This window comes from Panthera onca, chromosome X, assembly GCF_046562875.1.
Source record: "Panthera onca isolate mPanOnc1 chromosome X, mPanOnc1 haplotype 2, whole genome shotgun sequence".
Taxonomy (NCBI): Eukaryota; Metazoa; Chordata; class Mammalia; order Carnivora; family Felidae; genus Panthera; species Panthera onca.
Window position 1 is genome coordinate 64,225,780 of NC_138357.1, and position 144,179 is coordinate 64,369,958.

General features: G+C 35.7%; 1 protein-coding gene, 1 non-coding gene and 1 pseudogene across 2 annotated transcripts; 1 reads left to right on the plus strand and 2 right to left on the minus strand.

Annotated features, from left to right (window-relative positions):
• Nucleotides 1–5,522: 5,522 nt before the first annotated feature.
• TBX22 (T-box transcription factor 22) lies at nucleotides 5,523–13,874 on the minus strand. Its single transcript, XM_081793313.1, has 8 exons — nucleotides 13,700–13,874; nucleotides 12,921–13,113; nucleotides 12,088–12,189; nucleotides 10,543–10,717; nucleotides 9,488–9,652; nucleotides 9,053–9,117; nucleotides 8,588–8,673; nucleotides 5,523–6,130 (listed from the first exon to the last, which is right to left on the minus strand). Exons 1-8 carry the CDS (start codon nucleotides 13,872–13,874, stop codon nucleotides 5,523–5,525), a joined length of 1,569 nt encoding a protein of 522 aa, XP_081649439.1.
• Nucleotides 13,875–43,126: 29,252 nt separating this feature from the next.
• Nucleotides 43,127–43,234, minus strand: LOC145714757 (U6 spliceosomal RNA). Its single transcript, XR_014136968.1, has one exon. It is a non-coding gene; the product is annotated as a U6 spliceosomal RNA (small nuclear RNA).
• A 1,259-nt stretch (nucleotides 43,235–44,493) lies between these two features.
• Nucleotides 44,494–89,247, plus strand: LOC145713764 (SUMO-conjugating enzyme UBC9 pseudogene; annotated as a pseudogene).
• The last annotated feature ends 54,932 nt before the right edge of the window (nucleotides 89,248–144,179 follow it).

The following is a 144,179-nucleotide window of genomic DNA, read 5'->3' on the forward strand; positions in this document are numbered from 1 at the left end:
AAAAGTTATTTTAAAAATACCATTCTACCCCCCACTCAGAGTTTAGAAGGAGAAACATGCATTTGAATGACTCAGCTAAAATATAGCATAATATGTGTGTGAAGCTTCACTCCTTTTCTAGAAGCTACAGCCTTCACCTCCACTACCCACTGGAAGGCTCTGTATTTTTACTAACCAAGGACTCAAGGCAAGTGCCCTGATTTAGCATGCCCAAAGGGCTGTTGAATTTGGCTGCAATAATTGAGGGTAATTGGATTAGTTTATCGTGATCCCCTATGTGTGGTGCTAAAGCCCACAGAGCCTTTCTGAAATGGGACACCCCATCTTCACCCCAACCTCATGAATGTTAAAACTATAGAAAAGAGTTATGGTGATAGGCTACAAAGTGATAGTATCTTTGCCGAATAGGTCTTTCTTCTGCCTGGCATCATGGTTTGAAGATAACACAATCTGAGTTTCACAAAACATAGCTATTAATGCAGTTAAGTATTTGGCCTGTGCATAAATTCCCTTTAAGAAGGACAAATATAATACCCATGGAAGTTCAGCAGTGTGTAACTTTGCTACTTCAACTTAGGTCTTACTAAGAAATTATGTGTCCTCCAAATTTTTATTTGTTGGTGTTTCTATGGAACAATTTTTCGTAAAATTAAAAAAATTTTGTAAAATAAATGAAAACGGAATGATTAGACATTACAGTAATTGGTAAAAGGTCACAGAGTATTCACATCACAAAAGAAATATAAAAACTCAATTTCAGGGAAAAATTTAAAGAAGGTGAAATACTGGGGCGCCTGGGTGGCTCAGTCGGTTAAGCGGCCGGCTTCGGCTCAGGTCATGATTTCACGGTCAGTGGGTTCCAGCCCCGCATCGGGCTCTGTGCTGACAGCTCAGAGCCTGGAGCCTGTTTCAGATTCTGTGTCTCCCTCTCTCTGACCCCTCCCCCCCGTTCATGCTCTGTCTCTCTCTGTCTCAAAAATAAGTAAACGTTAAAAAAATTTCAAAAAAAAAAAAAAAAGAGGGTGAAATACTAAAATATCAACATTTTTCAAAAAAATGAGCATAAAAATGGAATATAGACTGAATATTCAATACAAAAATATTTGATTTGAAGATATTAATTTTATCCAGTATGAACACATGATTTTATTCCCTTCTTATTCTAGTAAAATTTTGAAATATTCATACCATTTTCTATAGCTAAAATACTACATTATACCTTAATTATCATGTACAAAGTATGTGATCAAAGTCCAAAGTAAAAATTCTGTCATGTTTAATAATAACATATATATATAATTTGATTAAACAGTTTAATGATACAACTTGTGCTATGATTTCAAGGTTTTTCTATTACATTTAACTTTAAATTTTTAATGCTTTCAGGTACTTAAAAAATAAATCTAGCATGCATGTATACATTTCAACAAAGTAGAAATATCCTATAACTATGTTTTATACATATGCTCACTATAATGTGTGTTTACATAGTGATGTGAAGTACAAATTTGTAAACATGAACATTTGAAACTTTGAAAGGAAATACTAGTCTTTTTCCTCTCAATATTTTATTGAAACAGCATGTCAAAAGTTGCCCAGCACCACACCTGTAAATAGTTTTAATATTGAATATGTTTCAAATATTCTATATATCTATTTATTTTGCTTTATGTTGTAATCTAAACCATGTTTATTTGCACACTTTTAATACAAATTATCATTTAATTGCAAACCAAACCTAAGAAGATTAAATGTATATGAAGGCACTTATATCAAAGCAACTGCCACCAATGTCATGAAATCAACTGGCAAACTGTTGCTGTATATCAGAATATTGTTATTTTGGGCTAATTGAAGATTTTTCAGCATGAAGACAACATATCTCTAAATTGGAGTAAAAACATTGCATTTCCACCCTGTCAATTCAATTCACGAAATACAATTCATGCAATTAGATATTTCTAAGCATATTTAAATCTGCCTTTCCAATAAGTATAGATAATTAATAGTATAAGTATGCAATGAGTTGGTGTTCTTTGTGGAATCTCTTTTTCAGAAGAGGAAGGAGAAAGAGAAACACTATAAATTATTTTAAACGAAAGTACACTAAAACTCCACTGGTTTTATAAATTGCAATGTGACATCTGGAATTTATCAAATTGTATATTCATATAAGGAAAAGATTTCTTATTGAGATTTAGTAAGGGGATAACAACTATGTATAACCCTACAGTATACTTGGACATATACTTATATTGTCTAAAAGCATCTAAATTTTTCATCATCATGTTAATAGATTTTTATAAAATATATTTTAAGTATTCACACAAAAAATTTATTTCAATAATGATCTGACTTAGCATTACACTAGTAAAACTTAAAACATACATATTATCTGCTTTATGTACACCATGATTTTCCCCAAAATGCATAATATAAGTGGTTAGGAAATTGAAAGGGAAACCTTCCATAATGTTCAATACACATCCTTATTCTTATTCATCATTGGCACCTTGTCAAGTTGTTAGCATATAGGTCTCTGATTATTCAAAGACTGATTAACTGACTCATTACTTGCTAATTCCAGTTGTGTATTTCTTTTCATGCCATAGATATGCTTCAACCTCATAACAGAAAAATAAAGTCATGTCCATTTCCAGACCACGTGCAGAACCATGCCTAATAGGAGTGAAATATTATATTTACCTTCATAGCTTGGGGAAATATAACTCTTCATTTTTATAGTACAGTGAATAGGAACAATGATGGTTGAAGACCCTAATATTATGTAATCTGAAGTTACATATTGGACTTCAAAATGTAATGTCCACAGGGCTTATCTCACTATTTAATAAAAAGAAATACTTTTGATGTTCTGAGTTATGTTACCAAAAATTATATATTGATATTTAAAATGAAATTAATAGAGAATTTATCCATTTAGACATGTGTTCTGCAACAAGGCTTAAAATTGTAATAAAAAGCCTTGATTTCGGTTTAACTGACTATTCCATAAAACAGAACCTTCCTGACAAGGAAATCTGACTACAGGTCTAGGCTTGACTGAGAGTTGTGCAAAGATAAAGCAACACTTATTTATTTCCTAACTCAATAAACAAATTTCACAAAGTTGATGAAAAGTTTATTTTCTCTAGATTTACCTGGGGTAGGCTGGGTTAAGAATCAGATTTCATACATCTAGTCAGCTAAATTAAGATGCTTTCTTTTAAAATGGGGGGAGAGGTAGATGTATATGTATGATAAAACCAAATGTAAATAGCATTTTTAATTATTAGATTTGGGTGTCTATTAAGTAACATTTGACTACTTTCATTTGATAACTATTTCACACCTTGTATAACCAGAGTTGCTTTTGATTTTTGTAGGTATTTATTTATTTATTTATTTGTGTTTTAATTTAAATTCAAGTTAGTTAACATACAGTGTAGTATTGATTTCAGGAGTAGGTTTTTAAAGCAAGCCTAATATTTAGTTGATTCAGTTGAAATTAATAGTATTCCATAGCACTTTGCTTTTTATTCCATATCCATAGCATTGATTTACCAAGTTACATAAGTTTTGCACTATCCTATTAAGGAGTAAGAATTTATTCAGTATAAAATTTTAAGGACACTAAATATTAATTATACATCAGTTGAAGTTGTTAGCAACTTCCTGCAGATAAGTAACTTATTCAGAAAGTAAGGGACGGCTTACTGAACTTCTTGAGGTCTCTTCCAAGTCTAATTTTCCATGAAGGCTTTCCCTTGTTTACTTATTCAACTGAAAGTATGAAATGACAATTTATAAACATATATAAAAACAGCTTAAAATAGATGTTTAAATTCTAACATTTAAACTTTTGCTCCTTTATATTAATCACCTTTATATAACAAAATTATCTGAGATATAAATCATGGGGTACATATACTTGAGCAGATACAAAATTAGTGCCTTCTTTTAAATAATTATTAAAAAGGAACCCAGAGATTTTCTGGATTTTTCATTTAAATACTTTCATTAATTACCAACTATCTGCCATATAAGCCATCAGAATAAATTTAATTATGCTTTGATATAGCAGTTTCTGCTTTAAAAAATTGTAACTTAATTAACTATAACCTGTTTTGGAGTAGATAGAAATAAAGTGTGCTTGCTGCTTTAATACCTGATATGATAAACCTGGTTAATACAGATTTCTTGCCCCAAAGTCTTTTATAGCAGGTATCTAATTAGTCTGTGTCACAAATAATATTTCATCTTGACTAGAATAGCCAGTTTAAATGTAACCATGTGCTGTTCTATTCCTATATCCAAAAGTGAAGGGGAATATAATTTTAATGCATATATGTGAAGGTACATTTATAAAGTACATTTAAGAGGAAATAACCATTTCAAGAAAAACAAATAATAATGTGTTTTTCCTAATATGTGTTGGAAAAGTTAGAGAAAGTAGTTTAGAAGTTTGCTTACTTTGTCAAAAGTCAAGCCATGCCATTGTGATGTGAAGCACCTTGTCTTCATAAATTATAGTGTCATAAACATTTTAATCTGATTTATTTTAAAGATATGCAAGTTATATGTAGGTTATACTTAAGTTTTTTTCAGAAGATTTAGGGCCAGGCAAAAGGAAACATTCAACTTCATAAACTAAAATAAAATCCTTTTTGTCTAGTTAGTCCAATTTACCATGACTGAATCACAGGAGTGGAATTAAATTGTACCAATGTAATGAAATTTTCATATTTATGGACTCAAATGTAGTATCCCCTTTCAAATAGTATTTATTAGTCATTTTGGAGAACTAAAATAATTTGTTTTTTGTAAACTGAGTGCAAAACACCAGGCTGGTTAAAGGAATGAGTAAATAAGCTTCACCTTACAATGACCCAAAAAATTAAAGGAAAGATCAAACTTAGAATATTTTGCTTTTCATTTAATCTTTGTGTTATTTCAGGATTAACTGATGTTTAGGGTGCAATGATTAATATTTGAAAGTTTGTGTCCTTGTTTGTTCCTTAGAATTGAAATTAGTAGCTCCTTCAACAGCAAAGTTTAAAAGTGTAAGGCAAATGAAAAATGAATTTTTTCTACAATTGCTAGAGAATTACAACAAATATAATATTCATAGATAAAACTAAAATTGATTGCTTTTACAAGAGTTAAATTCATCTTCTTTTGGTCATTGTCAATATTGAAGAGACAGTTGAAATGGTAAACTGACATCACTATAAGTAGAGGCTTCACCTGGAGTCAATTTTCACCCATAGTCTATCTCATCAAATAATGTTTATCGACTATCTTACTTTGAGGTCCAAGACCACCATAATCAGAGATTGTTTCAGATCATATTTGACCTATAACAACTTCTTTTGAACATCTGATAAGGCAATTTAAATGCATAACAGAAATACCTTCTGATAATAAAGCCTTTAAAGCTCAATAGCTCTTGACCTTTCTTTGGATACAAATAAAGAAAATACATGGTTATGTGTAATTGTTTTAGGATTGTGACTATTCCATTAAAGGCAATGATTAATTGTTGGACACCAATAAGCGTGATTGCATTTGCCTTCTCTAAAAGAAACTTGACTATTATCATTAACTTTGAGATGGTTGGCAGCATTTACCAGTCTAGATGGCACTGAGTTGTACCTATAAAAAACACAGGAAGGATGGAGAGAGCAACCAATTGCTTCCTGGCCAATGGAGTTTGGTGATAGAATATTTTCAGGTGACTGTAATCCATACAACATTTGATTGGAAGAATTAGATGCCTGTAGACACTGCCCTTTCAAGTCTTCAAATGAGCCATTTTTTGAATTGGCGATCCCCAGAGAAGATAATGTTGAACGTTCCATCATGAGTGGGGCTAAACACTGAGAACTGTTGCTGCTTGCTAGTCTTTCAGGAGGTGGCAAAACAAGATGCTGCTGTCGCCAAAAGTTATTTGGGCAAATCTTGTAGCAAAGGGGCAGGTTGATATTGTGCAGATACACCTCCGGACAGGGCATTCCAAGGGAGCTTGTAGATAAGTGAAATGTAGGCAGAGAGCAGGGTGGAAAAAGCAAGGAGTTCAAAGGAGGAGTCTCTCCACCAGAGGTCACTGGAGATGAGCAACTGCTTCCACCTGTGAATGACAATCCAGTCAATGAACAATGAACTTGATGTTCCTATTGAATGAGTACTAATGATCACAAACATCCCTATTTCATTTTTTGATTAGCTTTTCTGCAAGTTCACTGTTCTTTTTACTTATTTGGGAAAGAATATGGTCATTTCCCTGACCAAAGTTCATACAGTATCTTTACTACTACCATTATTAGTTTTAGCACTACCATTATGTACCATGTATTGAACATTCACCGGTATGCTCAAGAATTGTGCTATGCACTTGGAACATTTATCCAATGTCCAAAAGATGCCCAATTAAATAGTACCCAGAGCTAATTATATCTTACAAATTAAAAAAAGTTTTCTAAACTTTAAAAAATGTACAAAAATACATATTTAATTAAATGGAATAAATTGGTAGGGATTCCATAGGAAGTTTCAATCTTGATTTAAAAAAAATTGGAGCACACGAGAATAATCTTTAAAAATTTTTTTGGGGGGGTGCCTGGGTGGCTCGGTCAGTTGAGCATCCGGCTTTGGATCAGGTCATTATTAAAAATAAAATTATTTTTAATGTTTATTTATTTTTGAGAGAGACAGATCGTGAGCGGGGGAAGGGCAGAGAGAGAGGGAAACACAGAATCCCAAGCAGGCTCCAGGCTCTGAGCTGTCAGCATAGAGCTCGACGAGGGGCTGGAACCCATTTACCGTGAGATCATGACCTGAGCCGAAGTTGGATGCTTAACTGACCAAGCCACCCAGGTGCCCCGAAAATAATCTTATAAACAAAAATAACATATTTAAGTACATTTTTTTTCTCATATGAAAGTCATGGATTAGGAGACTCCTATGATACACTATGTCAAAATTGAAGTCAATTTTTTAGGTTAAAAATACCAAAATGAAAATGAAAGTGTTCACATTAATGTTGTCAGGTGATCTTTTCATTTTCCTAGCATCTACCAAAGTTAAGGATTATTATAAGGTCCAGGAAAATCTAGACTTTCCACCTTATTTTCATGTTTGAATTTTTTAAATTTTGTTATTGACTGGACTTAATCAATTATTTTTGTGTTTTTTTTTCTGCTTTTTTGGTGTTACTGTTTTTTTCTTACCTATTTTGTGTATGTAGACATAGACTAATTCTTTTTTTTTTAACGTTTTATTTATTTTTGAGACAGAGAGAGACAGAGCATGAACGGGGGAGGGGCAGAGAGAGAGGGAGACACAGAATCGGAAGCAGGCTCCAGGCTCTGAGCCTTCAGCCCAGAGCCTGACGCAGGGCTCAAACTCACGGACCGCGAGATCGTGACCTGAGCTGAAGTCGGCCGCTTAACCGACTGAGCCACCCAGGCGCCCCTAGACTAATTCTTTATTAACGGGGTGGCAAATATCTTTTATAATTAAACATTAAAAAGCTATTTAAAAATAGTAGCACTTTTCTTTGCAAACTGAAAGTGATCTGGACATTTAAATAATTAAGAAAACTGTATATTTTAAATTACCAATTAGTGATCATCTTTAGCTTTTTCTCTTTATTAGTGCACTTTGTGTTGACCTGGATATTTTAAGAGCATGCTGCCTACATGCGATTAAAGTGATACTGCCAAATAAATGTTCGCACTTTTCTACAGAACTCTGTAAACCAAATTATACAGTCAATCCGGTGAAATACTTTACCAAGTGATTCAAATTGATCTGTTTTCAATGTTATGGTAAAATTCAACCTAACTATAATGTTGATGATTTTCTCCATGATTGTAACCTTGAATTAATGTTCAAAGACATTTTTAATGGAGTAAAGACAAAAGCAGTAAAATAATTCTATGTTGTTTGCAAATACTTTTATTTATTATTAAACACCAGAGAAATGATGTTATACATTCTTCTACCAGAAAGCTTGCACTAATTATTGTTATTATTTAGTTATGTAATGCACTACATAAGAACAAATACCTTGTAAATCTTTTCAATGCTTGTGACAATTAAACTAATTGTGATAGTTTTAGTATTGTTTTCAACATTTAGTTTCCCTCTGTAAAATAAAAAGAAAATTAGAACTAAGTGATGGTAAAATTTAATGCATGTCATTTTAACATGTGCTGAAAGTTTATGAGAAACATTTCAGTATCGAATGTAATTGCAAATAAGGCCACAAATGCACCACAGGTGATTCTAAAGAATGTGAGATAGTGAGATGCTGAAGAATCCAGGTGAGATATGGAGATCTCAGGATGTATAACTCAAGAGGGCTGAAGTCAAGAAATCCACCATTATCATGGCTCTACTCTTTTCCTTCATGCCCATTCCCCCTTTTCCCCTATTATCTCTTCATCAAGATAAAGATAAACCCAATTCCCTGTAAACATGCATTTCTGGCATGCACTTCTCCCCTTGTGAAGTATTTGCAACAGAAGTTCTGATTGATGATACTTCATTAACATTTAAAGGTAAACATTAGAACTTTCCTTACTTTGTGTATCTGCACCAAAAGTTTTAAAATCCAGAGTGAGAGAAGGCCTCCATGGGTAGATCTCTAAAGGCCCATCCAATACACCCCTGAAAAATACATGTAACTATCAGAAACTCCAGAATTCAATTCTTGAAAATAATGATTTATGTAAACTTTTAAGTTATTTTATTATAGTTTTTAGGGGTCAATATCTGAAATATTTTTTATAGCTAGACTGCTGAATAAAATCACAGTAATTATTCCCTGAATAAAAATGCCAGGAATCTAGAGTAAGCAATATCTTAAAAATGGGTTGAGGAGGAAAAAGGAGGAGGAAGATTTTACAAACAAAACACTAGGTTATTTTCTTACCACCTACGAGTTACAAAATTTTGGGCCTCTGAGTCTCTGAGCCACAGTTTCCTTATCGGTAATAATTGTGAAAAAGGCAATATAAATATTAGATATGTTTGTTATGTTGCTTACCTGTTTCTTCCAGGATCTCTAAATCCTTTAGCAAAAGGATTCCTGTCGATTTTCAGTTTGGTAATCTATGGATTCAAAAAAAGAGAAAAAGGTAAAGTCAATGCTTTCAGTTATAACACTGTTCACCCTTGCTTGTAATGGTTATAACAACCACAAAACACTTCAATGTGTAATGTAGTATATTCAGTTAGTATAAACATATTGCTTAGTTGAATTTGGAATGGTTGCCTCCTTTCTCCCCTGGCACTCTTTGTTCTGCTCTCCTTTCTAATACAAGATCCACACAATTTACAATCAAGCTTGTCTAAATGGCAATGCAATAAGACTATGATTTTTTTTAATTGTGGAAAATTCAATCCATATGGTGCAGCTTGCCTCTTTCCAGAAAGTCCCTCTGGAGCCATCCCTGCTTTCCTGAGTCCTAGTTGTCCTTACCTGCTGGTTTTGGTAAGCAGTCACTGTGGTGAACTCAGTTTCTTTAAAGAGGAACGTTTTAACCCCTTCAATGGGCAGGGACTGAATCCGGGACAAGTCAACTTTGCTGTCCTGTTCCATCACATGCACACGGGGCTTGTACTTGTGCATGGACTGCAGAATGATCTGGAGGAGAAATCATGAAATGTTGCCTAGAAATTGGCTTCCCCTCTGCAACACTGGTTTCTTCTCATTGGCATTCCCAACATGCCCACATGCAAAAGTGAGGTTAAACCAGAAAGGCTAGGTTAGCCACACACAAGGACTTTTCTGTGCCATTTGATTCTAGACAGACACGCCCAGGGCTAAGAGGTTTCCATATTTCAGCACCATAGCAGCATCTGGAAGCTGTAATTCCATTTCCAGATGAGGCTTTTTCTTACTTCTAAATGTGGGTGACCATGTGATATCCCCAAATGTCACTAGGATCTGACTGCCTGCTATACATTCCCTGGACTTATGGTAACTGAAGGGCAGCCACCTGACATACCCCACCTCCTAATTTCTGGGGACCTCCTTGTCTTTATTTTGTGGCTAGCACAGGGGCAGGCCAGGCAGGGCAGGGGCAGGATACATCTGGAAAAAAGGCTCAAGATCCAGGTAACCTGAAAATAACCTCTTTCATAAGGGCAAGTTGTGGAGGAGATTCCTGTCATACCATGCCATACAGAAGGTGTGCCCATCTAGGATAAGGCAGAGCTCACAGTGATTGCCCTAGAGGCTGAGATGCTAGAGAGTTTCACGAAGTGCATTCCCTTCCACACTCCCAAACCAGATATTATGGCTTAAAACAATCTCATTTGGTCTTCAAACTCCCCTCACTCAATGTTCCCAACCCCCAGCACTCTCAGATGCTAAGCAAATGTCACAAGAGTTACTCTGGTCACAATCCCAGAGTTTAAACAGTTCCTTAAAACCACCTGGTAGAAGTCTCCTAGGCCTCTCCAGAGGGAACTGAAAGCTGACGCGTTGGCATCTCCCTCCCCTCCCACAACAAAGGATTGCTGAACACTTACATGACCTTTGTCATCCATCTCATTGTTGGTGAGTTTCAATCTATCAAAGCTGATGATCTGCCGCATCCAGGTCTCTCCAGAGCAGGGTGAGTCCGGGTGAACATAGAACCTGGGAGTAATGCAAGAGTGGTCTGTATTCCCAGCTACCATCCACTGTGAGCTGTGGTACACATACCTGAAAAGGCAGAGAGCATGTGGCTTTAGGTGAAGTGGGCCAAAGCCAGCTGTGTGGGAGGAAGGCTGCTGGATCCAGTCCTACGGGCATTAGCCAAGGTTTGCCTCCTAATCCCAAAGGCAACTAGTAGAAGATCCAACTTAATTTCCAAAAGGCGTTCAGGGACAAAAAGCAAACAGTATATAAGTATAGGTCAATAAAATGCAATGAAGTTCTAGGGCGAGTATAACGTCATGGGATTTCAGAGTCTGGTTTGTATTTCCTCACACAAACAGCAACAGAAATTGATCTAATCCATTTTACTGCACAGAGACAGCCAAAAAATCCTCATGTCTCCAGAAGGAAGTGTAGAGAGAAAGCAAAAGTCTGAGGAGGGTGTCTGTCCAACCCACCTCTACCAGTTGCCCTCAAAGCCCTTTCACCAATAAAACTTCACATCAAAATACTCCCTGGAACTCTAGCCCATGAGGCCTCAGGGCTGATTTTCACCCTGTTTCCAATCTCAACCACTCAATTGTGCACTGAATTCCCAAGCCAGATCAAATGTGAAAAGCAATCAACTTGTTCTATTTCTAAGCTGCTGTTCCAGCAGCCTCTTGAACTGCCTTTCTCTTTGCCCCTCAAATCCAGCACTGGCATGATGTGGATTCTCTCTTAGAAAGGCTAGACAACCACTTCAGTGGAACACTCACAGCCCGAGTAAGGGTGCTTCTGTACAACCCCCACAGCCTCTAAGTCAAAGCGGTGGCAGAACTGTGCCTCTGGGATGCTAGCACTGAAGGACCTCTTGGCTTTAGATCAGTTCAACCACCATTAGTCTGCTATGAGTAGAGAGCCTATTAAAAAAAAAAAAGGTTATTTGTAATTTCTAGGGCCTGACCACTACTTCAGGAGAGAGGCTGAGGAAGGAAAAATAGACCTAAACATGGTAACTGCTAGATTAGCATTAGATGGTAAATCAGGACATTGCTCCAGGACCCTGATGCCAAAATAGCACAGCCCAGAGCCCGGTGCAGCTCCAGAAGCACAGGCATTTCTCTCTAAATTCCATCAAACAACTTCCTTCCTAGCTGCCTGAGTCCACACCCTCTGCAATTGGCACAGCCAAGGCCAGAGCAGTGGATAAGCAAAGGGTTTGCGGTACACTGAAGCACCAACTGGCACTTGCTCCAGGACTGAGAGGAAAGAGTCAAGACTGTTTTTCTCAGTTTGAACCTCCATTTGAGTGAGAATATTCAACTCCCAAAGCCCACAGGACAGCAATACCACCCCCCCATGGTAGAGCTTTCAAAATAGCATTCTCAGGTTCCATAGATCTGAATCCCCATTCCCAGCCTGGGCCTGAGGTAGTCTCCTTTGGGCCTGGTTACCTATAACGTTTGGAATCTACTGGCACCACGTCGATGGCCACATAGTACTGCTTCCCTGGGTCCAGCCCTTTCACTTTGACTCGAACAGAGGGGAACATCCGCCTGTGGGAAAGAAAATAGCCACTGACCTTGTGTTTTTAGAGAGATTTGGAGTGGGATGGGGTTGGGAACAAATGAAAAGTGAAGAAATTCACAATAACTTCCCCATTCTAGGATGGATTCAAGGAATGCTATTTGCTACATAGGAAAGATTTTTGGTTGTATGCTTGATTGAACAGGTTCTGGATTTCTGAGTGGAGAAGAATATTCTTACCACAAAGCTTTGACCACCCCACTCCCCACCACCACCGTTAGTAAAAAGCTATATAAGAGAAAGTAGAGAAAAAACTGTACCTGGCCCCTGAGTTTTCAGCAGTACTTTCTGTGAGGCAGATTTGGGAAAGACTGAAATTAGGAAGATTCACACAAAAAAGTTACCCAGCTGATGTGAAGCTGCGGCAAAGCAAAAGGTGAAAGCAAAAAAAGCCCACCTCAAATTGCCCCAGGCTAGCTAGGGATGGTCTGCTGGGGATCTGCTAGATGAGATTTTGTCCACTGATAACTGTGAGACTTTAAGGAAAATTTCTTGAAGTCACTGTGTACAGAAAAGAAAAGCTGAGCCACTAACATGGGCAGGCAGTCCTAGGGCGATTTATTGAGAGGCAGGGACTTTCTCATTCCTGTCAGGGTGAGGATGGATATAGAGCATAAAACTGGAGGCACCACATCTTATGAGAGTGGTACATTAAGCGCCTACTTTGTGCATCCCTTGAACAGTTTGGGCAGAGCCGAACCTGCCAGCCTTGGTAATGATCATCTCAGTCCCAATGTCATGGAATCTCTTCCACAGTTCGGATCCTTGAAGCTCTACTTGGATAGCACCTTTCTCTTCCAGATTTCTGCCTCTGTTGTGGTCACTGTCGTCACTATCGCTGCCGCTACAGGCTGAGAAAGCAGTTGCTGAAGGCTCTGCCTTGGGTCGTTTGTCTGCTGGACAGAGAGACGACCAGAGTTTGAGAGAGGTTCACAGTTCCCGCGTCCCCTTCTCGCTGATGCTGGTCTTGGAGCAGACCGATTTGGTCTCTTCCCTGGGAACCTTGGAAGCAGATCCTTAAATTCCCCACACCTACTGTGACCCCCTGATGGGGAGAAGGGGGCCAGATCTCGTCCTGGGAAGGGCACTATCCTTCTCAAATTTGTCCCCTAGGCTGAATCCCCTCCGAACCAGGATGCATACACGCTTCCTACGGAGAGAAACAGCTGAGATCTGGCTCTCAGGGCTTTGGGGAGATTGAAGAGTCTAACTTCTCTACAAACATAGGGACGCCACCACCCTTCACCGCAAATGAACCACAGCAATAAGGACTGAATTTGGAGGCTCTGAAGCTTCCCCTGTAGCCAAGTGACCAACATGTTCCCGCGGCCCAAAACGTGGCCATTCCGCTGGACCAAAGAGACCTAGTGTAAGGCTAGCAGCCCTCTCTCTCAGCTTCGCCGGTCGCGCTGAAACTTGCGGGTCCAGCATGCTCGGGTAGCGGGCTCAGGGCGTTGGGGCTGAGGTAGGAATACTTACCCGGCTGCTGGCTCTTCTTCCCTGCTGTCCTGTTCCTTCTCTCCTCCTCCTCTCCCTCCTCTTTCTTCAGCAACTCAGGCTGTGTCTCCTCTCTTGGATCTTGCACTTTCCTTTTCCTGGGTCTCTCCACCAAGGCTTCCACGGAGAAGGCAAGAGCCCGAGAGCTCAGAGCCATCCCCGGAGGGGGTGAAGGGAATGTGCAATGCAAAGTTTCAACCTAAAGTAGGTTAGGGAGGGAGAGGGAGAGAGGGCGCAGAGGACAGGGCAAGGAGAGAAAGCAGGAAAACTCCCAAATTAGAAAAACAGTTTCTGGATCTATATTCAGAGGGGAAATAAAAGTGTGTGCATATGTGTGTAATTTTTATATATACATATATTTTTTCTTTGAATAGACAGAATAAATTGAGAAGAAAATCAAACTGGAGCCAGAGTCCCCTGGAGTCTAGTCCCTCTTTCCTTTGTGGTTTCCTCCCTCCCAGTGGACATGTGCACACCATCAGCCCTCAAATCGCTGATTTCAGGACCTGGCAGAGCACAGAGATTGGCAAACGCCAGCCTTTTAGGGAGCCGACCTGCCGCCAATAGCTGCTCAGGCTGCTTGGATTGGGAGATACTGTTGCATCTTACTGAGTGAATACCAGGCCAGTCACAGCGTCCACTGTTTGTTTTGTAAACTGTTGGTAGCATAAAAACAAAACAAAACAAAACAAAAAAACAAAAAACAAAAAACACCATCAGTGACACTTCAGAGTCTGACAGGAGTAGAGAGGTAGGAATGGGAGGGTGGAGGTGGAGGGAGGGTTGGGGGTTGGCTGGAAAGGGGCTCCGGAAGAGGGATACACGAATTTACTGTTTTACACTGAATTGTGAAACTCAAAGGTATGTGAAATAATTGCTCATGTAGAGGAAACTTTTCCAACAAAAGTGCAAATATTATTTAACCAGATTCAGAGAAGTATATCTGGGTCTTTTGCCTTGCAACGAATGTTCTGGGGAAAAGTAGAGGAGTACGAGTTTTCTGGACAAGTTTGTTCTAGAGTCTAGGTCTCAAACTGAGCAGATCTTGCGCTAGTCTATCCTATCTATCCAGGTGGGGAGGGAAGGGCCAGTGCCATCAGGAGACTCCCAGATGCGTCTTGTCAATGATTAGAATAAACATGGGCCTTTAAACCCTGCTTTTACTGGAGCCCAATATTCCTATACACAGCTTCTTCTTACTCGCATGACTTAATCATCAAACACAACCTAAGGACTCCAGGGCCACCAGCAGAGCACCAACCTGAACTTTGCTCCCAACAATACCACACCTCAAAATATTGGGCTCAAATAATTAATTTGTGCCTCCTGGACTCTATTCCCAGGCTGGGTTTTACTTTTTCTTAAAATGAGAAAAGACACTTTCTTTTTATGTCAGGAAAAGAGTTGCCTACCACTTCCAAGGAGCATGTTTATAATGCAGATTTGAGATATCTGCCTGTATGCATCTACTTTTCATCAGAAATAAGAAATTAGGCACTCCTGGGCTCTTTTACAGACTGCATCCTAACTAATGATATTTGTATATTTTTCAAACAATGTCTACCATTCTCCTCTGAAGCGTTTGTTCAAAGAACAAACTGTTTTCTGTTAAAAATAGGATGGAACTTGAATGAACTGATGGTATCTCAGTACTGGAGTTTGACAGTAAACGATTTTTGTGGCCTGTTAGTTTCACCTCCTTCCACACAAGTGTGAGGTAATAATGGTGGCAGTGTTTGAATGGGGGGAGGGGCACATCTAGCTAATCCATGGCAAGGCAATTTTCAGGCCATCAGGCAATTGGGTATAACTTTAAACATCTGATCATCTCATAGCATGGCAAAGGGTTAATTACAGCCTGAATAATGCTGAAGGGTTTGGTTCAATAACCAATTATACACTACTTACCATGCAGGGCTAGGAAAGACACTATCCTTAACCTGAAGGGGAAGAATGAAGTGCAAAGTGCAAGGAGCACTTGGGCTGAAAAACAGCCAGGTCTGTATATGATCTTGGCCACATCTTCATTAACATGTTTTTTTTTTTTTTTCTGCAGCCATTAAAGGGGGGATGATATTAATGCATTTGTCCATCCCTTCTTATTTGGAAGAGATATTTTTTTATCCATTGTATGTTCTTAGCTAAAATACACAGCTCAGAAACAGAAAAGTCCAAAGTTCATTTGTTAAATTTAGAGTGTTAATCACAATGTACCACTTGCATTAGTGTCTCTTAATATGGGCATTTTCTTTCTTTTGAATGATTGCTCATTTTATTACTGAAAGGCAGCAAATCACCTTTTGTAGCAAAGGAAGGTTTTGCTTAGTAGTTTTTTTTTTAAACCCGGTTTCTGGAAAAATAAGGGAAAAGATGGTTGTTGCAATATCCATTCTAGTGTTTCAGACTATCTACTATATGATGTGATATTTTAAGTCAAATAAATAACACATTTTGGGATATAAGTTCCTTTCCTGTATAAACTTATTCCTTAATATTTTTTACACACATATAACTTAGTCATCCAGGACTTTTTATTTTGTAATCTAAACTTTTACCATTCCCTTTCAGTATCTATTTGATGAAATAACTGGGAGAAAGGAAGCTCAGCTCTCCCTCAAGTGTACTGGACTAAGGTGTAGTTAATTCCTGTTAACTTTTATCTGAGAGAAAAATTATTGCAAGCCACAGAACCAACTTTGCAAGCTGTTCAGCTGCTGAAGCACTGGGCTATCAGATACTGGGGGCATCAGGGAGATATATTTATGGCAGTAGTTCATTTTCCATAGCTGGAAAGAGTAGTCTCTTTGTTTTAGCCAGGAACACCCATAAACTTTTATAAGAGGTTTTTCAACCCATGTGGAACATGCAGAGAGGGAGGCCCTGGGACTCACAGGTGCCCAATTAGAAAGAAGAATGGCTTTTTAAGAAGTTTGACAATTGGGGGCACCTAGGTGGCTCAGTCTGTTAAGCGTCCAACTCTCAATTTCAACTCAGGTCATTATCTCACAGTTCCAGAGATAGAGCCCCATGTTGGGCTTTTGTTCTGCACTGACAGAGAAGAGCCTGCTTGGGATTCTCTCTCTCTTCCTCACTCTCTGCCCCTCCCCTACTTTAGCTCTCTCTCTCTCTCTCTGTCTCTCTTTCAATCAAAATAAGTAAATAAAACCTTTAAAATAATTTAAAATCTTTAAAGTTTGATAGTTGGAAAATACTTACAGTAAAATGTTGATTTTGGATTATAAAAAAAAAAGCTGCAACTGGAAACACACAGAATTTATCACTTGAAGGAAAAATGAATTTGTGGTTGGCACAAAGCAAATCTATGACAGATAGATGATAGATAGATACAGAAGATATAGATGTGCCTTAAGGGATACATGGTTTATTAGAGCTCTTATTCAGTATGAAATCTGAACCTGATTTAAGGAAATAGAAATCAATTTGCAATTATTTAATAAAAATTCCAATATTTAAAAAATTAGTATAAATAGGCATGTGAGTTAAGGCATGATCAAAATATGGTCAGCCCTCAAAACATTGCTTTTGGTGAACTGTATATACATTAAAGTAAATATTTAAAATTTAGCTAATGTGTCTGAAAATATTACATTTCTCAGAAATATTAAGGGCAAAGATTCATGGCCTCTCTAGCTTTATATATAAGAAATATGAGTTATTTGAAGAAAAACTTATGTATAAAAGGAACTAAGTAAGCTTGGAGGGAAAAAATTCCCCTGTGTTTTACAGTACTTACTAAGGGGATGATGTCAAACTCATATGGAGGGATTTCAAATGCTACTTTTAATGTATAAGAGAAGAGTGAAATAAATGAAATAAATATTTCAGCTATATATCTATATTAAGTATAAATAAAATAGAATGCTTTGAGATTGATTGGATACCTAGTGCATAGTTTGGCAAAAGAACAAGCAACTTCATGACAGAAATTGTTTCCTTCAATTAGAGGCACCTGGGAGGCTTAGTCAGTTAAGCCTCAGACTCTTGATTTTGGCTCAGGTCATGATCTCATGGTTTGTGGTTTTGAGTGCCGTGTTGGACTCCATGCTGGCAATGTGGAGCCTGCTTGAGATTTTCTCTCTCTGTCCCTCCCCAACTCACAATCACTCTCTCTCTTTCTCTCAAAATAAATAAATAATCTTCAAAAAATAAAGAAGTTGTTTCCTCCAAATTGTTATTCTTCCTTCTCTCCCTTGATCTTGATTCCTCATGGTTAAGATATTTTGCCATAGTGCCAAGCTTGTAGAATGTGAGCCTGAAATAAGTTGCTTGTGACCATTTTTGCCATTACTTAGAAAAAGGCTACCTAGAATCAACCCCCCGAAAAGCAGAGTCAAAAAATTCAGTTTCCTCACAACATTGTTTGAGTACCTGAACTTTGCCTGAATTAGCTAATTGCTTGAGCAAATAAATCATTGTTTCCTTAAGTAACATTTCAGCTAGGTTTTTATCACTTGTAAACTTCATGACTTGATATTGTGGTGTGTGAATTTTAATGCTGGGCCATTCTAACTTGGGTTTAATGCCTTATACATTTTCTTTCCTCCCTCATCCTCAATCCTTCCTTTCTTAGTCTTTTCTTTTATAGGGTGTTTTATTTTTACAAGGATAAGAATCAGAATTACCTCCAAATATGCTTTATGCATCATCCCCAAAGAAACTGGCCTAGGATTTGAGAAATGGCAACAGTTGCTGGTTTGACAGTTTAAATATTTTTTAATGTTTATTTTTGAGGGAGACAGCACAAGCAGAGGAGGTGCAGAGAGAGAGAGAGAGGGAGACACAGAATTACAAGCAGGCTCCAGACTCTGAGCTATCAGCATAAAGCCCAACATGGGGTTAGAACCCACAGACCGTGAGACCATGACCTGAGCTGAAGTCGGCCCTTTAACTGACTGAGCCACTCAGGCGCCCCGGTTTGACGGTTTTAAATAAATAATTCTGACATGTAGCAAAATATCACCGGTGCAGATCATTTGAATAGAGATATACCAAGTTTATTCCATCAATGAATTGTTGAAAAGAATACCCTTTAGGAAAAATCATTGTATTTATCTAGAACTAGGTAAAGGCCTGTTTTCTACCTTGCCACATACACTCTCACCAAATGACTGCATGCCATCAACATAGTCAAAAACTTGACTTCAGATCATCAGAGCCACCTTCCTCTGGCTCTGTGTAATCTAGGAAGACATGAGCTCAATAGAAGCAGATCTTGCCACTAAGGAGGAAATCTTCCTGAGCTTCATAGACTGGGCCCACCAAATTTCATGCCCACTTAATTTCTGTTGACTTCCCCCTTGATATTTCCAGCATATTTCTCCCTCCTTACTTTGATACTCCATCCCATTATGCTCAGGGCATGTGAATAAAGTGTTAAAAGCTTTTTTACATATTTTCATAATGATCTGTTTTTGATTAGGGCTTTTTAGTACCTAACATCCACAGAAATACGGATAGTGGTAAACATTTGGAATTGGGTGGAGGGACATTCCCTAAGTCCATTAAAACACCAAATGTAGGCAAACAGCTACCTTTGTTTAACATCTGCCTATGTTTAAAGGCAATTTATGCCTATTTTCACCACTATCTTCCTTACCAAGGGTTCCTATATTAACATTACTAGACAAAAATCTGATTCTGCATGAAGTGAATGTTTCTAGCGTTAGGACAATCTGATCAATACTTCCAAGGAGCAAAAGGGCAGGACTTAATAATAAAGCAATAGAGATACATAAGGAAAGATACAAAAGAGAAACCACTGAAAACAAGGACCTCACTGTCTGAATTCATTATGTTTTAAGAGAAGCATGAAGGAAGAATGAAGTCACTGGTTAATACATGTTGACAAACGAATGCCGGCATTTAGTATACTGGGTCCACATGATGTACACCCTGGAGGAAACTCACTCTGGTCACTGCTGAGTTAGGGGACTAAATCATCTCACTGACGGCAGTTAAATAATTGCCACTTAAACTTTGGATTTTGTACCCTAGCCTAAAACTTGACTCACCCAACAGTACCTAAAAAAAAGTTGATAAAAAGTTGAAAAACACATGTGTTTTTATATTTTATGATCGTGATTCCAGAGACATTTAATTTGTTCATATGTATATTTCTCATGGAAAGTGATTACTGATTGTTTCAGATCAATTATGCTAGTGACTCTTTGGAAAAGAATTGGATTAGAAGGTTTAGTGTGTAGCATTTTATTAAATACAAAATCACTCAGCATCACTCTTCACAATTGATTTCAATTCTCAGATTCTTGTCCTGGTCTAATTTATTTTATTACAAGATGAATTTTGAGAACTAGTTTAAACTGAAACCTAGTCATTATTTTCTATTTTGTCAAGCTCAAAACTTTACAGTAGTTTTTACTGACACACACATCTTCATTTCTTTCTCTTTGTCTAGGAACTAGCTAGAATGTCTTTTGATGTTTTAATAAGCTTTTGTGGCTGGAAGAAAAATTTTACAATAAGAATTTGTTTGTATGTATGTATGTTTGTATGTGCTGTGAAAATGACAACAAGCATATTTTTAAGTAAAAATATCTGAGGATATGCACAGAAAGGGTGATATCAAGAATTTGCCTCAAGAGTGATTTTTAAATTTTTTTTAACTTCTGTTTATTTTTGAGACACACAGAGAGACAGAGAGAGAGAGAGAGAGAGAGAGAGAGAGAGAGACAGAGTGGGAGTGGAATCCTTAGCACGCTCCAGGCTCTGAGCTATCGGCACATAGCCTGACACGGGGCTGGAACCCATGAGCCATGAAATCATGACCTGAGCCTAAGACACTTAACCGATTGAGCCACCCAGGGGAGAAAAGAGTGATTTTTTTTGATAGAAGTTCCATGGGGCGTCTGGGTAGCTTAGTCGGTTGAGCGTCTGACTTCAGCTGGGGTCACGATCTCGTGGTCCGTGAGTTCGAGCCCTGCATCAGCTCTGTGCTGACAGCTTGGGGCCTGGAGCCTGCTTCGGATTCTGTGTCTCCCTCTCTCTGCCCCTCCCCCACTCATGTTCTGTCTCTCTCTTTCTCTGTCAAAAATAAATAAACTTAAAAAAATAAAATAGAATTTCCACCCTTTATTGCCCATCATTTCATTTTGGCATTGAAAAGATTTAAAAGTCAGTTTTAAATGGGTTTTTAGGGAGTTTATCCAGCACTGATTCACTGTTCACTTTTCCTCTAGATGTATTGATAAACAGGAGTGATCATTGAATATCTGTGAGCTCCAGGACACCAGAGCCGGCTCAATCTGAGGGTATTGGTTTGGTAGAGATCTCAGTCTATTCCTTCAAGTTCTCTAGAAACTATAAGCCAGCCTAGGTCAAGCTGTTATGGAGGGATATACTGATAGAAGACTCAGTGGGTCTCTGTTCCCATATCCTTATCAGTTTTGGTGTCTCTTTTTTGATGTCTCTCTCTTTGTCATGCTACTTGAACTTTTCTGTGTGTGTTTCTATCTCATTCTGTGTCTCCTGATTTGTATTTATCACTTTCTTCTCATTCTTCTGTTTAGTCCTCTTTTTCCTTCTCTCTGTTGTTCTTTGTCTCTTATATTCTCCCTCCTTCTAATAGCCTCAGAAGGCCTCCGTGGGGAGGAGCAAGTTGTACAGAATCAGCCATACCACTTTACAGCAATTTCTTTGGCATTCCTTTCACTGTCAGTTGCCTTCTGTATTCTTCTTCTCTAGCTTGTAGGTAGATGGTGTGGGGGGGGGCGGGGGGTTACAATGCAGTGTCTTAACTAAAGCTCTAGTGAGAAAAAGCAGGAGTAAGTAAAAGAAAAAAGGTGTCTTTAGGACACACCCTGCTCCTCTTTCCACTGGGGGTGGCCAATGTTCCATATTTTGGGGCCTCAGACATCCTCTTAAGGTTGAGGGACTGAAGTCAAGTGAGTTCAAGGAGAACTAAGAAAAAGCCTTCTGGCTCAGTAATCTGGAGTTCCTTGAGGAACAGCCTAGGGAGAAAGTATCACTGCTCAGAGCCCTTTGGCCACCTCTCAGGGCTACACACTTGCCATTCATTTGAGTATGCTTCTCTCAGATATGGCTGAGCTGTGGGACCTTCTAGTAGGACATGTAGGCCTATTCCTTTAGCTCCCTTGCTCTCTAAACCTGTCCAACGCCAGTTTCCTCTTCCCTGCACAAGAGAGGGACTATTACCAGGTTCTTCTGGTATCATTGCATACCATCAAAAATTCATTTTAAAAGCAACATTCTACTTGAAGTTCTCAGAAGAGGTTTCAGGATCTCTGTCACAAAGCCCCATCCCCCCACCCCCACATGAGTGCAGAAAATGAAAACAATAATTATGACTTCAGCTGGACCTTCCTAACTTTATGAAGTTGCCTAGTGATAACTAACAAGAGAGATAGATGCTGAGAAGAACTTTTTTGACCAAGGCCTCCAAAGAAAATCATACCCTGACCATTAAGGCTGGGCTTTAACCTGGGAGATAAGAAGTAGTTGGTCACAGTGCCAATAGGCCAGGCTGACCTGTGTTCGGAAAACTGAATTTCAGGCTGGATTCATCTGCTCAATAAATGTCAGCACCAACTCATCTCCAATGTCCAGAGGACAGTGCCTGGAACTAGGCTGCAAAAGAACACAATGTTCTGGCCTCCAGCTGCCAGAGCAGCACTTGCTACTTCCTGGGATGGACCCAGAGCCTATTATCCCACATGGAAGACCTGCCTTTACTCAAGGTGAGCTATTAAGGTGCAATGACAGTCTGTGGTTTTATTTTTCAAGTTTTTATTTAAATTCCAATTAGTTAACATATAGCATTATGTTAGTTTCAGGAGTAGAATTGAGTGATTCATCACTTATGTGCAACATCCAGTGCTCATCACAACAAATATTTTCTTTAATACCCATCACCCATTTAACCCGCCCCCCTGCCCACCTCCACTCTGGTAACCATCAGTTTGTTCTCTATAGTTAAGAATATCTTTTATGGTTTACCTCTCTCTTTTTTTCCCCAATGTTCATCTGTTTTATTTCTTAAATTATACATATAACTGAAATCATGGTATTTGTCTTTCCCTCACTGACTTATTTTGCATAATATTTAGCATAATAAAATCTAGCTACATCCAGGTAGTTGCAAATGGCAATATTCCATCCTTTTTTATGGCTGAGTAATATTCCAGTGTGTGTGTGTGTGTGTGTGTGTGTGTGTGTGTGTGTGTGTATACATTCCACAATTTCTTTATCCATTCATCAGTCGATGGATATCTGGGCTATTTCTATAATTTCTCTATTATTAATAATGCTGCTATAAATATTGGGGTGGATATGTCCCTTTGACTCAGTATTTTTGTATTCTTTGGGTAAATACCTAGTGGTGCAATTGCTGTATCATAGGGTAGTTCTATTTGTAACTTTTTGAGGAATCCCCACACTGTTTTCCAGATTGGCTGCACCAGTTTGTATTGCCACCAACAGTGTAAGAGGGTTCTCTTTTCTCCACATCCTCACCAACACCTGTAGTTAGTTTCCTGTGCTGTTAATTTTAGCCATTCTGACAAGTGTGAGGTGATATCTCATTGTATTTTTGATTTGCATTTCCCTGACAATGAATGATGTTGAACATCTTCTCAGATGTCTGTTCTGTTAGTCATCAGTACATCTTTAGAAAAATGTCTATTCATGTTTTCTGGCCATTTCTTAACAGGATTATTTCTTTTGGGGTGCTGAGTTTGATAAGTTCTTTACATATTTTGGATACTAACCCTTTATTACATATGTAATTTGCAAATATTTTCTCCCATTCTTAAAGTTCCCTTTTAGTTTTGTTCATTATTTCCTTCACTGCTCAGAAGCTATTTATCTTGATAAAGTTCCAATAGTTCATTTTTGCTCTTTTTCCCATTGCCTCCTGAGACATATTTAGTAAGAAATTGCTACAGACAATATCAAAGAGTTTACTGATTGTGTTGTCCTCTAGGATTTTGATGTTTTGTTTTTTGTTTTTTTGTCTCACATTTAGGACGTTCATTCATTTTTAATTTATTTTTGTGTATGGTGTAAGAAAGTAGTCCACTTTCATTATTTTGCATGTTGCTGTACAGGTTTCCCAACACCATTTGTTAAAGAGACTGTATTTTTTTCATTGGATATTCTTTCCTGCTTTGTCAAAGATTAGTTGACTGTATAGTTGTGGGTACATTTCTGGGGTTTCTATTCTCTTCCATTGAGCTATGTGTCTCCATGCCAGTACTGTACAGTCTTCATCACTACAGCTTTGTAATATAGCTTGATGTCAGGAATTGTGATGCCTCCAGCTTTTTTATTTTTCAATATTGCTTTGGCTATTTGGGGACTCTTGTGGTTCCATAGAAATTTTAGGATTATTTGTTCTAGCTCTGTGAAAAAGGCTGGTGGTATTTTGATAAGGATTGCATTAAATGTGTAGATTGCTTTGGGGAATAGAAACATTTTATTTTATTTTATTTTATTTATTTATTTTTTTCAATATATGAAATTTATTGTCAAAATGGTTTCCATACAACACCCAGTGCTCATCCCAAAAGGTACCCTCCCCAATACCCATCACCCACCCTCCCCTCCCTCCCACCCCCCATCAACCCTCAGTTTGTTCTCAGTTTTTAAGAGTCTCTCATGCTTTGGCTCTCTCCCACTCTAACCTCTTTTTTTTTCCTTCCCCTCCCCCATGGGTTTCTGTCAAGTTTCTCAGGATCCACATAAGAGTGAAAACATATGGTATCTGTCTTTCTCTGTATGGCTTCTTTCACTTAGCATCACACTCTCCAGTTCCATCCATGTTGCTACAAAGGGCCATATTTCATTCTTTCTCATTGCCATGTAGTACTCCATTGTGTTTATAAACCACAATTTATTTATCCATTCATCAGTTGATGGACATTTAGGCTCTTTCCATAATTTGGCTATTGTTGAGAGTGCTGCTATAAACATTGGGGTACAAGTGCCCCTATGCATCAGTACTCCTGTATCCCTTGGGTAAATTCCTAGCAGTGCTATTGCTGGGTCATAGGGTAGGTCTATTTTTAATTTTCTGAGGAACCTCCACACTGTTTTCCAGAGTGGCTGCACCAATTTGCATTCCCACCAACAGTGTAAGAGGGTTCCCGAGTAGAAAAATTTTAAAGATATTTTTCCAATCCATGTGCATGGGATGTTTTTTTTTTTTCATTTCTCTGTGTCATCTTCAATTTCTTTCATAAGTGTTCTATAGTTTTCAGAGCATATATCTTTTCCCTCTTTGGTTAGGTTTATTCCTAGGTATCTTATGATTTCTGGTGCAATGGTAAATGGGATTGGATTGATTCCTTCATTTCTCTTTCTGCTGCTTCATTATTGGTGTATAGACATACCACAGATTTCTGTATGTTGATTTTGTATCTTGTGACTTTACTGAATTCATGTGCCAGTTCTAGCAATTTGTTTGGTGGAGTCTTTCAGGTGTTGTACATAGAAAATCATGTCCTCAGTGAATACTGAAAGTTTGATTTCTTTGCTGATTTGGATGCCTTTTATCTCTTTGTGTTGTCTGATTTTTGAGGCAAGAACATCCAGTACTATGTTAAATAACAGTGGTGAGAGTGGACATCCCTGTCTTTTTCCTGACCATAGAGGAAAAGACTTCAAGTTTTCTACAGTGAGGATGATAGTAGCTGTTTTTTGTTTTGTTTTGTTTTGTTTTTTTCGTATATGACATTTATGATGTTGAGGTATATCTTCTCTATCCCTACTTTGTTGGGGGATATCACCATGAGTGGACATTGTACTTTGTCAAATGCTTCTTCTGTATCTATTGCAAGAATCGTATGATTTACTTTATTAATTGGTTTATCACGCTGTTTGATTTGCAAATATTGAACCACCTCTGTAGCCCAGGGAAAAAACACCACTAGATCGTGGTGAATGATTCTTTTAATGTACTGGTGAATTTGGCTTCCTAGTATTTTGTTGAAAATTTTTGCATCCATATTCATCAGAGATATTTGCTTGTAATTCTCCTTTTAAATGGGTCTTTGGTTGGTTTTAGATTTAAGGTAATGCTGGCCTCATGGGATGAGTTTGGAAGTTTGGAGTTGTTTATTTGGGTTCTTTTCTTTTTGAGAAGTCTGGCTAGGGGTTTCTCAATTTTATTAATTCTTTCAAAGAACCAGCGCCTGGTTTCACTGATATGTTCTATTGTGGTTTTATTTGTCATTGTTGCTGTTTCTGTATGATTTATTTCTTCTCTAGCCTTTATTATTACCCTACTTCTGCTGGCTTTAAGATTCTTTTGTTGTTCTTTTTCTAGGTCCTGTAGGTGTAAACTTAGGATGTGTATTTTAGAATTTTATTGCTTCTTGAGGTAGGTCTCTTGCTATATACTTCCCTCTTATGACTGCTTTTGCTGCATCTTAAAGGTTTTGGACCATCATGTTTTCATTTTCATTTGTTTCCACATATTTTTTATTTCTCCTTTAATTTCCTGGTTGATCCATTCATTCTTTAGTGGGGTATTCCTTAACCTCCATGTATTCGTGGTCATTCCAAGTTTATTCTTCAAGATTCATAGTGTTGTGGTTTGAAAAGTTGCATGGTATTATCTCAGTCTTTTTGTACTTGTTGAGGCCTGATTTCTGACCTGGCATGTGATCTCTTCTGGAGAATATCCCATATGCACTTGAAAAGAATGTCTATTCTGCTGCTTTGGGATGAAATTTTCTGAATATATCTGTTAAGTCCATCTGGTCCAGTGTGTCATTCAAAGCCATTTTTTCCTTCTTGATTTTCTGCTTAGATGATCTGTCCATTGATGTAAATGGGGAGTTAAAGTCTGCTACTGTGATTGTATTATTTTCAATGAGTTTCTTTGTGTTTGTTGTTAAATATTCTATATATTCAGGTGCTTCCAAGTTGGGGGCATAAAGATTTAAAATTGTTAGATCTTTTTGTTGGATGGACCCCTTTATTATGATATAATGCCCTCCTTCATCTCTTGTCATAGTCTTTGGCTTAAAATCTAGTTTGTCTGATATAAATATGGCTACTTTGGCTTTGTTTTGATGTCTATTAGCATAATAAATTATTCTCCATCCTCTCACTTTCAAAATGCAGGTGTCTTTAGGTGTAAAATGAGTCTCTTGTAGGCAGCTTATAGATGTGTCTTATTATTTTTTTATCCATTCTGACACCCTATATCTTTTGATTGCAGCATTTAATCCATTTACATTCAGAGTAATTATTGATAGGTATGCATTTAGTTCAATTATATTACTTGTTAAATTGTTGTTTCTGGAGATTTTCTCTGTTCCTTTCTATTCTCTGTTGCTTTTGGTCTTTATCTCCAACACAAAGAGTCCCCTTTAATATTTCTTGCAGGGCTGGTTCAGTGGTCATTAACTCCTTTAATTTGTGTTTGTCTGGGAAACTCTTTATCTCTCCTCCTATTCTGAATGACACTCTGGCTGCAGAGAGTATTATTGGCTTCATATTTTTCACATTCAGCATGTTGAGTATATCATACCAGTCCCTTCTGACCTACCATGTTTCTGTGGAGAGATCTGCTGATAACCTTATTTGTCTTCTCTTGTAAATTAGGTATTTATTTTCTCTTGTTGCTTAGGAATTTTTCAATATCACTATGTTTTGCAATTTAACTATGACATAAGTGTTGGTGTTGCCTTGCTTTTGTTGATTTTGATGGGAGTTTTCTGTGCCTCCTGGATTTATATATCTGTTTCCTTCCCCAGATTAGGGAAGTTTTCAGGTATAATTTGCTCAAATAAACCTTCTGTCCCCCTTTCCCTCTCTTCTTCTCCTGGGAATCCTATGATGTGAATCCTATTACATTTTATGGAGTCACTGAATTCCCTAAGTCTACATTTTTGATATGACATTTGTCTTTCCCTCTTCTTCTCGCTTTCATTATTTTCCATAATTTTATCTTCTATATCACTTATTCATTGCTTTGATCCTTCCATCCTGTGGTCATTACATCTAGTCAGTTTCACATCTCAGTTATAGCATTTTTTATTTCAGCTTGATTAATTTTTAAGTCTTTTATCTCTGCAGTAGAGGACACGCTCATATCTTCTATGTTTTTCTCAAGCCCAGCTAGTATTCTTATGATTGTTGCTTTAAATTGTGGATCAAGCATATTTGTTATATCAATTTACATTAAGTCCCTGACTGTGACATTTTCTTGTTCTTTCTTCTAGGATGAATTCCTCCATCTTGGCATTTTGTCTTGGTCTCTGTCTTCTCTATGTTAGGAAAGCCTGTTATGTTTCCTGCTTCTGAGAGTAATAGCTTTATAAGGAAGGGTTCATATACTGTCCAGAGCCTGGAACTTCAGGAAGTGTCTCTGGTATATGCTGTGTACGTGTTGCTGTTATGTTTTGGCTGGTCTTTCCCTCAGGCCGATCCTCTGCAGAGTTTCTCCTTGCTTTCAAGTGGGGAGGTTTTGGACCTTGGCCAGAGTGTGGCAAGTTTTAACTTGGTGTGCTCTGTCTGGTCTGCTTGTTCAAAGAGACATGATGCTATTTCCACTAGAGCTAAATCTTTGCTAAACTCTATTATCACTGGACATGGTGCATGCTGGGGGTTTGTGGTGATATTCTGGGATAGGGCCCCACTGCTCTTGTTCTCAGGCAATCTTTCCCTAGAAAGCAACACCTGCAGAGTACAGGGGTGTGGAGCTTGGTGTAAGCCATTTAGGTCACCACTGTTGGCACTCTGCTGCTTACTGAAGTTAGTGTATTCTGTATATTCTGAAGGGTGGAGAAGAGAAATGGTGCCAGCCACCTCTCTTATCCCATAGAATGGAATTTGTGTCCACTGCTGTCCAGGACACACTCCCAGAAAGATGAACAATCTCCCTTCATGTGTCCCAAGCTTCCCTTTGATCCCTGACTTCAAACTGACAGTGTCTGGGCTGTCTGCCCACCTGGCAGTGCAGTACAACTATGTTCTATTCCAGGAATGCCAGATGAGTTTTAAAACTCCAAATTTTAGGGGCCTGGCATAGTGGGGGAGAGTAATGGCGCCTGCTGGCACTTTTGTCCCCAGAGAGTCAATGCCACCGCTCCCTGATGTGCTCCAACAAGGGGGAACTGTCTTTCCCAACGCAACTTAGGAGATCCTAAGATTGTGCCATCTGCTACCAGGGTATTTGCCCTCCTTCTCCACAGGAGTAGTGTAGCAACTTCCAGGCTCCACACCAGCCATGCCATGGACCTCTAAAACTCCAGTCTTTGAGCTCCGCTCGTTGTAAAAATTTATAAAAATCTGCTCCTCTCATTCTCCCAGTTGATGTCTTTGGGAAAATGTTTTCCTTATGTAATACCCTGTGCATTCCTCTCTCTCTCTCTCTCTCTCTCTCTCTCTCTCTCTCTTTCATTTTCTCTCTTCTCTCTTTCCATAACCAGAGCTCCCTCCCCTCCACAGCACCCACAATCCTTTTCTCCCCCAAATCACATCTCCACCTCATACCTTCCATGATGTGGCCTCTTCTCCCCCTTTAGTTGTTCATTTTGTTCTGTTAGTCCTCAGATTGAATTATTAGGTATTAAGAATGACTTTATATTCATCTAGCTGCTTTCGAGGGACCAGGCAACCCTAAGATCCTCCTCCTACTCCACCCTTAGTTTTCTTCACAGTTTGTGATTTAGACCACTGCTCAGAAAAGAGAAAGTAAGGAATTTCTAAATATAGTACCATTACATAGCCCTCTCTATCCCCAGTTCTCTTCAGTGATTCAAGGTAAGAGAAGCAGTATAGAGCTTGGGCCAAAACTCAGCTGCTGCCTTTCAAAGAGGGTAAGCCATTCTCTTTGGTTTGATCTTCTTGTCTCCCCTCCATGGTGTTCTCCCCCACCCCCATTATGTTCTGGCAATTTGGAGAGTCTGGCATTCTGAGCTCATCTGGAAACCTCACCTTCTTGTAGCCAAATTTATAGCTGCCTGGGTGCCAAAATGCACTCAGAATTTTGGGAAAAGGCTGATGCCACTCACCAGGACATCAAAAAGCTCCTTCTTATGATAAGAAAGCTCCATCTGGTGGTAAACAGGCTTCCTGACAAACAATACTTTTGGAAGTCAAAGCATAAAAGTCACTGTGTAGTGTGCTTCTCTGAGTTTGTATTACCCAGTGGTATTACCTCATATGTGGTTCATTTTCCCACCATTTTCCTGGACCATAATGATCTTTGAAGTATCACAATCCATGGGGCCATTCATTTATCAAGAATTTGACTTTGTTAGAAGACAAGAACCTTTCAGACACAATTCCTCTTTCTAGAATGTATCTAAATGTCACTTGTGTTTTTAATATTTTTAAAGTTTTTATTTATTTATTCTGAGAGAGAGAGCAAGAGTGAAAGTGGGAGTGTGGAGAGAGAGAGGGAGAGACAGAGTCCCAAGCAGGCTTTGCACTGTCAGCCCAGAGCCTGATGTAGGGCTTGATCCCACAAACTGTGAGATCATTACCTGAGCTGAAATCAAGAGTCAAATGATCAACTGACTGAGCCAGCCAGGCATCCCACCACTAGTGTTGTTATTTTTATTTATTTTGTTTATTTTTTTTAACATTTATTTATTATTGAGAGACAGAGAGACACAGAGCATGAGCAGGGGAGGGGTAGAGAGAGGGGGAGACACAGAATCTAAAGCAGGCTCCAGGCTCTGAGCTGTCAGCACAGAGCCCGACGCAGGACTCGAACTCATAAACTGCAAGATCATTACCTGAGCTGAAGTCAGTCACCCAATCAATTGAGTTACCAGGGCCCCCCACTTGTGTTTTTAAATTAGAAACCTTAGACAGTTTATTTTGACCATTCTTAGAAAAGGATGACATTGGACATGATTAATAGAAAATTATGGGCTAGGCTTTCAGACAACATTCTTTCTTAGTATCATTACTTAACTATGTTCAGATTAGCCACTACTTCTATTTTCAAAAATAGAAGTGGCCCATTCCAGGTGCAATTAGAACATCAGCACCTAGGAAGCCCACTGAAATGACTTTGAAAATTAGGTTGCCAACAATTTTTGTTTTATTGTATTTGCATACACCTGTTAGCTTTTTAATTGTCATTATTTTAAATGGATTTTTGGGTATTTGCTAAAACTTCTTTGAACTTGGAAGCAATTGTAAAACTTTTTTCTTTCAGTGTAGTAAATCGTAAACAACTATCATTTGGAGAAAATAGAAGATATTTTCCCATTCAGCACTTTGAATGACACCAGCTATTGAGATGATGTGACTGATGTTGAAAAGATGACATTATAATATATAATATTTTATGGTGCATGAGGTACATGATACTTTTGAAATGAAGTTTAAAAAAATTTAAATATTTCAATTTGCTTTTAGCACTTTTATTTTTCAATACCTAACGAGGATGTATTGTGTCAGTTATTTATGCTTTAATAAAATTTAGATTTTATCCTTTGTCTGATCTTAATACACATACCCTGGATTCCAATTTTCATTGAAAATTGTTAACAAAATGATGTAAGTGTATGTTTAACACTGGTTGACCTATATTTAATATTTAAAGTCATGTTTATTTGATGAAAACCATGGATTGAAAAATGACTGATCACTTGCATAGGGTCATCCCAACAACTGAAAAAGATTGGACAACATATCTAATTGATTGAAGAGAGTTTGGTCACAGGACAGCTGCCACAAAATGACCATACCCCCCCATCAAAAAAAAAAATAAAGTATAACTTTGTTACTTGAGAGAAGACATTTTTATTGCAACCAATGTAGGGATTGTAGGAATTCCAAAATTCAGAAAGCTTTAAAATGGAAAATAGACTTAAGTTTACAAAAGCTAGTCATACTTCATAGGTTTTATTATAGTTCATTAGGTGATCTCTGATTAAAGTATAAAGGACTTTCTTAGTAGAAGGTATTTGATAGTGTCAAGTGTATGTTACTAATTAATATTTCTAATTTAGTTTCTTGGTTTTTGATCTTTACCTAATTCTTAGTTCACTGTTAGTTGCTGAAATTTTCTTTGGTTTCATTGTTATCACTTACTTGGTTTTACTTTTATAATTGTGTTAAACATGAAAATAAAACAAGTGAAGAACTTTTTCATTATATTATTTGAATATCATTGTTTAGTTACACGTCCTAAATTAATGAGGTTCTCTCCTCAACAAACACATAATTACAACATACATAGCAAATGTACCTGTCACTACGTGACATGTAATTACAAATTTAATATTAGAAAGAATTATGTGGTAGTCTATATTTTACTTATTAACTTATTTTCTCTTTTAATTGATACTGAAAGAACCCAGCTGAGACACTTTTATCTCCAATCAGATATTATTTTAAAGCATGTCAAATATGTTTTCTTTTTTTCTTTTTTTTTAAATTACATTTATTTATTTTTGAGAGACAGAGTGAGACAGAGCATGAGTGGGGGAGGGGCAGAGAGAGGGAGACACAGTATCGAAAGCAGGCTCCAGGCTGTGAGCTGTCAGCACAGAGCCTGACATGGGGCTCAAACCCATGAACTGTGAGATGATGACCTGAACCGAAGTTGAACACTTAACCAACTGAGCCACCCAGGTGCCCCTGTTTTATTTCTTTATTACAGCACATTTCAGAAACTTGAACAAAGATCAACCAAATCAATTTAATTTTCCATGGTGAAAAATGTAAAAAACAAAAATAGACAATTGAGATAATATAATCAAGGACATTTTTGAAGGGAATGTAGCTTTATATGTTATGTTGAACAACATTTTCTGTTGAATTTGGGAAACTTTATCTATTATAGATTGGCCCAGATCATGTTGGCATTTTCTAATCTTACTGAGTCCTAAGAAATTATTTTTATGCTATGCAGTACACTCTGGTTAGTAAGCAAAATTAAAAAAAATATTTGAAACTGATCTATATGCTTTTTAAAAAATATCTCACTTTCATACTTGCAAATATAAAAATTATTTTAATTATGTATTAATTTTTCCAAAGCTCAAAGATTAATACTACAGTAAAACAAAACTCAGCAGGCAGGAGATTGAGATTTTCTATGGTTGTACTATTTAATTCTTACAATAACATAAAACTAGTGTCTAGCATTCAGGTATAGTTCAGCTCGACAAATCACCTGTATTTAATTTAGTAACTGATATTGTTATTTGTTGTGTCTTCATCTGATTATCTTAAAATCTATGGCTTTATGTAGTGTTATAGTTATGAATTTGATACTAACCGATTTCCATTATAACATTTACTTTCATTAACCCAATCCATATCTGAATAATTACTTACAACATAGATCACAAAACTTGTGAGCATATAACAACTGCATCACTATAGTTTTATACTTAATTATAGAAAAGAACAATGGCTTTCTTTAGAAAGTCCTCTAACGTGAAGAGTACAGATTTGGCATTAAATCATTAGTAGTTAAGAGATTTGAATTCAGTCACACAGACCTAGGTTAGCATTTTAAATCTACCACTTAATCACCTGATAACTTGGGTTTTTGTTTGTTTGTTTGTTTTTTGGTGAAAGTTTCTTTGGACACCTTTATGTTATTATTTTATTTTATTTTAGTTTAGTTTAGTTTAGTTTAGTTTAGTTTAATTTATTTAGATTAATTTGGTTTAGTTTGTATTTAAATTCTAGTTTATTAACATACAGTGTAATATTAGTTTTGGGTGTAGAGCTCAGTGATTCATCACTTACATATAACACCCAGTGCTCACCACAAGTGCCATTGTTTTTTTAAATTTTTTTCTTTTAAGTTTATTTTTGACAGAGACAGAGTGCGAGCATGAGCTGGGGAGGGGTAGAGAGAGCAGGAGACACAGAATCAGAAACAGGCTTCAGGCTCCAAGCTGTCAGCACAGAACCCAACACGGGACTCGAACTCACAAACTGAAAGATCATGACCTGGGCCTAAGTCAGTCGCATAACCTACTGAGCCACCCAGGCGCCCCACAAGTGTCATTCTTAAAACCTATCACCTATTTAACCCATCCCCCACTGACTTCCCCTACAGTAACCCTCAGTTTGTTCTCTATAGTTAAAAGTTTCTTATGCTTTCCCTTTTTCTTTACCCTATGTTCATCTGTTTTCTTTCTCAAATTCCACATATTAATTACATCGTATGGTATTTGTCTTTCTCTGATTGACTTAATTCACTTACCACAATTCTGTCTAGCTCCATCCAAGAACTTAAAAGTGTCAAGATTTAATTCTTTTTTATGACTTATTAATATTCCATTGTGTATATATACGACATCATTTTTTTGTCCATTCATCAGTACATGGACATTCATAATTTGGCTATTGGTGATAATGCTGCTATAAACATCTTGGTGCATGTGTCCCTTCAAATAAGTATTTTTGTATCCTTTGGGTAAATACCTAGTAGTGCGATTGCTGGATTATGGGGTAGTTCTAGTTTTAACTTTTTGAGGAAACTCCATACTGTTTCACAGAGTGGTTGCACCAGTTTGCATTACCACAGTGTACAAGTGTTACCCTTGCTCCACATTCTTGTGAACACCTATTCTTTCTTGTGTTGTTAATGTTAGCAATTCTGTCTGTTGTGAGGTGATATATCATTGTTGTCTTGACTTGTATGTTCTTAATGATGCTCTTTTCATGTGTAGGTTAGCCATCTGTATGTCTTTGGAAAATGTTTATTCGTGTCTTCTGCCCATTTCTTAACAGGATTATTTGTTTTTTGGGTGTTGAGTTTTATAAGTTCTTTATAGATTGTGGATACTGCTTTATCGGGTATGGAATTTGCAAATGTCTTCTACCATTCTGAAGGTTGATGTTTAGTTTTATCGATTGTTTCCATTGCTGTGCAGAAGGTTTTTTCATCTTGATGAAGTCCCAGTGTTCATTTTTGCTTTGGTTTCCCTTGCCTCCTGAAGTATATCTAGTAAGAAGTTGCTATAGCCAATGTCAAAGAGGTTACTACTTATGTTCTTCTCTAGGATTTTGATGGTTTCCTGTCTCACATTTAGGTCTTTCATCTGTTTTGAATTTATTTTTGTGTACGGTGTAGTAAAGTGGTCCAGTTTCATTCTTCTGCATGTTGCTGTCCTGTTGTCCCAACACCATTTGTTGAAAAGACTGTCTTTTTTCCATTGGATATTCTTTCCTGCTTTGTCAAAACTTAGTTGACCTTATCTTTTTAGGTTCATTTCTGGGTTTCCATTCTGTTCCATTGATCTATGTGTCTGTTTTTGTGCCAGGACCATACTCTCTTGACTAAAGCTTTGTAATACAACTTGAAGTCTGGAAATGTGATGCCTCCAGATTTACTTTTATTTTGAAGATTGCTTCATCTATTTGGGATCTTTTGTGGTTCCATACAAACTTTAAGATTGTTTTTTCTAATTCTGTGGGAAATTCTGTTTGTATATTGATAGGGATTGTATTAAATGTGTCGACAGCATAAGGTAGTATAGACATTATAACAATATTTGTTCTTCCATCCATGAGCAAGGGATGTTTTCCCAGGTCTTTATGTCACCTTTAATTCCTTTATGTGTGTTTGGAGTATAGATATTTTACTTCTTTGGTTAGGTTTATTCCTAGGATATCTTATGGTTTTTGGTGCAATTATAAATGGGATTGATTCTTTGATTTCCTTTCCTGCTGTTTCATTATTGGTGTATAGAAATGCAGCAGATTTCCATACATTGATTTTGTATCCTGTGACTATGAAATTCATGTATCAGTTCTAGCAAATTTTTGTGGAGTCTTTTGGGTTTTTTATATAGAGAAATATATTATCTGCAAAAAGTGAAAGTTTGACTTCTTCCTTGCCAATTTGGATGTCTTTAATTTCTTTGTGTTGTCTGATTTCTGAGGCCAGGACATCCAGTACTATGTTAAATAACAGTGGTGAGAGAGAGCATCCCTGTCTTGTTCCTGACCACAATGTAAAAGCTTTCAGTTTTTTCCCTTTTGGGATTATAATAACTGTGTGTTTCTTGGTATATGGCCTTCATTGGGTTGAGGTAGGCTCCCTCTTTCCTTTGCTGATGATTTTTATTCTGAATGGATGTTGTATTTTCTCAAATGCTTTTTCTGCATCTATTGAGAGGATCATATGTTTCTTATCCTTTCTTTTATTAATGTGGTGTATCATAATGATTCATTTGTGAATATTGGACCACACTTGAAGCCTATGAATCAATTTCATTTGATTTTGGTGAATGATTCTTTTAATGTAGTGTGGGATTTCTTTTCCTAGTATTTTGCTGAGAATTTTTGCAACCATGTTCATCAGAGATATTGGTCTGTATTTTGCTTTTAGTGGAGTCTTTGGTTTTGGAACAGGGAAATGCTGGCTTCTTAGAATGAGTTTGGAAGTTTTCCTTCCACTTCTATTTTTTTGGAGTAGTTTGAGAAGAATAAGTATTAACTCTTCTTCAAGTGCTTGGTATAATTCCCTTGGGGAGCCATCTGGCCCTGGGCTTTTGTTTGTTGGGAGATTTTTGATTACCGATTCAATTTATTTTCTGGCTATCATTGTGTTCCAATTTTCTATTTCCTCCTGTTTTGCTTTTGGCAGTTGATATGTTTCTAAGAATTTATCCATTGCTTCCAGATTGACTTACTTGGTGGCATATAATTTTTCATAATATTCTGTGAAAACTGTATTTCTGTGGTGTTGTTTGTTATTTATCTTCTCTCATTGGTGATTTCCTTTATTTGGGTTCTTTTTAAAATAAGTCTGGCTAGGGTTTATCAATTTTAATTTTTCAAAGAACCAGCTCCTAGTTTCATTGATTTTTTTCTATTTTTTTGTTTCTATATAATTTATTTCTGCTTTAATCTTTATTATTTCCCTTCTTCTGCTGACTTTTTGCTTTATTTATTGTTCTTTTTCTAGTTCCTTTAAGTGTAAGATTAGGTTGTTCATTTGGGATTTTTCTTACCTCTTGAGGTAGACCTGTATTGCTATATAATTCTCTATTTTTTTAAATTTTTTTTAACATTTATTTATTATTAAGAGACAGAGAGAGCATGAGCAGGGGAGGGGCCGAGAGATGGGGAGACACAGAATCCGAAGCAGGCTCCAGGCTCTGAGCTGTCAGCACAGAGCCCGATGCGGGGCTCGAGCTCACAAACTGTGAGATCATGACCTGAGCCAAAGTCGGACGCTTAACCGACGGAGCCGCCCAGGTGTCCCTATAATTCTCTCTTTATGGCTGACTTTGCTGCATCCCAAAGTTTCTGGACTTTAATATTTTTATTTTCATTTGTTTTCATTTACTTTTTATTTCTTCTTGAATTTCCTCGTTGACCCATTCATTCCCTAGTAGCATATTCTTTAATTTCCATATATTTGTTGTCTTTTCAATTTTTTTTTTCTTGTGGTTGACTTCAAATTTCATAGTGTTGTGTCTGGAAATAAGCCTGGTATGATCACAATCTTCTTGTACTTGTTAAGGCCTGATTTGTGACACTATGTAATATCTTCTGGAGAATGTCCCATGTGCACTTGGAAAGAATGTCTATTCTTCTGGTTTAGGATGAAATATTTTGAATACTTGTGTTAAGTCCATCAGGACTAGTGTGTCTTTCAAAGCCATTGTTTCCTTGTTAATTTTCTGTTTAGATAATCTGCCCATTGCTGTAGGTGGGGTGTTAAAGCCCTCTACTAGTATTGTATTATTATCAATAAGTTCCTTCACATTTGTTTTTAATTGTTTTATAAACTTGCATGCTTCCACTTTGAGGGCATATGTATTTACAATTGTTAGATATTATTGGATTGACTTCCATTATGATATATTTCCCTTCTTCATCTCTTGTTACAGTCTTTGGTTTAAAATCTTATTTGTCTGATATAAGTATTGCTACTCTGGCTTTCTTTTGACATGCCTTAGCATGATAAATATGTCTCTATCCTCTCACTTTCACACTTCAGGTGTCTTTAGGTACAAAATGAGTCTCTTGCATCCAGAATATTGATTGGTCTTGTTTTTTTTTTAATACATTCTGACACCTTATGTGTTTTAATTAGAGTGTTTAATCTATTTACATTCAGAGTAATTATTGATATGTATTTTGTGCCATATTACTTTTTCTTGTCTTTGTTTCTAGTGATTTTCTTTGTTCCTCTCTAGTGTTTTTTGCTTTTAGTTTTTCCTTCCCACCCAAAGAGTCCCTTTTAATATTTCTTCCAGGGCTGATTTAGTGGTCACTGACCCCTTTAGTTTTTGTTTCTCTTCGAAACTCTCTCTTTCTATTCTGAATGATAGCCTTGCTAGACAGAGTATTCTTGTCTGCAAATTGTTCCCTTCCAGCACTTTGAATATATCATGCCACTCCCTTTTTTTTCTTGCCGAGTTTCTTTTGAAAGATCTGCTGCTAGCCTTATGGGTCTTCCTTTGTAAGTTAAGGACATTTTTTGTCTTGCTGCTTTAGTATTTGTTCTTTATCTCTATTTTTTGCAAATTTGTTTACAATAGTCTTGATGTTGGCCTGCTTTTGTTGATTTTGATGGTAGTTGTCTATGCCTCTTGGACTTGAATGTTTCTTTCCCTATATTAGAGAAGTTTTCAGCTATTATTTCCTCAAATATACGTTCTGCCCCCTTTTCTCTGTTCTCTTCTGAAACTTCTAGGATATGAATGTTATTACATTGCATGGAGTCACTGAATTCCCTGTCTATTCTCGTGATCCTAAATTTTTCTTTTTCTTTTTTGTTCAGCTTCATTATTTTCATTAATTTTATCTTCTATATCACTTATTTGCCCCTCTGCTTCTTCAATCTTTATGGTCATTACATCCAGACAGTTTCACATCTCAGTTATACCTTTTTTTTTTTTTTTTTGGCCTGACTAGTTTTTAGGTCTTTTCTTTTTGCAGTAAGGGACTCTCTGATGTCTTCTATGCTTTTCTCACGCCCAGCTAGTATCCTTATGGTTGTTGCTTTAAATTCTGGAACAATCATAGTTATATCTGTTATAATTAGATCCCTGACTGTGACCTTTTCTTATTCTTTCTCTTGGGATGAATTCCTCTACCTTGGCATTTTGTCTAGGTCTTTTTGCCTTCTTCTCTGTGTCAGAAAATCCTGTTCTATTTCCTGCTCATGAGAGTAATGGTTTTATAAAGAACAAGTCATATACTGTCCAGGCCCTAGTGCTTTAGAAAGTGTCTCCGGTGTGTGCTGCATGCACTCTTTTACTGTGTTTGGCTGCTGTATCCCTCAGCTCAGTCTTATGCACATGTTCACCTTGCCTGCAATGGGCAGTGTTTGGACCTTGGCCAGACATTGGCAAGTTTTAACTAGGTGTGTTCTGCTCTGCTCATTAAAAGAGATCTGATGCTATTTCTACTAAGACTGAAGCTTTATAGAGCTCTATGGTCAGTAGAGCTGTTGTGTGTGTAGTTTTGTGCTGGTCTTATGAGGAAGGGGCCCATGTTATTCCTTAAGCACACTTGCCCAAAAAAAGAAGTCCCAACAAAGTGCAGAGGGGCAGGACCTGGTGTAAGCAGGTAAGGCAACCAGTGTTGGCCCTGTGCTCTTTACTGAAGCTAGTTTATGCTGAAGGGTAGGGGAGGAAAATTGTTCCAATTCACCCCTTTGTCTCTGGAGACAGGAGTCCATGCTTGCTGCTGTTAGGGAAACACTTCCAAGGGAATGAATAATTTCCACTTGTGCATCCTATGTGTTTTTCAGATTGCTGTTTTTGGACTGTCTGCCTCTGGGTTGCTTGCCCATTTGAAGCATCACAGTGTACCTTGGGGTCTATCCCAGCCAGGGATGCTGACTTTAAAAACTACAAATTTTAGGGACCTGGTGTTGCAGGAACCTGCACTGGTTCTCTGGGAAAGAGTCTTGCCATACTGGAACTGTTACAGGATTGACCCAGGTGGAAAGTCATGCCAGGGTGCAGAGGTGTGGGATTTGGAGCAAAGCAGGCTAAATAGCCAGTGTCTGGATTAGCTACCATCAGCAGGTGTCTCTACACCTATGCTGAAGGGTGAAGGAGGGAAATGGTACCTGCTGGCTCTTTTGTCCCCAGGGAGACAATGATATGATCTAATAGATGTGCTCTAAGGAGAGGGATAAGTCTACCTGATAACTTTGAATAAATTATTTAGATTTTCAGAGCCTTATTTTCTTTAATTATGTAATATGGAGAAGAGGAGGAAACCAGTTCATAGGGTTCCTATACAAATGAAATAATGATAATGCTTGCCTGGCATTTAGTTAACTTTGTTGAACACTCATTAAGAAAAAAAAAAAAAAAACAAAATCAGTGCTCATTGATTTAGATCCAATAGTTTGAAGAAAATTCCTGAAATCAAACCCTTTCAAAAGATTATTTTTCCAAATTCTAGTTTGGATTGTTTTATAACTATTATCTATAGTTCAATCTACCCTGGTTTAAAATAAAAGTGAAAAACTTCAATTTCTGATGAGTCCACGTTTTGATTAGAAATGAAAGCTAACATAGAACAGTATAATTAAAAAAAAACTTGAATCATGAACTCTGCTTTTATTTTTCACAGATTTTTAAAAACTTTTTATTTTGAAGTAATTGTAGGTTTACATACAATTGGAAGCATAAATACAGAGAGATACTACATACTATTCATCCATTTTCCCCCAGTGGTAACATCTTGCAGAACTATAGTACAATACCAAAACCAGGATTTTGACTTTAATACAATCCACTGATTTTGTCCAGCTTTCACCAATTTTACACATATTCAGCTGTGTGTGTGTGTGTGTGTGTGCGTGCGTGCACGCCCATGTATATATTTAGTTCTATGTAATTTTGTGATAGGTGTAGGTTTGTGTTATCACCACCACAGTCAAGATATAAAATGCCACAAAGATTCTTCATGCTTCCTTTTTATAACTCTACCCAGCTACCTACAGCCCTCACACCCATAAATGGCAAATACATGTAACCTTTTGGTATTAACTTTTTTGGGGGAATAATTGGCATAATTCTTTAGAGATTTATCCAAATTGTGTATAGCCATAGTTTATTCCTTTTTATTATGGTAACACCCATGGTATGAATGTACACAATTTATTTAAGCATTTATCCATTGAAAGACATCAATTGTTTCCAGCTTTTGGTGATTAAAAGTAAATCTGCTATGAACATTTGAGTACAGGTTTTTAAAACGCTTCTTCTATCACATCATAAACACTGGGGTCTGGCATTTTGTCAGTATTATATAAGCAGTTTCAATAGTAAAAATTCTTCTCCCATACTAATGTACCTACTATGTTTCAGCTGCCTACCCAGACACTTAATTCTACCTTGATAAAGATGCTTTTCATTTTGGTACAATGTATCTAATGAACCTTGGACAAAGATATTATTGATAAAAGGTTAATTGTTATTAGAAAATAAAACAGTTTTGGAATTCAGCTAAAGTCACTGTAATAGGTAGAGCTAAAGTTTTCATCACCACACCTACTACATTTATTTCATCCACTTCCCCACAATCTTGGATTGTTAAAGATTTAACTGTACTTGAGTACAAAAAACAAACAAAACTGTAAAGAAACTTCTATAATATTGTAATTGGAGAGTAGAATATTTAAAACCTGTCTTGGCTGGTTTGCACTAAATTGGTAAAGCATCTAAATATCTGTGACAAAGCTTTGTTTAACTAACTAGCTAGATAACTAACAAACTAAACATATACATTAAAAAGTAAAGGCTTTGGAAAGTTAAATGCAAAATTACTTGCACAGAAAATTCTATGGGAAGGCAATATCGGGAGACACTATTCTTTTTTCTTCAATTCACAGAAAAATAAATAACACTGCTATGTCAGAAATCAATTGCTCAGTCAGAAATAACCTGGACATCAAGGCCTAAGACCTTTTAGAGGGTCATACCACTTCAGAAAGGGATAGAATATTCAATATTGAATAGAATATACACAAGAATGGGACCTGAGTCAGCTGACCACAAAATGAATGTTACTCATCAAGCTATCCTTGGCATAGAGTAATTGCTCAGGTGTGGTTTGAGTTTCACTGGAGGACAACTCATTCTTGAAGGACCCTAAATGGTGCTTTAGAGAGTACTACATCAATGACTACTATCCAGTAATTAAGACTAAACATACTTCTCCACCCTAAAAAAAGTTTGAGTTGAGAAAAAAAGAGAAGATAAAATAGAGAAATACCTCTACAATAGTGTTTGTAAAAGTGAGTTCCATAGATTACCTACATCTGAATTCTCTGTAGGTTTTGTTAAAAATCCAGAAGCTCTATCTTAGATCTAGACCCAGTCTTTGAGTGTGACTTAGGTCTATACGCTTAGGCATTTGGCATGTTATTAGAGAATGCTTGACCTGTATAATGAGGACCTCAAGGGAACCAGGGAGAATATGGAGATATGTGGTTTTCTAAAATACAGATTTTCTCAAATTAACCCTGAGAAATTCTTTCTGGGAACCATCAGCAATGACTAGTAAATACAAACACCATGATGCTGCCAGTAGCTGACAAATATTTAGTAGAAAGATGAGAATTGTACTATTTCTATTAGTATTATACCCCCGCTTGGTAAATGCTGTCCAGAAAACACATATTGTGGGAAAGAATGGTCATTATTACATTTTATCTTATTTCTTAAAATCACTAAGCAATGTAATCTGTGATTAGTTACTTCTCTGGGTTGTAGGCCTGAAAGACCTATCTGTGAACATTAGTTCTTTTGATGCTTCATAAGGTCCATATATTTATGTGTGTTGTTTCACATACACATATGCAGATTTGTGTGTGTACATCTGTGTGTATATAATTATTTTCAATTAAACCATAGAGGGTGCTGGCTTTTAAGCCCAGAGACTCCATTTCCTGTAGCCTTCCAGTTCTCCTGGAGTTGTCTTCCCTGATTTTTCAAGCTTTTAGAGTTAATCTCCACTTATTTTCAAAGCCCAGTATTATGAGGCATCGGTTTCCCAGTTATGGTCCCCATGTCCAGAATGTGCCAGGTATGGGGTCTGATCCTCCCAGTCCCCCATGTTCATGATGTCCCTCCCACTTGTGTTTAGTCACTCTGGAGGTTTGGTTTTCAATCGCATCTCTACCTCTCCTACCTTTTTTGATGTGACCTCTCCAAGAGTAGCCATGAAAGACCTGTTCTGCCAGTCTTCAGGTTGTTTACATAGTGAGTTGTAATACATGTAGTTGTTGCCTCAGTGTGTTTGTGGGAGGTGAGCTCAGGATTCTCCTATTCTGTCTTCTTCCTTTGAGATCGATTTTCTCTTGCTGTTTTCAAAATTCTCTCTTTGTCCTTGACTTGGGACAATTTAATTATAATATGTCTAGTGTAATACTTTGGTTGATACTTTTTTAGGACATTTTACCTTCATGAATGTGGATGTCCATTTCTTTTCCCCAACTTGGGAGACTTCATGAATTTGTGTAACATCCCTGTGCAGGCACCATGCTAATCTTCTTGATTTATTTCCAATTTTTAGTATATGTGCTGCTGACGTGAGAACATACTATTTTTAGTAGGTTTATTTATATGTATTTTTATTTCTTAATGCAAATACAAGCAAACTTGAATACTCATACTTTATTCCCATTTTACACAAAAGATAGCATGCTTTAAACATTGCTCTGTAGTTTCCTTTTTTTCACTTGATATATCCTGGAGTCTTTGCAGTACATAGGGATATTCCTTATCATTTATTAATAGCTGTATTATATTCCATTCTGTGGATAAAGCATGGCTAATTTTACAAGTCTACCATAGGTGTCCACTGAGTCGTTTTCAATCTTGGAATATTACAGATAATCTTGTAATGAATAACCTTGCACATATTCTGTATGATATGTGTTTGTGTTTGCGTTCTGTAGGGTTGTTTCCAGAAGCGGAAATGCTGAGCCAAAAGATATATACCTTTAAATTGTTCACAGATAGAACCAAATTCTACCACATAGGTGTATTATTTTGCTTTTCCCACCAGTTATATATGAGAATAACTCTCACCTCACTATATTATAGTATTATTTTGCTTTTCCCACCAGTTATATATGAGAATAACTCTCTCCTCACTATATTATTGAGTGTGCTATAATAAAAAAAGAAGTGGCATTTCACTGTAGTTTCATTTTAAAATTCTGTTATTATGAGTGAGGTTGTGCATCTTCAATATTGTCAGGAACATTGCTATTTCTTATACTGTGAATCGTCTGTTAATGTTTTCCCCACATTTCATATTGAATTGTTAGTCTTTTTTTTTATGAATTCTATGAGAATTATTTATGTTGGAAATATTAGATCTCTTTTTGTGACACGAATTGTATTCCTTCAGTTTGCCATTTGTCTTTTGACCTCGCATAGGGTATTTTTTAATAAAAGTTTTAAATGCTTCCTGTAGTCAATTCTATCAATCTTTGGACTGCTTTGTGGTATGGTTTGAGCTATGGATTTAGCTTTCTTTTCCAAATTACAACCCAGTTGTCCCAAAACCATGTATTACAGAGTTTGTTTAAGTACACTATTACCACATGTTCTTAAATTTATGTCTGGAATTTGTAGTTTGTTCAAATGGTTAATCTATCTGTTAATATCAGGCTGATTTGATTACTTAGAATTTATACTATGTTTACATATCTGGATAGCCTGTGTTTTGTATTCTTATATAAAATGGTTATTCATATAAAGCCACATAAGAAGACAGAAGAGAGGCTCAAGAGAAAGAAAATTCACTATACTCACAGATTCTAGAGACAGAAGGCATGCCATGCCATGATGTGCTACATGGAAATACACCTGGGTGTTCAGGAAGTAGAAGACAAGAGCAAAGGGAAGGCTTGGGCCACTGTATTTATTGGGATTTCTGCAGGAAAAACAAACTTGGGAAAGGTGAGCAGCTTGGGGCTGTCTAGTTTGAATGATTTCAGTGGACTCTCAATGTTTGTCCCTAGTTGCTGGCACCTGGCCATGGGATGATTAAAGCAGAGGAATATTGCCTCCTGGGATGTGTGGGCCAAATAGAGGAGGTGTGGTTTTGAACTGGTTATTTTGTATATCAAAACACCATCTCTGATGAGCTCTTTGCTATCACTAAATATTGGCTAGTTTCAGGAGGGTTAGTTTCTCTCCATCCAGAGGTCAAAACATCATAGTATCAGAATTATTTTAGTTATAATACAGATGGTACACCTCACATTTTTTCATTTTCATTATTCTTCTGGCCCCTTTGTTTAAAAAATGTAATTTACATGAAGTAAAATATTCAAATTTTAAAGTGTAGAATTAATGAGGTTTTAAAAATAGATACACCTTTGTAATAACCAACCTAATTAAGGTATACAATAATTTTATCACTTCATTAACTTTCATCATAGCTTTTTCCAGTCAGTCTCCAGAACCCCAGAGGCAATCATCATCCCACTTTTTACACCATAGATAAGTTTTTAGTGTTCTAGGACTTAAAAATGGAAATAAATAGAATGTGTTCTTTTGTAATTGGTTTCATTGACTCAAAAAATATTCATTTATATTTTTGTTATTATGTATGTTGGTTGTGAATTAATTTTCACTGATCAGTAGTATTCTATTTTATGGACACATTACAATTTATTTATCTTTTCATGTGTTTAAAGACATAGTGATTTACAGTCTTTAGCTACTGTGAATAACACTGCCTTGGGCATTATTATACAAAATTTTGTGAGCTTATCTTTCCATTTCTCTTCAATGAATGAGTGGATCATAAGGTACAAGTAGATATATAGATATAGATGACATATAGATGATATAAATAAATATATACACATAGATACAGCTATACATATAGATATCCAAACTGTTTTCCAAAGTGGTACTTTCATTTTACACTCCCACAAGCATTGTATGAACATTCCAGTTGCTCCACATCCTTACTAACATTTCGTGTTATCAGTCTTTTTAACTCTAGCCATTATAGCTTGTTTGAAGTGCTATTATTTTTGTCTGCTGAGAATTTCTCACATGATAATTAGTCAAAATATTTACGTTTGTAAAGTTTTTATTCAAGTCTGGTCCATTTTAATTGGTCAGCCATTTTTAAAAATTAATGAATAGTAAGAGATCTTTATATAGTCTGGTTTAGAGTCCTTTGATATGTACTTTGCAAATATTTTCTCCCAGTCTATGGCTAGTGTTTTCATTTAATTAATGGTAACTCTTGAAGAGAAATGTTTTTAATTTTGATGAAATAACATTAACCATTTTTTTCTTATATACTTCATGTTTTTTTATGCTTGTATGTATCTTTGCCTATTTTGGGGGGAAGTTTGGGAAGACGGTGGAGTAAGAGGACCTTGAATTCACCCCATACCACATTTACAACTATATATGATCCACATCCAAATCAATTAACCAGCAGAGCAAACCAAAGACTGGAAGAATAAACTCTACAACTAAATATAGGGAAGAAGCTGCACATGAAGTGTTAGGAAGGTCAGAAAGTTGGAGGGAGGCTGTCTTCAGAAAAATGAGACATCACACGAAGGAGCTCACACAGGGAAGACTAATCCCCATAAAAACTGGCTTTAAAATCAAGAAAGGCTGAATTCCATGAGTTTTTAAAACCAGTGGGCCTTGGGGCCTGGAACTTTAAGAAACAGCTAACTCAGCACTGAATGAGTCCTGAGGTCAAAGGATAGCTGGATTGCTGCCCTTAAAGAGATAGCAGCTTGCATGGAGAAGCAAGATAGAAACGGCACTTTACACAATGCCAGGGAACAAACAAGAAACATATCTGTTCATACCGATTTTAAGTGTGCTGGGGGGACTTTGAAAAGGAGGAACATGGCAGGTGCCACTTTCCAAGTGCATAAACCCAGAGCCACCTGTGGGAGATAAGGTTGCATGGACACCTCTTGTAGCCTTGGCACAAGGCTGAGGGTAATTTTTTTTAAAGCTGTCCACATGCTCACACAAACGCTGGGTGCACAGCTACTTTTGCATGCAGAGCCCAGCTGCCACACTGTTCCCATATGCACACCCCTAGCCACAATTACATGATGAGCCTAGGTGTGTGCACTCATCATCGCATGCTGTGCCCAGCCCCAGGCCACCACAGTGGTTTAGAGAATCTAGCACAGGATTTATATCAGACAAACTAGATATTAAAACAAAGACTATAACAAGAAATGTAAAAGAGCACTATATCATAATAAAGGGGTTTATCCAACAAGATCTAAAAATTATAAATATTTATGCATCCAACATGGAATCACCCAAATATATAAAACAACTAGTAATAAACATAAAGAAACTCATAGATAATAATACAATAATAGTAAAGGACTTTAACACTCCACCTACAGCAATGGACAGATTGTCTAAGCATAAAACCGACAAGGATACCATAGCTTTGAATGACACACTGGACCAGATGGACTTAACAGATATACTCAGAACATTCATCTTAAAGCAGCAAAATAAACATTTTTTTGAGACCACACGGGACATTATCCAGAATAGATCACATACTGGGTGACAAATCAACCCTAAACAAGTACAAAAAGTTTGACATCATACCACACATACTTTCCAACCACAAAGCTATGAAACTTAAAGTCAACCACAAGAAAAAGTTTGGCAAGACAATAAATACATGGAGACTAAAGAACATCCTACTTAAGAATGAATGGGTCAACAAGGAAATTAAAGAATAAATTTTAAAAACACATGGGATGAGAAAGAGAGAAGATAGTGGCATAGGAGGACGCTGATATCACCTGCTGATCACTTATATTCCACCCACATCTGCCTAAATAACCAAGAAAACCACCAGAAAACTAGCAGAACAGACTCTCTGGAGCCAAGCATAGACAAGAGGCCCACGGAAGAGGGAAGGAAGGGTGGAGAGGCGGTACATGCTACATGGACTGGCTGGAGGGAGCCAGAGCAGTGGAGGGGCAGCCCGCCCAGGCAAGGCAGAGCCCCCAAGCCTGGCTTGCAAAAGTGGAGGGGCCGGACACCGTGAGTTCTGAAAGCCAGCAGGACTTAACATCTGGAATGTTAAAAGTCAACAGCTCTGCTCTTGGAGAGTGGGGAGGGCGAGAGTACACAAGGAGGGACAATTGTTGAGCCCCGGGACACAGAGCTCAGCTCACCAGGGGAACAAAGGCACTGGCAAGTGCTGTCTCACTCTCCTTTCCCCCAGCCAAAATTCCAAAGGGAACCAGTTACCATCAATGAACTTGCTTTCACCATGCAAACACCCAAGACTATGCTTCTGTGGATACATCCCTCCAACAGGTTTGCTTCCCTCCCAGTGCTGCAGGGTCCCTCCTGCAGGGGACCACCGACAGCAAAGCAAGCTAACCCTGCTGCTCCCACCTCTGTGCACCTTGCAGATGCACACTGGCTAATATGCCAGATCCCATTGAAGCAGCACAACAAGCCTGGCAATGTGCAAATAGCCAAGACAGGGGCCACACCACTCCACAATGAGTCCTGCCCCTGGGAGAGGGGGAAGATAAGGTACACACCAGCCTGACTGTGGCCCCTGCAGTGGGCTGGGAGCAGACATTGGGTCTGACTATGGCCCCGCCCACAAACACAAGTTACTCTGGACAGTACAGGGGAAGTGTCCTGTAGTATGGAGCACCCCGGGGAATACCCAAAATGATAAAACAGAAGAATTATCCTCAAAAGAAACTCCAGGAAGTAGTGACAGCTAACGAATTGATCCAAAACATTTAAACAATATAACAGAACAAGAATTTAGAATTATTGTCATAAAACTAATCGCTGGGCTTGATAAAAGTATACAAGACAGCAGAGAATCTATTGCTACAGAGATTAAGGGACTAAGGAGCTAATGAGGAGCTAAAAACTGCTATAAATGAGGTGCAAAATAAAATGGAGGTGACAACAGCACGGATTGAAGAGGCAGAAGAGAGAATAGGTGAATTGGAAGATAAAAGTATGGAAAAAGAGGAAGCTGAGAAAAAGAGAGATAAAAAAATTCAGGAGTATGAGGGGAGAATTAGAGAATTAAGTGATTCAATCAAATGAAACAATATCCATATAATGGGAATTCCAGAAGAGGAAGAGAGAGAAAAAGGGGATGAAGGTGTACTTGAAGAAATCATAGCTGAGAACTTCCCAGATCTGGGGAAGGAAAAAGGCATTGAAATCCAAGAGGCACAGAGAACTCCCTTCAGACGTAACTTGAATCAATCTTCTGCATGACATATCATAGTGAAACTGGCAAAATACAAGGATAAAGAGAGAATTCTGAAAGCAGCTAGGGATAAACAGGCTCTAACCTACAAAGGGAGACTGATAAGACTAGTGGCAGCCCTATCTACTGAAACTTGGCAGGCCAGAAAGGAATGGCAGGAAATCTTCACTGTGATGAACATAAAAAAAAAATATGAAGCCAAGAATCCTTTATCCAGCAAGTCTGTCATTCAGAATAGAAGGAGAGATAAAGGTTTTCCCAAACAAATAAAAACTGAAGGAATTCATCACCACTAAACCAGCCTTACAAGAGATCCTAAAGGGGGACTCTGAGAGTGAAATGTTGCAAGGACCACAAAGTACCAGAGACATCACTACAAACATGAAACCTACAGAAATCACAATACCTCTAAACCCATATGTTTCAATAATAACACTGAATGTAAATGGACTAAATGCTCCAACCAAAAGACATAGGGTATCAGAATGGATAAAAATACAAGACCCATCTATTTTCTGTCTACAATAGACTGATTTTAGAACTGAGGACACCTTCAGATTGAAAGTGAGGGGATGGAGAACTATCTATCATGCTACTGGAAGTCAAAAGAGAGCTGGAGTAGCCATACTTATATCAGACAAAGTAGACTTTAAATTAAAGGCTGTAACAAGAGATGAAGAAGGGCATTATATAATAATTAAAGGGACTATCCATCAGGAAGAGCTAACAAATATAAATGTCTATGCACCGAATATGGGAGTAACAGTAAATCACAAACATAAGCAACCTTATTGATAAGAATGTAGGAATGGGGAATTTAATACTGTACTTAAAGCAATGGATAGATCATCTAGACATGTATCAATAAAGAAACAAGGGCCCTGAATGATACATTGAGTCAGATGGACTTGACAGCTATATTTAGAACTCTGCATCCAAAAGAAACAGAATATACTTTCTTCTCGAGTGCACATGGAACATTCTCCAAGATAGATCACATACCGGGTCACAAAACAGCCCTTAATAAGTATAAAATAATTGAGATCATACCATGCACACTTTCAGACAACAATGCTATGAAACTTGAAATCAACCACAGGAAAGTCTGGAAAACCTCCAAAAGCATGGAGGATAAAGAACACTCTACTAAAGAATGAATGGGTCAACAAGGCAATTAGAGAAGAAATTTAAAAATATATGGAAACAAATGAAAATGAAAATACAACAATCCATATGCTTTGGGATTCAGCAAAGAGTGTCCTGAGAAGAAAATACATTGCAATCCAGGCCTATCTCAAGAAACAAGAAAAATTCCAAATACAAAATCTAAAAGCACACCTAAAGGACATAGAAGCAGAGCAGCAAAGACACTCCAAACCCAGCAGAAGAGAAATAATAAAGATCAGAGCAGAAATAAACAATATAGAATCTAAAAAAAAACAGCAGAGCAGATCAATGAAACAAAGAGTTGGTTTTAAAATTAATAAACTTCTAGCCAGGCTTCTCAAAAAGAAGAGGGAAATGACCCAAATAGATAAAATCATGAATAAATGGAATTATTACTACCAATCCCTCAGAAATACAAGCAATTATCAGGGAATACTATAAAAAATTATTTGCCAACAAACTGGACAACCTGGAAGATATGGACAAATTCCTAAGCACCCACACACTTCCAAAGCTCAAACAGGAAGAAATAGAAAACTTGAACAGACCAATAACCAGCGAAGAAATTGAATCAGTTATCAAAAATCGCTCAACAAATAAGAGTCCAGGACCAGTTAGTTTCCCTGAGGAATTCTACCAGACATTTAAAGCAGAGATTATACCTATCCTTCTCAAGATGTTCCAAAAAATAGAAAGGGAAGGAAAACTTCCAGACTCATTCTATGAAGCCAGCATTATTTGATTCCTAACCCAGACAGAGACCCAACAAAAAAAAAAGAGAACTACAGTCCAATATCCCTGATGAATATGGAAGCAAAACTTCTCAACAAGATACTAGCAAATCGAATTCAACAGCATATAAAAAGAATTATTCACCATGATCAAGGAGGACTCACTCCTGGGCTGCAGGGTTGGTTCAACATTCGCAAATCAATCAATGTGATACATCACATGAATAAAAGAAAAGAAAAGGACCATATGATCCTGTCAATCGATGCAGAAAAAGCATTTGACAAAATTCAGCACCCTCAAGAAGGTCAGGATAGAAGGAACATACTTAAACATCATAAAAGCCATTTATGAAAAGCCCATGGCTAATATCATCCTCAATGTGGAAAAACTAAGAGCTTTCCCCCTGAGATCAGGAACACGACAGGGATGTCCACTCTCACCGCTGTTGTTTAATATAGTGCTGGAAGTTCTAGCATCAGCAATCAGACAACAAAATGAAATCAAAGGCATCAAAATTGGCACAGGTGAAGTCAAGCTTTCACTTTTTGCAGATGACATGATATTATACATGGAAAACCCAATAGACTTCACCAAAAGTCTACTAAAACTGATACATGAATTCAGCAAAGTCGCAGGATACAAAATCAATGTACAAAAATCAGTTGCATGCTTATACACTAACAATGAAGCAACAGAAAGACAAATAAAGAAACTGATCCCATTCACAATTGCACCAAGAAGCATAAAATACCTAGGAAATAAACCTAACCAAAGATGTCAAAGATCTGTATGCTGAAAACTATAGAAAGCTGATGAAGGAAATTGAAGAAGATATAAAGAAATGGAAAAACATTCCTTGCTCATGGATTGGAAGAATAAATATTGTTAAAATATGTATACTTCACAATGTAATCTACACATTCAATGTGATCCCAATCAAAGTTGCACCAGCATTCTTTTTGAAGCTAGAACATGCAATCTGAAAATTTGTATGGAACCACAAAAGACCCCAAATAGCCAAAGTAATTTTGAAGAAGAAGACCAAAGCAGGAGGCATTACAATCTCAGACTTTAGCTTCTACTACAAAGCTGTAATCATCAATACAGCATGATATTGGTACAAAAACAGACACATAGACAATGGAATAGAATAGAGACTCCAGAATTGGACCCACAAAAGTATGGCCAACTAATCTTTGACAAAGCACGAAGGAATATCTAATGGAAAGAAGACAGTCTCTTTAACAAATTGTGCTGGGAGAACTGGACACAAACATGCAGAAGGATGAATCTAGACCACTTTCTTACACCATTCACAAAAATAAATTCAAAATGGACAAAAGACCTGAATGTGAGAAAGGAAACCACCAAAACCCTAGAGGAGAAAGCAGTTAAAAACCTCTCTAACCTCAGCCGCAGCAATTTCTTACTTGACACTTCCCCAAAGGCAAGGGAATTAAAAGCAAAAATGAACTATTGGGACCTCATGAAGATAAAAAGCTTTTGCATTGCAAAGGAAACAATCTACAAACTAAAAGGCAACTGAAGGATTGAGAAAAGATATTTGCAAATGACATATCAGACAAAGGGCTAATATCCAAAATCTATAAAGAACTCACCAAACTCTACACCCAAAAAGCAAATAATCCAGTGAAAAAATGGGCAGAAGACATGAATGGACACTTCTCTAAAGAAGACATCCAGATGGCCAACAGGCACATGAAAAGATTCTCAGCGCCGTTCCTCACCAGGGAAATACAAATCAAAACCACACTGAAATACCACCTCACGGCAGTCAGAGTGGCTAAAATGAACAAATCAGGAGACTATGGATGCTGACAAGGAAGTGGAGAAATGGGAACTCTCTTGCACTGTTGGTGACAATGCAAACTATTGCAGATGCTCTGGAAAACAGTGTGGAGTTTCCTCAGAAAATTAAAAATAGATCTACTCTATGATCCAGCAATAGCACTGCTAGGAATATACCCAAGGGATACAGGAGTGCTGATGCATAGGGGCACTTGCACCCCAATGTTTTTAGCAGCACTCTCAACAATAGCCAAATTATGGAAAGAGCCTAAATGTCCATCAAATGATGAATGGATAAAGAAATTGTGGTTTATATACACAATGAAATACTATGAGGCAATGAGAAAGAATGAAATATGGCCTTTTGTAGCAACATGGATGGAACTGGAGAGTGTTATGCTAAGTGAAATAAGTCATACAGAGAAAGACAGATACCATATGTTTTCACTCCTGTGTGGAACCTGAGAAACTTAACAGAAGACCATGGGGGAGGGGAAGGAAAAAATAGTTAGAGAGGGAGGGAGCCAAAACATAAGAGAATCTTAAAAACTGAGAACAAACTGAGGGTTGATGGGGGGTTAGAGGGAGGGGAGGGTGGGTCATGGGTATTGAGGAAGGCATCTGTTGGGATAAGCACTGGGTGTTGAATGGAAACTAATTGGATAATAAATTTCATATTAAAAACAATTTTAAAAATAAAAAAAATAAAAAAAGAATATAAAAATAAAAATACATAGAAACAAATATGTTCCAAATCTTTGAGATGCAGCAGAAGTAGGGAAGTATATAACAAAACAGGCCCACCTACAGAAGCAAGAAAAATATCAAATACACAACCTAACCTAAAGAAGCTAGAAAAAGAACAACAAATGAAGCATAAAGTAGAAGGAGGGAAATAATAAATATTAGAGCATAAATAAATGATATATAAACAAATAAAAAGCACAGATCAATGAAACAAGGGGCTGATTTTTTAAAAGAATTAATAAATTTTTAAACCCTTAGCCAGACTTATCAAAAAGAAAAGATAAGGGTCCCAAATAGATAAAATCATGGATAAAAGCCGAGAGATTACAGCCAACACCACAGAAATGGACACAATTACTAGAAAATATTATGAAAAATTAGATCTCAGCCGATTCGGCAAACTGAAGGAAATTCGTGAATTCTTAGAAATATACAAACTACCTGAACTGAAACAGGAAGAAATAGAAAAACTTGAGTAGACTGAAAGACAGCAAAGAAATTTAATCTGCAATTAAAAATCTCCAAACAAACAAAGTCCAGGGCCAGATGGCTTCACAGCAGAATTCTATCAAATATTTAAAGAAGAGTTAATACCTACTCTTCTCAAAATATTCCAAATAGTTGAAATGGAAGGGAAATTTCCGAACTCATTCTGAGAGGCCACCATAATTGTGTTTTCACAAAGACTTGTCCTTTTTAGGACAATTACAGGCCAATATACCTGATGAACATGGAGGCAAAAATTCTCAAAAAAATATTATCAAATTGAATCCAACAGTACATTTTGAAAGAATCATTCACCATAATCAATTTGAATTTATTCCTGGGCTACAAAGTTGCTTCTGTATTCACAAACCAAACAACGTGATACACCACATTAGTAAAAGAAAGAATAAGGACCATATGATCTTCTCAATAGTTGCAGAAACAACATTTGGCAAAGTACATCATCCATTCTTGATTAAAATCCTCAACAAAGTAGGGATACAGGGAATTTACATCAACATCATAAATGCCACATATGAAAGACCGACAGATAATATAATCCTCAATGAAGAACAACTGAAAGCTCTTCCTCTCTCACCATTGGGATGTCCACTATCACCATTGTTTCTAAACATAGTACTCGAAGTCCTTGTCTCAGGAGTCAGGCAACAAAAAGAAATAAAAGACATTCAGGTCATTAATTAAATATTCAAACTTTTACTATTCAGTGATGATATGGTATTGTATGTGAATACCTGAAAGGACTCCACCAAAAAAATCACTAGAACTGATACACGAATTCAGCAAAGTGGTGGAATATAAAATCAATGTATGGAAATCTGTTGTATTTCTATATACCAATAATAAAGCAGCAGAAAGAGAAATAAAGGAATCAACCCATTTACAATTGCACAAAAAATTGTTAGATACCTATGAATAAACCTAACCAAAGAAGCAAAATATATCTACTCTAAAAACTATAGAACACTGATGAAAGAAATTGAAGATGACACAAAGAAATGGAAAAAATATCCCATGCTCATGTATTAGAAAAAACAAACTTTGTTAAATGTCTATACTATGCAAAGCCATCTAGACACTTAATGTAATTCCTTTCAAAATACCACTAGCATTCTTCACAGAGCTAGAATAAACAATCCTAAAATTTGCATGGTACCACACAACATCCAGAATAGCCAAAGCAACCTTGAAAAAGAAATGCAAATCTGGAGGCATCACAATTCCAGACTTCAAGCTATATGCCAAAGTTTTAGAGATCAAGACAGTATGATATTGGCAGAAAAAGAGACACATAAATCAATGGAACAGAATAGAATACCCAGAAATGGACCCACAACTCTATGGTCAATTAATCTTCAAAAAGCAGGAAAGAATATCCAATGGGCAAAAGACAGTATCTTCAACAAATGGTGTTGGGAAACCCAGACAGTAACATGCAAAAAGAATGAAAGTGGATCACTTTATTACACCATACACAAAAATAAATTCAAAATCAATGAAAGACTTAAATGTGAGACAAGAAATCATTAAAACCCTAGAGGAGACATAGCAGCAACCCCTTTGAACTCAGCTGTAGCGACCAACTTCTTACTAAAAAATTCTCAGGAGGCAAGGGAAACAAAAGAAAAAAATGAACTATTGGGACTTCATCAAGGCAAATAGCTTCTACACAGCGAATGATACAGTCAACATATTAAATGGCGACCTTTGGAGAGGGAGACAATATTTGCAAATAACCTATTGGATAAAGGGTTAGTATCCAAAACCCATAAATAACTCATCAAATCCAACACACCAAAACATATATAATCCAGTTAAGAATAGATATTTTTCCAAAGAAGACATAACAGACACATGAAAAGTTGCTCAACATCACCCATCATTAGAGAAATAGAAATCAAAACCACAATGAGATATCACCTCAAGCCTATCAGAATGGCTAAAATTAACAACACAGGACACTACATGCATTAGTGAGGATGCTGAGAAAAGTGAACACTCTTACACTGTTGGTAGGAATGTGAACTGGTGCAGCCATTCTGGAAAACAGTATGGAGGTTTCTGAAAAAGTTAAAAATAGAATCTCCCTACAAACCACCAATTGCACTATTAGGCACTTAGCCAAAGGATACAAAAGTACTGATTCAAAAGGACACATGCATCCTGATGTTTATAGCAGCATTATCAACAATTGCCAAATTATGGAAAGAGCCCAAATGTCCATTGACTGATGAATGGATAAAGAAATTGTGATATATATGTGACATATATATATATAGATATATATGTGACATATATATATGTCACAGAAGTGACATTATATCTTATATTTATATTATACATTATATTTTATATATTTCATATATACATGATATGATATATATATGATATATATGATATATATATGTCATATATATATGATATATATCAAATATATATAATATATTATACATTATATCTTATATTATATATATATATAAACTCATTCATCAAAAAGAATGAAATATGCCATTTGCAATGATGTGGATGTAGGTAGAACTTATTATGCTACATGAAATAAGTCAGTCAGAGAAAGAGAAATATCATTAGGTTTCACTCATATATGGAACTTAAGAAACAAAAGAGATGAATATGGGGGGAAAAGAGTCAGGCAAACCATAAAACAGATTCTTAGATATAGAGAACAAACAGATTCATTGGAGGGTGTGTGTGTGTGGGGGGGGGGTGAGATGGGCTAATGTGTGGTGAGTATCAAGAAGAGCACTTGTTGTGACACCTGGTGTTGTATGTAAGTGATGAATCACAAAATTCTACTACTTAAACTTATATTGCACTATGTGTTAACAAGGTGGAATTTAAATAAAAACTTGAAAAAAAACAAGGAGAAAATTAGAATATTCTCAGATTTTAAAAAAATCTGAAGGAATTCATTACCATTAAACATGCCCTACAAAACAAATGCTAAATGCTAAAGGGGTTTATTTAAGTTGAAATGAAAGGACACAAAACAATAACCTGAAATGACACAAAAATATAAATTTGTGTGGTAAAGTTAATTGAATAGACTTGATAAGGTTGATAATAGGGGAGGATATACATGTGTGGTGATAGAGGCTATTGGGTGAATCTCTATACCGTCTGCTCAGTTTTACTGTGATCCTAAAACTGCTCTAAAAAATCTATTGTATATAACATTGTTGGAGAAGCAGAGAAATTTGAACCCTGAGAATTGCTGGTGAGAATGTAAAATGATACAGTTGCTATGAAAAACAGTATGGTGGATACTCAAAAAAATTAAACAGCACTAACATATAATCCAGGAATTCTACTTCTGAGTATATACCCCAAAGAATTGGAAGTAAGGTCTTGGGCATATATTTGTACACAAATATTTTCAGAGTTTTATTCACATTAGGCAAAAGGAAGAAGCAACCAAATTGTCCATCAATAAATGCACGGCATACAAAATTGCAATTTCCTAAGATGAAAAAGTGAAGATGGATAGTGATGTTCGTAAAACAATGTAAATGTACTTAAAACCCCTGAACTGTTTACTTAAACATATTTAAAGCTATAAATTTTATTATATGTATTTTACCACAATTTTAAAAAAGAATAAAGCTATGTCATTTATGTACAGGTTTTTGAATAAGCATGTTTTTATTGTTTTCTTTATTATTTATTGAGATGTTATTAACATATAGTGTTATATTAGCTTCAAGAGTACAATAAATGATTAAACAATTCTATACATTACTCAGTGTACATCACAATATTAGCTTCAAGAGTACAATAAATTATTAAACAATTCTATACATTATTCAGTGTACATCACAATAAGTGGACTATTAATCCCTTTTATCTATTTTACCAATACTCCTCGCCCCTTTGTCAGCCACCAGTTTGTTATCTATTTAAGTGTCTAAGATTTTTTGGTTTGTCTCTTTTTATGCTTTGTTTTCTTCTTAAATTCCACATATGAGTGAAATTTTATGGCATTTGTCTTTCTGTATCTGACTGGTTTAACTTACAATTATACCTTCTAGGATCTATCCATGATGTTGCACATGTCAGGATTTCATTCTTTTTTATGAGTAAGTAATATTACCTTGTGTGTGTGTGTGTGTGTGTGTGTGTGTGTGCGTGCATAATTTTTAAATCAATTTATGTATGTATGGACACAGGTTGCTTGAATATCTTGGCTATTGTGAAAAATGGTGCAATAAACATAAGGGTACATATATCTTTTAAAATTAGTGTTTTCATTTTCTCTGGGTAAAAACCCAGTAGTGGAATTACTGAATCATGTGATATTTCTATTTTTATTCTTTTGAGGAAGTTCCATAGTGTTCTCCACAATGGCTGCAAAGATTTGTAATCCCTACTGAAATACCAACAGCACTTTTTACACAACTGGAGTGAATAATCCTAAAATATGCATAAAACCACAAAAGATCTCAAATAGGCAAAGCAATTTTGACAAAGAACAAAGCTGGAGGTATTACCATCCCAGATTTTAAGATGTAATACAAAGCTTTAGTAATCAAAAGAGTATGGCACTGGTACAAAGTAGACACATAGGTCAATGAAAGAGAATATAGAAGCCAGAAGTAAACCCATGCTTATATAGTTAATTAAGGTATGATGAAGGAACCATGAATATACAATGGGGGAAAAACAGTCTTTTCAACAAATGGTGTTGGAAAACTGTACAGTTACATGTAAAAGCATAAAACTAGGCCACTTTCTAATGCCATCCACAAAAATAAACTCAAAATGAATTAAAGACCTAAATGTGAGACTTAAAACGATAAGATTCTTAGAAGAAAAAATATGCAGTAAATAGTTTGACATCACTCGTAACAACATTTTTATAAATATGTCTCATGACACAAGGGAAACAAAAGTAAAAATACACTTTGGGACTATATCAAAATAAAAAGCTTCTGTTCAGCAAAGGAAAAAAAAACAACAATACTAAAAGACAACTTACTGAATGGGAGAAAATATTTGTAATTGACATATCTGTTAAAGGGTAAGTATGCAAAATATATAAAAAACTTATACAACTCAACATCCTAAAAAAACCAAATAAACCAATTTAAAAATGGGCAGAAGACATGAACAGACATTTCTCCAAATAAGACATACATATGGCCAACAAATACACGAGAATATGCTCAACATCACTTATCATCAGAGAAATGCAAATAAAAACCACAATGAAATACCACCTCACACCTGTTAGCATGGCTAAAATAAAAAACTCAAGAAGCAACAAATGTTGGCAAGGATGTGGAGAAAAAGGAACCCTTATGCACTGCTTTTGACAATGGAAACTGGTGAAGCCACTGTGGAAGACAGTATGGAGTTTCCTCCAAAATTAAAAAATATATCTACCCTACTTATTATCCAGTAATCACACTACTGAATATTTAGCCAAAGAATATGAAAACACTAATTCAAAGTGACATATGCACCTCTTTCTTTATTGTAGCATTATTTACAACAGCCCAGTTATGGAAGCAGCCTAAGTGTCCATGACAGATGAATGGATAAAGAAGATATGGTATATATATGGTATATATATGTGTATATATAGGTATGGTGTATATATATGGTGTGTGTGTGTGTGTGTGTGTGTGTGTGTATATATATATATATATATATATATATATATAAAATGGAATATTATTCATTCATAAAAATGAATGAAATCTTGCCATTGTCAACATCATGGATATATCTAGAGTATAATGCTAAGTGAAATCAGCCAGTCAGGGAAAAACAAATACCATACGATTTCACTGGTCTGTGGAATTTAAGAAACAAAACTAATGAACAAAGGTGAAAAAAAGATACAAACCCAAAAAAGACTCTTAAGTATGTAAAACAAACATAAGTGGGTGGGGGTTGGGTGAAATAGGTGAAGGGGATTAAAGGTACACTTATCTTGATGAGCAGTGAGTAATATATGGAGCTGTTTAATCACCATATTGTACACCTAAAACTAATATAACACAGCATGTTAACTACACTGCAATTAAAATTAAAAAAAAAGAACTTATACAGCACAAAAAAACCCAAAATAATATAAATAAAAGATGAGGAGAGAACCTGAATTGACATGTTTTTAAAAAATATATCCAAATGGTCAACAGACACATGAAAGGATGTTCAACATCAATAATTATCAGGGAAGTGAAAATCAAAACCCCAGTGAGATACCACTTTACATCTGTCAGAATGGCTAGAATAAAAAATATGAGAAATAATAAGTGTTGACGAAATCATGGAGAGAAAGGAACCCTCATGCACTGTTGATGGGATATGTTTTCATTTTTCTCAGATAAATGCCTGAGTCCAGTTCTGTGTTTTTATGACAATTGCATATTTATTTTTATAAGAAACTGTCAACGAATTTAAAGAGTGGATGTTGAATCTTACATTTCCACTAAATATAATTTAGTTATCCAGTTTTTCTGAATTCTTTTTTTTAAATTTTTTTTAACGTTTATTTATTTTTGAGACACAGAGAGACAGAGCATGAACGGGGGAGGGTCAGAGAGAGGGAGACACAGAATCTGAAACAGGCTTCAGGCTCTGAGCTGTCAGCACAGAGCCCGACGCGGGGCTCGAACTCACGGACCGCGAGATCATAACCTGAGCCGAAGTCAGCCGCTTAACTGAGCCACCCAGGCGCCCCGAGTTTTTCTGAATTCTTACCAGCATTTCCTGCTGTCCTTATTTTTTACTTTAGCCATTCTTACAGATATGTAATATCACTTTGTGGTATTATTTTGCATTTCTCTAATGAAGAGGTATTGATCAAAAATTATTGATCAATAATTTTTATTGATTATTAGTTTGTTGTCAAATCTAACAGCTCTTTGCCTAACACCAGTTACCAATTTTTTTCTTATTTTTTCCTAAAATTTTGATTATTTTTATGTATTACTTACAATTCTATTATCCACTTTGAGTTATGTTTAAATATACTCTAAGTTTTGGTTCTAAGTTTTTTTTTTTTTTTTCTTTTGCTCTGGATGCCCAATTCTTTTAGAGCCATGTGTTGAAAAGGCTATCTTTCTTCCATTGAAATGCTTTTTTAATCTATGTCAAAATTCAATTGGCTGTTTCTTTGTGAGTCTATGACTGGGTGATTCTATTCTGTTCTATTGATCTATGTGGCTATTCCTCAATGAATACTACAGTGTCTTGGTTGCTGTAGCTATATTGTAAGCATTAATATAAGGTAGGGTGATTTCACACACTTTATTGTATTTTTTCAGATTGTTTTTATCAGAGTTTGTGCCATTTCATATAATTTTAGAATAATCCAGCCCATGTAAACAAAACAAAAAAAAGGGATGCCTGGGTGGCTCAGTCAGTAAGGGGTGTCTGACTCTTCGTTTCGTCACAAGTCCTGAACTGTTGGTTTCGGCACGGGTCCTGAACTTATAGTTCATGGGATTGCAGCTCACATTGAGCCATGTGCTGACAGCATGAAGCCTGCTTCGGATTCTCTCTCTCCTTCTCTCTCTGCCCCTACCCTCACACTTTCTCTCTCTCAAAATAAACTTAAAAAAATTTAAAAAAAATTCTGGAATTTTGATAGTAATTTAGGACAATTGGCATCTTTACTATGTTGATTATTCCAATCCATGAACATGCCATATTTTACCATGCATATATAGGTCTTTATTGATTTATTTTTGTTAGCATTTTGTCAGTTCCACTGCACAGAACCTATACATATTTTATTACATTTATACATAACTACTTAATTTTTTTACAGTTGAAAATGGTTTCATGATTTAATTTCAGCTTTCATGCATTACATTGTTAATATATAGAATATTATTGATTTTATATGCTGATTTTGTATTCTGCACCCTTGGGGGAACTCACTGAATAACTTAATACATGTTTTGGTATATTTCCTTGGATTTCTATGTAGGCAATAATGTCATCTGCAAATAGTGACAATTTTATGTCTTCTTTTGCAATTGCATTTATATTTATTTATGTATTTATTTATTTATTTATTTATTTACTTATTTATTTATTTATTTTTTTTTTTGCCTTATTGCAAGGGGTAGACCTCTCAGACTTATTTAAAATAAGGGTGGTTATAGGGAACATTTGTACTTTATTCCCATATTAATAGTCATCATTTTTCATTATTAAGTTTGATGTCACCTATACATTTTGTAGGTACCAGTTATCAAGTTAAGGATTCCTGCTCTTAAATTGCTGAGAGATTTTTTAAAATCATGAATGTGTTGTATTTTGTAAAATTATTTTTTGCATCAATTGATACAATTATGTGATTATTTTTGCTTACTTTGTTAATATGGTTGACTACATTGACTGATTTTCAACTGCTGAGGCAACCTTACCTATCTGGAATAAATGTGTGTGTGTGTGTGTGTGTGTGTGTGTGTGTGTGTGTGTGTATTTAACATAATTTATTGTCAAATTGGTTTCCATACAACACCCAGTGCTCATCCAAACAAGTGCACTCCTCACTGCTTGGAATAAATATATTTAAGTTAAAATTTTTATTTTCTTGGGGAAATATACACTAGTAGAAATACTGAATCATAGGGTAGTTATATTTTTAATTTTTTGAGGAATTTCCATACTGTTTTCCAGAGTGGCTGCATTCTCACAAACAGTTCACAAAGGTTCCAAAACTTAAAAAATATTTTAATACTGGCAAAAATCATAACATGAGATTTACTCTTTTGAAAAGATTCTTAATTGATCACAGTGTCTTTTTTTTTTTAAATACATTGTTGGTTTTGTTTTCGTAACATTTAATTGAAGATTTTTGGCCTGTAGTTTTCTTTTTCTTCTTTCTGGTTTTAGTATTAAAACTGTGTGAAATATGTGTCAATTCTACTTTAGATGTTTGGTTAATATCTGCAGTTATTTGGGATTGAGGATTCTTTATTGGGTGCTTTTAAATTATATTCACTATTTCTAATGCTTTTAAGACTATTAAGGGTTCCTATTTCAACTTGGTTTATCTTTGATAGTTTGCCATTTTTTAGCAATTGCTTCATTTTTCCTAAGTTGTCAAATTTATGAGCATAAGATTTTCCAACCTGTTTTTACAAATCTTTGTGGACTGCAAAATAAGCAGTGATACACCTAGTTTCACTTCTGATATAAATGATCTCACGTTTTACTCTTGGGAATTTTGTCAATCTTGCTAGTGGTTTATTATTTTTTTTTTCAAAAGCCATCTTTTCATTTTATTGATTTTTATGTTGTTTTCATACTTATTTTGGCTCTTATCTTTATTATTGCCTTCTTTTCTTGCTGTGAGCTTATTTCACTTTTATTTTACTATTTCTTTATTGTAGAAACTTACATTTTTATTTGGTGCATATACTGTTATCAAAAGTAAAATTTTAGTGCTATAAATATTCCTTTCAGCATTGCTTAAGTTGAATTACATGTTTTTAAAATATTGTGATATATATATATATAATATATATATATATTGTGATATATATATATATAATATATATATATATTGTAATATATATATTATATATATATATATATAACATCAATTTAATCTTTCCTAAGTGTGCGTTTCAGTGACATTGAAGTGATGAAAAAGTTTGATGTAGTTGTACTTTTTTAAAAATTTTAATTCAAGTTAGTTAACATACAGTGTAGTCTTGGCTTCAGGAGTAGAACCCAGTGATTCGTGTCTTACATATGACACCCAGTGCTCATTTCACAAAGTGTCCTTCTTAGTGCCCATCACCAGTTTAACCCATCCCCCCACCCACCTCCCTTCAAGAAACCATCAGTTTGTTCTCTGTATTTAAGAATATCTTTTGGTTTCTTTCCTTCACTGTTTTTATCATACTTTTCCTTGCCTTCCCCTATATTCATCTGTTTTGTTTCTCAAGTTCCACATATGAGTTAACTCATATGAAAACTGTCTTTCTCTGACTTATTTCATTTATCATAATACACTCTAGTTCTATCCACGTTGTTGCAAATGGCAAGATTTCATTCTTTTTAATTGCTGAGTAGTATTCCATTATGTATATATGTATATATATACATATATGTGTGTGTGTGTGTGTGTGTACACACACACCACATCATCTTTATCCATTCATCAGTTAATGAACATTTAGGCTCTTTCAATAATTTGGCTATTGTTGATAGTGCTGGTATGAACACTGGGGTGCATGTGCTCCTTTGAATCAGCATTTTGGTATCCTTTGGAGAAATTCCTAGTAATGCAATTGCTAGGTTGTATGGTAATTCTTTTTTTTTTTTTTTTTTTTTTTAGTTTTTTGAGGAACCTCCATACTATTTTCCAGAGTGGCTGCACCAGTTTGCATTACCACCAACAGTGCAAAAGTTTTCCCCTTTATCCACATCCTCACCAACAGCTGTTGTTTCCTGAGTTATTAATTCTAGACATTCTGACAGGTGTGAAGTGTTGTCTCATTGTGGTTTTGATTTTTATTTCCCTGATGATAGTTGCACTTATTTTGTGTGTTTGTTTTGCTGCTTTTGGAGTCTTATCAAAACTAATCATAGACAGAACTTCTGTCAAAAATCTAATTATCTATGTTTTCTCCTAGGATTATATGTCTTCATATCTTATGTTGAATTCTTTAATCCATGATGTGTAAAACTTTGTATATGGTGTAAGATAGAGGTCCACTTTTATTGTTTTACATGTGTCTGCCCAGTTTGTCCAGTATTGTTTCTTGAAGAGACTGTCATTTCCCCCTTTGAATATTACTGGCTCCTTTGTTGTAAATTAAGTGACCATATGCACATGGATTTATTTCTGGTCTCTATTCTGTTCTCTAGATAAATGTGTCTGCTTTTATGCCAGTAAGATACTGTTTTATGACTGTAAATTTGCAATATTTTTAAAAATCAAGATATGTGACGCTTCCAGCATTGTCCTTTCCCTCAAGATTGCTTTGGCTATTTTGTGTCTGTTGTGTTACATACAAATTTTAGGATTGCTTGTTCTCTCTGAAAAATGTTACTGGAATTTTAATTGGGATTTCTATAGATTGAATTACATACAATCCTACAATAATAATTTTAACAATATCAATTCTTCTGGTATATAAACATGGAATATCTTCCCATGTATTTGTGTACTCTTCAGTTTTATTTACTGATGTCTTATAGTTTTCAGTGTGCAGATTATTAAACACCTTGTATAATTTATTCCTAAGTAGTTTATTTTTTGGATACAATTGTAATTGAGATTGTTTATATATTTTTTATTTTTTAAATCTTATTTTAAATTACATTTAGTTAACGTATAGTGTAATATTAATTTCAGGTATACAATAGTGATTCAAACCTTTCATCCAACACAAGGTTCTCATCACAAGTGAGCTCTTTAATCCCCATTACCTATGTGACCCATCCCCCACCCACTTTTCTTCTGGTAACCATCAGTTTGTTGTCTATACTTAAGAGTCTTTTTCTTGGTTTGCCTCTCTCTCTCTCTCTCTCTCTCTCTCCCTCTTTTTGTCCCTTTGCTCATTTTTTTGTTTCATTATTCCACGTATGAGTGAAATCACATAGTTTTTGTCTTTATTGACTGTTTTTCACTTAGCATTACATTCTTTAGTTACATCTATGTCTTTATAAATGGCAAGATTTTATTATAGTTTATGGCTCAGTAATATTCCATTGTTTATATATACCACCTCCTTATCCATTCATCAGTTGATGGACACTGGGTCTGTTTCCATAAATTGGCTACTATACATAATGTTTCCATAAAAATCGGGTTGCAAGTATTCCTTTGAAGTAGTATTTTTGTATTTTTGGGTAAATACCGAATAGTGCAATTACTGTATCATAGGGTAGTTCTATATTTAATTTCTTGAGGAAACTCCATACTGTTTTACAGAGTGGTTGAGCATGTTTGTATTTCCACCAAGAGTGCAAGAGTGTTTCCCTTTCTCCACATCCTCACCAACACCTGTTGTTTCTTGTGTGTTTATTTTAGACATTCTGACAGGAGTTAGGTAATATCTCATTGTCGTTTTGACTTACATTTCCCTGATAATCAGGGACATTGAGCATCTTTCTATAAGTCTGTTGGCCATCTGGATTTCTTCTTTCGAAAAATGTCTATTCACATTTTCTGGGCATTTTTTAAATTGGATTATTTGTTATTTCGGTGTTGAGTTTGATAAGTTCTTTATATATTGTGGGTACTAGCCCTGTATCAGATATGTCGTTTGCAAAATCTTCTCCCATCCCTTCAGTTTTGTTGATTGTTTCCTTCAGTGCAGAAGCTTTTTATTTTGATTAGCTTCCAATGGTTTATGTTTTTTTTTTGTTTCCTTGCCTCAGGAGACATCTTTAAAAAGAAGTTGCTATGGCCAATGTCAAAGAGGTTCCTGCCTGTGTCGTCTTTTAAGATTTTTATGGTTTCGGGTTTCACATTTAGGTCTTTAATCTATTTTGAATTTATTTTCATCTATGGCTTAAGAAAGTGGTCCAGTTACATTCTTTTGCATGTAGCTTCCCAGTTTTCCCAAAGCCATTTGTTGAAGAGACATTCTTTTGGCCATTGGGTATTATTTTCTGCTTCGTCAAAGATTAATTGGCCATATAGTTGTGGGTTCATTCCTTGATTTTCTATTCTATTCCATGGACCATGTGTTTATTTTTGTACCAGTACCATAGTACTGATTTGTTTTTTTATTCCTACAGCTTTGTACTATAACTTGAAGACTTGAATTGTGATGTCTCCAGATTTGCTTTTTTTTTTTTTTTTTTTTCGAGATTGCTTTGGGTATTCAGGGTCTTTGGTAGTTCCATACAAATTTAGGATTGTTTTAGTGCTGTGAAAATTGCTATTGCTATTTTTTTAATGTTTATTTATTTTTTGACAGAGAGAGAGAGAGCATGAGCAAGGGAGGGACAGAGAGAGAGGGAGACACAGAATATGAAGCAGGCTCCAGGCTCTGAGCTGTCAGTACAGACACCAAAGCGGGGCTTGAACTTACAGATCACGAGATCATGACCTGAGCCGAAGTCCGACACTCAACCAACTGAGCCACCCAGCGCCCCTGCTATTGCTATTTTGATAGGGATTGCATTAAAAGGTGTAGATTGTTTTGGATTATATAGACATTTTAATAATATTTGTTTCTCCAATCCATGAGCATCACATTTATTTCATTTCTTTATGTCATCTTCACTTTGTTTTATCACTGTTTTATAGATTTCAGAATATAGGTCTTTCACCTCTTTGGTTAGGTGGATTCCTAGGTATCTTATGGGTTAGAGTGCAATTGTAAGTGGGGTTGATTTTTTAATTTCCCTTTCTGCTGCTTAATTAGTGGTATACAGAAATACAACAGGCTTCTGTATATTGAATTAGCATACTACAATTTTACAGAATTTATCAGTTCTAGCAGATTTTTGATGGAAGTTTTCAGGCTTCCTCTATATAGCATCATGTCTTCTGCAACTATCTAACGTTTGACTTCTTCCTTGCTGACTTGGATGTCGCCCTTCCTTTCTTCCTCCTTCCCTCCCTCCCTTCCTCTTTCCTTCCCTCCCTCCCTCCCTTCTTTCTTTCTTTCTTTCTTTCTTTCTTTCTTTCTTTCTTTCCTTTTATTTCTTTCGATTGCTGTGGTTAGGACTTTCATTACTACTTTGAATTAAAGTGGTGAGAGTGCACATCCCTGTATTGTTCCTGATCATAGAAAAAATGTTCTCATTTTTACTCCATCTAGAATGATATTAGTTGTGGGTTTTTCATGTATGGTCTTCATTATGTTGAGATATATTCCCTCTAAACCTGCTTTTTGAAGTTTCTTTTTTTATCATGAATGTATTTGTATTTTGTCAAAATGCGTTTTATTCATTTATTGAAATGATCATATGGTTCTTATCCTTCCTTTCATTACTGTGGTGTACCACATTGATTTGTGAATATTGAGCCACCCTTGCAACACAGGAATAAATTACACTTGGTCATGGTGAATTACTCTCTTAAGGTATTATTGGAGTCAGTCTGTTAGTATTTTATTGAGAATTTTTGTGTCTGTCTTTATCAGGGTTATTGGCCTGTAGTTCGCTTTTTATACTGGATTCTTTATCTGGTTTTTGTATCAGGGTAATTAATGCTAGCCCCATAGAAGGAATTTGAGTTTTCCTTCCTTTTCTATTTTTTGGAATAGTTTGAGAAGTATTGGTATTAACTCTTTTAAATGTTTCATAGAATTGGCCTGTGAAGGCATCTGGCCCTGGACTTTTGTTTGTTGGGAATTTTTTTATTACTGATTTAGCTTCTTTTCTGGGTATTAGTTTGTTCACGTTTTCTATTTCTTCTTGTTTCAGTTATGGTAGTACATGTTTCTAGAAATTTCGCCATTTCTTCCAGGTTGTCTAATATGTTAGAATACAGTTTTTCATAATTTCCATTATAATTTTTTTTGTATTTCTATAGTGTTGGTTTTTATTTCTCCTGTCATGTGTGATTTTATTTATCTGTGTCCTTTCTTCTTTCATTTTGATAAGTCTGGCTATGGGTTTATCAATTTTATTAATGTTTTCAAATGACCAGCTCCTGATTTCGTTGATATGTTGTATTGCTTATTTTTAATTTTCTAGATAATTTTTTTTGTTTTAATCTATTATTTCCTTACTTCTGCTTGCTTTAGACTTCATTTATTATTCTTTTTTTTAGCTCCGTTAGATGTAAGGTTAGGTTGTTTATTTGAGATTTTTCTTGGTTCTGAAGTAGTTCTTTATTGCTATATGCTTCTTAGTTATGATTACTTTTGCTGCATCCCAAATTTGGGGGAATATTGTGTTGTCATTTTCTTTTTTCTTCATGTATTTTTTATTTCTTCTTTGATTTCCCTTTTGACCTATTCATTGTTTAGTAGTATGTTGTATAACTTCTAATTATTTGTGGCTTTTCTTGATTTTTTCTTTTGGTTGATTTCTAATTCCATAACATTGTGGTCAGAAAACGTGTATGGTATGACTTCACTTTTTTTTTTTTTTGTATTTGTTGAGGACTGTTTTGTGAGCTAACATGAGATCTATTCTGGAGAATATTTCCATGTGCACTCGAAAAGAATATGTATTCTGTTGTTTTATGATGGAATGTTCTAAATATACCTCTTAAGTCCATCTGGTCCAGTGTGTCATTCAAAGCCACTTTTCCTTGTTGATTGTTGCGTAGATGATCTATCCATTGATGCAAGTGGAGGGTTAAAATCCCTTACTATTATTTTGTTATTATCAAAGACTTCCTTTACATTTGTTATTGTTTTATAAATTTGCGTTCCTCCAGGTTGAGAGCATAAATATTTAAAGTTGTTAGATCTTCTTGTTGGATAGACCCCTTTAGTATGATACAGAACCCTTCTTCATCTTTTGCTACAGTTTTTGGTTTAAAATCTAGTTTGCCTGATATAAGTATGGCTACTCCAGCTTTCTTTTGGTGTCCATTACCAGGATAGATGGTTCTCCATACCCTAATTTTCAATATGCAGCTGTCTTTAAGTCTAAAATGAGTCTCTTGTATGCTGCATATTCATGAGTCTTGTTTTTTTTCCATTCTAACACCCTATGTCTTTTGATTGGGACATTTTGTCCATTTGCATTCAAAGTAAGTATAAATAGATGTGTATTTAGTTTCATTTTATTTCTTTTTGATGTTGCTGTTTCTGGAGATTTTCTCTGGTCATTTCTTGTCTTTGTCACTTTGGGTTTCTCCTTTCCATTTAAAGAGTCCCATTTAATATGTCTTGCAAGGCTGGTTCAGTGGTCATGAACTCCTTTAGATATGTTTTTCTGGGAAAGTCTTTATCTCTCCTTCTATTCTGAGTGATAGCTTTGCAGGATAAGTATTCTTTGCTGAAGATTTTTTCCCATTCAACATTTTTAATATATCATGCCACTCCCTTCTGGTTTCTCCAGTTTCTATTGAGAAATCTGCAGCTAGCCTTCTGGGTCTTCCCTTGTAAGTTAAGGACTTCTTTTGTCTTGCTGCTTGTAAGATTCCTCCTTATCACTATATTTTGCAAATTTAATTACAATATGTCTTGGTGTTGGCCTGTTTTTGCTGATTTTAATGAGACTTCTCTGTGCCTTCTGGATTTGGATGACTGTCTCCTTCCTCAGATTAGGGAAGTTTTCAGCCATTATTTTTTCAAATTCATTTTCTGTCCCCATTCTCTCTTCTTCTGGGACTCCTATAATATGAATGTTACTACATTTTATGGAGACACTGAGTTCACTAAATATATTCTCATGTTGCATGATTCTTTCTCTCCTTTGTTTAGCTTCATTACTTTTCATTACCATGTCTTCTAGGTAGCTGATTTATTCCTCTTTCTTCTTTCTTTGATGTTCATCATTGCATCAAACATGTTTCTAATCGCATTTATTGTACTCTTCATCTCTAGTTGATTTTTTAAACTCTTCTATCTCTGTGGTAAGGGTCTAACTGATATCTTCTATTCTTTTCTCAAGCCCAGTGAGTATCCTTATGATTTTTTCTTTAAATTCTCTATCAGGAATGTAACTTATATCTCTTTTGCTCAGATATCTGGCCATGGCATTATCTTGTTCTTTTATTGGGATACATTATTCTGTCTTCACATTTTTTTGTAAGTCTATGCTTTGTTTTCTGTGTTAAAAAAGTCAGTTTTGTCACCTGCCCTTGAAAGGAAAGGCTTTATGGAAAAGAGGTCATGTAATTCCCAGGGCCTATCACTTCAGGGGTTGTCTCTGGTGTGTCCTGCATGTGCTCTGCTGTTGTTTTATGGCTGCTCTGTCCTACAGGTGAGTTGTCTGTAGAGGCTCTTCTTGTCTGTTGTGGGCAGTTTTTCTTTTCTGTTCTGAATGTGGCAAGTTTTAACTAAGCGTACTCTGTTCTGCTTGTGAAATGTGACATGTCACCACCTCCACTGGAATGAGGTCTTGGATAACTCTCTGGTTAGGACATGTGGTGTGGACCAGGGTTTGTGTTGGTCTTCTGGGTGAGGGTCCTTCTGTGCTAGGACTGAGGCAAGGGTGACTGTGAGGGGAATTCCTACCAGAGCTTATGGGAGTGGGTCTTAGTGTATGCAAGTTAGGAGGCCACTGTGGGCACTGTATTGTTTACTGCAGATGGTTCTGTGTTAATGCTGAGGAGCAGGGGAGGTAAATGGCCCTGGCCAGCTCCTTTGTATACAAAGAGGTGTCTCTGTGAATGCTGCCTCTCAGAGATGTGCTCAGAGAAGAGCAAATAATCTCCCCATTCTTTGCCCCAGGAGCTCTTCAAATTGCTGTTTCTATGTTGTCTGCCCCCATGTTTTCCTGCCTTCTCCCCAGGAGTAGTGCAGTGTTCTCCAGGCTGTGTTCCAGGTATACCTGCTGTCCATTAAATCCAGCCTTTATGCCTTGCTGGTTTCAAGAACTCATGAATTTCAGCCCCTCTCATTTTCCAAACCAATGGCTTTGGGGAAATGTTTTCCTAGTGCATTCCCCTCTGTGGTCCTCTGCCTCTCACCCTTCTATGCAACCAAGATCCCATCCCTACTTATAACACCTGTGATCAGTTTCTCTCCTAAACTACACCTCCACACTTTCTACACTCTTCAATGTGGCTTCTTCTCTCTGTTTATTTGTGGAGTTTGTTCTGTCAGTCTTCAGGTCTGTTTCTGGGGTATTTAAGATGAGTTGATAGTTATCTAGTTGTGTTCATGGGACGAGGTGAGCCTAGAGTTCTCCTACTCTTCCCCTATTTTCCTTCTCAGAATTGTTTCTTAATTTCTATTTCATTATTTGTGTATGGAAACACACCTGATTTTCGTATATTTATGTTTAGCCTGTAAATTTATTGAATATATTTGTTATTTCTAATTTTTTTTCATAAAGTATTTAGGGTGTGCATTATATAATATATCCTTTGCAAATAGTGATAGTTTTACTTCTTCCTTTCTGATTTGGATGACTTTATTTTTTCTTACTTAATTGCTCTGTCTAGAACTTCCAACAATATGTGGAATGAAAGTGGTGAGGTATGAATCCTTGTCTTCTTCCTTATATTACATTCCTTCTATAATACTTTGTTGAGAGATTTTATTATACATGAATGTTGAATTTTGTCAAATGCTTTTTCTGCATCTATTGAGATAATTATATTATTTTAATTATTAATTTTATTAATGTGATATATCACAATGATTCATTTGTGGATGGTAAACCATCTTTGCATCCATAGAATAAATCCTACTTTACCACAGTGTATGATCCTTTAATGCATGTTCAAAGGCTGGTTTGCTAGTATTTTGTTGAGATTTTTTGCATATATGTTTATAATAGATATTGGACTATAATTATCTTGTAGTGTACTTGTCTGGTTTTGGTATCAGGGTGATGGTGGCCTTGTAAGATAATTTTGGAGTGTCACTCCTCTTGTTTTTGGAAATAGTTTAAGAAGGATTGGTAGTAATCTTTTTTCCTTTCTCTCTTTCTTTCCCTCTTTCTTTCTTTCTTTCTTTCTTTCTTTCTTTCTTTCTTTCTTCTTTTTCTTTATTTGTATAATACAAATGTATGTAAGTTTCAGGTATATGACATATTGATTCAACTATTCCATGCAATACTCAGTGTTCATCACAATAAATGCACTCACCACCTGTCAGCAAATGATTATTGACTATATCCATTATGTGGTACTTTTTTATCTCTGTGACTTATTTCTTTTGTAGTTGTTCTTAGTATTTTATACAATTCATCAAGTAAGGCTTCTGGTCTTGAAATTTTCTTTCATTTTCTTAAATTTGGTTTCCTTATTGGTAATTGAGCTACTGAGATTTTATTTTTCTTCATGATTGAGTCTTAGTAGTATGTATGTTTCTAAGAATTTACTTATTTTTTCTATAGTTTTCCAATTCATTGTTGTAGAGTTGCTTAAAATAGTCTTTTATGATCCTTTATATTTCTGAGGTATCAGTTGTAATGTCTCTTCTTTCATTTCTGATTAAATTCATTTGAGTCCTCTCTTATTTCTTATTTGAGTCTAGCTAAAGGTTTTTCTATTTTGTTTACCTTTTCATAAAAGCAGTGGCCAGTTTCATGGGTCTTTTCCTTTTTAAAAATTTTTCAATGTTTATTTATTTTTGAGACAGAGAGAGACAGAGCACAAGCAGGGGAGGGGCAGAGAGAGCGAGACACAGAATCTGAAACAGGCTCCAGGCTCTAAGCTCTCAGCACAGAGCCCAATGCGGGGCTCAGACCCATGAACCACGAGATCATGACCCGAGCCTAAGTCAGATGCTCAACTGACTGAGCCACCCAGGGGTCCCATCATGGGTCTTTTCAAATGTATTTTAGTCTCTTATTTATATCTGTTCTTATTTTTGTTATTTTCATACTTCTATTAACATTAAGCTTTGTTTCTCTTTTCTAGTTCACTGAAGTGTGAATTTTTTTGTTCATTTAACAACTTTTTCTTTCCTACTGTGCACATTTATTACTATAAACTTCTTAGAGTTGCTTTTTCTACATCCCACAAATTTTGGTATTTTGTATTCCATTTTCATTTGTCTCAAGATTTTTAAAAAATTTCTGTCTTGTTTTCCTATTTGACCCATTGCTTTTCAGTAGCATGTTGTTTAATCTCCGTGTGTTTTTAAATTTTTATTTTCCTCTTCTAATTGATTTTTAGCTTCATATTATTGCAGTGAGTATGATGCTTGATATGACTTTAATCTTCTTTAATGTATTAAGACTTGCTTTGTGGTAAATATAAAATATATGTTTTATCCTGGAGAAAATTTCATGTGCACTTGAGAAGAAAATGTGATCCGTCAGTCTTGGATGGGATGTTCTGAAAAGGTTAAGTTTATGTTGTGTAATGTGTCATTTAAGGCCAAAACTTTCTATTAATTTTCTGTATGAATGATGTGTCATTAGATGAAAGTGGGGTATTAATTAATGTCTAATGATATTATTTTGCTAAATATTTCCCCACTTATGACTGCTAAGATTTACTTTATATATTTAGATGTACCTATAATTAGTGCATAAATGTTTACCAATGTTACATCCTCATATTGAATTGACCCTTTTATCATTGTATAATGACCTTATTCATCTTTCATTACAGGCTTTGTCTTAAAGTCTATGTTTTGGGTTTTTTTTTAATCAAGTTTTAATTTAAATTCTAGTTAGTTAACATATAATGCAGTATTTGTTCCAGGAGTAGAATTTAGTGGTTCGTCACTTACATATAACACCCAGTGCTCATCACAACGGTGCCCTTCTTAATAGTTATCAACCATTTAGCACATCCCCTACCCACTGTTATTGGTGTATAGAAATGCAACAGATTTCTGCACATTGATTGCATATCCTGCAACTTTGCTGAATTCAAGTATCAGTTTTAGCATGTTGTTGGTGGAGTATTTCAGGTTTTCTACAGAGTATCATGTGGTCTGCAAATAGTGAAGGTTTAACTTCTTCCTTTCCAATTTGGATGTCTTTTCTTTTTTTCTTTTTTCGTGTTTTGTTTAGTTTAGTTTTGTTTTCTGATTGCTGAGGCTAGGACATCAAGTACTATGTTAAGTAGGACTGGAGAGATTGGATGTCCCTGTTGTGTTCTTAACTGTAGAGGAAAAGCTCTCAGTTTTTCACTATTGAAGATCATAAATTTAGTATATGACCTTTATAGTGTTGAGGTATTTTCACTCTATTCCTACTTTTTTTGAGGGTTTTTATCAAGACTGGATGCTGTAGTTTATCAAATGTTTTTTCTCTATTTATTGACAGGATCATATGGTTCTTGTCCATACTTTTGTTAATGTGGTGTATCATGTTGATTGATTTGCAGATATTGAGCCACCTTTGCAGCCCAGGAATAAATCCCACTTGATAATTGTGAATAATTCCTTTTTTTTAAAGGTTTATTTATTTATCCAGAGAGAGAGAGAAAGAGACAATGAAGTGAATGAGTGGGGGAGGAGCAGAGAGAAAGGGAGAGAGAGAATACCAAGCAGGATCTTCACTGTCAGCGTGGAGCCCAATGCAGGGTTTGATCCCACAAAAACTGAGATGACCTGAATGAAATCAAAAGTAGATGCCTAACTGACTGAGCTACTAGATGCCCCTGAAAAAATCTTTTAATATACTGTTGGATTCGACATGCTAGTATCTTGTTTAGAATTTTTGCATCCATGTCCATTGGATATTTACTTGTAATTCTCTTTTTAGTGGGGTCTTTGTCTTGTTTTGGGATCAACGTAATGGTGGTCTCATAGAATGAGTTTGTAAGCTTTCCTTCCATTTTTTAAAAACAGTTGAGAAGAATAGGCATTAATTATTCTTTAAATATGTGGTAGAATTCTTATGGGAAGCCATCTGGCCCTGGACTTTGTTTTTTGGGAGAGTTTTGTTTACTAATTTGATTTCTTTGCTGGTTGTGGATCTGTTCAAATGTTTCTATTTCTTCATGTTTCAGTTTTGGTAGTTTATATGTTTCTAAGAATTTTTCTATCACTTCCAGATTGTCTAATTTGTTGGCATCTAATATTTCATAATATTGTCTTAACATTGTATTTATGACATGTTTGTGGTGATATCACCTCTCTAATTCATGATTTTATTAATACGGGTCCTTTCTCTTTTCCTTTTGGTAATTCTGGCTAGGGGAGTATGAATTTCAATAATTACTTAAAAGAACCTGTTCCTAGTTTCAATCATCTGTTCTACTGTGGGTTTTTTTTTTCTATATCATTATTTCTGCTCTAATCTTAATGTTTCTCTTCTGTTGGTATTAGGATTTATATGTTGTTCCTTTTCTAGTTCCTTTAGGTATAAAGTTACAGTGTGTATTTTAGATATTTCTTGCTTCTTGAGGAAGGCCTGTATTACTATACACTTAGGTCTTATGACCACTTTTACTGCATCCCAAATGTTTTGGATAGTCGTGTTTTCATTTTCACTTGCGTCCATGTATTTTTAAAATTTCTTCTTTAGTTTTCTGGTTAACCCATTCATAATTTAGTAGGATGTTCTTTAATCTCCATGTATTTGTAGTCTTTCCATTTTTTTTTTCTTCTGTGGTCAACTTCAAGTTATATAGTGTTGCGGTCTGAAAATATGCATGGTATTATCTCAATCTTCTTGTATTTGTTTAGGCCTGGTTTTTGACTCAGTTTGATCTATTTTAGAGAATGTCCCATGTGCATTTGAAAAGAATGTCTACACTGCTGCTTTAGAAGAAATGTTCTGAATATAACTGTTGGTCCATTTTGTCCAGTGGGTCATTCAAAGCCCTTGTTTCCTTGTTTGTTTTCTGCTTAGATCATCTGTCCATTGCTTTAAGTGAGGAGTTAGTGTCCCCTACTATTATTGTAATATTGTCAATGAATTTCTTTATGTTTGTTATTAATTAATGTATATATTTGAGTGTCCAAGTTGGGGGCATAAATATTTATAATTGTTAGATCTTTCTGTTGGATAGAACCCTTCATTATTATATAGTTCCCTTCTTCATATCTTGTTACAGCCTTTGGTTTAAAATCTAGTTTCTCTGAGATAAGTATGGCTAGTCTGGCTTACTCCTGACATCTGTTAGCATGATAAATGGTTCCCAATCCCCTCCCTTTCAGTCTATATTTGTCTTTAGGTCTAATGTGAATCTCTTGTAGGCAGCATGTGGATGATTCTTGTTGTTTTTATCCATTCTGATACCCTATGCCTTTTGATTAGAGCATTTAGTCCATTTACATTCAGTGTGATTATTGAAGGATCTGAATTCAGTGCCATTGTATTACTTGTTAAGTCCCTGCTTTCAGAGATTTTTTTTCCATTCCTTTATTGTATTTGTTGTGTTTGCTCTTTATTTCACACTCAAAATGTCCTATTTAATATTTTTTTTACAGGGCTGGTTTAGTTTTCACAAAATCCTTAAGTGTTATGTGTCTAGGAAACTCTTTATCTCTCCTATTCTGAATGTTGCCTCTGTCCCTATGCTAATGAACAGGGCCGCACAATGGTTACCACTGGCTCTATTATCTCTTGAGAGGTAGTGCCTCCTCTCCCAAATCCACTTCAGGAAGGAGAACCAGCCTTTCAAGTGTGACCCAGGGGATCCTTGGACAACGCTGTCCACTCCAAGGCTTCTGCCCTCCTTCTCCAAAGGAGCACAACTATGTCCACCAGTCTTTTCATCAGCCATTGAGTGGACTTCTAAAACTTTAGTCTTTGAAATCTAATGGTTGTAAAAACTCATGATAATAAGCCAATCTCATTTTCCTAGTGAATGGTTTTGGGGAAGTGTTTTTCTTGTGCAATCCCCTGTGTGCTGTGCTCTCTCTCTCTCTCACACTCTTTCTCCCTTTCTCTCTTTCTTTCTCTCTTTCCTCTGTCTGATCAAAACTTCCTCCCCTCTGTAAAAACTTCAGTTCGTTTCTACCCCAAATAACATCTCTGCACCTCCTACTTTCCACGATGTAGCCTCTTTTCTACTCTAAGTGTGAAGTTTGCTTAGTCCTCACATCAATGTCTTTGGAGTTCAGAATTATTTGATATTTATATAGCTATGTTCAAGGGAAGAGGCAAGCATAGGGTCCCCTACAACTTGGATATCTTAACTCCTCCCCCATATTTTGTTTTGATATAAGTATAACTACCCCAGCTTTCATTTAGTTTTTACTTGCATGCAATATCCCTTTATTTTCGATCTGTGTGCCTGTGTATTTGAAATGAGTCTCTGATAGGCAAGATAGAGATGAATCTTGTTTTTTCAATCCATTAAACCATTAAATGTGCTTTGTATAATTTAGTACATTTATATTAAAGAATATTGCTACATATGGACTTATTGCCATTTTGTTACTTGTTTTATAGATTTTTTTATATTCCTTGTTTCTTTTTTATATTTTGCTCTCTTGTTTGTGATTTGATCACTTTCTGTAGTGGCATGTTTAGATTCCTTTCTCTTTATTTTTTGTATATCTACAATAGAATTTTGCTTTTTGTTACAATAAGGTTTGCATAAAGCAACCTATATTTATGTCTATTTTACATTGATAACAACTTAAGTTTGAATGCATTCTAAGGTTTTACATCAAAATTCCATCAGCATTCTTCTCAAAGCTAGAACAAGCCATCCTAAAATTCATATGGAACCACAAAAGGCCCCGAATAGCCAAAGTAATTTTGAAGAAGAAGACCAAAGCAGGAGGCATCACAATCCCAGACTTTAGACTCTACTACAAAGCTGTCATCATCAAGACAGCATGGTATTGGCACACAAACAGACACATTGACCAATGGGATAGAATAGAAACCCCAGAACTAGACCCACAAACGTATGGCCAACTCATCTTTGACAAAGCATGAAAGAACATCCAATGGAAAAAAGACAGTCTCTTTAACAAATGGTGCTGGGAGAACTGGAGAGCAACATGCAGAAGGGTGAAACTAGACCACTTTCTCACACCATTCACAAAAATAAAGTCAAAATGGATAAAGGACCTGAATGTGAGACAGGAAACCATCAAAACCCTAGAGGAGAAAGCAGGAAAAGACCTCTCTGACCTCAGCCGTAGCAATTTCTTACTTGACACATCCCCAAAGGCAAGGGAATTAAAAGCAAAAATGAACTACTGGGACCTTATGAAGATAAAAATCTTCTGCACAGCAAAGGAAACAACCAACAAAACGAAAAGGCAACCAACGGAATGGGAAAAGATGTTTGCAAATGACATATCGGACAAAGGGCTAGTATCCAAAATCTATAAAGAGCTCACCAAACTCCACACCCGAAAAACAAATAACCCATTGAAGAATTGGGCAGAAAACATGAATAGACACTTCTCTAGAGAAGACATCCGGATGGCCAACAGGCACATGGAAAGATGCTCAACGTCGCTCCTTATCAGGGAAATACAAATCAAAACCACACTCAGATAGCACCTCACGCCAGTCAGAGTGGCCAAAATGAACAAATCAGGAGACTATAGATGCTGGAGAGGATGTGGAGAAACGGGAACCCTCTTGCACTGTTGGTGGGAATGCAAATTGGTGCAGCCACTCTGGAAAACAGTGTGTAGGTTCCTCAGAACATTAAAAATAGACCTACCCTATGACCCAGCAATAGCACTGCTAGGAATTTATCCAAGGGATACAGGAGTACTGATGCATAGGGGCACTTGTACCCCAATGTTTATAGCAGCACTCTCAACAATAGCCAAATTATGGAAAGAGCCTCAATGTCCATCAACTGATGAATGGATAAAGAAATTGTGGTTTATAAACACAATGGAGTACTACGTGGCAATGAGAAAGAATGAAATATGGCCCTTTGTAGCAACATGGATGGAACTGGAGAGTGTTATGCTAAGTGAAATAAGCCATACAGAGAAAGACAGATACCATATGTTTTCACTCTTATGTGGATCCTGAGAAACTTAACAGAAACCCATGGGGGAGGGGAAGGGAAAAAAAGAGGTTAGAGTGGGAGAGAGCCAAAGCATGAGAGACTCTTAAAAACTGAGAACAAACTGAGGATTAATGAGGGGTGGGAGGGTGGGGAGGGTGGGTGATGGGTATTGAGGATGGCTTTTGGGATGAGTACTGGGTGTTGTATGGAAACCAATTTGACAATAAATTTCATATATTGAAAAAAAAGTAAATAAATATTAGTTGTCCATAAATGTATGGATGTATTTATTGTCTGTGTATTTTCTTCCATTGAACTGTTTGTTGTTTTGCCAGTTCCATGGTGTATTGCTTAATATAGTTTCATAATAAGCCTTAATATCAGGCAAAAAAATACAATATCTTTGTGTGAGTCTCCTTGGGTTCATCTTGTTTAGAACTCTGTAGACTTCTTGGATCTGATATCTCTTTCTTTCCCCTGTTTAGGGTAGTTTACAGTCGTTATTTCTTCAAATACTTTTTTCTTCCCCTTTATCTCTCTCTTCTTCTTCTGGGACACATATAATGTGAATGTTATTTGACTTGTTGTTGTCCCATAAGTCCTTTAAGCTATCTTCACTCCATTCTTCTTCTCCTTTTCTTCTTTCTCCTTCTCCTTCTCCTTCTCCTTCTCCTTCTCCTTCTTCTCTGATTGGATGACTGCTCTGTGTTTGAATTCACTGGTCCTTTATTCTACTTCATCCAGTATGCTGTTGAGCTCTTGTGTTTTATTTTCAGTTCATTTATTGTATTTTTAAGCTCTGTGATTTCTACTTGGTATGTCTTTATATTTTATATCTTTTTTTGGAAATTATTACATTTTCTTTCATTGATCTGACATTAGTACGAATATTACCTTTAATTGGAATGTTTTATCAGGTAAGTCACTTCTCTCCATTTAATTAATTCCTTTTTTTTCTGGGTATCTTGTTCTTTCATTGAGAACATTTTCTTCTGTTTCTTCATTTTCCTTGACTGTGTGTGTAGTTTCTATTTATTAGATGATGCAGCCTCCTCTCCCAGTCTTGAATGTGCGTCTCTTGTAAGATATGAGCTCTTTCATTCAACCCTGCCCAAACTCTTGGTTGTCTCTCAAATATTATGATTGTCAACAGGACTCCCTTATCCTTAGTGGTTTACAATAATTGATAAGTCATCTCAGTGTCCCCAGAGGGATGTTCTCAGACATCACCTAGGTCCAGGCTTATTGGAGGTTATACCCTCCAGCAATAAATTTAAAAATATGAAAATATATCTCTGTCTCTGGAAGATGGGTGCTTCTGTCTTCCTTTTTGCAGAGCCCTGGAGATAATAGCCAGTTAAAAACTGTCTCTTTGTTACCTTTATATTGAACCCATGAACACAAGCCTTTCTAGCCACCAGAACCATACTGTCAATGGATGTGTTCCCTGGGTGGCAGTCACAAAAACCAGATACAGTCTCTTTTCTTGGTAACTATTGACCTTGGAGTAACATGGGGCAGAGGGAGAGTACAAAGTTGGTGTCAACCAGTCTCTCCAGTGTCTGGAGAGAATTGTAGTCTGCCTCTAGATGTGTGTTTAATTAGAATTGGCTGCCACTGTGCTACGCTCTGGGGTATATGAATGTAAGTCCCCACAAATCCCTTAAGAACTGTTTCTTAGTGTCCCATTACCTTGTGGATCTTATGGACTCAAGCTCCATCAGATTTTAAAGATAGATGATTTGGAGGATCATTTCACAGCTGCAGGTCTTAACATTGGGATTCCAGATGTGTGGTTCAAACCCTTTGCTTCTCAGGGAGAAGTTCTGCATTTAAGCTCCTCCCCCCACCCCCACCTCCTGTCATGGGTCACCTTGCTGTGGGTGAATTTATGGCAAGATTGTGTCTCAGCCTATCTTACCCATTTCATTTTTTCCCCTTATTCACATAATGTATACAAGTTGCCTAACTTGAATTAGGGATTCTTTCAAGGGAAATTGCTCCACATGTAGCTGAAGGTTCGGTATGCCCATGGGAGAAGATGAGTTTAGGATCTTCCTATATTTCCATCTTGAACCAGAACTTAATACTTTTTTAAATTAATTCTTTAGGAATTTATATATATAAGATGCCTTGTGTGAATACAGGTAGTTTTGCTTCTTCCATTCCAATTTGGATGCTTTTTATTTATTTTTCTTATCTACGTGCTTTGGTTAGCACTTACAGTGTAATGCTGTTGTGAATAGCAGTAATGAAAGTAGACACCCTTGAATGGTTTCTAATCACAGGGAGGGAGCTTTAAGTTTGGGTATGATTTTATCTGTCAGTTTTTCATAAATGTCCTTTGTCAGTTTGAAGAAATTCCTTTCTATTCCTAGTTTAGTGTGTGTGCGTGTGTGTGTGTGTGTATTATCCAACACTCTATCCCCAAATAGAAGACTACACACTCTGTTCAAATTCACATGACATCCAGGAAAATCAGCTATGTTTTTTATCATAAAATAAACCTTAACAAATTTAAAGAATTTAAACCAAACTAAACATGTACTGAAAATAATGAAATAAAACTCTAGAAATCAATAATAGAACAATCACAGGAAAATCTCTAAGAAATTGGAAACTAAACAACACATATCTAGTTAATTCATGGGTCAAAAAGGAATTCTCAAGAAAAAAAATATATACCAGAATTTAAATAAATATACAAAATGAAAACATAAAGCTATCAAAATTTCAGGGTCAGAAAACAAGAAGTTTCTTATCAGGGCTGGAGTGGGAAGAATGGGTGACTATAAAGGGAGCAAGGTAAATTTTTGGCAAGATGCAACCTTTGCATATCTTGATTGTGGTGATGGTTACATAACTGTATGAATTTTTGAAGACTCATGAAACTGTATACTAAAGCATGCATTTTGCTAAATGAAGAACATAAGAAGAAAAAAAAAGAAAGTGCATTGTCTTTTGTCCAACAGCTTTTCTGCATCAATTAAGATGATTATGTGACTTTTTCCCCTCCACTGAATTAATGTAATGTATTAAATAAATTATTTTTTTCATGTCAAATTACTATTGCATTCTGAAATAAAATCCACATTGCAATGACATATAATCTAATATGCTACTGTATTTGGTCTGCTAGTGCTTTCTTGGAGGTATTTGTACCCATCTATATTCATAAGGAAAATTGGTTTATAATTTTCTATTCTTTTGATGTATTTGTTTGCTATCCAGATACATCTCAAAGAGTAAGTTGGCAAGTGTTCCCTCTTTTTTTAATTTTTGGAATATTTTGGAAGAAATTTGTGTTAATTCTTTAAAAATTTTGGTAGAACTTGGGGCGCCTGGGTGGCTCAGTCAGTTAAGCATCCGACTCTTGATCTCAGCTCAGGTCATAATCTCAGGGTTTCATGGGTTCGAGCCCCACATCAGGCTCTGTGCTGGCAGTGCTGAGCCTGCTTGGGATTCTATCTGTCTGTCTGTCTGTCTCTCTCTCTCTCTCTCTCTGCCTCTCCCCAATTCGTGCTGTCTCTGTATCTCCCAAAATAAGATAAAATTAATAAAAAAATTTGGTAGAACTTAATAGTTAAGTCTATATGGATTATGGTTTTTCTTTGTTGTGAGGTATTTGACTGTTGATTTCATTCATGCATGTATTATATATCTTTTTAAGATTTTCTATTATTTGTCCATTTAATTTTGATAGTATATGTGTTTTTAGGAATTTGTCCATTTTCTCAAGGTTATAAAATTTGTTAACATAAAATTGTTTATATTATCGTATTATAATTATTTTTGTTTTTGTAATCAGTAGTAATGTCCTTTTTATTTCTGATTTTAGTAAATTTAGTATTCCCTTTTGTGTGTTACCCATCTACTTAAAAGTGTGCCAATTTGGTCAATTACTTTCAATGAAATATTTTAAATTTTATTTATTCTTGGGGCACCTGGGTGGCTCAGTCAGTTAAGCGTCTGACTTCAACTCAGGTCGTGATCTCACGGTTTGTGAGTTTGAGCCCCGCGTCAGGCTCTGTGCTGACAGCTCAGAACCTGGAGCCTGCTTCAGATTCTGTGTCTCCTTCTCTCTATGCCCCTCCCCCATTCATGCTCTTTCTCTGTCTCAAAAATAAATAAACATTAAAAAATTAAAAAATATATATTTATTCTTTACATTGTTTATTTCATTCATCTTTTCTCTGATTCTTATTACTTTCATAATTCTGGTAGTTTTAAGTTTGGCTAGCTTTTCTCTTTCCAGGTCCAGATGTTGTAAAGTTAGAGTAGTTGGGTTAATAATTTGGGATTTTTTTTCTTTACTGTAAACATTTATAATTGTACATTTCCTCTGAGAAATGCTCCCATTGAATCTCTTAGGTTTTGGTATATTGTGTGTTAGTTTTAATTTCTTGTAAATGCTTCTAATTTCCCTTGTCATTTCTTCTTTGACCCATTGATTATTTAAGAATAATTTGTGGGGGCACCTGGGTGACTCAGTCTGTTAAACCTCCGACTTCACCTCAGGTTATGATCTCACAGTTCATGGGTTTGAGCCCTATGTTGGATTCTGTGCTGACAGCTCAGAGCCTAGAGCCTGCTTCGCATTCTGTGTCTCCCTCTCTTTCTGCCCCTCCTCCACTCATGCTCTCTTTCTCTCTCAAAAACAAATAAACATTAAAAAATTAAAAAGAGTGTAATTTGTGTAATTTCCACATATTTGTGAACTTTTTAATTTTCATTTTTTTAAGTTTATTTATTTTGAGAGAAAGAGAAACAGAGTACAAGCAGAGGAGGGGTAGTGAGAGAGGGAGAGGAAATCTTAAGCAGGCCTTACACTGTCAGTGCAGAGCCCAATGTGGGGCTTGAACCCATGAACTGTGAGATCATGACCTGAGATGAAATCAAGAGTTGGACACTTAACCAACTGAGCCAACCAGGCGCCCCTTCGCTTTTCCATTTTTCAAAGTGATTTCTAGTTTTAATTCATTTTGGTCAGAGAAGATACTTGTACAATATAATCCTTTAGATTTATTGAGACTTGTATCCTAAGATGTGATCTATCTATGGGAATATTTAATGTACAATGCTGGTGTTCTGTATATATTTGTTGAGTATCATATGTTTTTCTTGTACTCTATTTTCTTATTGATCTGTCTTATTGTTATGACCATAACTGAAACACAGTACTGTAGGCACCTACTATTACTATCTATTTCTCCATTCAGATCTTTCCATTTTTACTTCATATATCATGGAGTCCTGTTGTTGCATACATGTTTATAGATGTTATATGTTATTGATTGATATCAACATACAATATTCTTTTTTCTCCTGTAAAGTTCTGTGACTTAATGAAAGTCCATTTTTTTTCCTGCTATTAGCTTAGCCACCTTATCTCTATTTTGATTACTATTAGCATGAAATATATTTTTCCAACATTTCATTTTTGACTTGTCCTTGAATCAGAATTGAATTTATTTAGTCAGAACAGAGTTATCATGTTTGTAAAAATCAATTCTTCTTATAAATTAGATTTTTTTATTAATTAATTAATTTTTTTTATTTTTTGAACTTTTAAAAAACTTGAGTAGAGTTGACACACCATGTTATATAAATTTCAGGTGCACAAAATAGGGATTTGACCAGCTTGCTCACTACAAGTGTAAATACTGTCTCATTACAACACTATTACAATACTATTGACCATATTCCCTATGCTGTGTCTTTTATTCCCATGAGTTATTCATTCAATAACCACAACCCTGTTATCCCCCTCTCCCCTTCAGCCATTCTTCCCAACCCCCCACACCCTCCACTCTGACAACCTTCAGTTTGTTCTTTGTATTTATAGGTTTGATTTTGTTTTTTTTCTTTATATATTTTTTAGATTCAACTTATGAGAGGAATTATATGGTGTTTGTCTTTCACAGTCTTACTTATTTCACTTAGCATAATACCTTCTAGGTCCATCCATTTTGTCTCAAATGGCACAATGTCATCCTTTTTTATGGTTGCATAATATTCCATTGTGTATGTACATATGTATGTATCACATCTTCCTTATCTAATCATATATTGATGAAAACTTGGGTTGCTTCCATATCTTCACTATTATAAATAATTCTGCAATAAACATAGGTGTGCATATGTCATTTTGAATTAGCTCCTTTAGTTTCTTTCCATAAATATTCAACAGTGGAATTATTGGATCATGTGGTATTTATATATTTGATATTTTTAGGACCTGCCATTCTACACTCTCCAAAATGGCTGTATGTATTTACATATCCACCAATAGTTGATGATGGTTCCTTTTTCTTCACATCTTTGCAAATACTTGGTATTTCTTGTCATTTTTATTTTAGCTATTCTAACTGGTGTAATGTGATATCTCATTGTGGTTTTGATTTGCATTTCCTGATGACTACTGATGTTGAGAATCTTTTCACGTATCTGTTGACGATCTGTATGTCTTCTTTAGAAAAGTCTCTATTCAGTTTCCTGCCCATTTTTTAATCAGATTTCTCGTGGTTTTTTTGGTGTTGACTTGTATAAGTTTTTTGAATATTTTCTATATTAACCCCATATTAGATATATTATTTTCAAATATCTTCTCCCATTTGGCAGGTTATCTTTTTGTTTTGTTGATAGTTTCTTTTGCTGTGCAAAACCTTTTTATTTTGAAGTAGTGCCAATACTTTGTTATTGCTTTTGTTTCCCTTCCTTAGGAGACATATCTAGAAAAAGTTGCTGTGGCCAATGTCAGAGAAATTACTGCCTGTGTTCTCTTCTGGAATTTTTAGTTTCATGTCTCACATTTAGGTATATAACCCATTTTGAGTTTATTTTTGTAAATGGTATAAGAAATTGATCCAATTTCATTCTTTTAAATGTAGCTGTCCAGTTTTCCCAGCACCATTTATTGATGAGACTGTCTTTTCCCCATTGTGTATTTTTGCCTCCTTTGTCATAGATTGATTGGACATATAAATGTGGGTTAATTTCTGGAGACTTTATTCTGTTCTATTGATCTATGTTCTTATTTTTGTGTCAGTACAATACCATTTTGCTTACTACATCTTTATAGTGTCTCTTGAAATCTAGTGTTGTGATACCTGTAGTTTTTTTTTTTTTTCTTGCTTGAGATTGCTTTGGTTATTCAGGGTCTTTTTCTGTTGTATCATAAAGATTTTAGTATTATTTGTTCTAGTTCTATGAAGAAGGCATTGGTGTTTTAATAGAGATTGCATTGAATCTGTAGGTTGCTTTGGGTAATATGGACATTTTAACAATAGTAATTTTTCCAATCCGTGAGCATTGATATCTTTCCATTTGTTTCTGTCACCATCAATCTCCTTCATCAATATTTTATAGTTTTCAAAATACAGATCACCTCTTTGGTTAAATTTATTCTTAGGTATGTTATTTTTTGTGCAATTGTAAATAATGTATTTTTTTAATTTCTCTTTCTGATACCTCATTATTAGTGCACAGAAAAGCTATCAATTTCTGGTTATTAAAGTTATGCCCTGACATGCTAATGAAGTCATTTATTTTAGTAGTTTCTTGGTAGAGTCCTTACGGTTTTCTATGTATAGTATCATGTCTTCTGCAAATAGTGATAGTTTAACTTATTTTCCAATATGGATGGCTCTTATTTCTTTTTCTTGTCATATTGCTGTGGCTAAACCTTATAGTACCATGTTGAATAAAAGTGGTAAGAGTGGAAATCCTTGTCTTGCTCCCAATCTTAGAGGGAGAACACTCAGTTTTTCACTTTTCAGTGTGCTAGTAACTGTGAACTTTTCATATATGGACTTTATTATGTTGAAGTAGGTTTCCTCCAACCTTAATTTTGGTGAGAGTTTTTATCATGACAGATGTTGAATTTTGTCCCATGCTTTTTCTCAATCTACTAAGAAGATCATATGATTTTTATAATTTGTTCTGATATATTGTGTGCTTCTGACTGAGTTGCAAATAAGGAGCCATGATTTTATCTCTAGAATAAAGTCCACCTGATTGTGGTGAATGATCTGTTTAGTGTATTGTTGTACATGATTTGCTAGTATTCTGTTGAGAATTTTTTCATCTATGTTCATCAGGCATATTAGCTTGTACTCTTCTCTTTTTTTATGATGTCTTGGTCTAGTTTTGGTACCAGGGTAATGCAGGTTTTGTAGACTGCATAGGAAAGCTTTCTTTTCTAATTTTTGGAATAGTTTGAAAATAAATATTAAATCTTTAAATGACTGGTAGAATCCACCTGTGAATTCATCTTCTCCTATACTTTTATTTCTTTATAGATTCAATTTTATTATTTGTAATCTGTATGTTCAGATTTTCTACTTTCTCCGGGTTGGTTTTTGAAGATTACTACATATTTAGCCATTTATTCTAGGTTTTTCTTTTTTTTGAATATGATTTTTTTTGCACTTTTGTCTTACAATCCTTGCTAATCCTGTGATATCAGGATTGTCTTCAATCCTGTCTCATTTCTGATTGTCTTTAGTTTGGTAATTTTTTTTTCTTAATGAGTCTGGCTAAAGGTTTTTCAAATTTATTTATCTTTTAAAAGAATCAGCTTCTGATTTCATTGTTTTTTTTTCTACTTTTTTTTTCAGTCTCTGTGGCATTTATTTATTTCTGCTCTGATTTTTATTATTTTCTCTTTTCTACTCACTTTGGGTTTTTATTGGCCTTTTTCCCCTAGTTATTTTAGGTGTAATGTTATATTGTTTATTTGAGCTTCTTCTTGTTTCTTGAGGCATCCCTGCATTGCTATGCACTTTCCTTTTTGGACAACTTTTATTATGTTCCAAAGATTTTGACCAGTTTGTTTTCATTTTCATTTGTGTCCAGGTATTTTTTAATTTTTTCTTTGATTGCTTTGTTGACCCATTAATTATTTACTATCATTTTGTTTACTCTCCACATGTTTGTGTTTTTTCCAGTCTTTTTCTTATGAATTATCTCTAGTTTCATACTTTTGTGATCAGAAAAGATGCATGGTGTGATTTAAATATTCTCAAAGTTATTGAGGTTTGTTTTATTGCCTATTATGTGATGTATTCTGGAGAATGTTCCAAGTGCACTTGAAAAGTATGTGAATTCTTGGATTTTTGGATGAAATGTTCTGTATATATCTGTTATGTCCATGTGGTCCAATGTGTAATTCAAAGACATTGTTTCTTTGTTGATTTTCTGTCTGGATGATCTATCTATTTCTGTAAGTGAAGTGTTAAAGTCCCCTATTTTTCTTGCATTACCAACAATTTCTCTATGTCCATTAATATTTGCTTTATATATTTAGGCACTCCAGTGTTAGGTGCATAGATATGTACAATTGTTATACCCTCTTGTAAGATTGATCACTTGGCCACGGAATGTGCTTTGGGGTGAAGTCTTGAGACAAAGAAATCACCACCACCATCTCATCTATATTGTTCACCAGGCCTTGGCCACAAAAGGAACTTTGGATTAATATGGGATTGCCCTCAGTAGAATCACCCAGAAGCAGAAAATCTGGAGAAAGGACCACCTGTTTGGCTTTGTTGCTGTCCCAACAAAAAATCCCAATGGCACAATAAACATCATGAACTAGGAGTATGCCATTCTAGAAAGAGACTCCATTGGAAAGAGGCTTGTTTAAACTACAGATGCTTTTAGTTTAAAATTCACCTCCCTCAATGCAAATTTGAACTATCACTGTTTTACCCCAACTTGGACCCATCAGACACTGTGTCTGTCCATCTTTAAAGACATAGACTGTAGGCAAGCCATCATGATTAAGCAGATCTTAAGAACACAAGACCTTCTAAATGAACCAAGTATCCCAGACCCAACTCAAGCAGAAGCCTACAGGATTTACTGCCAAAACAGAGTGCAGTATGAGAAGGTTTGAACACAAGCCAAGAAGTTTGCACCTTCATAAGTGGTGACCATGTGGCCTCATAAGAAGGAAGGGATTGGTTTGGAAAGAATTTGTGCACAACAGTTTTGCAAATTTAACATTGCTCTGTTCAATTACAATTACCTGGGGGGAGAACTGGGAGTACACAATTTTACATTTCCACAAGTGGTACACAGTTCTTGATTCACTGAAGTGCCTGGTTTTTCACACAGGATCTCTTCCTAAGTCTTTTGTATATTTGATTGTGATGTAAAACTTGTTTTCATTTTAATATTGATGTCAGTATTTAACAGCTGTATCATTATAAACTTTTATACAATGAACCCCCTTGAACTAGATTCCTTTAATTGCAAATTCAGGAATGCTTCACACCAATTAGAGCTGCACTTAGCCTCCAGCTGGCCTCTAACCTGCCTCATTCTCCTCTGAATTTGGGTTATGTTACTTATGAACCTCAGGTCCAAAGTCAGCTGACCTCTAATTTCTGCAATACTTCCTTTGTTTTTATATGGAATTTGCCTGTGTTGCAGTTTATATATATTTTTAAAAGATTGAGGCATTGGGTGGCTCAGTTGGTTGAGCATCCGACCCTTGATTTTGGCTCAGGTCATGATTCCAGGGTTGTGGGATCGGGCACTGCATCTGGCTTTGTGCTGAGTGTGAAACCTACTTGGGATTCTTTCTTTCTTTCTCTCAACCTCTGCCCCAACCCCAACTTGTGTTCTCTCTTTCTCTCTCTAAAGTAATAAAATAAAAAATAAAAAAAAACATATATTGATCTATTTATCATCATATCATATTTGTCTCATTATGGTCTATTTTTTTCATTCTTTGTTTTGAAGTCTATTTTATCTTATATAAGTATGTATATCTTATATAAGCTTTTTTTGCTTTCATATGCATGGTGAATATTTTTATAGCCCTTCACTTTCAGTCTGAATGTGTTTTAGGTCTGAGGTGAGTTTCTTCTAGGTATCATATAGATGGGACGTCTTTATTATCCATTTCACTATCCCATATCTGTTGGTCAGAGCACTTACGTCATTTACATTTAAAATAATTATCAATGAGTGTATGATTATTGTCATTTTATTAATTGTTTTCTGGTTGTTATTGTAGTTATTCTCAATTCATTTTTTCCCTTGCTCTCTTTCTTTGTGATTGATGAGTTTCTATGGCATTATCTTTGGCCTTCTCCCTTTATTTTTTGTGCATGTGTCATAGATTTTGAGTGTATGTTTACCAAGAGGTTCATATATGATATCTGAATGAAATTAGCAGTCTATACTAATTTGATAGCAATTTAAGTTCAAACACATTCTAAATAAAATAAAAAAGATAATTTTCTTTCTTTTTCTTTTCTCTCTTGTCTCATTTATTACTCCTTTTTATGTTTTATGTATGTTATCATTTTTTACATATGTTTATTCATAATCTTCAACATCATACTGGGAATTCTAGCAAATATAATTGGAGAAGAGAAAGAAATAAAAGTTATACAGTTTTGGAATGCAGAAATAAAACTGCCTTTGACAGTCAACAAGGTGAAAAAAAACTCAACAAGAATCTGGAACTAACAAGCAGTTATTTCAAGGTTGCAGGGTTCAAGGTTGATATACAAAAGAGAATCATTTTTATATGCTGACAATTATAAGTGGAATTTGAAATTAAATACATAATAATATTTACTTTAACACTTTCCCAAAATGAAATTCTTATGTATAAATATAATAAAAAATGTAAAAGATCTATAAAAGGAAAATTACAATACTCTGATGAATGAACAAAACGCTAAGTAAATTAGGGAGATGTTCATGTTCATGGATAGGGAGACTCCATGTTGTCAGTTATTCTTATTCAACAAAATCCCAATGAAAATCCCAACAGTTATCTTGTGGATATTGACACACTGATTCTAAGATTAATATGAAGAGTTAAGTGATTAAGAATAAACACAATATTGCAGGGAAAGAAATAAGAAGACTGACACTACAATACTTCAAGCTTACTCTAAAGACACAATAATTAATACAGTATAGCATTATCTAATGAAGAGAGAAATAAGTCACTAGAACAGAATGAGGAGCTGAGAAATAGACCTACATAATTATAGTGAACTCATTTTTGACAAAGGAGCAAAGAAGTACGATGGAAAAGTGATAGTCATTTCAACAAATGGTGCTGGAACAACTGGAAATACACACACACACACACACACACACACACACACAAATTGATAAGAATCCAAATACAGACCTTACATATTTCCCAAAATTAACTCAAGGTGGATAATAGGCTTAAATACAAAATATAAAACTATAGCACTCCTAGAAGATAAAACAGGAGAAAACCCAGGTGACTTTGTGTATGGTAGGGACTTTTTGGATAAGCACCAAATACACAGTCCATAAAGCAAATAAGTGATAGGTTAGACTTAATTTAATTTAAAAACCTCTGATTTACGAAATACAATTAAGAAAAACAAATGAGAAGACAAGCCACAAAATGGAGAAAACATGTGCAAAAGACACATCTGATGAAGGATTGTTATCCAAAATATATAAAAAAAATCATTTAAAAATTCAACAAATAAATGAATACCCTGATTAAAAAATTAACCAGTCCTTAACAGACACCTCAATAAAAAAGAGAGATGACAAATAAGCATATAAAAAGATGTTCCACATCATATGTGATCAATTAAATACCAATTAAAACAACAATGGAAGAGGGAGGAGTTAAGATGGTGGAGTAGTAAAGGGACCCTGGGTTTGTCTCCTCCCTCAAACACAGAGCAACATCAAACCATTTTGAACAACTGGGAAATCAATCTCAAGATTAACAGAGTAATCTGAATAATTTTAGAGAGAGAAAAAGGCAGGTATGCGGTGCACAAAGGTGAATTGGAGAGAAGAGCTGCAGTGTCACAGAGGGAAGAGAGCTGTTTTTGCAGAGAGGGTGATGACGGAGAGAAACAGTGCATCAGAGTTTGTGAAAGAAAGCACTCCCTTTGAAAGCAGCTAAAGAGAAAGAGTGAAAACATGTACAGGGACTGCACGAGAAAATTGTTCCCCCAAACCACTGTTGAGAGAAAAAGGAGAGGGCTTCAATGTTGTCAGATTTTTATAAAGAGCAGAGCACAGAGTTTGAAGTTCCAGAGGTCAGTCCCTGATGGTGCTTCAGAAAAGAGGCAAGGTGGAGCCAGGGAGTAAGCAGCACGATTTGAAGATCCCCTGGGTCACATGTGGAAAAGTGGTTCCCCTGCTTAGAGTGCATTTGGTATAGGTGATATGTCCTCTCTGCAGGCTAAAAGCCTGGCAGTGCCAAGCCACCATGTTCAATTGTATAGGATAAAAACATGCCAGCTAAGGGCAGCAACCCCTTACTCCAGGTGTGTGTTGTGATTTACCATAAACTCTGAGCTGCTATAGCTACATGGTAGCACAACTATTTATTGGGACAAGCTGGCCCCAGCAACAGTAAGATGACACCTGCCCCGAGAGGATCAATGCAGGTCAGAGCAACAGGGGTGTCTGAAGTGTGAGGCTTTGAAATACAGCTGTGCCTTAGATAAGACTCTGGACTTAGGTGACACCTGGTAGGCAAATTGAACACAGGAAGAAGGCAGAGAGCTGACAGAAAGGGAGACATAAGAAAGGTGTAAGGATGCAAACTTCAAGCTGTAGAGACTACAGAGCTGGGTGAAACCATTTTCATCATTAGCCCACCAACACTGATCAACACCAGTGACCTAAACAGTGCCATCAAGTGGAGAATGGAGCTATTACACCAAAGGCCACTCTCTTGTGCCCTACAGGCTCATCTCCACTACTGCAAATTGGCCTGAGAATCAGAACAGCAGGCCGCTTCCCCAGAGACCAGCACAATCCCTACAAGGAGCTTAATATAACAACCATAAACTGCTGCAAAGTTTCAGCTGTAGGAGACCTAAAGACACTGGTACATTGAAAGTGAAGGGATGGAGAATCATTTATCATGCTAATGAAGGTCACAAGAAAGCTGGAGTAGCCATACTTATATAAGACAAACTACATATTAAAACAAAAGACTGTAACAGATGAAGGATGGCATTATATTATAATTAAGGGGTATATCCACCAAGAAGATCTAACAACTGTAAACATTTGTGTCCCCAACTTCGAAGTATCCAAATATAAAAATCAATTATTCACAAACATAAAGAAACTTATTGATAATAATACAATCATAGTAGGGGACTTTAATCATCTAAGCAGAAAATCAACAAAGAAGCAATGGCTTTGGATGACACACTGGACCAGATGGACTTAACAGATATATTGAGAACATTTCATCCTAAAGAAGCAGAATACACATTCTTTTTAGTGCACATGGAATATTCGCCAGAATAAATCATATACTGGGTCAAAATATAAGCCCTCAATAAGTACAAGAAGATCAAGATCATACCATGTGTATTTTCAGATCACAACACTATGAAAGTTGAAGTCAACCACAAGAAAAAAAAAAGAAAGCCCTCAAATACGTGGAGGTTAAAGAACGTCTTACTAAAGAATGATGAGTTAACCAGGAAATTACAGAAGAAATGAAAAATTTACAGTGAAGCAAATGAAAATGAAAACCTGACAGTCCGAAACTTTTGGGATGCAGCAAAGGCAGTCGTAAGAAGGAAGTATATTGCAATTCAGGCCTATCGCAAGGAACAATAAAGTCTCAAATACACAACACAACCTTCCCCTAAAGGATCTAGAAAAGTAACAGCAAATAAAGCCTAAATCCAGCAGGAGAAGGGAAATAACAAAGGTTAGAGCAGAAATAAATGGTATAGGAACAACAACAAGAAGAAGAACACAGTAGAACAGATCAAGAAAACTAAGATCTGGTTCTTTGAAAGAATTAAACTTGATAAACCCCTAGCCAGACTTATCAAAAAGGAAAGGGAAAGGACCCAAATAGATAACATCATGAAGGAAAGAAGAGAAATCACAACCAACACCACAGAAATACAGTTATTAGAAAACACTACGAAAAATTATATGCCAACAAACTGGACAATCTGGAAAAAATGGATAAATTCTAAGAAACTCACAAACTACCAAAACTGAAACAGGAAGAAATAGAACATTTGAACAGACCCATAACCAGCAAATACATTGAATCAGTAAGCAAAAGTCTCCCAACAATGTGTCCAGAGACAGATGGTTTCCTAGGGGAATTCTACTACACATTTATTTTTTTTTTATTTTTATTTTTTTGTTCTAAGTGGCAAGTTTATTTTTTTATTTTAATATATGAAATTTATTGTTCAATTGGTTTCCATACAACATCCAGTGCTCATCCCAAAAGGTGCCCTCCTCAATACCCATCACCCACCCCCCCCTCCCACCCCCATCCACCCTCAGTTTGTTCTCAGTTTTTAAGTCTCTTATGCTTTGATTCTCTCCCACGCTAACCTCTTTTTTTTTCTTCTTCCCCTCCCCCATGGGTTTCTGTTAAGTTTCTCAGGATCCACATAAGAGTGAAAACATGGTATCTGTCTTTCTCTGTATGTCTTATTTCACTTAGCATCACACTCTCCAGTTCCATCCACGTTGCTACAAAAGGCCATATTTCATTCTTTCTCATTGCCACGTAGTACTCCATTGTGTATATAAACCACAATTTATTTATCCATTCATCAGTTGATGGACATTTAGGCTCTTTCCATAATTTGGCTATTGTTGAGAGTGCTGCTATAAACATTGGGGTACAAGTGCCCCTATGCATCAGTACTCCTGTATCCCTTGGGTAAATTCCTAGTAGTGTTATTGCTGGGTCATAGGGTAGGTCTATTTTTAATTTTCTGAGGAACCTCCACACTGCTTTCCAGAGTGGCTGCACCAATTTGCATTCCCACCAACAGTGCAAGAGGGTTCCCGTTTCTCCACATCCTCGCCAACATCTATAGTCTCCTGATTTGTTCATTTTGGCCACTCTGACTGGCATGATGTGATATCTGAGTGTAGTTTTGATTTGTATTTCCCTGATAAGGAGCAACGTTGAACATCTTTTCATGTGCCTGTTGGCCATCTGGATGTCTTCTTTAGAGAAGTGTCTATTCATGTTTTCTGCCCATTTCTTCACTGGGTTATTTGTTTTTCGGGTGTGGAGTTTGGTGAGCTCTTTATAGATTTTGGATACTAGCCCTTTGTCCGATATGTCATTTGCAAATATCTTTTCCCATTCCGTTGGTTGCCTTTTAGTTTTGTTGGTTGTTTCCTTTGCTGTGCAGAAGCTTTTTATCTTCATAAGGTCCCAGTAATTCACTTTTGCTTTTAACTCCCTTGCCTTTGGGGATGTGTTGAGTAAGAGATTGCTACGGCTGAAGTCAGGTATTTTCCTGCTCTAGGGTTTTGATGGTTTCCCGTCTCACATTCAGGTCCTTTATCCATTTTGAGTTTCTTTTTGTGAATGGTGTGAGAAAGTCGTCTAGTTTCAACTTTCTGCATGTTGCTGTCCAGTCCTCCCAGCACCATTTGTTAAAGAGACTGTCTTTTTTCCATTGGATGTTCTTTCCTGCTTTGTCAAAGATGAGTTGGCCATACGTTTGTGGGTTTAGTTCTGGGGTTTCTATTCTATTCCATTGGTCTATGTGTCTGTTTTTGTGCTAATTTCATGCTGTCTTGATGATTACAGCTTTGTAGTAGAGGCTAAAGTCTGGGACTGTGATGCCTCCTGCTTTGGTCTTCTTCTTCAAAATTACTTTGGCTATTCGGGGCCTTTTGTGGTTCCATATGAATTTTAGGATTGCTTGTTCTAGTTTCGAGAAGAAGGCTGGTGCAATTTTGATTGGGATTGCATTGAATGTGTAGATAGCTTTGGGTAGTATTGACATTTTGACAATATTTATTCTTCCAATCCATGAGCAGGGAATGTCTTTCCATTTCTTTAAATCTTCTTCAATTACCTTCATAAGCTTTCTATAGTTTTCAGCATACAGATCTTTTATATCTTTGGTTAGATTTATTCCTAGGTATTTTATGCTTCTTGGTGCAATTGTGAATGGGATCAGTTTCTTTATTTGTCTTTCTGTTGCTTCATTGTTAGTGTATAAGAATGCAACTGATTTCTGTACATTGATTTTGTATCCTGCAACGTTGCTGAATTCATGTATCAGTTCTAGCAGACTTTTGGTGGAGTCTATCGGATTTTCCATGTATAATATAATGTCATCTGCAAAAAGCGAAAGCTTGACTTCATTTGCCAATTTGGATGCCTTTGATTTCTTTTTGTTGTCTGATTGCTGATGCTAGAACTTCCAGCACTATGTTAAACAACAGCGGTGAGAGTGGGCATCCCTGTCGTGTTCCTGATCTCAGGGAAAAAGCTCTTAGTTTTTCCCCATTGAGGATGATGTTAGCTGTGGGCTTTTCATAAATGGCTTTTATGATGTTTAAGTATGTTCCTTCTATCCCGACTTTCTCAAGGGTTTTTATTAAGAAAGGGTGCTGGATTTTGTCAAAGGCCTTTTCTGCATCGACAGGATCATATGGTTCTTCTCTTTTTTTTTATTAATGTGATGTATCACGTTGATTGATTTGTGAATGTTGAACCAGCTCTGCATCCCAGGAATGAATCCCACTTGATAATGGTGAATAATTCTTTTTATATGCTGTTGAATTCGATTTGCTAGTATCTTATTGAGAATTTTTGCATCCATACTCATCAGGGATATTGGTCTGTAGTTCTCTTTTTTTACTGGGTCTCTGTCTGGTTTAGGAATCAAAGTAATACTGGCTTCATAGAATGAGTCTGGAAGTTTTCCTTCCCTTTCTATTTCTTGGAATAGCTTGAGAAGGATAGGTATTATCTCTGCTTTAAACGTCTGGTAGAACTCCCCTGGGAAGCCATCTGGTCCTGGACTCTTATTTGTTGGGAGATTTTTGATAACCGATTCAATTTCTTCGCTGGTTATGGGTCTGTTCAAGCTTTCTATTTCCTCCTGATTGAGTTTTGGAAGAGTGTGGCTGTTTAGGAATTTGTCCATTTCTTCCAGGGTGTCCAATTTGTTGGCATATAGTTTTTCATAGTATTCCCTAATAATTTTTTGTATCTCTGAGGGATTGGTTGTAATAATTTCATTTTCATTCATGATTTTATCTATTTGGGTCATTTCCCTTTTCTTTTTGAGAAGCCTGGCTAGAGGTTTGTCAATTTTATTTTTTCAAAAAACCAATTCTTGGTTTCTTTGATCTGTTCTACAGGTTTTTTAGATTCTATATTGTTTGTTTCTGCTCTGATCTTTATGATTTCTCTTCTTCTGCTGGGTTTAGGCTGCCTTTGCTGTTCTGCTTCGATTTCCTTTAGGTGTGCTGTTAGATTTTGTATTTGGGATTTTTCTTGTTTCTTGAGATAGGCCTGGATTGCAATGTATTTTCCTCTCAGGACTGCCTTCGCTGCGTCCCAAAGCGTTTGGATTGTTGTATTTTCATTTTCGTTTGTTTCCATATATTTTTTAATTTCTTCTCTAATTGCCTGGTTGACCCACTCATTCGTTAGTAGGGTGTTCTTTAACCTCCATGCTTTTGGAGATTTTCCAGACTTTTTCCTGTGGTTGATTTCAAGCTTCATAGCATTGTGGTCTGAAAGTATGCATGGTATAATTTCAATTCTTGTAAACTTATGAAGGGCTGTTTTGTGACCCAGTATATGATCTATCTTGGAGAAGGTTCCATGTGTACTCGAGAAGAAAGTATATTCTGTTGCTTTGGGATGCAGAGTTCTAAATATATCTGTCAAGTCCATCAGATCCAATGTATCATTCAGGGCCCTTTTTTCTTTATTGACCGTGTGTCTAGGTGATCTATCCATTTCTGTAAGTGGGTTGTTAAAATCCCCTGCAATTACCACATTCTTATCAATAAGGTTGCTTATGTTTGTAACTCTTTTACATATTTGGGGGCTCCGGTATTTGGTGCATAGACATTTATAATTGTTAGCTCTTCCTGATGGATAGACCCTGTAATTATTATATAATGCCCTTCTTCATCTCTTGTTACAGCCTTTAATTTAAAGTCTAGTTTGTCTGATATAAGTATGGCTACTCCAGCTTTCTTTTGGCTTCCAGTAGCATGATAAATAGTTCTCCATCCCCTCACTCTCAATCTAAAGGTGTCCTCAGATCTCAAATGAGTCTCTTTCTACCACACATTTAAAGAAGAGTTAATATTTAAGTCTTCTAAAACTGTCCCAAAAAATAGAAATGAAAGGAAAACTTCCAAACTCATACAATGAATCCAGCATTATCTTGATTCCAAAATCAAAGACCTCACTAAAAAGGAGAATTACAGGCCAATATTCCTTGATGAATATGGATGCAAAAAATTCTCAAGAGTATATTAGCAAATTGGGTTAAAATGTAAATTAAAATAATTATTCACCATTAACAAGTGAGATTTATTCCTGGGCTACAGGCCTGGGTCAACATTCACAAATAAATGAGATGCACCACATTAATAAAAGAAAGGATAAGAATCATATGATCCTTTAAATAGATGCAGAAAAAATATTTGACAAAATGCAGCACAATTCTTGATAAAAATTCTCAAGAAAGTAGGGATAGATGGAACAAAATTCAACATTGTAACCCACAACTAATATCATATTCAATGGGGAAAAGCTGAGAGTCTTTCTCATATGGTCAGTAACAAGATAAGGATCTCTACTTTTATTTTTAGTATTTAACATAGTACTGGAAATCTTAACCTCAGCAATAAGACAACAAAAATAAATAAAAAGCATCCAAATCAGCAAGGAAAATTCAAACTTTCACTCTTTGCAGATGATATGATACTCTATGTAGAAAACCTAAAAAAAACTACACCTGAAACCTACTAGAACTAATATATGAATTCAGCAAAGTTGCAGGATGTGAAATCAATGGGCAGGAATATGTTGCATTTCTATACACTAATAACAAAGCAGCAGAAAAATAAATCAAGGAACCAATGTCATTTACAATTGCACCAAAAACAATAAGATAACAAAGAATAAACCTAACCAAAGAGTTAAAAGATCTATACTCTGAAAACTATAGAACACTTATGAAATGAATTATAGAGGACACAAAGAAATGGAAAAGCATTCTATGCTCATGGATTGGAATAACACACACTGTTAAAATTTTTATACTAACCAAAACAATCTACACATTTAATGCAATCCCAATCAAAGCACTACAAGCATTTTTTGAAGTGCAAGAACAAACAACCCTTAATTTTGTATAGAACAACAAAAGACCTCATATATCCATAGCAAACATGAAAAAGAAAAAAAAAAACTGGAAGCACCACGAGTTTGGATTTTAATCTAATTACAAAGCAGTAGTGATCAACACAGTACGGTACTGGTACAAAAACAGACACATAGATAAATGGAACAGAACAGAGAATCCAGAAATGGACCCACCATTATATGGTTAACTAATCTTCAACAAAGGAGGAAAGAATATTCAATGGAAAAAGACAGTCTCTTCAATAAATGGTTTTGAGAAAACTGGATGGCAACATGCATAAGAATGAAACTGGGTCACTTTCTTACACCATACACAAAAATAAATTCAAAATGAATGGAAGACCTAAATGTGAGATAGGATACCATCAAAACCATAGATAAGAATGCAGGCTGCAACCTTTTTGACCTTGGATGGAACAATTTCTTCCTAGACACGTTGCTTAAAGCATGGGAAATAAAAGTTAACATGAACTATTGAGAGTTCATCAAGATTAAAATCTTCTGTATTATGATGGAAACAATCAACAAAACTAAAAGGCAGTCTATGGAATGGGAGAAGATATTTGCAAATGAAATTTTGAATAAAGGATTCATATACAAAATCTATAAAGAATTTATCAAACTCATCACCCAAGAAAACAAACAATCCAGTTAAGAAATGGGCAGAGGACATGAATAGACACTTTTCCAAAGAAGGTATCCAGATGGCTAACAGACATATGAAAAAAAAAAAGGATCAACATCACTCATCATCAGGGAAATATAAATCAAAACTATGATGAAATACAAACTCACACTGGTCAGAATGGCTAAAATTAACAACACAAGAAACAACAGGTGTTGGTGAGGATGCAGAGAAAGGGGAACACTCTTGGACTCTTGGTGGGAATGAAAACTGGTGCAGCACCTCTGGAGAACAGTATGGATGTTCCTTAGAAAACTAAAAATGGAACTACCCTAAGACCCAGCAATTACACTACCAGGTGATTACCCAAATGATACAAAAATACAGATTTGAAGGGGTACCTGCACCCCAATGTTTATTACAGTATTACCAACAATAGCCAGATTCTGGAGGGATCCCAAATGTCCATGGACTGATAAATGGATAAAGAAGATGGGGCAGATAGATTAGATAGATAGATAGATAGATAGATAAAAGGTATTAATCAACCATTAAAAAAGAATGAAATCTTTTGGGGCGCCTGGGTGGCGCAGTCGGTTAAGCGTCCGACTTCAGCCAGGTCACGATCTCACGGTCCTTGAGTTCGAGCCCCGCGTCAGGCTCTGGGCTGATGGCTCAGAGCCTGGAGCCTGTTTCCGATTCTGTGTCTCCCTCTCTCTCTGTCCCTCCCCCGTTCATGCTCTGTCTCTCTCTGTCCCAAAAATAAATAAACGTTGAAAAAAAAAATTTAAAAAAGAATGAAATCTTTTCATTAGCAATGACGTGGATGGAGCTAGAATGTATTGTGCTAAGCCAAATAAGACAATCAGATAAAGACAATTGCCATATGATTTCACTCATATGTGGAATATAAGAAACAAAACAGATGAACATATGGGAAGGGAGTGGAAGAGAAGAGAGGGAAACAAACCACAAGAGACTCTTAATGATAAAAAAAATATGTGAGATGACAGAGGAAGGTGGATGGGAAATGGGCCAGATGGGTGATGGGTACTAAGGAAGGCACTTGTGATTAGCACTGGGTGTGGTATGTAAGGGATGAATCACTGAATTCTACTGCTGAAACAAACATTATACAAAAAAACCCCACCAAACTTGAAAATATCAGAGGAAAGAAAATAATAAAGTTTAGAATGGAGGTAAAAGAGAGTAGATATTAACAGAGAAGAACAAGAAAAATAGAACTTGGTTCTTTGAAAAGATTACAAAATTGATACATAATTAGCTTACATGGACTAAGAAAAAAGAAGATTCATATTATTAAAATCAGAGATAAAAAGTGGGGAAATCACAGAAATAAAATGAATTACCAGAGAATATTATGTGCATTGGATAATCTAAAGGAAAGGAAAACTTCCTAGAAATTAACTGTATTTGTCAGCTCAGGCTGCTATAACAAAATACTATAGACTGGGTGGCTTAAGCAACATAAATTTATTTTCTCACATTTATGGAATCTGGAAGACTGAGATCAAGTTATATGCATGGTCGGGTTCTGGTTAGAGCTCTCTTACTGGCTTGAATATGGCCATATTTTTGTTTTGTCCTCATATGGCAGAGATAGATCTCTTTTTCCTCATTTTATAAAGTCAGTAATCCTATCAGATTAAGGCTCCACTCTTATAATCATTTAACCTTAAGTATCTCCTAAAAGTTATAGCTCCAAACACAGTAATATTAGGGGTTAGAGCTTCAACATATAAATTTGGGGGGGGGGCATGATTCAGTTCATATGGCACACAGCTTACCTAAACTGAGTAACGAAGGTATAGAAAATCTGAGTAAAGGGACTGAGTCAATAATAAAAACCTTACACACACACACACACACACACACACACACACAAGCTGTATACCAGATGACTTCACTGATAAATGTTAGTAAACATTTAAAGAAAAATTAATACCAATCTTTGTCAAAGTTGTTTCAAAAATAGAAGAATATACATCAATTTATAATTTATTCTAAAAGACCAACGTTATCCAGATCCCAACCAGACAAATATATAAGAAAAGCATAGATCAATATTCCTTATATTTTTTATTAAAAAATAATTTTTATTTATTTTTGAGAGAGACAGAGAGTGAGCAGGGGAGGGGCAGAGAAAGAGAGAAACACAGACTCTGAAGCAGGCTCCAGGCTCTGAGCTGTCCCCACAGAGCCCAATGTGGGGCTCGAAATCATGAACTATGAGATCATGACCTGAGCCAAAGTCAGACACTGAACTGAAAGACTCACCCAGGCGCCCCTCCTTATATTTTTTAATGTAAAAATTCTAAACAAAATGCTAGAAAACTAAATACAGCAGCAAATTTAAAGGGCTATACATCTCAAAGGGAGATTTATTCCTGGAATGCAAGGATGGCTCAACTTATAAAAATTGATCTGTGTCATATACCACATTAACAAAGTAAAGGGGAAAATTACATGGTTTTATTAATTGAGGCAAAGAAACCATTTGACAAATACAAAACACGTTATTTTTTGTTAAATACCAGCAATAAAGCAGAAGTAAAAGGAAACTTCCTGAACATGATAAAGGTCATATATGACAAGTCACCAACTAAAATCACACTCCATAGTGAATTAATGAAAACCATTTTAGTAACATAAGGAATTAGACAAGGGTGCCTAATTTCACCACTTCTATTAAGCACAATATTAAAAATTTTAGACAGAGTAAGCAGCAAAATAAATAATGGCATTAAAATTATCAAGGTGGAATTACAATAATCTCTGTTTGCAGATAAAATGATATTACATCCAGAAAACAATAAATATTCCACCAAAAGTGCTAGAACTAGTAAATAATTTCAGCAACATTACAGCTTACAAAATTAGCACACAAAAATCTTTTACTTTTTGATATGCTGACAAGACCCATCTAAGAAGGAAATAAATATACAATTCCATTTACAATACCACCAAAAAATAAAATACTTTGGCATAAACTTAATCAAGGAGGAAACACTTGTACAGAAAAACATCAAAAAAAGTTGAAAGAAATTAAAGAAAACATTATGAAAATACTTCCAGTTTTTATGAACTGGAAAATTTAATATACCGCTAAGATGACAATACTATCCAAAGCAATCTACAGATTCAGTGCCATCTCTATCAAAATCCTAGTAGAAACTTTTTATTAAATAGAAAACTCATACTAAAATTCATATGAAATTTCAAGAGACCTTAAATAGCTAAAACAATACTTAAAAAGAAGAACCAAATTGGAGAACTTACACTTAATGCTTTCAATTTTTGTTAATTAACTATAGTAATCAAAACTGGGCTGAAACATAAAGATTGACATGTAGATGAATAAAATAGAATAATGAACTAACAAAAAATCCCTTGCATATATGGTCAAATGATTTCCAACAAAAATGCCAAGACCAATGGGGAAAGGACAGCTTTTTCAACATTTGGTGCTTAGAAAACTGGATATCTTTATGCACAAAAATAAAGTTAGACCCTTACTGTACATCATATATAAAATTTTACTGAGATTAAAATCAAGAATTGAAAGAAATGAAGTTTAAAAACTCAGAAAAAACAGGAGGACATGTTCATGACATTGAATTTCATGGGAATTTCTCAGCTATGACATGAAAACAGAAAAAAAAATAGATAAGCTGGACTATATCAAGCTTAAAAATTTTGTGCATCCAAGGAGTCTATTAAGAGAGTGAAAATGTAGCCCACAGAATTTACAAATCATATATTTGATATGAGATTAATATCCAGAATATGTAAAGAACTTCAACAATGCAACAATAACAACAAACAACTGAATTAAAAGTGGACAAAGTATTTAAATAGACATTTCTTCAAAGAAGATATACAAATGGGTAAAAATATATAAAAATGGTCAATATTACTAGTCATAAGGGAAGTGCAAATAAAAGTCATCGTGAGATAAGCTCACACCTATTAGGATAACTATTATAAAATAATTGAAAATAATTAATATCATGAAGGATTAGTGCTGTGAAGAAATTAAAACACTTTATTGATGGTGGGAAAATAAAATGGTTCAGACACTGTGGAAAATGTGTAGAAATTCATGAAAAAGTTAACTGTAGAAATACCATATGATCCAATAACTACATTTTTGGTATACACACTCAAAAAATGAAGAGAGAATCATATATTTCTATATCAATGCTCATAGCAGCATTATTCACAGTAGCATAAAGGGGAAACAAATGTCCTTCAACATATAATTAGATTAACAAAATTTCATATACATACAATGGAATATGATTCATCTTTAAAAATGAAAGTCTGATACATAACTCAACATGAACGAACCTTAAAACATTATGTTAAATGAAATATGCTATACATAAAAGGACAAATATTGTATAATTCCACTTAGAAAAGTCTCCCTTCTTGACCATATTTTTGTCCGGCTTCTCTGAAACTTCTTCCCAACTAGACTTCAACATTTGCACTTATGTGTTCATATTTTTATCTTTCAATTTTTGTAAGAATCTTGCTAACTCATTACAGCAAGTATACCCTACAATCAGTATCTGATTACTCTTGATATCTGATTAAATCCCTCTTTCTTCGCTATCCCCCAGGGGACATTTAATCTTCCTGGTTTATCTTCTGCAAGAATTTGGCCAAGTTGGCTTAGTTAGAAATGCCCATTACCACTGATGTTTCACCTTAGTGACTTTTTATACATTCACATCTCTTATTATCCTTGGCTAAAAATCTTGACGCTTTCCATCATGTATTCAGAAATGACCCATATCAGAAATGATATGCTGAGCATATCAGCAATATGCCTGATAAAGAATTCAAAGTAATGGTCAAAAGGATACTCATTGGACTTGACAAAGAATGTAAAATTTCAGTGAGATATATTCAACAAAGTGATAGACTATTAAGAAATATGCACAGCTCATTAACTTATATAAAAAATATACTGGGAGGGGGGGAGGAGTTAAAATGGCAGAGAAGTAGAGGGGCGTAGGCTTTACTCCTCCCTCAAACACAGCTGTATTGAGGTCAGATACTTGGAACACCCAGGAAATCTATCTGCAGAGTGGCAGAAGGACCTCCATATTAGGAGGGAGTCAACTTGGCAAGTATGAGGTGAGAGAAAAACACCTCATGGGGGTGAGAGAAAAACAGCAGTGACGCCAAGGTAAAGGAATGTTTCCTGTGGAGAGACAAAATGGAGAAAAAGAGGTGTTGAGGTAGTGTGGCATAGAGTTAGCACAAGAGGATAACCTTTCTAGGTCACGGACTGGAGAGTGAGAAGTGCTGAGTACAGTTCTTTTTTGCCAACAGCTTTTGGAGCTCAAACTCTGAGGTTTTGGAAGTGCATGACATTCTCCAGAGCAGGAGCTATGGCGTGCACTCCTAGGGAGGAAGAGGCTGGCCCTGGAGTGTGTAGCATGGTGTAGAGATCTCTGGGGTGCACTGGGAGAGAACAGTCCCCTTCGTGTAGGACTTCTGGAGAGGGTCTGTTGCCTCCCCAAAGACAAAAGATCTTGCAGGTGCCAAAGGCTTTTCATCAGCAAAGTGGAGACATTGTACTCTGGAGGAAGAGAGTGAACTCACATGGTGCTGGGACACTTAAAACTTTATGTTTTGAAGCCCATCCAAAGAAAAAAAAACTAGTATATTTGTGGTGCAGGGCAAGCTGACTGCCCTTGCTGTTCTGTGAGGGCTGCCTGAACAGCAGGGGTTGAGATCTCTGGTCAGGGGATGAAAGATTGGGGTGGTGCCAATTTTTCTCCCAACTCCAACATAGTGGGACTGTAGAAGCAGCACAGAGATCCCTGGTGGAGGCAGGACATGCTTACACCAAACCCTGCCACTCAGAGCCTGGCAATTGCTTATTTACTGGGGCAAAACTGACTCTGAACAGATGCACCTGGCCTCTCACCCAGACCAACACAGCCAGCACCCCACAGGCACCAAGAGACTACACTTTTTTTTTCTTTTTTCTCCTTCTTTTCTTTTGGAATCAGGCTCATAGTGTCTTATTTGTTTTTTCTCATTTCCTTTTATATTTGTATTACTTTTTTGAGCAGGGTTTTTGTCCTTTTCTTTTGTCTTCTTTTCTTTTTTCTTCTACTTATTTTTCCTATCTTTTTCTTTGGAGGCATGTTTGTAGATTTTTGATTCTCTCTTTGATTTCTTTTGTTCCTTTTCCTTTTCTCTTTTTTGGGATCATGATCCCCACCTTTTCTTCCCCCTAGGGTTACTTCAAAAAACAAATCAAGACACCTACTTAAAAGTCCGAACACTCCACCACTGCAGGTAAGGAGAAGTTCTGAAGAGGACTGACCAATGGAAATGAGCAGCCAAAATTAAACAGCAGAGTGCACACAGCATATACTCCTGGAGTACCACTTCTGGAGTACCAGGCTTCAGACAGTGTATTACCCCTTTTAATATAGTAGTACTTTCAGGTGCAGGAAACATCACAAGGTATTAAAACATGCAAAAGACAGAAACTTAGCCAAAATGACAATACAGAGGAATTCCTTCTTGAAGAAAGGTCAAGAAGAAATCACAGCCAGAGACTTGCTCAAAATGGATATGAACAATATATCTGAACAAGAATTTAGAAAAACAGTCATAAGACTACTATCTGGGCTTAAAAAAAGATAAAAGGCACCAAAGAAACCCTTGCTGCAGAGATCAAAGACCTAAAAACAAGTCAGGATGAATTTTGAATTAAAAAATGCTATAACTGAGATGCACAATAAACTGGATACAGTGAAAACCAGGATTGAAGAAGCAGAGGAGAGAATAGGCAAAATAGAAGATAAAATTATGGAAAATAATAAAGCTGAAAAAAAGAGGGAAAGAAAATTCCTAGAGCATGAGGTGAGCCTGAGAGAACTGATTCCAGGAAATGAAACAATATCCTTATATTAGGAGTCCCAGAAGAAGAAGAGAGAGGAAAGGGGGCAGAAGGTTTATTTGAACAAATTATAGCTAAGAACTTCCCTAATCTATTCCACTAAGTACTGAGAACTCCCTTGAAAATCAACAAACACAGGTCAACACCACAATATATCATAGCCAAACTTTCAAAATACAAAGATAAACATATCATAGTCAAACTTTCAAAATACAAAGATAAAGAGAGAATTCTGAAAGTAGCTAGGGACAAAAGGTCCTTAACCTACAAGGCTAGACACATAAGGTTAGTAGCAAACCTATACACTGAAACTTGACAGGTCAGAAGGAAGTGACAGAAAATACTCAATATGCTGAATCAGAAAAATATGTAGCCTAGAATCCTTTATCCATCAAGTCAACCATTCAGAATATGAGAGATAAAGAGTTTCCCAGAAAAACAAAACCTAAAGGAGTTAGTGAACACAAAACCAGCCCTGAAAGAAATTTTCAGGGGACTCTGAGTGGAGAAAAGAAGAGGAAGAAGAAGAAGAAGAAGAAGAAGAAGAAGAAGAAGAAGAAGAAAGAGGAGGAGGGGGAGGAGGAGGAAGAGGGGGAGGAGGAGGAGGAGGAGGAGGAGGAGGAGAAGTCCAAAGTAACAAAGACTAGAAAGGACCAGAAAACACCACCAGAAACACCGACCCTACAGGTAATACAATGGAACTAAATTCATATCTTTCTGAATCATTCTGAATGCAAATGCTCAAGTCAAATACATAAGGTATCAGAATGGATAAAAGAAAAGAAAAACAAGAGGCATCTATATACTGCCCACAAGAGACTCATTTTAGACCTAAGGACATCTGCAGAATGAAAGTGAAAAGATGGAGAACCATCTATCATGCTAATGGAGGTCAAAAGAAAGCTGGAGTATCCATAGTTATATCAGAAAAACTAGATTTTAAATCAAAGACTGTAACAAGAGATGAAGAAGGGAGTTATATCATAATTAAGGGGTCTATTCATCAAGAAGTTAAAAAAATTGTAAATATTTGTGCCCCCTATGTGGAGCACCCAAATATATATATATCACAAACATAGAAACTCACTGATAATAGTACCATAATAGTAGGAGACTCTAATACCCCACTTACAGAAATGGACAAATTATCTAAGCAGAAAATGAACAAGGAAACAGTGGATTTGAATGATGCACTGGACTGGATGGACTTAACAGATATATTCAGATCATTTCATCCTAAAAGAGCAGAATACACATTCTTCTGAAGTGCACATGGAATATTATCCAAAAGAGATCACATACTGAGTCACTAATCATCCCTCAACATGAACAAAAATATTGAGATCATACCATTCATATTTTCAAATCACAGTGCTATGAAACTTGAAATCAATCAGAAGAAAAAGTTTGGAAAACCCTCAAACACATAGAGGTTAAAGAGCATCCTACTAAAGAATTAATAGTTTAACCAGGAAATTAAAGAGAAAATTAAAAAATATATGGAAGCAAATGAAAATGAAAACCTGACAGTCCCATCCTTTGGGATGCAGCAAAGGCAGTCCTAAGATGAAAATGCATTCAATTCAGGCCTATCTCAAGAAGTAAGAAAGGTTCCAAAAACACAACCTGACCTTACACCTAATGGAGCTAGAAAAAGTACCAAAAGCCAGCACCAAAAGGGAAATGATAAAGAGTAAAGCACAAATAAATGATATAGAAAAAAAGTGGAACAGAGCAATGAAACTAAAAGCTGTTTTTTTAAAGAATAAAAAAAATTGATAAAACTCTATCCAGACTTCTCAAAATGAAAAGAGAGAGGACTCAAATAGACAAAATCATGAATAAAAGAGGAGAGATCACACCAACACCACAAAAATACAAAATCATAAGATAAAACTATGAAAAATTATATGTCAACAAACTGAACAGTCTGGAAGAAATGGAAAAATTCGTAAAAACTCACACACTGCCAAAACTCAAACAGGAAGAAATAGAAAATTTGAATAATCCCATAAAAACAAAGAAATTGAATCAAAGTGAAAAAAAAGATAGGAGAGCAATACTTATAAAAGACAAAATAGACATCAAAAGAAAGATTGTAACAAGAAAAAAAAGGTCACTATATAGCGACAAAAAGAACAATTCAATAAGAGGATATAACAATTGTAAATATCTATGCACTCAACGGGAGTACCTAAAAACATAAAGCTAATATTAACAGATATAAAGGAAGAAATTTACAGTAATATAATGATACTAGGGAATTTTATCATCCCATTTACACTAATGAATAGATCATCCAGGCAGAAAATCAACAAGGAAACAGTGGATGTGAATGACACGTTGGACCAGATAGCCCTAACAGATATATTCAGAACATCCCATTCAAAACCAGCAGAATACATATTCTTTTCAAGTGTACATCGAACATTGTCCAGAATAGATCATCTGTTAGGCCACAAAATGTTTCATAAATTCAAAAAGGTTGAAAGCATATCATGAACTTTTTAAAACCACAATGGTAAGAAACTAGAAATCAATAACAAGGAAAGTACACAAAGATATGAAGGTTAAGTAACATATTACCAAATAAAGAAAGGGTCAACCAAGAAATCAAACATGATTTAAAAAATACATGGAGACAGGTTCTCCAGAGTAGGAGGACCATAGGCTTCCCTTGTTTCCTGAATATAATACATGACTATCAAATCATTCTAAGTACACCAGAAATCACAGTGAAGACTGACATAACTAACTCCACAATCAAAGGGAGAAAAGAAGGCAAATGGAAGAAGGTAAGAGAGACATGGTTTAGGGGAGAAATGGATTGTGAGTGCTGTAAGGGAGGGAGCCAAGGTCGCAGAAAAGGGTGAGAGAGAGAGGAGCACACAGGAGAACATGTCATCAAAGCCATTGGCTGGGAGAATGAGAGGGGCTGATTTTTGTGAGTTTTTGTAACTAGCTGGACTTAAGTAGTGCTTTGAAGGTCAACAGGCTTGGCTGGGATAGAGTCCTGAGGACACTGACTTATTTCTGGAAAGAAGGCAGGCAAAAACCCTGGAAGCAGTCAGTGTAGGAATAGTGAAATGGAAAAAAGTCTGGGGGAGACAGGGAAGATATAATTTTTCCCTTTTCAGAGTGTTGTCTGTGAAGCAGTGTTCACAGAGCTTCATCTCCAAGGGAAAATGAGCTAGCTGGAGCCATTTTCCTTCCCCTAACCCTCAGCATAAACACAGAGCCACCTGAGGAAAGCAGTGCAATGCCAACAATAGGCACCTAAATTGTTTATACCAAATCCCACACCCATGGCTCTGGAGGAACTGTGATTCTCAGTCAAGCTTACCTCAGTCCCAGTGTGTCAGGATCTTTCCCCAGATGACCAGCAAAACCCCCTGCCAATACCACATCTCCCAACAAGAGAGTTATAAAGGATTTCAGGTATAATGGAAGTAGTATGAGGTCTTATGTAGCAAACAAACCAGAGCACACCTAGTTAAAACTCACCACATTCTGGTCAAGGACCAAACACTGACTACTAGAGTCAAAGAGACCTTGTGCAAAAGACTATCCAGAAGGATAGAGCAAAAAACAAAACATCAGAAATCATGCAGCAAACACTGGAGAAACTCCCTGAAGTGCCAGATCCTGCACATTATATAAACACTTCTTCATAAAGGTATTACTCTCAAGAACAAGACACATAATGGGCTTTTCTAACATACAGAAAAAGGCAGAGATTAGACGAAATGCCAAGATGAAGGCATTCATGCCAAATGAAAGAAAAAGATAATGTCGTGACCAGAGATCTAAGCAAAGCATATATATGTAACATTTTTAATGGAAAATTTAAAGCAATAATCATAAGGATATTCACTGGGCATGACAAAAGAATGAAAGACTTCAGGGACAGGGATAAAAGAGTTAAAAAAGAATCAGTCAGAAATGACGAATGCAATAAAAAAATTAGAAACAGGCTTGACACAATGAACACAAGACTGGAAGAAACAGATAAGTGAATAAGTGATATAGAAGATAGAATAACGAAAAATAACAAAGCTGAAGAAGAGAGAGAAGAAAGAATTACAGTACAAGAAAATAGACTTAGGGAACTCAGTGACACCATCAAATCTAATAATATTCATTTTATAAGAGCCTCAGAAAAAATGAGAGAAAATGGGGACATAAAATTTATTTGAGGAGATGATAGTTGAAAACTTCCTTAATGTCAGCAAGAAAAATAAATCCAGATCCAGGAGAGACAGATAACTTCCATCAAAATTAACAAAAGTAGGACAACACCAAGACATATTTTAATTAAATTTGCAACAAAATAACAATAAAAATAAAAAAATCTTGAAAACAGCATGACAAAAGAAGTTCTTAACTTACAAGGAAAGATCCATAATGCTAGCTATGAATCTCTCAACAGAAATTTGGCAAGCCAGAAGGGAGTGGCATGATATATTCAAAGAGCTGAATGGCAAAAATCTGCAGCCAAGAATACCCAGCAAGGCTATCATTCAAAACAGAAGGACAGATAGAGTTTCCCAGACAAACGACCTAAAGGAGTTGCTTACCACAAAACCAGCCCTGCAAAAAATATTAAAAGGACTCTTGAAGTGGAAAGAAAGACCAAAAGTGACAAAAGCAAGAAAAAAAAAAAAAAGAAAAATCTTCAGAAACAATGACAAAACATATACTAAAATGGAACTAAACACATTTCTATCAACAATTACTCTGAATATAAAGGGACTAAACACTCCAATAAAATAATACAGAGTGTCACAATGAATAATAATAAAAAAAAAGCAGCACCAAAGTATATGCTGCCCACAAGAGACTCATTATAGTCCTAAAGACACTTGTAGATTGAAGGTGAGGGGACGGAGAAACATTTCTCATACAAATGGATTTCAAAAGAAAGCCAGAGTACTAATACTTATATTGGATGAACTACATTTTATTTTTTAATGTTTATTTATTTTTGAGAGAGGGAGAGAGAGAGAGAATGAACAGGGGCAGGGGAGAGAGAGAGGGAGACACAGAATCCAAAGCAGGCTCCAGGCTCTGAGTTATCAGCACATAGCCTGATGTGGGGCTTGAACCCATGAACTGTGAGATCCTGACCTGAGCCAAAGTCAGATGCTTTACTGACTGAGCCACCCAGGTGCCCCATGATGAACTACATTTTAAATCAAAGACTGTAACAAGAGATGAAGAAGGGCACTATATCATACTAAAGGGGACCATTCAAAAATAAGATATAACAATTGTAAATGTTTATACACACAACACAGGAGCACTCAAATACATAAAAAAACTAATAAACAACATAAAGGAACTCACCAATAATAGCAAAATAATAGTATGGGACTTTAACACCCCACTTAAAGAAATGTACAGATCATCTAAGCAGAAAATAAACAAAGGAGCAATGGTTTTCAATAACACACTGGACCAGATGGTCTTAACAGGTATATTCAGAACATTCCATCCTAAAACATCAGAATACACTTTCTTCTCAAGTGCACATGGGACATTCTTCAGAAGAGATAAGATAGGAGGTAAAAAAAAAAAGGCCTTAACAAATATAAAATGATTGAAATATTACCATGCACCTTTTCTGACGACAATGCCATGAAACCAGAAGTCAAGCACAAGAAAAAATTTGGAAAGACCATAAATACACAGAGTTTAAACAACATGTTCTTAAACAATGAGTGGGTCAAATAGAAATATCAAAGAAACAAAAAAAAAAAATACATGGAAACACTGAAAATGTAAACAAAATTGTCCAAAATCTTTGGGATGCAGTAAAAGCAGTTCTGAAAGGAAAGTATATAGCAATACAGGCTTCCCTTGAGAAGCAAAATACAAAAACAAAAACAAAACTCAAGTAAACAGCTAAACTTTATACCTAAATGATCTAGAAAAGGAACAGCAAATGAAGTATAAAGCCAGCAGAAAGAGGAAAATAAAAAAAAAGATTAGAACAGAAATAAATGATATGGAAACTAAAAAAATAGAACAGATCAATGAAACCAGGAACTAGTTTATTAAAAAATTAATAAAACTGGGGTGCCTGGGTGGCTCAGTCGGTTAAGCGGCTGACTTCGGCTCAGGTCATGATCTCGCGGTCTGTGAGTTTGAGCCCCGCATTGGGCTCTGTGCTGACAGCTCAGAGCCTGGAGCCCGTTTCAGATTCTGTGTCTCCCTCTCTTTGAGCCTCCCCTGTTCATGCTCTGTCTCTCTCTGTGTCAAAAATAAATAAACGTTAAAAAAATAGAAAAAAAACTAATAAAATTGATAATGCCCTAAACAGTCTTATCAAAACAAAAAGAGAAAAGAAGCAAATAAATAAAATCACTACTAGGAGAGGAGAAATAAAAACCAACACCACAGAAATACAAACCATTATTATAGAATATAATGAAAGAATATATGTCAACAAATGGGAAAACTTGGAAGAAATGGTCAAATTCCCAGAAACATATAAACTATCAAAGTGGAAACAGGAAGAAATGGAAAAGCCGACCAGACTGATTACCAGCAAAGAGCTTGAATCAATAATCAAAACACTCCCAAGAAACATAAGTCCAGGGCCAGATGGCTTCACAGGCGATTCTACCAAGCCTTTAGAGAAGATTTAATTCCCATCTTTCTCAATCTATTTTAAAATATATAAATGGAAGAGAAACTTCCAAATTCATATGAGGCCTGTATTACCCTGTTACCAAAACCAGATAAAGTCGCCACCAAAAAAGAGAACTACAGGCCAATATCCATGATGGACATGGATGCAAATATCCTCAACAATATAGTAGCAAATTAAATCCATAAGTATATTAAAATAATCATTCATCATGATTAAGTGGGATTTATTCCTGGGTTACAAGGGTGGTTCAATATTTGCAAATCAATGTGATACACCACATTGATAAAAGAAAGGATAAGAATCAGATGATCTTTTCAATAGATACAGAAAAATCATTTGACAAAGCAAAACATCCATTTATGATAAAACCACTCAACAAAGAAGAGGTTCAGAGAACATACCTGAAAGTAATAATGGCCATATGCTAAAAACACACAGGTAATACCATCCTCAATGGGGAAAAACTGAGAGCTTTTCCTCTATTGTTGGGAACAAGATGGGTATCCAGTCTCACCACTGTTATTTAATATAGTACTGGAAATCCTAGCCACATTAATCAGACAACAAAAAGAAATAAAATGCATCCTAATTGGCAAGGAAGAAGTCAAACTTTTCCTATTTGCAGATGACATGATACTCTATGTTGAAAACTCGAAAGACTCCATTACAAAACTGATAGAAGTGCAATGCAAATTCAGTAAAGCTGCAAGATACAAAATCAACATACATAAATCAGTTGCATATCTACACACCAATAATTAAGCAGCAGAAAGGAAAATTAAAGAATCAATCCCATTTACAATTGCACCCATACCAACAATACCTAGGAATAAATCTAACCAAAGATGTGGAAACCGGTACTATGAAAAGTATAAAACACTGATGAAAGAAACTGAAGATGACACAAGGAAATGCTCATGGATTTGAAGAAAAAATATTTTTAAAATGTCTATACTTCCCAAAGCAATCTACACACTTAATGCAGTCCCTATCAAAATACCAACAGCATTTTTTTCACAAAAGTAGAGCAAATAATCCTAAAATTTGTATGGAAACATATAATACCTCACATAGCAAAATTAAACTTCAAAAAGAAAAGAAAAGTTGGAAGCATCACAATTCTGAACTTAAAATTATATTACAAAGCTGTAATAGTTGAAACAGTATGGTGCTGGCACAAAATAGACACAAAGATCAATAGAATAGAATAGAAAACCCAGAAATGAACCCACAACAATATAGTCAGTTAAACATTGACAAAGCAGGAAAGAATATCCAATGGGAAAAAAAACACTGTTCAACAAATACTCCTGAAGAAAAGTTGACAGTGACATGCAAAATAAATGAAAGTGACCACTTTCCTACACTGCACACAACTCTAAATTCCAAATGGATTAAAGAGCTAAATGTAAGATAGGAAACAATTAAAATTCTAGAGAGAACACAGGCAGTAACCTCTTTGATATGAGCCATAGCAACTATTTACTAGACAAGTCTCTGGAAGTGAGGGAGACAAAAGCAAAAATAAACTATTGGACTTCATCAAAATAAAACGCTTCTGCACTGCAAAGAAAACAATCAACAAAACTAAAATGTAACCTAGGGGATGAGAGAGTATATTTTCCAATGACATACCTGATAAAGGGTTAGTATTCAAGATATACAAAGAACTTATAAAACTCAATATCTAAGAAATTAATAATCCTATTTAAAAATGGGCAGAAGACACGCATAGATACTTTTCCAAATAGGACACCAAGATGGCCAACAAACACATGAAAAAATGCTCAACATCACTCATCATCAGAGAAAAACAAATCAAAACTACAATGAAATATCACCTCACACCTGTCAGAATAGTTACAATAAAAAATACAAGAAACAAGAGGTGTTGTCAAAGATATGCAGTTAGAGGAACCCTCCTGCACTGTTGGTAGGAATGCAAACTGGTACAGTCACTCTGGAAAACAGTATTGAGTTTCCTCAAAAAGTTGAAAATAGAACTACCCTATGATTCAGAACCTGCACTGGTAGATATTTACCCAAAGAATAATACAAAACTGCTAATTCGAAGGGATACTGGCATGCACCTGAATGTTTATAGCAGCATTATCGATAATAGCCACATTATTGAAACTGCCCAAATATCCTTTGACAGATGAATGAATAAAGAATATGTGGTATGCATATACAATGGAATATTCTTCAGCCTTAAAAACAAATGAAATCTTGCCATTTGCAAGGACATGGATGGAGCTAGACAGAGCTATGCTAAGTGAAATAAGTCAGCCAAAGGAAGATAGACACCTTATGATAGGTGGAATTTAAGAAAAAAAAAACAAGAGTAAAAAGAGAATTAAACCAAGAAACAGACTCAAGTATAGAGAACAAGCTGCTGGTCACCAGAGAGGAAGTAGGTGGGGGGATGGATATGTAGGTGATAGAGATTAAGGAGGACACTCATGATGAGCACTGGGTGTTGTATTTAAGTGTGAATCACTAAATTGTACATGTGAAACAAATATTACACGGTATGTTAACTAACTAGAATTTAAATAATACCTTTAAAAGTTAGAAAAAAAGAGATGTGTAAATTCTGATTTGGAAAAAGTGGGGCATCCATTATACATGAAGTAAATTCTGCTCAGTGTTTTCCAGGGAGGCCCAGGAGAGGAGGCATGTGGCCCTCACCAGGGCACTCTTCTGGCCTTCGTGAGACCTTTCTGCTATCCCTGTGCAACCAGCCCCACCTAGGGCCTCTTAGACTTCCATCATCTGGAAGTACACTGAGCATGTCCTTCCTGGCATCCCATATGCTACAGCCTGCAGGGCCCTTGAGGACCAGGTGATTCAAGCTCTTTCCCTGTAGGTACTTTCTCCCGCCATGGTGGGCTTTGAAGAATTAATTGTTGGAAATGGGGGTGCTCAAGCAAACTAGATGTGGCTGGTGGCTGTTTGCTTCCATAAAGGATTTATCTACTTTTTCTGTCCTGACCTCCCCTCATGGGAGCCTCTGCTCTCAGACAGGGCTGAGCAGCCAGTGCAGGAGTGCAAATGGGGTGCTGCTGCTCCAGGCGAGGGGGATAGGACAGGGCATGGGGGCAAGGGGGAAGTGTGGGCACAGGGCTTCTCCCGCAGCTGCTTTGCACTCTGAGGTCTCACATGACTGCTCCAGTCAGCTTTCCTTCCCTAGTCTTCTCTTGAGGGTTAGCCCTGCCCACTGTTTGTCTGCCAGTCCTTCTGGCTTCCCCTTCCTCTTTTCCCCACAGGCATGTCCTCTGTTAAATCTCCTGCATGGATAATCCTGGTTAGTGTTGGTGTCTGGAGGACAATAGACAGTAGAAAAATATCTATAGGAACCTTAGAAAGGCCTGTGACAAATGCAAAGGACAAGGAAGGAGAGAGAGTGACTGAGAGGGAGTGTGTAGGAAGTGTCCAAAGATAGTGTGGGAGGATCCCTGTAATCTTAGGGGAAGGAGTCCAGGCAAAGAGACCTATAGGTGCAAAATTCAGAACGTGCCTGTTGTAGCAGAACAAGGGGGCTACTGGTAGTGCAGGGGGCCAGGACAGGAGGGGGGGGTCCCACTGTTATGCAGTGTCTATCTCCCAGTCATGGGGATGCAGAAAGACAGGATGGGAGTCTTGCTCTCGTGGAAGTTCTATCTCCCAGTCATAGGTGTGCAAGGGTACCAGACAGGGGTCCCATTCTCATGGAGGTCCATCTCCCAGTCATAAGGTTGCAGGGGAACATGGTGATCCCACTCTCATGGAGGATACACTTCTGAGTCATAGGGGTGCAGGGAGACAGGACAGGGGATCCTACTCTCATGGGGGTTCCATCTCCTAGTCATAGGGTTGCAGGGGGCCAGGATGGGGGCCCTGCTCTCATGGAGGGTCCATCTCCCAGTCATGGACTCACTTCATGCTGACTGCGCTTTTGATGGCTTGATTTTCATGCCATAGGAACAATCTAGAAAGAAGGGAAAGAATGGCTTCTGCCATCTTTGATGGCATGAACCTGAAGTAAGTAAATAAAGTATGGTTTTTGTACATGGAAAAAATTAGAAAAAATAAAACACATAAAAAAGTACATGGAGATAAATGAAAATGAAAATATAATCGTCTAAAATCTTTGAGATGCAAAAAAAAAAAGCTGTTCTTAGTGGAAAGACTGTAGAAATATAGGGATACCTCAATAAACAAGAAAAATCTCAATTAAACAACCTAACCCTATAACCTAAGGAGCTGGAAAAAAGAACAAACAATCCCTAAAACCAATAAAAGAAAGGAAATAATAAATATTAGCACAGAAATAAATGAAATAGAGACTAAAAACCCAACAGAACAGATAAATGAAACCAGGAGCTGATTCCTCAAAAAGATCAAGAAAACTGATATCACTTTATCCAGACTCATCAAAAAAGAGAGAGAGTGGGAAGGATAGAGAGAGAGAGAAAGACAGAGAAGATGCAAATAAATAAAAGCAGAAATGATGAAGATAAACAAGAAATGACACTACAAAAATATAAAGGGTTGTAAGAGAATATTATAAAAAATTATTTGCATACAAGTTGGACAATCTAGAAAAATGGATAAATTTCTAGAAATGTAATTCTCCAAAACTGAATCAAGAAGCATTAGAAAATCTGAATATATCATGTACTACCAAAGAAATTGAATCAGAAATTTAAAAAACAAAACAAAACTAAAAACACCTTGCAACCAACGGCAAAGGACCATATGTCTTCACAGGCAAATTCTACCAAATATTTAAAGAAGAGATAACGTACATTCTTCTCAAATTATTCCACAAAACAGAAGAGGAAGGAATGCTTCCAAATTCATTCTATGAGGTCAACATTAACCTGATACAAAAGTCAGATAAAGGCACTACCAGAAAACTACAAGCCAATATCTTTGATGGACATAGATGCAAAAATCCTCACTAAAATACTAGCAAACAGAATCCAAAATAAGTAAATAAGTAATTAAATAATGATAAAAATTATTCACAATCAAGTGGGATTTATTTTAGGGATTAAAGGATGGTTCAATACTCATAAATCAATCAATGTGATACCTCACATTAATAAAATAAAACAGTAAAAAATATGATCATCTCCATATGCAGAAAAACATTTGACAAAGTACAACACCATTTATGACAAAAATTCTCAGCAAAGTAGGTTTAGAGGGAACATACCTTCACATAATAAAGGCCACGTATGAAGAACCCACAGCTAACATCATACTCAATGGTGAAAAACAGAAAGGTTTCCTCTAAGACCAGAAACAAAACATAAACGCAGTAACATAGTATTAGAAATCCTAGCAACAACAATCGGCGGTGGGGGGGGGGCGGGGCGAGGGGGAAGCATCCACATTTGTAAGGAAGAAGTAAAACTTTCATATGTGTAGATGACATACTATAAATAGAAAACCCTTAATACTTCATCAAAAAACTACTACAACTGATAAATGAGTTCAGTAAAGTTGCAGGTTATGAAGTTAATATACAGAGATCTGTTACATTTTTATACTAATAATGAAATAGCAGAAAGAAAAATTAAAAGAACAATCACATTTACAATTGCACCAAAAAGCAGAAAATTCATGAAAATGAACTTCACAAAGGAGGTGGAAGACCTGCACTCCAAAAACTATAGAACATTGATGAAATTGAAAATGACAAAAACAAATGGAAAGATATTCCATACTCGAGGATTGGAAGGATGGATAATTTTAAGTGCCCATACTACCCAAAGCAATCTACATACATAATGCAATCCTTACCAAAATACCAATTCACTTTTCTAGATCTAGAATTAATACTAAAATTAATATTGTACCACAAAATAACTCAAAAAGAAAAACAAACAAATTTGGAGAAAAAGAACAAATCTGGAGCTATCACAAATCCAGATTGAAATATATAATATAAAGCTGTAGTAATCAAAACAGAATGATACTGGCACAAAAATAGTCACAGAGATCAATGGAACAGAATAGAGAGTGAAGAAATAAATTCATGCTTATATATGGTCAATTAATCTATGACTAAGGAGGCAAGAATATAAAATGGGGAAAAGACAGTCTCTTTAAAAAGTGGTACTGAGAAAAGTCAACAGTTACATGCAAAAATATGAAACTGAACCACTTTCTTACACCATACCCAAAAATATAGTCAAAATGGATTCAAGTCCTATTTGGGACTTAAAACCATAAAACCCTTAGAAGAAGATATAGGCAGAAATGTTTTGGTATTGGTTGTACAAAAAACGTTTCTAGATATATTTCTTCAGAGAAAGGAAACAAACAAAATTGTACTATTGGGACTAAACAAAAATAAAAAAGCTTGTGCACAGTGAAGGCAACCATAAACAGAATGACAAGGTAACCTGCTTAATGGGAGAAGATATTTGCAAATGACATATCTGATATGGGGTTAATATATAAAATTTATAAAGAATTTATACAACTCAACACTAAAAACTCTATAATCCAATTTAAAAATGGGCAAAGTACCTGTATGGACATTTTCTCAAAGAAGACACACAAATGGCCAAAAGAAACATGAAATATGTTCATCAAGCCATAGCACAATTTTTCTCAATATATCTCCTGAGCCAAGTGAAATAAAAGCAAAGACAAACTATTGGGACTACATTAAAATAAAAAGGTTATGCACAGCAAAATAAACAAACAACAAAACTAAAAGGCACCCTGAGGAATGAGAGAAGATATTTGCTAATGACATATTAGATAAAGGGTTAGTACCTAAAATATATATAAAGAACTGATAAAACACAACACTCCCTCCCCCCAAATAAATAATTCGATTAAAAAATGTGAAGACATGAATAGACATTTCTCCAAAGATACAGACGGCCAACAGACACAGGAAAAGATGTCCAACATCGCTCATCATCAGGGAAATGCAAATCAAAACTACAGTGAGATATCACCTCACATCAGTCACAAGGTCTAAAATCAAAAACACAAGAAAGAACAAGTGTTGATGAGGATGTGGAGATAAAGAAACACTGTGCACTGTTGGTAGGAATGCAAACTGGTGCAGCCACTGTGGAAAACAGTATGAGCTTACTCAAAACTCTGTTAAATGTTTTTTTTTTTTAATTTATTTTGAGAGGGAGAAAGAGAGCATGAGCAGGGAGAGGGGCAGAGAGAGAGGAGAGAATCCCAAGCAGGATCCCTACTGACAGCACAGAGACTGACACAGGGCTTGATCTCACAAACCCTGAGATCATGACCTGAGCCAAAATTAAGGGTCAGCCACTTAACCGCCTGACTCACCCAGGTGCTCCAGAGGTTACTCAAATTAAAAAATAGAACTACACTATGATCCAGTAATCCCATCACTGGGTATTTATAAAAAAATACAAAAACTCTAACTGAAAAGGATACATGCACCCCCATGTTTATTGCAGAATTACATACAATAGCCAAATTATGAAATCAGCCCCATTGCCCATTGACAGATGAATGGATTAAGAAGAGTTTGAACACACACACACACACACACACACACACACACACACACTGGAATATTATTCAACCATAAAAATATTTAAATATAACCATGACATGGACGGAGCTAGAGAGTATAATGCTAAGTGAAATATTTAAGTCAGAGAAAGACAAATACGACCTCATTTCACTCATATGTGGAATTTAAGCAACAAAGCAAAACCAAAAAAAAAAAAAAAAAAAAAAGAGCAAAGGAAAACAGAGAAAGTGACAAATCAAGAAACAGAGTCAAGTATGAAGAACAAACTAATGGTTACCAGATTGGAGATGGGAGAGAAAATGTGTGAAATGTGATGGATTATCAAGAGTACATTTATGATGATGAGCACTGAGCAATGTATGGAATTATTGAATTACTATATTGTACAGCTAAAGCTAATATATACTGTTTATTAATTATACTTCTATTAAAAAATTACATGGCATTTTTTTTACAGAAACAGAAATAACAATCCTAAAATCTCTATGGAATCAAAAATGACCCTGAATACTCAAAGAAATTTAGGGCATTAACAAAACTGAAGACATCATACATCTTGATTTTGAAAGAAATTACAAAACTACAATAATGAAAACGGTATGGTAATGGGATGAAATATATATATATATATATATATATATATATATATATATATATACGCAGAGATAAGGCCTCTTGATATTGGCCTTTGCAATTATTATTTTTTTTGATATGATACCAAAAGCACAGGCAATAAAAACAATAGACATGTACACATGTGGAAAACTTGTTTTTAGACAAATAGACATGTAGAATGCATCCAACTCAAAAAGAAAAAAAAAACACCTCTGTATAACAAAGGAACAATCAATATAGTAAATAGGCCACCTTGGAATAGGAGAATATCTTTACAACCATATCTGATAAGAGGTTAATATCCAAAATATGTCAGGAACTCAAGTAACTCAAGAGCAAACACACAAATAACTTGATTTTTTTTATTGTGCAAAGAATCAGAATAGGTATTTCTCAAAAGAAGATATACAAGTGGTTAACAGGTATATGAAAAAGTGCTCAATATCACTAATTTCAAAGAATTATGCTCAATATCACTAATTGTCATTCATAATGAGATACTATTTCACACTTGTTAAAATGGGTATTATCAAGAAGTCAAAATGTAACTGTTGGTGGAGATGTGGGAAAAAATGGAACCTTTGTACACTGTTGATGGGCATGTAAATTGATGTAGTCGTTAGGAAAAACAGTATGGAGTTTCCACAATTATTAAAAATAAAACTGCCATGTGATCCAGAAATCCCACTATTGGTTATATATCCAAAGGATATAACATCACCGTCTTGAAGAGATATCTGCACTCCTATGTTCATTGCAGCATTACTCACAATAGTCAACGATTGGAATCAGCATAAATGTTGGCTGATTGAAGAATAGATCAATGAATAGAATGTGGTATATCTATAAATGGAATATTCTCAGCCTTACAAAAGAAAATCCTGCCTTTTTCAACAACATAAATGAACCTGGACGACACAATACTGATTGAAATATGCCAAATACAAAAGGACAAATACTGCATGATCTCACTTATATGTTAAAAACATTTAAAAATCTTGTCCATAAAAGTGGAGAATAGGATGGTGTTTGCCAGGCATTTGGAAGGCAGGAAAATAAGGACATGTTGGTCAAAGTACACAAAGATCCAGTTATATGGAGTGAATAAGTTCTTTAAATCTAATATACAGTATGGTGACTGTAGGTAATAATATGGTATCATAAACTTTGTAAGAGAGTTGATTAATTGAAGTATACTTCACACACAATATTATATTAGTTTCAGGTGTACAACATAGTAATTAGACAAATTTATACATTATGTTATGCTTACAGGTTTAGCTACCATGTATCATCATAGAAAGCTATTATAATAGCACTGACTATATTTCCTATAATGTATTTTTTCTTTATACTATAATTGCAAGACTGTATCTCTCACTACCTTCACCATTTTTCTCTTTCCCCCATCCCTTCCCCTCTGGCAACCATCAGTTTGTTCTCTGTATTTATGTGTCTCTTTCTGCTTTTTGTTTGTTTATTCATTTGTTTTGTTTTTAGATTCCACATATCAGTGAACTCAAAAGGTATTTGTAATTCTAAGAGAGTTGCTCTTAATAGTTCACACCATAGCAAATACTGCAAATTTGTGAGGTGATTAATATGCTAATTAGCTTGAATGTGGTAATCATTTCACAATGTATACACATATCAACACATCTCATTTTACATCTTAAATATATATAATTTTATTTGACAATTATACCTCAAGAAAGCTGTAAAAACTTTAAAACAAGATGTTGAAGACACAAACATTCACACACAAACACATATAAAGAGTCCAGGTCTTCTAAATGTTAATATAATTTCTTATTAAATCCTCAGGCTGGAATTCTCTTAATTTATCTCCACAGCATAAATTTCAGATATTTTCCCTTATTTTCAAATGGTACCACCTTAGAATCATAGAAAATATCCAGAAAAATATGGCAAAACAAGAAATAAAATGGCAATAAATACATATTTATTGACAATTACTTTGATGTAATGGACTAACCACTCCAATCAAAAGACATAGGGTGTCAGAATGGATAAAAAAACAAGACTCAGTTCTGTGCTGAGTGTGGAGTCTGCTTAAGATTCTCTATCTCCCTCTGTCCCTCTTCACTTCTCATCCACTATCTCTGTAAAACAATAATAATGGTAAACCTTTAATTAAAAAAAAAACTCATCTATAGGCTACTACCAAAGACTCATTTAAACTTAAAGACACCAGCAGTGAGAGGGTGGAGAAACTTTATCATGCAAATGGATGTCAAAAGAAAGCTGGAGCAGCAATACTTATATTGGACAACTAGACTTTAAAACAAAGACTGTAAAAAGAGAGAAAGAAGGTCATTATATAATCATATAATCCAACAAGAACATATAAGAATTGTAAATATTTATGTACAAGGCATCAGAGAACCAAATATATAAAACAATTAATAACAACCATAAATGAATTAATTGATAACACAACAATAGTAGGGGACATTAACATCCCACTTACATCAATGGACAGATTACCTAAACAGAAAATCAACAAGGAAACAGTGGTTTTGAATGACAGAATGGACCAGATGGACTTAACTGACATATTCGGAACATCTATCTGAAAACAGCAGAATACACATTCTTTTCAAATGTGCACATGAAACATTTTGTAGAAGATATTGCATATTAGGTCACAAAACAGGTCTCAAAAGCTACAAAAAAGATTGAAATGGTACCATGCACTTCTTATGGCCAAAATACTATGAAATTAGAAGTCAACCACAAGAAAAAATTGGAAAGACCACAAATACATGGTGGTTAAAGAACATCCTACTAAACAGTGAATTGTTCAAACAGGAAATCAAAGAAGAAATAACAAAATGCATGGAAAAAATGAAAATAAAAACACAATGTTCAAAAGCTTTGTGATGCAGCAAAATTTCTCTTAAAAAGAAAATACATAGCAATACAGGCTTACATCAAGAAGGAAGAAAAAATATAAAATAAACAACATAGCCTTACACCTAAAGGAGCTGTAAAAAGAAAATCAAATGAAGCCTAAAGCCAGAGAAAGAAGGGAAATAATAAAGATTATAGCAGGAATAAATATAAAAAGTAAAAACAAAAAACCTAGCCAGACATCGAAAAGAGAAAGAACCCAAATTAAAAAAAATCACAAAGGACAAAAGGAGAAGTAACAAACAACACCACAGATATACAAACAATTATAAGAGAATGTAATGAAAAACTATATGTCAAAAAACTGGACAATCTGGAAAAAATGGACAAATTCCTAGACACATATAAACTACCAAAACTGAAAAAGGAACAAGTAGAAAACTTGAACAAACCAATAACCAGCAAAGAAACGGAATCAAAATTTTAAAATAAATAAATAAATAAAAACCTCCCAACAAACAAACAAAGTCCAGAGCCAGATGGTCTCACAGGCCAGTTTGACCAAATATTTACACAAGAGTTAATACCTATATTTCTCAATCTATTGCAAAACATAGAAATGTAGGGAGAACTTCCAAATTCATTCTATTCAGCCAGCATTACTCTGAAACTGAAACCAGACAAACACACCAATAAAAAGGAGAATTAGAGACCAATATGCCTGATGAACATAGATGCAAAAATTCTCAGTGAAATACTAGCACACTGAATCCAACATAAGAAAAATAAAAAAAAAATCATCCACCAGAAAAAAGTGAGATTTATTCCTGGGTTTCAAGGGTGGTTCGACATTCACAAATCAATCAATATGATGCACTACATTAATAAAATAAAGATGAAAAGCATATGATCACTTTAGTCGTTGGAGAAAAAAATTGACAGAATGCAACATTCATTCATGATTAAAAAACACTCAACTAAGTATATTTAGAGGGAACACATCTCAACAAAATAAAGGCCATATAAGAAAAATTCACAGGTATTACCTTCCTTAATGGGGAGGAAGTGAGAGCTTTTCCTCTATGGTCAAGAACAAGACAGAGATGTCCACTCTCACCACTTGCTATTAAATATAGTACTGGAAATCTTAGCCACAGCAATCAGAAGAAACAAATAGAAAAGTCATCCTAATCAGCCAGGAGGAAGATTTACAGATGACATGGTACTTTATATAGAAAAAACAGAAGACTCCACCAAAACATGCTAGAAGTGACACACAAGTTTAGTAGAGTCACAGGATACAAAATCAATATACAGAAATCGGTTGCATCTCTATACACCAATAATGGAACAGCAGAAAGGAGAATCAAAGAATCAAATCCTTTTACAATTTCATCAAAACCCATAAGATACATAGGAATAAACCTGAACAAAGAAGTGAAAAACGTTTTCTCTTAAAACTATATAACACTGATGAAAGAAACTGAAGATAACACAAAGAAATGGAAAGATATTCCATGCTCGTGGATTGGAAGAAAAAGTATTGTTAACATGTGTATACTACTCAAAGCAACCTATACATTTAATATAATCCCTATCAAATTACCAGCAGTGATTTTCAAAGAGCTAGAACAAACAATCTCAAAATTTGTATGGAACCACAAAAACCCTGAGTAGCAAGAGCAACCTTGAAGAAGAAAAGCAAATCTGGAGGCATCCCAATTCCAGTCTTTAAGTTATAATACAAAGTAGTAGTAATCAAAACACTATCGTGGTGGCACAAAAATAGACACATAGATCAATAAAGCTGAATACAAAACTCACAAAAGAACCCAAAACTCTATGGTCAATTAATTTTCCAGAAAGCAGGGAAGAAAATCCAATGGGAAAAAGAGTCTTTTCAAAAAATAATGCTGGGGAAACTGGACAGAATGAAACTGGACCACTGTCTTACACCATACATGAAAATATATTCAAAATGGATAAAAGACCTAAATGTGAGACTTACAACCATCAAAATTCTAGAGGAGAACACAGGCTGTAATTATTTGACATTGGCCTTAGCAACTTCTTTCTAGATATGCCTCCTGAGGCAAGAGAAATAAAAGCAAAAATGAACTATTGGGGTTTCATCAAAATAAAAAGCTTCTACACAGCGAGGAAAACAATCAGCAAAACTAAAAGGCAGTCTATGGAAGGGGAGAAGATATTTGCAAGTTGCATATCTGATAAAAAGGTTAGTATCAAAAATATATAAAGAATATATAAAACTCAACACCCCAAAAATGATTAATCCAATTAGAAAATGGGCAGAAGACATGAATAGACATTTTTCCCAAGAAGACACAGGTGGCAAACAGACATATGAAAGGGTATTCAACATCACTGATCATCAGGGAAATACAAATCAAAACTACAATGAGGTATCACCTCACAACTGACAAAATGGCTAAAATCAACAATGCAAGTAGTAGCACTTGCTGGAATAGATGCGGAGAAAAGGTAACCCTCTTTAATTGTTGGGAATGCAAAACTAGTGCAGCCATTCTGGAAACCAGTATGGAGGTTTCAATAAAGTTAAATATAGAACTACCCTAAGATCCAGGAATTGCACTACTAGGTGTTTACACGAAGTATACAAAAATACTAATTGAAAGGGATACATACACCCCGATGTTTATAGCAGCATTATCTACAATAGCAAAGATATGAAAGAAGCCCAAGTGTCTATGGACTGAGGGATGGATAAAGAAGATGTGATATTTACATACAATGGAATAGTCGTCAGTCATAAAAAAAGAATGAAACCTTGCAATTTGGAACGACATGGATAGAGCTGAAGAGTGTTATGCTAAGTGAAATAAGTCACTCAGAGAAAGACTAATACCACATAATTTCACTCATATGTGGAATTTAGGAAACACAACAAACAAGTGGGAAAAAAGAGTGAGGAAACAAAAGAATGCACTCTTATCTGTAGAGAACAAACTGATTGTTACCAGAGGGGAGGTGAGTGGAGAAATGGGTAAAATACTTGATGAGGATTAACGAGTGCACTTCCTGAGATGAGCATCTTGTGTTGTGGAAGTGTTGAATCACTATATTGTACACCTGAAATGAACATAACATGGTATGTCAACTAACTGGAATTTAAATAATAAAAAATAATGATGCCACTTTTTTTATTACCTCCACTTTGCAAATGAGTTACCTGTTTTTTCTTGTTTTATGTTGTTGTTTTGTTTATATTCATTAGCATGTGTTTTACCAGAGCCAGGTGTAAAGTTGTTTAATAGGGACCTATTTTGAGTAGTTATTGAAAGGAGCTTATGGTCACAGGACTCAGAAAAGTGAACGAAGTAAAACTGATCTTTGGTGCTAATAGTCTGGTAAGTCTATTATCACAACAAAAATAATCACGGTTTAGATTTTCTTCTACTTGATATGGAAACCATTGTTTGAAGCAATTCAGCTCAATTTAATAAATATATACTGAGTACATACCATTCCTGCTTTATTTACTCATCATTTTGATAGAATAAGGCATATTTCCATAGTGCTAAGAAAACGATGATCAATTAAAACCACAAAAATTATAAGAAACAAAGAGGAGAAAAAGCACCTCTTTCAGGTTAAACACTAAGCAAAATTGTTTGCAATAAAAATACTAATGCATCATCTCATTCTGAAACTAATTATCAATGAAAGTCATTGGAAAATTTCAAAGAGAACAGCATACCATTTCTCTCCAATTAAAGTAATCTACTCTAATTGACCCAAACTTTTTCTTTCAAGTTAAAAAAATATAATGGCTACTCATTTTAATCTTTTAGCTACATAATGAGTTAGAATTACTTCCATGAATACAACTGAAATTAGTAAACCAACTCCAAGGTGGCATTTTGATAATGTAGTAGAGATAACAGAAAATAATTTCGCAGATGTTGCAAGGACCAGCACTCACGTGATGCCAAAGGATATTGTGGCATTTTGCATGCATTTTAATCTGAAGAAAAACAACAGAAATTTTGATTTGAAAAGAAATCAGCAATATTTGGCATCAAGAACTGCCACATCACTTCAGTGGCAAAGTACAGGTCCATAGATCCAAGTTCCAATACTTGTCCTATTTGTAGTCAAAAAATGAATCCCAATTTCTCAACAAGGTAAAGTGGGACAGTCAGAAAATGATAACTTTTGTTCTCATGTCCAGGATATACACAAAATGAACCACTGATTTGGCATATCTGTAAAATGAGATCAGAGAAATGTTTATATGCTGAGATATGGGTAAATGTTACATATTTTATGTTTTTAACCAATGTTAAAATTATTTTTAAAATTATATATACTAACAAATGGCCAGTTATAGACAAAATTGATGGTGAATTCTCTATAATTATTCTTTTTCCTGTTATTTGTTGAGCTTTCTTTCTTCTTCCCATTACCTCCTCTTCTTGGTAATGGATACTTGTAACAGTATTTTTTAAATTTATTATTCAATTTTTTTTGTTTAAATTCTACTTAGTTAACATTTAGTGTAAATTGGTATCAAGAGTAGAATTTAGTGATTCATCACTTACATATAACACCCAAAGCTCATCAGAACAAGTGCCCTACTTAATATCCATCACCCATTTAGCCCATCCCTCACCCAACCTCCCATCCAGCAACCCTTAAGTTGTAAACTTTAATTAAGAATCTCTTATAGTTACAGGGTGCCTGGGTGGTGCTTAACTAGTCAGTTAAGCATCTGACTCCTATTTTTGTCTCAGGTCATGATTTCATAGTTGGTGAGATCAAGCCCCACATTAGGCTCTGCACTGACAGCGTGGAGCCTGCTTGGGATTTCTCTCTCTTGATCTCTCTCTACCCCTCCCTTGCTCAAGCTAATTTTCTCTCTCTCTCTAAAAACAGATAAACATTAAAAAATAATCTCTTATGGTTTGTCTTCCACACTACTTTTTCCCTTCCATAAGGTTCATCTGTTTCTTAAATTGCACATGTGAGTGAAATCAGGGTATTTGTCTTTCTCTGACTAATTTTGCTTAGCATAATACACTGTAGTTCCACCTATGTCATTGAAAATAGTAAGATTTCCTTCTTTTTAATGTTTATTTTATTTTTGAGACGGAGAGACAGAGCATGAGCGGGGAAGAGGCAGAGAAAGAGACACAGAATCCAAAGCAGGCTCCAGGCTCTGAGCTGTCAGCACACAGCCCGATGCAGGGCTCAAACTCACAAACAGTGAGATCATGACCTGAACCGAAGTCAGAGGCTTCACCGACTGAGCCACCCAGGTGCCCCAAGATTTCATTTTTGATGGCTAAATAACATTCCATTATGTGTGTGTGTGTGTGTGTGTGTGTGTGTGTGTGTGTGTGTGGTGTGTGTGTGTGTGTGTACACACTGCATCTTCTTTATCCATTCAACAGTCAATGGACATTTGGGCTCTATCCATAATTTGGCTCTTGTTGATAGTGCTGCTATAAACATTGGAATGCATGTATCCCTTTGAATCAATATTTTTGAATCCTTCTAGTAAATACCAAGTAGTGTAATTGCTGTTTGAGCAAATTCCATACTATTTTCCACAGTGGCTACATCAGTTTGCATTCTCACCAACAAGGCAAGGGTGTTCCCCTGACTCTGCATCCTTGCCAACCTGTCTTGTTTCTTGTGTTGTTAATTGTAGCCATTCTCACATATGTGAAGTGGTATCTCAGTGGTTTTCATTTGTATTTCTTTGGTAATGAGTGACGTTGAGCATCTTTTCATGTGTCTGTTAGCCATCTAGATGTCTTCTTTGAAAAGTGTCTATTCATTTCTTCTGCCCATTTCTTCACTGGGTTATTTATTTCTTGGATGTTGTGCTTCATAAGTTTTTTTAATAGGTATTAGATACTAACCTTTTATCAAATATATCATTTGCAAATATCTTCTCCCATTGCATCAGTTGCCTTTTAGTTTTGTTGATTGTTTCCTTTGCTGTTAGGAGCTTTTTATCTTGCTGAGGTCCCAGTAGTTTATTTTTGCTATTGTTTCCCTTGCCTCCACAGTCATGTCTAGTAAGTCATTGCTGTGGCCAAGGTCAAAGAGGTTGCTGCCTCTTTCCTCCTCTAGGATTTTGATGGTTTTCCGTATTTCATTTAGGTAAAATCCATTTTGAATTTGTTTTGTGCGTGGTGTGAGAAAGTGGTCAAGTTTCATTCTTCTGCATATTGCTGTCCAGTTTTCTTAACACCATTTGTTGAATAGACTGTATTTTTTCAATGGGATATTCTTTCCTACTTTGTCAAAGATTAGTTGGCCATGCATTTGTGGATCCATTTCTGGGTTCTCTATTCTGTTTCATTGAGCTGAGTGTCTGTTTTTGTGTCAATACCATACTGTCTTGATGATTACAGCTTTGTAATACATCTTGAAGTGCAGAAATGTGATGCCTCCAGCTTTAGTTTTCTTTTTAATCATTATTTTGGCTCTTTGGTGTCTTTTATGGTTCTATGCAAATTTTAGCATTAGTTGTTCCAGCATTGTGAAAAATTCTGATAGTATTTTGATAGGGATTGCATTAAATGTGTAGACTGCTTTAGGTAGTGTTGACCTTTTAACATTATTTGTTCTTTCAATCCATGAACATGGGATGTTTTTCCATTTCTTTTTGTTTTCATCAATTTCTTTCATAAGTTTTCTATAGTTTTCTGCATACATATCTTTTACCTGGGTAAAGTTTGTTCTTAGGTGTTTTATGATTTTTGGTGCAATTTTAAAAGGGATCAATTCTATGAATTCTCTTTCTGCTGCTTCAATATTGGTGTATAAAAATATTGCTGCACATTGGGGCGCCTGGGTGGCGCAGTCGGTTAAGCGTCTGACTTCAGCCAGGTCACGATCTCGCGGTCCGTGAGTTCGAGCCCTGCGTCAGGCTCTGGGCTGATGGCTCAGAGCCTGGAGCCTGTTTCCGATTCTGTGTCTCCCTCTCTCTCTGCCCCTCCCCCGTTCATGCTCTGTCTCTCTCTGTCCCAAAAATAAATAAAAAACGTTGAAAAAAAATTAAAAAAAAATAAAAATATTGCTGCACATTGATTTTATATCCTGCAACTTTGCTGAATTGACATATCAATTATAGCAATTTGGTGGCAGAGTCCTTCAGATTTCCCATGTATACTATCATATCCTCTAGTAGGAGTGAGAATTTGACTTCTTCCTTGTTGATCTGGATGCCTTTTATTCCTTTTTGTTGTCTGATTACTGAGGCTAGGACTTCAAGTACTATGGTGTGGTGAGTGTGGACATCCTTGTATTCCTGATCTTAGGGGAAAAGCTCTCAGGTTTTCCCCTTTGAGGATGATATTGACTGTGGGTCTTCCTATATGGCTTCTATTATGTTTAGGTATGTTCCTTCTGTCCATACTTTCTTGAGGGTTTTTATAAAAAATGGATGCTGTATTTTGTCAAATGATTGTTGTGCATCTATTGAGAGGGTCATATGTTTCTTATACTTTCTTTTATTAAGGTAGTTCATCACGTTGTTTGATTTGTGAATATTGAACCAGCCCTGCAGCCCAGGAATAAACCCCACTTGATCATGATGAATAATTAATTTAATGGATCATTGGATTCGATTTTCCAGTATCTTGTTCAGAATTTTTGTATCCATTGTTCATCAGGGAAATAGGTGTGTAATTCTCTTTTCCTAGTGGGGTATTTGTCTGATGTTGGAGCCAAGATAATGCTTGCCTAATAGAATGATTTTGAAAGTTTTCTTTCCGTTTCTATTTTTTGAACATTTTCAAAAGTATAAAAGTATAGGTATTAAGTCTTCTTTAAATGTTTAATAGAATACCCCTGGGAAGCCATCCAGCCCTGGACTCTTGAATGATGGGAGATTTTGGATTATTGATTCAATTTCTTTACAGGATATGAGTCTGTTCAAATATTTTATTTCCTCCTGGTTAACTTTTGGTAGTTTATATGTTTCTAGAAATTTATTGATTTCTTCTAAATTTCCCAATTTTTGGCATATAATTGCTCATTATATGTTATAATTGTATTTCTGCAATGTTGGTTGTAATTTCATCTCTTTCATTCATGATTTGATTTATTTGTATTTGGGACCTTACCTTTTTTTTTTTTTTCGATAAGTCTTGTTAGGGGTTTATCAATTTTGTTAATTCTTTCAAAGAACCATCTTGTAGTTTCATTGATCTGTTCTACTGATTTTTTTTAATTTAATATAATTGATTTCCACTCTAATCTCTATTGTTTTCCTCTTTTTTTCCTGGTTTTGGGCCTTATTTGCTGTTATTTTTCTAGCTCCTTTAGGTGTCAGGTTATAGTTACTTATTTGAGACATATATTCCTTCTTTAGGAAGACTTGGATTGTTATATACTTCTCTCTTATGACTGCCTTTGTTGCGCCGCAAAAGTTTTGGATGGTCATGTTTTCATTTTCATTTGTTTCCATGTAATTTTAAATTTCTTCTTTAATTTTCTGTTTAAGCCATTCACTCTTTAGTAGGATATTCTTTCACCTCCAAGTATTTGTGGTCCTTCCATATTTCTTCTTGTGGTTGACTTCAGGTTTCATAGCATCATGGTCTGAAAATATGCATTGTATGATCTTGATCTTTTTGCACTTTTTGAGGCCTGATTTGTGATCCAGCATGTGATGTATTGTGAAGAATGTTCTATGTGCATTAGAAAAGAATGTGTATTCTGTTTCTTTATGATGAAATGTTCTGAATATTTCTGTTAAGTCCCTCTGGTCCAGTGTGTCATTCAAAGTCATTATTTTCTTGTGGATTTTCTGCTTAGATGATCAGTCCATTGCTGTAAGTGTTTTGTTAAAGTCCCCTGCTGTTATGGTATTATCATGAGTTTCCTTATCTTTTCTATTAGATGATTTATATATTTGTGTTCTCCCAGGTTGAGGACATAAATATTTACAATTGTTATATCTTCTTGATGAATAGACCCCTTAGTTATGATATAATGTACTTCTTTTGTTACAGTCTTTGGTTTATAATCTCATTTGTCTGATACAAATATGGCTACTCTGGTTTTCTTTTGATGTCCATTACTATGATAGATACTTTTCTATCTCCTCACTTTCAACCTGCAGGTGCCTTTATGTCTAAAATGAGTCTCTTGTAGGCAACATATAGATGAATCTTGTTGTTGTTTTTTCATCCATTCTGATACTCTATGTCTTAATTGGATCAGTTGGTCCATTTATATTCAGAGTGATTATTAAAAGATATTAATTTAGTGCCATTGTGGTGTATGTAGAGTTGATGCTTCTGGTCTTGTTCTCTGGTTCTTTTTGTCTCTTTTGCTTTGGTAATTTTTTTCCCCACTCAAAGAGTCCCCCTTAAAATTTCTTCCAGGGCATGTTTAATGGTCACAAACTCATTTCATTTTTGTTTGTTTTGGAAACTCTTTATCTCTCCTTTTATTAATAACAGCCTTGCTGGATATAAAATGCGTGGCTGCATGTTTGTTTTTGTTTTTGTTTTTTTTTTCCATTTAACACACTCCTTTCTGGCCTGCCAAATTTCTGTGTAAAGATATGTTGTGAATCTGATAATGTCTTTCATTTTTGGTTAAATAATTTTTTTCCATGCTGCTTTCATGATTTTTTCCTTGTCTGCGTGTTTTGTGAATTTGAGTATGATATGCCTTGGTTATGGTCAGTTTTTGTTGACTTTATTGGGAGTTTTCTGTACTTCCTCAATTTTCATGTTTGTGTCCTTCCTCAGATTAGGGGGGTTTTCAGCTATAATTTGGTCACATAAACCTCTGCCTCTTTTTCTTTCTCTTTGTCTTCTGAGACTTCTATGGTATGAACTTTATTCCTCTTTCATAAGTCCCTGAGTTCTCTACATCTTCCTTGTGACCTTCTGACTTTGTTGTCCCCCTTCTTTTCTCCTTCATTATTTTCCGTAATTTTATATTCTATATTAGTAATTTGCTGCTTTGTCTTATCCATCTTCATTATCATGGCATTCATTAGAGATTGCCACTCAGTTATAACATTTTTTTTATTTCAGCCTGAGTAGATTTTACTTATTTTATCGCTGTAGAAAGTTATTCTCTGGTGTCTTCTAGGCTTTTTTCAACCCTAGCTAGTATCGTTAAAATCATGGTTTTAAAACCTAGTTCAGACATCTTACTTATATCTGTGTTGATTAAATTCCTGGTCATGAGTTCTACTACCTATTCTTTCTTTTGGGGTGAATTTCTCCATCTCATCATTTTGCCCAGAAAAGAAAAGAAGAAAAAAAACAACAAAGAAAAAAATAAAAACTAGATCCTGGGTGTTGCTTTGGCTGCTTGTTAAAGGAGTCTACATCCAAAAATAAAGTAAAATAAAAAAAATAAAATAAAATAAAACCAAAAGATAATAAAATAAAAATAAAAGAATGAATATTTAAATATAACAATCTATATATAAAAATAAAAATGATAGTAGAAAATAAAAAAAGGAATTGAAAAAATAAGAATACAAATGAAAATATAATAATAATAAAAAAGAATAGAAGTAAAATGGAAGTTAGGTAGTATTTACCCTAGAGCTGAAGCCCTTGGTACTTGACTTGGTGCAAGTGAGTTTGTTGTGCTGGTCTTATGGGAGGAGCCTATTGAGCTGAGTCTCAGGCTGACTTGTTACAATGGAAATACTTCTCTGGGATGTGGGAGCAGGGCTTGATGTGAGCAGCCCCGGCATCCACTAGGTGGCACTGTTTTATTCCCTGAAAACTTTCAGCTCTAAAGGGCGAAATAAATTTGTCAGCACCACCTCTATATCCCTGGAGCTGAAAGTTTGTGCCCCTCACTCTTCAGGGAAACCTCATAGAAGAACAATTAATCACCCGCCTTGTGTCTCAAGTTTCCATCAGAACCCCACGTTTACCTTGCCTGTGTCCACACTTGTTTATCTCAGGCATGTGACTGAGTTTCAAAACTCCAAGTATTAGGGATTTCCTCGCTGTTCCTTGTGACCCAGGTATCCTCAGAACACGCTGTCACTCATGGGATTCTGCTCTGCTTCACCACTTGAACACCTTCAAGACAGGCACTTCCCTCACGGTACTGGACTGCTAAAAATTCAGATTTTTGAGCTCTGATGCTTATACTACTTTGTGGTAACCTCCGTAAACTGACTCGCTCCCCATGGGCATATTCCAGAGCAATACCTTCCCCATTAAACTATCTGCACCTCCTACCTTCCAAAACGTAGTTGCTTTTGTGCACGTAGTCTTGCAGCTTTTGTTCTATCAGAACTCTGATTGGTTTCTTTGGTGTTCAGAATGATGTGCTATCTAGCTGTGTTCAAGGGATCAGAGAAGCTTAATGTCTCCTTACTTCTCTTCCATCTTAACTCCTCCATTCATGATTTTAATTGGGTCTTTTGTCTTTTCTTTTTGATAAACCTGGCTTGGGGTTTATAATTGTATTAATTATTTCAAAGAACCAGCTCCTAGTTTAATTGATCTGTTCCTCTGGGTTTTTTGTTTAATTCTATATTATTTATTTCTGTTCTAATCTTTATTATTTTCCTTCTTCTGATGACTTTAGGCTTTATTTGCTATTCCTTTTCCAGCTTCTTTAGTTTTAAGTGTATCTTGTACATTTGAGACGTTTCTTGCTTCTTGGTGTAGGCCTATGTTTCCACCTTGAACACTTCTGCGGCATCCCAAAGATTTTGGACTGTCATGTTTTCATTTTTATTTCTTTGTATGTATTTTTTTATTTCTTCTTAAATTTCCACGTTAACCCATTCATTTTTTAGTAGGATTTTCTTTGACCTTCATGTATTTGTGATCTTCCCAATTTTTTCTTATGGTTGACTTCAAGTTTCATAGCATTGTGGTCCCAAAATATAATGGTTTGATCTCAGTCTTTGTATACTTGTTGAGGCCTGATCTATGACCCAGTATGTAGTCTATTCTGGAGAATGTCCCATGTGCACTTGAAAAGAATATATATTCTGCTGCTATAGGATGAAATATCTGAAAATATTTGTTAAGTCCATCTAGTCCAGTATGTCATTCAAAGTCATTGTTTCCTTGTTGATTTTCTTCTAGATGGTGTGTCCATTGTTGTAAGTGGGGTGTTAATGTCCCCTACTACTATTGTATTTCTATCAATGAATTCTCTTTCTTTCTTTCTTTCTTTCTTTCTTTCTTTCTTTCTTTCTTTCTTCTTTTAATGTAATTTATTCTCAAACTATCTTACATACAAAACCCAGTGCTCATCCCAACAAGCTCCTTCCACAATGTCCAACACCCACTTTACCTTCTGTCCCACCCCACCCCCCCATCAGCCCTCAGGTTGTTCTCTGTATTTAAGAGTCTCTTATGGTTTACCTCCCTCCCTCTCTGTTTGTAGCTATTTTCCCCTTCCCTTCCTCCAAGGTCTTCTGTTAATTTTCTCAACATATGCATATGAGTGAAAACATGATATCTGTCTTTCTCTTAATGGTTGTTGCACTTAGAATAATATCCTTCAGGTTCATCCACGTTGCTGAAAATGGCATGATTTTATTCTTTCTCATTGCCAAGTAGTATTCCATTGTATATATAAACCACATCTACTTTATCCATTCATCATTTGATGGACATTTAGGCTCTTTCCATAATTTGGCTATTGTTGAAAGTGCTGCTATAAACATTGGGGTAAAAGTGCCCCTATGCATTAGCACTCCTGTATACCTTGGGTAAATTCCTAGAAGTGCTATTTCTGGGTCATAGGGAAGTTCTATTTTTATTTTTTTGAAAAATTATGTTTTATTCTTCTTTGTATTTTATATTTTCCTTAAATATTAAAGCATATTCCTTCCATAATCAGACCCCAACAAAATCTCTAATAACATTTTTTTAATCCAGTTCACCAGTATGTGTGACAAACAAAATATAAATATTCCTACATGCATTGAAGAATTCTCAGAGAAAAAAAATCTGAAAACAGAAAAATTGCCCAAGCAACCGCTACCACTTTCTTTCTTTCTTTTTTTTTTTTTTTTTACTTTTCCCAAGTGGTTTAATTTTTTTTAATATGAAATTTATTGTCAAATTGGTTTCCATACAACACACAGTGCTCATCTCAACAGGTGCCCTCATCAATACCCCTCACCCACCCTCCCCTCCTTCCCATCCCCCATCAACCTTCAGTTTGTTCTCAGTTTTTAAGAGTCTCTTATGTTTTGGCTCCCTCCTTCTGTAAACTTTTTTTTCCTTACCCTTCCCCATGGTCTTCTGTTAAGTTTGTCAGGATCCACATAGGAGTGAAAATATATGGTATCTGTCTTTCTCTGCCTGACTTATTTCACTTAGCATAACACTTTCCAGTTCCATCCATGTTGCTACAAAAGGCCATATTTCATTCTTTCTCATTGCCACATAGCTAGAACTGATACATGAATTCAACAAGGTCGCAGGGTACAAAATCAGTGTACAGAAATCGGATGCATTTTTATATATCAATAATGAAGCAATAGAAAGAGAAATAAAGAAACAGATCCCATTCACAACTGCACCAAGAAACATAAAATACCTAGGAAAAAACTTAACCAAAGATTTTAAAGATCTGTATTCTGGAAACTATAGAAAGCTTATGAAGGAAATTGAAGAAGACACAAAGAAATGGAAAAACATTCCTTGCCCATGGATTGGAAGAATAAGTATTGTTAAAATGCCAATACTACCCAAAGTAATCTACACATTCAATGCAAAACCAATCAAAATTGCACCAGCATTCTTCTCAAAGCTAGAACAAGCAATCTTAAAATGTGTATGGAACCACAAAAGACCCTGAAGAGCCAAAGTAATATTGAAGAAGAAAACTAAAGCGGGAGGCATCACAATCCCAGACTTTAGCATCTACTACAAAGCTGTCATCATCAAGACAGCATGGTATCGGCACAAAAACAGACACATAGACCAATGGAATAGAAAAGAGAACTCAGAATTGGACCCACAAATGTATGGCTGACTAAACTTTGACAAAGTAGGAAAGAGTATCCAATGGAAAAAAGACAGTCTCTAGCAAATGATGCTCAGAGAACTAGACAGCAACATATAGAAGAATACAACTAGACCACTTTCTTACACCATACACAAAAATAAGCTCAAAATGAATGAAAGTCCTAAATGTGAGACAGGAAACCATCAAAACCCTAGAGGAGGAAGTAGGAAAAAAACCTCTTTGACCTAAGCCACAGCAATTTCTTACTCCATAAATCTCCAAAGGCAAGGGAATTAAAAGCAAAAATGAACTATTGGAACCTCATGAAGACAAAAAGCTTCTGCACTGCAAAGGAAACAATCAACAAAACTAAAAGGCAACCGATGGACTTGGAGAAGATATTTGCAAATGACATATCAAATATAGAGCTAGTATCCAAAATCTATAAAGAACTCACCAAACTCCACACCCAAAAAACAAATAATCCAGTGAAGAAATGGGCAGAAAACATGAATAGACACTTCTCTAAAGAAGATATCTGGATGGCCTACAGGCACATGAAAAGATGCTCAATGTGGCTCCTCATCAGGGAAATACAAATCAAAACCACACTGAGACACCACCTCACACCAGTCAGAGTGACTAAAATGAATACATCAGGAGACTATAGATGCTGGAGAGGATGTGGAGAAACGGGAACCCTCTTGCACTGTTGGTGGGAATGCAAATTGGTGCAGCCACTCTGGAAAACAGTGTGGAGGTTACTCAAAAAATTAAAAATAGACCTACCCTATGACCCAGCAATAGCACTGCTAGGAATTTACCCAAGGGATACAGGAGTGCTGATGCATAGGGGTACTTGTACCCCAATGTTTATAGCAGCACTTTCAACAATAGCCAAATAATGGAAAGAGCCTAAATGTCTATCAACTGATGAATGGATAAAGAAATTGTGGTTTATATACACAGTGGAATCTATTTTTAATTTTTTGAGGAAGCTCAACACTGTTTTCCAGAGCGGCTGCACCAGTTTGCATTCCCACCAACAGTGCAAGAGGGTTCCCATTTCTCCACATCCTTGCCAGCAACTATAGTCTCCTGATTTATTCCTTATAGCCACTCTGACTAGTTTGAGGTGGTATCTCAGTGTGGTTTTGATTTGTATTTCCCTGATGATGAGTGACGTTGAGCATCTTTTCATGTTTCTATTGGTCATCTGGATGTCTTCTTTGGAAAAGTGTGTATTCATGTTTTCTGCCCATTTCTTCACTGGATTATTTGTTTTTCGGTGTGGAGTTTGTTGAGTTATTTATAGATTTTGCATACTAGCCCTTTATCCGATATGTCATTTGCAAATATCTTTTCCAAGTCCGTCAGTTGCCTTTTAGTTTTGCTGATTGTTTCCTTCACTGTGCAGAAGCTTTTTATTTTGATGAGATCCCAAGAGTTCATTTTTGGTTTTGTTTCCCTTACCTCTGGAGACGTGTTGAGTACGAAGTTGCTGAGGCTGAGGTCAAAGAGGCTTTTGTCTGCTTTCTCCTCAAGGATTTTGATAGCTTCCTGTCTTACGTTTAGGTCTTACATCCATTTTGAGTTTATTTTTGTTTATGATGTAAGAAAGTGGTCTAGGTTCATTTTTCTGCATGTCGCTGTCCAGTTTTCCCAGCACCATTTGCTGAAGAGACTGTATTTGTTCCATTTGATATTCTTTCCTGCTTTGGCAAAGATTAGTTGGCCATACATTTCTGGGTCCATTTATGGGATTTCTATTCTGTTCCATTGATCTAAGTGTCTGTTTTTGTGCCAGTACCATACTGTCTTGATGATTACAGCTTTGTAATATAGCTTGAAGTCCGGGATTGTGATGCCTCCAGTTTTGGTTTTCTATTTCAAGATTGCTTTGGTTATTTGGGGTCTTGTCTGCTTCCATTCAAAGTTTAGGTTTTTTCTAGCTCTGTGAGGAATGCTGGTGTTATTTTGATAGGAATTGCATTGAATATATAGACTGCTTTGGGTAGTATTGACATTTTAACAATATTTGTTCTTCCTATCCAGAAGCATAGAATACTTTCCCAGTTTTTTCGTGTCTTTTTTCAATTTCGTTCATAAGCTTTGTACAGTTTTCAGTGTATAGATTTTTCACCTCTTTGGTTAGATTTATTTCTATGTATTTTATGGTTTTTGTGCAATTGTAAATGGGAACAGTTCCTTGATTTCTCTTTCTGATGTTTCATTATTCGTGTATAGGAATGCAACTGATTTCTGTTCATTGATTTTATATCCTGCAATTTTGATGAATTCACGTATCAGTTCAAGCAGTTTTTTTGTGGAATATTTTGGGTTTTCCATATAGTGTATCATGTCATCTGTGAAAAATGAAAGTTTGACCTCCTTCTGGCCAATTTGGATGCCTTTTATTCCTTTGTGTTGTCTGATTGCTGAGGCTAAGACTTCCAATACTATGTTGAATAACAATGGTGAGTGGACATCCCTGTCTTGTTCCTGATCTTAGAGGAAAAGCACTGTTCTTATTAGGGATGATGATGTTTGCTTTGGGTTTTTCATATGTGACCTTTATTATGTTGAAGTATATTCCCTCTAGCCATACATTTTTGAGGGTTTTGTATTATCAATGAATGTTGTACTTTGTCAAATGCTTTTTCTGAAACTATTGAAGTGGTCATATGGTTCTTATTCTTTATCTCAATGATTGGTTGATTTGTGAGTATTGAACCACGTTTGCATCTGGTAATTAATCCCAATTGATCATAGTGAGTAATTTTTTAAATGTATTAGTGGATTCATTTTGCTAATATTTTGTTGAGGATTTTTATATCTATGTTCACCAGAGATATTGGCCTATAGTTTGTTTGTTTGTTTGTTTTTGTAGTGTCTTTATCTAGTTTTGTTATCAGGATATCATAGAACAAATTTGGATCTGTTCTGTCCTTTTTTTTTTAATATTTTGAGAATAGGTATTAATTCTTCTTTAAATTTTTGATAGAAATCCCCAATGAAACTGTCTTGTCCTGGACTTTTTTTTTTTTTTTGGTTGGGTTTTTTTTTTATCACTGATTTAATTTCCCTGCTGTAATTGGTATGATCAAAGTTTTGATGTCTTCCTGCTTCATTTTGGGTAGGTTGCATATTTTTAGCAATTCATCCATTTTTTTCTAAATTGGGCAATTTATTGGCATACATTATTTCATAATATTCTTTTATAATCCTTGACATTTCTGTGGTGTCAGTTGTTATATCTCCTTTTTTCATTATGTTTCTTTGAGTTTTCGCTCTTATTTTTAGAGGAGTTTGGCTAGATGTATATGAATTTTTTTTGATCTGTTCAAAGAAACTGCTCCTGGTTTCATTGATCTGTTTTACTGTTTATTTTAACTTTTATAGTTTTATTTCTTCTCTAATCCATATTATTTCCTCTCTTCTGCTGAGTTTGGGTTTTGGCAGTTGTTCCAGCTCTCTAAAGAGTGGCTAAGTGTAAGCTTAGGTTGTTTATTTGATGAGTAGGCCTGTATTGCTATCAGCTTCCCTCTTAGAACTGCTTTTGATTCACCCCAAAGATTTTGGACTGTTGTGTTTTCATATTTATTTGTTTCCATGTATTTTTTAATTTCTTTTTTTAATTTCCTGCTTGAGTGATTCATTGGTTAGTAGTATGCAATTTAACCTTCATGTATTTGTGGTGTTTCCATATTTTTTCTGGTTGTTAACTTCTAGTTCGATAACACTGTGATCAGAAAAGATGCATAGTATAACTTCAATCTTTTGAATTTGTTGACACTTGTTTTGTGGCCTAATATGTGATCTATTCTGGAGAATGTTTTATGTTCACTTGAAAACAATGTATGTTCTGCTGTTTTATGATGAAATCTTCTGAATATATCTGTTAGGTTCATCTGTTCCAGTGTGTCATTCAAAGCCACTGTTTCTTCTTTAGTTTTCTGTTTGCATGACCTGTCCATCAGTGAAAGTGGAATGTTAAAGTCCCATACTAATAAGATTGTAGTACTGTGGATTAATTCCTTTATGTTTGTTATCCACTGTTTTATGTATTTGGGTGCTCTCATGTTGAGTGCATGATAAAATTTTTTTATCTTCTTGGTTGATTGTCTGCTCTACTATTATATACTATTCTTTTTCCTTGTTGCAGTTTTTGCTTTAAAGTCTATTTTCTTTAACTAAGTAATGATACTCTGGCTTTCTTTTGTCATACATTTGCATCATACATGTTTCTTGATCCCCTCACTTTCCATATGCAGGGGTTTTGGGGTCTGAAATGAGTCTCTTGTAGGCACGATATAGGTGGGTCTTGTCTTTTCTTCAAGTCAGCCACCCTATGTCTTTTGATTAGAACATTTAGTCCTTTGACATTTAAAGTAATGTGAATCACTTGGTTGATTTATACTGTTTATTTATTTTTACAGCTTTTATGTGTTTACTTTTCATACCCTTACTTATATTTTCTTTACACTTCAAGAATCCCATTTAATATTTCTTGTAGGGCTTACTTAGTGGTATGGAACGCCTTTCATTTTTTTTTTTTTTTTTTTGGTCCGAGTAATTTTTATATCTTCTTCTGTCTGACTGATTGCCTTGCTGGATAGTGTATTCTTGGCTGAAGATTTTTCCCTTTCAACACTTTGAGTATATCATACCATTCCCTTTTGTCCTGAAAATTTCCTGCTGAAAAATCCCCTACTAGCTTTGTGGGGTTTCCCTTGTATGTAAGTGCTTTGTTATTTTTTCGAGGTGCTTTTATTTATTTATTTTTCTCCTGGTGCCTTAAAATTTTTTCTTTATCACCTACTTTTGCCATTATAATTACTATGTGTCTTGCTGTGGACCTCATTGTGTTGATTTTGTTGTGAGTCTCTATGCTCCTAAATCTGGATATCTGTTTCCTTCCCCAGATTTGGGAAGTTTTCAGCTAATATTTCTTGAAATAAATTTTCTGTCATTTCCCCTACTTCTTCTTATGGGATTTCTGTGATGTGAATGTTATTATGCTGAATGGAGTCACAGAGTTCGTTATGTCTATTCTCAATTTTCATAATTATTTTTGGTCTCACTTGCTCGTCCTGATAGCTTTCGATTACTGTCTTCCAGGTCTTTAATTATTTCCTGTGCCTCCTCAAACCTGCTATTTTTTTTATAAAGCATATGTTTAATTTCATTTATTGTATTCTTTATTTCTGGCTGGTTCTTTTTTATCTCTTTGGTAAAGGTCTCACTGATGTCCCGCATTCTTCTCAAGGCCATTGAGAATCTTTATGATCATTACTTTAAATTCTCTGTCAGGCATATTATGTTATTTCATTTGCTGTGCTTTGTTGTTCTTTAATTTGGGATATATTCCACTGTCCCCTCATTGTTGTAACTCTCTGTGTCTGTTTCTCTGTATTAGGAAACTCAGATATATCTCTTGCTCTTGAATTAAGGGCCTTATGAA

Excerpts from the sequence above, each read along its gene's own strand:
- TBX22 (XM_081793313.1), bottom strand. The coding sequence starts at position 13,874 with ATGGCTCTGAGCTCTCGGGCTCTTGCCTTCTCCGTGGAAGCCTTGGTG. Across the intron at positions 9,118-9,487 it reads CTGCTTACCAAAACCAGCAG|ATTACCAAACTGAAAATCGA; the intron begins GTAAGGACAACT and ends TTGAATCCATAG. Across the intron at positions 8,674-9,052 it reads AGAGATCCTGGAAGAAACAG|GGGTGTATTGGATGGGCCTT; the intron begins GTAAGCAACATA and ends TGTATTTTTCAG.